Source organism: Copadichromis virginalis, linkage group LG19, assembly GCF_057382275.1.
Source record: "Copadichromis virginalis isolate Kocher_CV1m ecotype Utaka linkage group LG19, C_Virginalis_male_GT1.1, whole genome shotgun sequence".
Classification (NCBI taxonomy): Eukaryota; Metazoa; Chordata; class Actinopteri; order Cichliformes; family Cichlidae; genus Copadichromis; species Copadichromis virginalis.
Genome location: NC_140636.1, coordinates 28,601,071 through 28,717,134, shown reverse-complemented (window position 1 = coordinate 28,717,134; position 116,064 = coordinate 28,601,071). Strand labels below are relative to the sequence as shown.

The following is a 116,064-nucleotide window of genomic DNA, read 5'->3' as shown; positions in this document are numbered from 1 at the left end:
GTTGGACCATTCCTACACAAAAGAGGAAGAACAGGGTTTGTCCAAAGCCGTCGGCTACTAGGCCCATGGATGGACACGCCAGGAGGGGGGGGGGGGAAAGGGATCGGCGTGGGGCTCGGGGAGCGGACACACGAGTCAGGAAGTGACCCTTGCAATGCAAGATTACAAACAAAGTGCTCTCTCAACTTCTGCAGTCCCTGCTGTGGAACATACCACTTCTGCGACAGCCAAGGGGGTGGCGCTTGAAGGAAGAAGGAAGGAAGGATCGTTTCAGCCTACTCTTTCTCCTTAATGCTGCATCCATTCAGCGAGTTTGCTAGAGGGAGTAGGCGGGTCTGGGGTAGTCGGGCCAGGAAGGCACTTCACTGATGAAAAGTCAGCACATGGAAATGGATGAGAAGTGGGCTTGCGGGTGGAAGGGTGGGTGGGGTGGTGGGGGATTGGCTTGCAACCAGCAGACATGAACTGGGATGTAAAGGGGAAGAAAGGGAGGGAGGTGAAGGATGAAAGGCAGGGAATGAGAAAAAGGATAAGGGTAGTGATTGGGAATGTGAGAATCTGGAAAGTAAGCGTAACACTGAGGGAAGAATCACAAAGACTAATGGTCTGATTCAGGGCTTGTCGAGCACTGGAGTTCTCTGCCTGTCAAACAGCATGAAGCAAACAACCTTTTTCTTTGTCTGAGGGCGAAACATTGTATAAAGGAAGCAGCCCGTTGAAACTGAATAGAGCTTTTGTCCTGAGGTTGTTGTGCCTTTGCATTTGAACAAGCCTCTAGATGATTAAAATAATCCTCATCATAAGGCTCCATTTCCTCACATTAGTCTACTTAAGACTTCATCCGGTTTCTTAACAAGTAACTGGATTTAACTCTTTAACTTGCTGCGCATCCTTGACAGTAGAAGATTCTTGTCACATCCCCCCAATCTGTGCTGGAATTGTCCAATTAAAGACAAACTGACATTTTCTGTTTGATTTCTCTCAAGTACAGAGAGGACAGAAATGAAGCAAATCTCTGATAAATAAAGAAAATACCCGGATGGACAAGCACACACACACATGCACACACACACTCCACCCCCGTCTACACTGTCATGAGTGACTCACAGCGCATCGCAGCACCGTATGAACTTCAAAAAGAGGCTGGCTGTACATTCACAGTGTATTCAAACCCCTGCTCTTTAAATAGCTCAGCCTCCTCCAAACAGAAATATACATGCATTAAAAATGATTGACTCACACGAGAATTAAAGAAGCAGAGATAATGTCGTTACATTGTGTAGCGCACGGCAGCAGTGCTGCACAGACAATGCTGGTTTGTCTTGGTCAAAGCCAACATTTGTTCATGTAGGCAAGGCAGCACATGTCTGTTCTAAACACTGTTCTTCTTCTTCTTATTATCATATGCAGACAAAGTTCCATGACATTTGCATTGTCACAGCTTTTATTTAATTTAATTTTAATTTTTTTTTCATTAAATGTTAAACTTTGTTATCACCTGTAAGCACTTACATGCACACATGCCTACGCATGCTGCGTTTGTGACTGAGCGTAATTGTGTGTTTTTAAGCCAGGTAGTGTTTGTCTAAATGTGAGTGTGTGTGTTCTGGAATGCACCTGCCCTGATAGGCAGGCAGTGGAATGCTGAATACTGTCTCTCACCCAGGGAGGCAGGGCTGGAATGTAGCCTAGGCCCTAATTCTTCTCTTCACTGCACAGGAGAGTTGCATGTTCACATGCTCACACACACGGATACGTGTCCAATCCTTAGTCCTGGTTTTGCTCACGGTGAAGGTTGCGCGTGCACCTATGTGCCCGAGAGCGTGTGTTGTGGCTGGGTGAGGGGTGTAAATGCGCTTTCCCACGAATGTGTGCGTGTTTCACTTCAACAAACTTTCTTTAGCGTGCAACCTGAGAGCAATTAATTTTTCCTTTTGAGCGGGAGCTGTGTAATTTTCATTGCTTCACGCATTGTTATTAAGTCGTTCCATGGGGCTGCAAATTCCAACCAACAAAGCAAGCTTGCTGCTCCTTTTAAAACTTGCCAGATCCACTGCCCGTTTACTTCAACCCCCTCATATTCTTATACACTCCACTGAAGTTCACGTACTTAACACTACCACAGTCAGTGTCATCTCATTTTATTACAGAGCAAAGAAATCTAGATGAAAAATCCAACCTAAATGCTGATTTTGCTGCAGAAACAATCAGTTTCATTATATAATACATCCACTCATGTATAATACAGCAAATAGTGTAGCTCTCTGACAGCTGTACAAGATTTACACAACTAAACATTAAAATGAAAGTAAGCAATGATCTAAACTTTCAGTTTGGTCCAAACAGGAGTGACTTCATATACAGTGCACCTACATTGTTGTACTCTATATGAAATCCTACCCATTTACTTCCTGGCCCTCAACCATGCCTACAGGCAGATCCAACTTCATAGCACTCACATCAAAGAGTTAATTAAAGAGGTAGGAAGTATGGGGGAAACTGGCTGTTATAGTTTATATGTCTTTCACACCTCAGCACACGTGCAAACTGGAAAACTAGGTCTCTTTATTTATATTGATTGATTAGTGTTTCCTTAAGTGGTATGGGTCCTTACAGGGTCCTGACTATCACGTTGAAGTTCAGTCCTCTAAGTAGTCAAAATGTGTCAAAGGGGTTTGGAGTTGGCGTTTAGTTGGGCACAACGTTTTTCCCAGTACTGCTATCAAAAACCTCAGAGGCTTTGTTTCCAGTAAGGTTGGCTGCTGGGGAGAGACTATACCACAAAACCAATCACATGCTTTCAGTCAAAAGTCCCTTGACATGATTTCAGAAAAAGGAAAACAACAGTCATCTACTCAAAATTAACTTATTATTATTATTATTTTTTAAAAAAAGAGGAAATCTTAAAAAGAAGAAAAGAAAAAAAAGATGGTCCACATAGTGCTGTCATTCAGAGCACATTTACTGCATGGTAGTCTTGAGACTCGCAGGGCCAATTGATTTTTGCGTTGCTTTTTTTATTTCTTCAAATGGGACAAATAAACAGGAAATGTGTGGGGGGGGGACATTGATGAGGGTGAATGGAGGAAAACAGGAGACGAAGGGGTGAAAGTGGTGGGGATAGTTCTAGTATTAGAGAGTGTTGCACGGATTCTCACCACAGCCTGAAACCAAAATCAGAGCGTTTCCATTCAAAATGAAAGTTACTTGATGTGGGCCGGCAGTAACAATAGCCCATGTGACAGGGCCCTGGGGTCACACGGACATAGCTTCTGCCATGTCTCCTTGTGTATTACGATTACTATGTTTACCTGTATACAACATAGATTTTTATTTTGTGATAAATTCTGGCTTTTTGTACTGTGTTTATATCTTTATGCAGTTGATCCTAAGCTCCTTTGATTGTATGCACTTGTGATGGATTGTTTCTGCATGTGAGTAGATGTGGATGTGTAACAATGTAGGTGTGTGAATAAACAGGCAGCAACCTTGTTGCTAGGTGATTTAAACCGCTTCGCAGTGCTTTCTTTTGGCCTTTGCTGCCACCAAGTGGCTGCGCATAAAATTGCAAGTGTTGCTTATCATGCGCTACAAAACGCAACGATCAGTCCAAGTTTGTGAACCAGGCTGTTTAATTTCACTTCTTTTCTTAGATAACTTTATTTTCTCCTATCAGTTTACACTACATTGACATCGTTGTTTTTTAAAAAAAATCTAAACATGGCAAATGGCCTGTATTTGTATAGCGCTTTACTTAGTGCCTGAGGATCCCAAAGCGCTTTACACTACATTCAGTCATACACCCATTCACATACTGGTGATGGCAAGCTACATTGTAGCCACAGCTGCCCTGTGGCGCACTGACAGAGGCGAGGCTGCCGGACACTGGCGGCATCGGGCCCTCTGACCACCACCAGCAGGCAATGGGTGAAGTATCTTATCCAAGGACAACGACCGAGACTGTCGGAGTCAGGGCTCGAACCGCCAACCTTCCGATTACACGAGGAACTGCCAACTCTTGAGCCACGATCGCCTGAAAGGGCAAGTCTACATCCGAGCACCGTAGAAAGCGTAAGAAAAAGCCCAGAGTGCTTAACAGTCTCAACAACTTTTAAGCAGTGGCACCCCCTTGTGGTTGAGTCTAAGAAGATATTTTGTTAATTTTATCCATCTGACAGATTTGGATATTTTCCCATATCCCATTCTAATTTTTAATCGGATTTTAAAAATTGAATTACATTATCCCATTACAAAAAACAAAATGCCTTTTATAAAATATGAAGCTAGTTGTGCAAAATAAAATACACAGGTTGGCTTGTATATTTTATTTGGCTGTCTTTGTCTTTGTCTTTGTGGGGTTTTTTGTTGTTGGTTTTTTTTTTGACAGAACAACAACAGCACAGGACATGGACTGAAACAGACAGAAGTGGGGTAGACTCTGCGGTATTAGGATGCAAATGAAACAAATGAGATCAGAATGAACAAGGTTTAACACCATCAATAATGTCATCTATGGTAAGGGGAAAAAATCATCATGACATATATAGATTTAGCAGATTTTTACAGTGGATGCTTTCCCTGATGCGACCCTAAAGGGATTTGTTTCTAACCAAACACCTTTTGATGTAAAACACTACACCATTGAGCCATTCATGAAAAATAAAAAAACAAAATATCAGAATTACATAAGTGTTTAGACTTTGTCATACCAAGCTGTGGTGTATCCTGCTTCTATCACTGGTCTTTAATAAACAGCTGTGCCTAACTGGACACAAATAGGAAATCTGGATACCTGTCTATATAAAATGTTAAAGCTATTTTGGATTGAAATACCAACTCATGGTTACAGTGTTTTTGCAGTATTAAAATGCCCAAGAGCACATTATCTCCATAGTTCTTATTTGAAAGGAGGTTGAACTCACAAACAGCCAAACTGAAAAACTGGGGATGACATTCACAGCTATGACCAGTAAACAAGAACCCACTGTAAATAAGATCCAGGGTTACCTTGTGGAGATACAGCTGTGGTCAGAAGTTTGAATGCAGTCATCACAGGCCTGAATGTTAGTTCCTTTGAACAGTTATTTTTACAGGGTGGGATGATGATCTTTAATAGCTATAAAAACAAGAATCGCTTGCGCAGCTTAGAATTTATTTTTTATTTTCTCTGATCCACACCCGGTCAAAAGTGTACATACAGGCTCAAATATTTACATACACTCACTTAAATCCTCTAACTTCTTGTTAGTAATCATGATTGACTACAACTCTGAGTTTCTCTTTGCTAGCATAAAAAAGGATTTTGTAGTTAAACTATGACAGAAAATCGCAGATCTTTGGGTATAAAAGCCTCATATTACGCTTTAGGAAAATCTGATAGGCATTTTTTAGTGTTCTCTGACAGATTATACAACAGTAAAAAAATATGGTAGCTTATATAGCATATGAATATAGTTTCAACTTATTTAAAACATGGATAAATATGTGATCACATGATAAAATAAAATTTATATTATTCAAACCATATATTTTGAATGCGAAAACAAAAATAAACACCTCAAAGGTGTAACTTACAGTGAATACTATGTGAAAGCAACTACAAATAGCCTGAAATGTTCCATTACATTTTAATTCCATTTTTCTATTGAGAAAACAGCAATAATAACACTGGAGCCTTCATGATACAGCTACAGTGACAGATACCTACCAGAATACCAGTCATCAACTATAACAAACATTAAATGTTGTTTTAGTTTCCTTTCACATTGTCTAAACACACCTCTTTACGGTTAATGTTAAATGTCTGATAACCTCGAATGACATTATTTAATGACATATGTCAGTTTTCAGAGCATGACAGATGACAGTGATCCAAGTTCAGCTTCACAGTCATACAAGCACAAGAAGCTATTCAATCTGAAAGTAGCAAGATGACGTGAAAAATTTACCTTTAAAAAATAAACTTTGCCAATATCTTGAGATTGGAGATGCTCACCTCCTTCAAATTTCACATGATCAGAAAGGATCCTAACGTGTGTTGGTCTACTCCTAGTTACTAGCTGCTTTATGAAGCAAAGCATCTATCTATCTATCTATCTATCTATCTATCTATCTATCTATCTATCTATCTATCTATCTATCTATCTATCTATCTATCTATCTATCTATCTATCTATCTATCTATCTATCTATCTATCTATCTATCTATCTATCTAAAGACATACACAGATAATAAAACACACAACAAAACATTATCAGTCATGGATTGGCCTCAACAGAGCCCCAGCACCCATAGAAAAGCCTTCAGCTTTGTCCTCAAGAATTATTCCTGATGGTTGCTTGAAGAAATTACAAGTTCAAGCTGTGAGGAAGAATAAAGTTGGTCATACCAAACATTGACTGTCAAGCTTGCTAGAATATTACTAACTTCTGGCCTTGCCCTATAAACTGTATTTACATCTATATTTGCACATATTTTGATAAATCACTGCACCTATTTCCCATTTTCCCATAACATGCCAACTGTGAAAAGAAAAATAACAGTAAAGTATTGGAAGTTTTCTCCTTTCTCTCTCCCTTTGTCATTCTTTCTTTCTGTAAGGTTTCTTAACCACTTATCCCGTCCAGGATCGCAGCGTGGGCGGGGTTGGTGATGGTGGTGACTGGAGCCCCTCTGAACTGTCACGGGGGAAGAGGTGGTGTACACCCTGGGCAAATTGTCAGACTATCACAGGTCCAAGGCTGACAGACCTACAGTCTACTTAGAATCACCAGTTAACCTAACAAACAGGTCTTTAAACTGAGGGAGGAAGCGGGAATGGAAAACCGTGCTGCTGTAGGGCAACAGTGCTAACCACCGCAACAGCCTATAGCCTATTATTATATTAATAAAGTTCTCTTCCACCCCTGCCCTCTACAGTGTGCAGAGAACAGCTTTTCCATCCCTGCCACAGAAGACACATAGAGGGTGGATAGTGTCACATTAATTAAGTGCAACACTGAACACTGTAGCCTAGCTCACACCAGTTGTGACAGCTGCTGGTCTAGTGGGCTGAACAATTTTTCCATCATAAACCAGAATTAAGTGCAGACATGTTAAAGCTAATTTTCAAACTGACATGAAAGAAGTATTTGATTTTTGATGGTTTATCTCCTTAAATTTACAGTAAAGTTAACTTTTTGAAAACGTATTCAACATTGGCTTTATTTTTTACGACAAACAGTTTTTCAGTCACTAGATTAAGCAAAGAGCTCCTACCGTAGAGAAGCAACACAAATAGACAAGTTGTAAAGATTGGTAAATGGCCTGTATTTGTATAGCGCTTTTCTAGTCCCTAAGGACCCCAAAGCGCTTTACACAACCTGTCATCCACCCATTCACACACTGGTGATGGCAAGCTACAATGTAGCCACAGCCACCCTGGGGCGCACTGACAGAGGCGAGGCTGCCGGACACTGGCGCCACCGGGCCCTCTGACCACCACCAGTAGGCAACGGGTGAAGTGTCTTGCCCAAGGACAACGACCGAGACTGTCAGAGTCAGGGCTCGAACCGCCAACCTTCCGATTACAAGGCGAACTCCCAACTCTTGAGCCACGATCGCCCCTTGTTAGAAAGAAACACAGTAAGATGACTTTATCAGAGACAAACAGATGTTTATGGATGGAGAGAAAACTTCGTATGAATTACTGTAAATATACTAAGCCCACACCCTACCACGTAAAACGCACATCTGTCTCCTCAAGGCGTGTCACTCGTGCTTTGATCACCGCGATCCGCTCATCCTGTCGCCGTGAAGGGATGAGTGTCACTGTCATTTAACACACCACCTTGGAAAGAAACACAGCAGTGTGTAGCTCAGATATTTATATGTGAATTCACACGCAGGAAATATGATTCCACCATCAATGCTGTCAGGTTGTGGCATCTTCTTGGCAGAATATTTATCAGTTGAATTAATATCTGGCATCAAAATTATGCTAAAGAATTTCCAAACTTCTCCTTTACTGTATCTATTTGTTCGAAGTGTACTTTTAAAGCTTGATGATTGAAACCTCTGTGAACTTCTTTGAGCTTGCTAACCATGATGTTGAAGAGGGTGTGAAGCATGCCAGCTGCGGAATAACCAATCAGTGGTGTTCAGTGAAAACATGCAGAGAAATGCAACCAGGTGAGCTATTTATAGAGGAGATGCAGACACGACTGTTGACTGTGAGACTGCCTTGATGTTTGAGTCATCACAAATCAACATCATTCTGTTTAGTTCTTTGGTTTCCCTTTGGTGTTTGCTTGAGCTAGAGGTTACAGAGGTTGGCACTGCACAATGCTTTAAGTAGTATTATATTCTCTACCTGGCTGACTGTAAGTGCCAAAAATAGAAATATTGTTTTTAGATTTTAGTAAAGAAAAAATGGAAAAACAAAGAACGCTGTGCTTCTTTATCTTTGCTGACTAATAATTCATTTCTTGTTCTGATGCTTTTGCTTGCTTCATTATCTTTTCTCTTTTAGAAAAACATTTTCAATACTATTCAATACATTGCTCTCACGCTGGAAGTAGTGAGATGGTAGGGGAATAGGCTAGTTACCATTTTTATTAAAATCTGTCAGTTGAAGGGATTTTTAAAATTCTAAATAAACTGGAAACTCAAAATTATGGATTAAAGAATTCTTTTTTTTTTTGCTGGTGTGGGATTAAAATTTATGTATGTTATGGACAAACGGATTCATGGAGTCAAGCCATGAAGCTCCTGGCGTACTATTTTGTTCTGATGTTAATGCAAGATGAAGTTTGGAACTCTGCATTTAGCAGAACTGAGTCAGCAGAGTGTTGGTGACTTTTAGGGATTTTTGTGCAATATGTGTGTGTTGGCATATTACACAGCAACCCTGCTCTGTAATGTCATGTAGTGGGCTACTTTGAGGATGAGTTGTTGTGATTCCCAATGTGGGTATACATTTTTATGTGATTATAAAACTTATCTCACAGCACCAAGTATATATTGCGACACCGTGCATTTATATTCCCTAAAGTGGATAACAATGACAAGGCCAAACATATCTGAGAGTGAGAGCTCCCTCCAATGATGATTTAATTGCTTGTTATGTTATACTTTTTCTTAATATTTCCAGGAAGAAGACTAACTTTCTGCTTGAATTTGACTTCTGCAGTATCACTGTATATAATGCTGTGCCACTACTATTACCTTAGAATACTGCTGCTTGCACGGCAAAAGATCCACACTACAAATTAAGTATATTGTCATCAGTGACTGTAATTCAAACTAAACATGCCCTTCACTTTATTTGCACTAATAGATGCTGTTTCCTGCGAGCTGGAATCACTGATAAAATGTTCAGTATCTTTTTCTATCTTCATAAATAACATTACTGCATATTTCTATGAAATATTGTGATATAATTTTGAAACTATATTGCTCACTTCTAAAGGCTTCCACTTTAAAATAATAGAACTTAAGAGTTGATTTGGGGGACATCTAGGATGAGAAGAATATGGAGGCACTGCTAAAGTTAATTAGGTCAATATCAGTATTTATCCTGAGATTTCAGATGCTGTGGACACTTAACTCTTTTAACTTTTAACTCTGTGGTCCTTGTCTCATAGAAGTAAATCATACAATCTGTAGGTGTTTCAGAAAGCTTGGTCAAGTGGAAAGCAGCACTTTGCGCCATCATTTATTTTCTCATCACAAATGTGGATGAGTATTTTCCATCGTAGGACCAATGCTCCAGTGTGTATACACACAGAGGAAACTCCAGCTGTGATTTGGTTTTATGCTACCTTGAACAGTGGGCTGTTTATTTTTTCTCAGGACTTCCAGCTCAAAGTAGAACTTTCAAGGATATTTTAATAGTCGAGGATGCGGTTCATGCTCTTAAACTATAAAAACAATGGATTCAAAGCATTCAAAAATCAAAGATTAGCAAATAAATTATACCCTACACTAAGTTACAAATAGCACAAAAAGAGCATGCCCATTGTCGCAAATGTGAAATTTAGTCTCTCACAAAATAATTAGACCATTTTGCATTTCATGATGGCTTCTTTCAGATCCCCCACAGGGTGCACATCGGCAGATTAATCCATGTATTCGGGTTTTATGCTAGATGCCATTCCTGACACAACCCTCCCAGGGATTTGTGTCTATTTTTTGAGTCAGGGATATTTCACGTGTTAGCGAAATCTGGTAACCAATGCAAAAATAAATATTATAAAATATTTGGAAACTGGCCTTTTCCCTTTATGGATTGATGTAGGATTTCAGCTGCTCAGCTAGCTATCTGGTCAGCTGCTCATCTTAGCTAGCTAGCTAGCTATTATCAAGAATATTTTTGGTTTTACTGTTTTTGAAATATGTTGTCAGTGGGTTATGGATCCATGTCAGTTTAGCAATAAGAATCACGGTGACTTAAAAAAGATTCAGCTATGAATTTTTAAGAGAAGGAAGCAGCAGGGAGAATTTCATGGATCCAGGAGTTAACGTGGGTCACAACTGCTTTCCTGCATATTTCAAGATGTCAGTGGGACAGTTTGCCCTGTTGTTGGCAGAGATGGCACCACATCTGAGGAAGCAGAGAAATACTTTTAGAGAACCCACTGATCCGGAGTAGCTTCTAGCTACGTGTCTAAGGTAAAACATTTTTTTCTATTTACTATTTCCTATCCTTGTGTATTCAGTGTGTTTTGCGCTACAAGTCCACTGTTGCCAAATGCAGCGGTCTGATTGGTCAGAGCTGTTCATTTGAATGTGAAAAATTGAGCATGATTCGGTAAAAATAAAAGCTCCAAAGTCATCCTGTGAAGTTTTCATGTTTGGTGAGATTTTATTTTTCACTGTATGATAGCTTTCACTGCGGATGTATCTGATAAGTTGACTTGCAGTGTTGCCAACTTAGCGACTTTGTCGCTATATTTAGCGAGTTTTCAGACCCCTAAAAAAAGACGTGAAAGCGCGTATCGCTTTTACTCTCAACAAGCAGCGGGTGCTGTAACGCAGTCAGTTCTTCTTTTACTCTTATGCTGTTTTGTGGATCACAAGGTTTAAAACTACTTATAAACACACACACAAAGTAACTCTACCAGAGTGCCTATTTCGGGTCACTTTTGCCGGTCCAAGCCCGGGTAAAGGAGCAGGGTTGGAATTGTGACATTAAAAAAACAATAATTGCTAAAAGAAATTTAATTTGTAGTTCTAAATAAACTCTAAATGCATTTAGGACGTTTTTTACTCCCTTTATGTCTCTTCCACGATGTTATTTCTCTCTCCAACAACATAGGTTACAATTAGATTAGCATGACCAATTATGCAAATTAGGCGATGACGTCATTTAGCGACTTTTAGGACAACCAATAGCGATTTTCCTTACTGAGGAGTTGGCAACACTGTTGACTTGGCCATTAAGTGTTGCTGGCTAGTCAGCACCAAGAAATATTTGTAGCTTGAATTAATTATTTTCATTTTATTAATGTCCAGTTGTGAGCCATCTCCCTCTATCTTAGTGCCTGCACATTTGAAATTAGCAAGGTAAACATGGAAAATATGCCTGTATAGTATTATTAAAAATGCTCTGACTCTAAAATTTTCCAAATGTGCTATGTTGTTGTTTTCAACTATCATTATACTAATTGGACTTTGATGCTAATATCTTTAAAGGTTCATGTAGTTCAGATGATCAAGTCCGTTAAAATATTAGTGACGTAAAAATAGTTATACTGGGTAACAGTGTTTCATGGCATCTTTTTATATGTTTCTTTTTACTTTCTAAGGTTTTGATGAATTAAATGTAACATCTTTGAGAATATTTAGTAGAAACTGTTCTGATTTCTATTGGTTTCTGGTGGAAAATGTGGTTGCCAAGAAAATATGCAAATACGGTTGGGTGGCAGTAGTTTGGCTTCACAGTTAATACAGCTTTCAAATAGACAAGTATTTGTTTATCAAAAGAGAGATTTGGATTCATTTAACTGTTTTGTTTACCCCTGGGGCATCGAGACTTGCTGACATAAACTACTAGATAGGCGATTTAGCACTGAGCTATTTTTTTTGTTCTTTTTTAAAGCTTTTAAAATTTGTTTGGTAAGTTATTTTTTCAATATTTTCTGCATTTGTTTAAAACTTTAATATGCCAGCCTTTTCCTGTGTCTATAATTAAGGTTGTCATATTAAGTTTTAAACATTAAACACACATAATCAATGGCAACTTGATTAGCTATGTAAGCAAATATCTAATTAACTATACAAATGGCAACAGCTCAAGACATTTAGGCATTCAGACATAGTCAAGACAAAGTTCAAACTAAGCATCAGAACAGGGAAGGTGATTTAAATGAATTTGAATGTGGCATGGCTGTTGGTGCCAGACGTCTTTTTAGAGATAAATAAACTAACATAGACATAGTTAACTACACCTGTTCAACTGCTTGCTAATGCAAATATCTAATTTGCCAACCATATGGCAACAGCTCAGTGCATTTAGGCATTTTGAAATGATCAAGACAACCTGCTCAAGTTCAAACTTCAGCATCAGAATGGGGAAGAAATGTGTATGGCTATTGAATGAAATGTGGTATGGCTAATCTAGGTTATGGTTGATCTCAGTATTTCCCAAGCTGCTGATCTACTTGTATTTTCACGCATAACACTCCCTAGGGTTTACAGAAAAGGGTCTGAAAAAGAGAAAATGGCACCAGTAACCCAAATAACTTATACTTTCAGCTGAAGTATGCAAAAGAGCTCCTCTGAATCCACAACATGTCAAACCTTGAACCAGACGGGCTACAGCAGCAGAAGCCAACAACAGGTGCCACTCTTTTCAGCTAAGAACAGAAATGTGAAGCTACAGTTTGCATGGGCTCACAATAGAAGATTGGAAAAACATCGTCTGATCTAATCACTGTTGATTTCTGCTGCGTCATTCAAATGGTAGGGTCAGAATTTGGTGTAAAACACATGAAAGCATCGATGATTCTTGCCTTGTTCAGGCTGCTAGTCATCTAATGGTGTGGGTGATATTTTCTTTGCACGTTATGGACCCCTTCATACCAACTGGGCATTGTTAAAACCCCACAGCATATGTGAATACTGTTTCTTACCATGTCAAAGGTAGGCCAACCTGGTTCTAGCCAGGTGTGACTGTTGAAGTGACTGGTGAGACTACATTTAGAGTCTTTGTGTTGATAAGCTGGAGCTTTTACAGTACTCAGTCTGCACTGGGAGGTTTGCCAGTGTGCTCATCTAACAGTTGGCCCTGTGGATTTTGATTATTGGAGACAATTAAAAAAAATCTTATAATAAAGAAATCAAAAAACATAGAAACAATAAATAAATAAACAAACAAACAGTATAACAAAAACTGAAAACTCCAAACTGATTTAGAATTACTTTTAATATTAGAAATTAAAAGAAAATGGTAAGAATATGAATATAGTGTAGCATTATTCAGATCAAAGACCTAGAACATGCATGTGATTTATAAATAATAATAATAATTATAATGAAAGCACAACACAAAGCCATGACAAATATTATACATTTTTTTATAATATTATTATATAATATTTGCCCACCCCAAAAGGACTATTGTGCTCCAAATTGTGCCAAGTCTTTAAATGCCCCCATATAAATCGAAAAGTGGAAGCCACAAACAAGCAAGGCAAGTCTCAGCACTCTGTTCTACAGAGGTCTCACATAGGGCACATAACACTACAGTGTTTCTCATGCACAAATGTTTTTATTCACTGATCTCTCCCCAAAACTTACTTTCTATCACAAACCTGTGTTTTATTATATAACTTACTTTGAATGCACTATATCAGCTTACGCAAGCTTGATGAGACTGTAGATTTGCATGGTAGCAGATACTAACATATAACATATATTCATTGTTAATTAAGGATATTTATACATGCAAAGCACTTAACTATTATAAAAAAAATTTTTTAACAAAAGCAGCATTTTTGTTCTTGTAGCTGTTATAGCTACTCATAGTGATAACACATTTATTGTTTATTAATATATGTTTAGATTACACAATTCTGAAAAGTCTTAAATTTTGTTCCAGCAGGCATTTTAATGAAATCAACTGCAGAACAGAGACGGCTGACATTGATAATGAACACCATGTATTCTCAGCATGTAATAAGATTAGGTACATATCTTTGTTTTTCTTTCTTCCAACAACAGATTGGAACCATATTTTGTTTGCACTCTATAGTAAAATTGATATTTCCAGTTTAGAACTGAAGCAGGACTGCAAAATGTATAGTGAGTGAGTCGATTTTCCAAAAACACCTTTCTGGAATAAACCACAGAAACAATAGGCATCAACAACTGAATTTTACTGTTAGATGGCACAAATCTGGCTTGATCAATTTATAATGACCAAAATATCCACAAATGGCTGTAAAAAGTCAGTTCACAAAAAGCTTACACATTTAATAGACTTGTCTAATTGTACACAAGTCTGTTAAACTGATAAAATAAATGCAGCAGTGATACAAAGTGTCCACTAGAGAGCACCATTTAAATCGAATTGAACTGCACCCTTGTTGTTGTTGTTTTTTCTCACAGTCATAGTTGTAGAAACGTAACATATTTTTGTACCGTGCATTCACATATTATTATGCCTTGATTCAAATAAAAGGTTTGGCAATATGAAGTTGATATGAGTTATGCAATAGTTCTTTAAAAAGTGACGGTATACAAGTAATAACTTCAAAATCACATCTTGTTCTTTTTCATCCATTCATTGCTGCCTATACAGTATAAAGGATGGTCATAAAAGTACTCAATATTGAGCAGTAAATTCAGATTTTAAATGCTTACATCATTTTGCAACATCACTGAGAGATTGTATAAGTAACGCAGAACAGTGTATCACGGCATAGAGTGCACTATATAGCAGATACATTTACACTGAATCCGGGAACTCATAAACCGAGAGACAGTAAATGTAAAACACTACAGGCAACTGATGTGTGACCTGGCATGTGGGGTACTGTGCATCAAATCCAGCATTTTTAAAAGTCAAGCTATAAGCAAGAGGAGCTGCTGTACCACACGGATATATACTGAGAATGCTGTCTCCTAAATATCCTCCACAGCAGTTTCACTCAGAGCTTCAGCGATTATCAGGCCCACCTACACTGAAGTAAATGTTGATAATGCAATTTGTTATCGACCTCCTTTATTTATTCCTGTATTAGGCAGAAAATATGAATCAGTTCAGTTAAATACTGTCCATGACGATGTTTAAAACTAATTATACGTAATGTTATTGTTCAGAGTGGAAGGTGGGAAATCCTTCAAAAATACATGCATGTGTACGGGAAGATTACTTGTTTTAATTGTGCTATTTTTCCACAATTATTTTTTTTGTTAATATATTTTATTAGAATTATGGTTGTAAAATCTTTTATATCCTTTTGCTTTTACTATTTGTCTCTTTGGCAACCTTTGAATTAGTTTCACTATGATAAACATATTATATAAATAAGATACGAATCACTAACTGACAAAGTGTATTAATTTAATCTGAGTATGTGGACACGTGTGTGCAACACAAATTGGTGACAGCACAAAGTCACAAGCATGCCTTTTATGCATATGCTAGCTGCTCTTTTTGTGCCCTTTATTCTCAACTATTTCTTCCCTTCATAAGGTCATAATTGTGTGTTTATATTTGAATTACATGTAAAAGAGCATCCATGGTCTCTATTCATGTCCACATATTCATATCCCATTATAAAAGGTTTATTTTTATTCCGTTTTAGTTGTCAAGCACATATGTTATATAGGCCACAGTAATCTAAACTATATTCCAAGCATCCTACATTGTCACTCCTGTAAGTGTGCCACAGCGTCTACACTAGGGCAAAACCCCTGAGCCCCCAAAGAGCAGAGCTTTGTGTGATTCAGGCGGCGGTTGCTCCTCTTGCTCTCTGAACTCTGGTGCTTCACCTTCAACTACAGTCTAACCGGAGTGGGAGGGAGGAGGGGGAGGAAGGAATAAGGAAAATGGGGGAGGAGATAATGGGGGCGGCGGTTATGCCACATTAAAAGTGGAAGTTCATTCTCTGATAAACACATAGCTACACATCCCACTGGACCCACTGTCTGAGATGGCAGCCAGTACTAAATGTGAGGTTGTCTGAGCTACAGCACTACAAGGAGAGAAACCACATGGAATTCATGTTTTGTCCCTAGGTTGTTCGTTTGAGAACGTTAGAGGATTTTAATGTGCCTCTCTGTACCTCACAGTTTCCATTCAGGGGGCTCTCCAGACGCACTGCAGCTCTTCACAGAAGACATGCATAATCATGGCAGAAGGGAGGGGATGAAACAAAGGAGAGATGTGTAAAGCATCATATACATACGGCTCTTTATATTGTACCCCTTTTAGGTATTCTTATGGGTGTTTTGGTTTTAGGTTTGATTTTTAGTGTTGTTACACACAAAGGAAACAGCCGCAACTCAGTACTTCAAAGGGGCCCTTGCAATCCCACATAGACAGACCACATTTCAATGGAGCATGCTGTGCTGTGCTTTGCTGCACGGTGCTACAGACAGACAAGCGCTGTTACGGAGAAGAGCAGACCGTGGCTTCTCATTAAAAGCACTACTGTTTCCTCCGCAGATTACATTGCTATGGGAAAACTACACAGGGAAGACACCCTTGCCACATCTACAGCTGAAAGATGCAATGTTACATGATTGGAACTGTCAAATAAAGCATACAGTTGGTGGAGTCTCAAAACAAGTGTTCAAAAAAAATGACAAAACATTTTTAATGGAAATGATTGACAGGTTGTTTACAAAGAAATGTGAGTTTTCTTGATGTTTAGAAATGTCTAGCTTTTGTATGAGGGCTGCCTACTTCAGCCTTGTTGTTGTTGTTGTGCTTTACAACTGGTCAAGGCCTCTGAACAAATCCTGTTGCTTAAAAGGTGAGAAAAGTGATGTATGCAGTAGTTACACACATGTTCAGAATTAGCATCGCAAGATTGTATGATAACAAAAAAGAAAAGAAAAAAAGAAAACATGAATTGAATGAGTCTAATTTTACAACATTTTGTGGTAAATTTTTGTTACCACATTTTTATTTAAAATAGTACTTATTAGAGGTAATATTGTAGTGAATGTGAGGCTTTTAAAATTAGATAGTTCTGTCTCAGCCTAGTTTTTCTTGTTTTAGGTCCTAGGCACGAGCAATCTCCCAATTTGATATTGTGGAAATTCTTAATTTCTGGATCGATCTGCTTTTTGTAGGACAGAATGCTTATTAATTAGAAATTAAGTAACAGCACTGCCCAAACCTTCCTACTTGACTTAGATTAAGTAAAATGGAGACTTATTAATAATAGAAATTAGTACAATGCACTGAAACAAGCACTATTAGAATTAATCAGAACCAGTGCAGCCTCATTGTAGACACAAGTTAAACGACACAAAATAAAGACATAATGTCTATATAATAAGATTTTGGCCCATTATATGACCAAGACCAGCTTCACCGAATCTCCATGTCAATGGAAAAATCCAAAGTGATAGAATCCAAATAACTCAGCAATGGGTCATAAAAACACAAGAGAAGTGTAGAAACTTTTCTTCCACCACCGAAAAACTTTTTTTTTTTTCGCCATACATTGGTCAAAAGTTTAAGTTTAAAATTTTAGATCCCAATTAATCCGATTTCAGTGGCATCAAAAAGCTTATACAGCGAGGACAACAGATATACGGACATACACACAAAGACACAAAGGGTTGCTAGGGGAAGTGGAAACAGCTGGGGAATGAGACACAGGTGAACTGAATCTAGGGAAGACACAGGAGACAGCTGTTAAATAAATAAAACAGGAAGTAAATTTATATAGCTTTATTTGATTCATTTCTTTTTAGATTGCTGAGAACCTACATTATGAAAGAATTAGCAAAAATCACACTTGCATTCATCGGCTCCAAATAGGCATGAAAATGAAGCGCTGGCCTGGCTTAACTGAGTTTTGGGAGCAGTACCCAGCTCTGTGATGTAGGTTAATGACTAAATAGGGATGTGATTCAGTCTTAGAGTTAGCAGCAAAAAACATGCTGCTGTCTTGAGCTGTGAGTCAATTATAGTGCTGAACAACCTGGATCAGAGAAAAAGAGAGCAATTTTCACATGCTTATTCAACTTCTTTTTATTCTCTAAAACAAGGATATACCATTTGTGATTAGACCTGCCAAGCTGGAACTCTCAGTACTTTTACTTGTAACAACGTATTTATAAATTGTGGTTTTTGTGCATTTGCTGTTTAGTTCAGACACCCTACTTGTTTAAGGCTGGGTGTGTAACACTCTGAAGCTTGAGCAAGTTTTCAGTTAGCTTACATTTATTCATCAAGGCAAAACATTATGAAAAAGGACTTAATTCCCTAAAATGAAATGAGCAGAGTGTCTGAAGTAATTTCACACAAGCCGAATGAAACACTGTGTAGATGGGAGGTGTGGTTAAAGTAGTCAGCGCATAACCTGTAGGTGTGATATAAAGGGAAGTAGATCTCCCCTGTTTGTGTATTATTCACTTATGTTGATGCTGAAAGTCCATGTTGTCACAGAAAGTGACGTGGGAAAGGGTGACGAAACAAATCAACAAAAACCGATTGGAGAACCAACTTTGGTGATTTGCAGTGACCTTTACCTCTAAGCGTAGCAAAGTGAGATTCCAGCACTGTAGAGGTAAAGGGGTCCAGTTTTCTTTTACTTGAGATTGTCACCTGTAACAACTCTAACACAGCAGTATGAATTAATGAAAGGGGATCTGTCTCCGGTGCTTTTTCTTTCATCCGTAATCCCTTTATTGATTCAAAAGTCAGAGACAACTAAAGTTTTCTGTCCCATATTTGAGGTAATTTTAAAGTTGTTTCTATCATTTCTACTTTGATAACAAATGTTTAATACATTTTTTGTTGTCGTTCTTGCTAAAGGTATCACTAGGTATCATTGTTGCAGTATGTGGGGTTAATTAGGACCACACATTAGAAAGGAGTAATCTGCTAACGTTTGGTAAAGTTGTCAGTTATTATGTTTCTCCTTTAACGCTGAGAGGAGGCGAGTTCCTCTTCTGGGTGTTTTAAATTGAGAAACTACTACTGCTAACTCCTGAGTCAAGAACTTAAACTCTGTCTGGTGCTGTGTGATAGAGCTCTGTAGCAGTCAGTACTGATTATAAAGCTGCTCCTATAGTCTGGAAACATAAGCATCAAACTAGCTGAGATGTGAAACACAGATTTTGAACTTTCAGGACAAAAAAAGTAGTAAACACAGATTAGGAAGTTAAATCCAGGCAAGCTTTGGGTCCTAGTAGCCATATGCACAGACAATAATACAATCACGAGCTCAGCAAATTTTTTAGTGGCAATTCAGATTGTGGAGTGTGTGATTCTTCCTCAGAAGATGGTCAAGCTGCCCACTGCATAAAGAGTTTCATGCCACAGTTTTCATGCTGCTGAGTAACAAATCTGAGATTGTACTTATGATGAAGTAGCCTGCATATAAATAAAGCCATTTTATCTGACATATGCTACGTTAAACATTTTTTGTACCACTCTAGGGAAGATATCACACTGAGGATGGCAAGAGTATGTAATATAGCAAGGGGTTCTTTGGAAAGTGCAGACATACATTAGTGGAGCCAGGGGGGTGCGCTTTCATTTCCTGGTTTTAATGGAGAGAGCCTCTAGGTCCACACATGGGTCAAAATGAGAGTTCATTTCTTGTTTTGTTTTTTATGCAGCTTTGGAGCCCCGGGCCCAGAAAGTATGGACTAAAATGCTTATTTTTTACAAAGCAAATTCTTAGTTAAGTTGGCAATTATTGGTCGGTACTAATGATTAAAGATGAAAACAGTGATTCAAATACCTATTGTGTCACAGTACTCGTTCCTGTTACTGTAAATGTCTAGTCAAAACACAGTCTAGTGAAAGCTGTAGTGCTTAAAGATCTTTCAGTTGTTGTTTATAATCCATTCATGCATTTATTGCTATTCAACACCCCTTAAAAAAGGTTATGAACTAAACTCTGGCTTTGGAGAACTGTTACAAACAATTTGAAATACATACTTTTAAATTTCATAGTAAATTCTTGGATCAATTTTGGTGTTTTTTCCATCGATGCATTGTCATATGATGTGGCTTAACATATTTAAAAAAAAATCTTTCTCTACCACTTAATAATTAACTTTAGTTAAGCGTGGGCTGTCAGTATGCAATCAGGCTACTAATTGTGATTTTTCTCTCTGCTTTCACAAGTGAGCGAGGAAGGGTTTGGCTAAACCTCATGAAAACCTGGCAGTCGAGGAACGCTGTGTTTAGCTCTTCAGGTGGGCATTTCTATATCCTAATGTCGTTTACATTATGATTGTGTGGTTTAACTGATTGACTGTAAAGGTGGTTGCATCTGTTTTTTCAAATCAAACTATAACGTAGAGTTGCACATGTTTCTCTCTCCTCTCGTCTGCTCTCTGTGCAGCCATGTTTGCATGTGTTTGTTTCGCCATGTGCTTGGGAAGTGGATTGGAGCCGAGGAGGGACGGGCAAAGGAAAATTACTTGAATGATGACACCGCCTTATGTTACTGTAAGTAAATGGTTCTTAACAGTCTCAAATAGGCTACTGGAGAAATCTCATGACAGTTACATTATCCAGGGCAACTTTATAGCCCGGGTGGCAGTCAAGTTCACAGGGGCATAAACTCACTGGTCACAATTTAGGCAGCTCACACTTATAAAAGCACATAGTTCTGAGATTCTTCATACTATTTCACTGGTCAGTTGTAAAGAAGAAATCAGCAGCTATTCGTAGTTTCAATGCAATTCCTCAGATTATCTGAAAGACAGTGCAATTTGGTAGTGTACACTGTCAAAGAATCACAGAAGTGGAACAACTGTAAACATGGTAATTGACCATGCCGTCCCCTAGCTGCTTTACCAAGTGTGTCCTCTGGATGGCAGTGTCAGGCTGCGCTAATAACTGTCAGCCCCAGCTCTCTCATTAGTGAGGTCTAGCAGGCCCCCGCCGACATGTCTCATAAATGTCAACACCAATACAGCGGGGGACAGTGGGCTTGGATGTAACAAACACAGACGCATGAAAGTCCACTCTGTCTGTCAAATCAATCACCGCGGCGAGCCACAAGCTACATGTTCACACCTCACGAGGAAACTACCTGCAAGTTGGCATTTGGTTGGTTTCAAGTGACAAAGAATAAATCCTTCCAGATTGTTAGGGATTATTTTTGATCTTGAAGGTAACATGGAATGTGTAATAAGCAGTACAGCACCTTTGTCATTTGTCTTATGAAAAAACTATTCATATGTATGGTATACGTTTTTGGCATGTCTTTTAAAGTTATTCTCACCTTGCTGTGGTCAGGAAGTCTCCATTCTCCTTCACTATACTCGCCAGTCCACCATCCCATCTCTTTCCTTCTCCTCTTTCTATTCTCTCCCCCTTTCTTCCCCATTATCAAGCCTCTTCTCACACTCTTTTCCATTCTCTTACAATCGGGCCACTGGAGCAGGTGGATTGGAGATAACTTGCGCTGTGCTTTGTTTTCACCCTGACACTGTCATTAATCATTGCCCAAGCCACACTTCAACATATAATAATAAGGACTGGCTACTGTGTGGGGGCTGCTGCCCAATTGCCTTTCATTGTGCGGATGCCAAATTGGAGGTGAACGGCCATAGCCAGACACTACTCCCCTGTCCCCTGACTGTCTCATCATTTAGGTATTTATCCATCTCAGCCCAGTCTGTGGAGCTTCTCCCTACCCTCCCAAGAGGCCCAAGATTGTTAGAGGGAGGATCAGATTCGTTGCTCAGGCTTTTTGGCTTTGATTCTGTGCCTATAAGTTAGGGATTAGAAGCAAATTTCCCACAGGGCAGTGCTGGATTTGCTGGTGTTTAACTGTTTAACCTGTCTTAGTCTTGTGTGGCAAAGGGGTGTGGGCGTTGGTGGGAGGGAGGACAAGGAAGCAGGGTTTAAAAAAGAGACTGGCCAACAGGCCCAGAGAGACCCAGGTGGGTTAAGCATTGATAAGTGAGGCTGACTTATCAGTCACATTGCCAGTGGAGGTGGTATAGTCCAGCAGTGTATGTGTGAGACGATGAATGAGAAAGAAGTTTTTCACTTAGAACCCAGAGCTCTTGGGTATAATACTCGACATGTGATAATATGATGTAATAGGACTGTAGTACACGTGGATGGGCTGGTTTGGTGTCAGAGGGGTGAGAAGTTAAAAATGAAAAGGTCCGTGTTTTCAAGAAGCTTACGGATGGAGGCAGGCTGGTTCTTGGTTTTGGTCTAGGGTCAGGGTTTTGACTGTTGCCTCCCTTTGTGGGCTGCACTCTGAACACACAGAGGTGTCCCGTCAAACACAGTCCCCCTTAGAAGTGGATTCTAAGGGGGACGTTGGAGCATTTAGCACAAAAAGGCGTGCTCCTCGGGCCTCGCCATCTTTCCTTCTACAAACAAGGACTAAATCCTCAGGTGTACACGCAGAGAGAGTGCTGTGGACTTTGATCTCAACCCTCCGTTGCTTTGCTCAGTACACAGGTGTATTAATAAGTGCTGTTAGGCGTGCAAATATCAACAAAGGCTGTAAAGATTGCGTGGATATTGTTGCTAGTTTAATTAGTGTCGATCCTAATGGGTTCATTTTTGGGGGAATGAATCCAGACCTGCCGAAAAATTACTGTATACATTTTTGTTACAAAACACAAGGAGGTGTTAATACATCATTTACACTATCACCTCAGCTGTTTTGACACGCTGTTCACTGTTCTATGCTCACAAATGGTTGCACTTTGCACTCTGATTCTCTGTCTATACATATCTTGTGAAGTTTTACATCATTCGGACATGTAGACATTAAAGAGCTTCATGTCTCTTTTGGAGCTGTAGAAATATACTGCAAAACCGTATTGATCTTTAATTAAAGAAGCTCTTAACCTTGGCTGGGCAGAGGACCCCCAGGCCAGCAAGTTAATTAATGTACTAATAGTCATAATATTTGTGCTGTGCACGGGAGGTACATAAAAGATTATCTATTGTATGAGCAGTTTATCAGTCCAATGATGCTAGAGCCCCGTGCTGTGCATATATCAATGTTATGGGCAAAAATCTGCAGTACAGACAGAAGAAGAGGGAGAGTCGGTCTTTTAATATCTCCCTCGGTTCATCAGCAGTTTAGCAAGGCCTCGTTTTACCTCCTGGGATTCTTCTCTGATCGTAACCAGGCGGCATCGATGGGCCTTTACAAGCACTAATGCTTCGCTACCTTGACAACACACAGCAGCTATAAGCCCTTTAAAAGATCCACTTTTCTCCAGATGAGTCAGGGATCCCACTCCACCATTTACCCCACACTCCCAAGGAGGGTGTCTCATCCCTGGATCAAAACCTCATACTACTGACCTTTCAGTTGCTCCCACCAACCACAAGAACCCCTCATAAACAGCTTCCACTGAGGAAGGAAGAGAGGGAGGGAGGAAGATGAGAGGAATGTGTGCGTGGGGGCCCAGACACTGTGATATCACCCTTTATAGCTTTATTGATTTCCTCTCAGGATGCAACTATTAACATTGAGCTGCTACGGTAGCTGCTGCTGTGTTGTTCTCTGCAGGTAAGAACATTGGCTCACACCCCCGGCCTTGTGGACTGTATACGGGGGAGGTGGGGGAAACACAGGGGAGGCACATGCTTTTATAATTAAGGTCAGCTGGGATGCATTACAGCATTTGGAGGTGTTAAAATGGGCCCTCCTCAGAGAGTATGTTGGCATTGCCCATGCTCGTAAATTAGCCACGCTCCCCGCTGATGTTAGGAACAGGGGAACAGGAGATTGCTGAGGAGGGGATTAGGTAGATGACTAGATGTAGACATGAGGCTGGATTTGACTGTATTGGATTTTTATTTAACGTGATTCCCCCGCCCCCCAAAATCATTGATTTTATGTGTCTGTGAGAGAGCATGTTAAAACACTGAAGTCCACTGAGGTCTCGTTTTTGTACGCACCCTATTCAATTAATTATGTATAAGTTCTTGTTGTAATTTAGAAGATACTGAAATACCAAATCAATACTACACAATATGTGTTTTACACAATTTTCAAATGATATATTTTTTCCTATATTTAATTGTATAATTAATTGTATAGCAGATAAAATTTTCTCTTAAAATACATAAAACATAGATTTAAAATATAATGAGTTGATCCTAGAGATGGAGCTTGACTGATGCTTATCACTGTCACCCGTTGTTCTCTCTCACTGTAGCTTTTCTCACACATTAACATCAGCAGCATAAATGTAATATTACACATTATTCTTGAGTCACCAAATGCAGACTAGCAGGCGTGTAAAGTGAAATAATGGGCAGGTACGCAAATGATGCTTCCACAGAATAAGCAGAGGTGGTGTGCGAGCTCTCTCTGGACCAACACCTTCTCCAATGAGGCACGGACAAAGCTAAGCAGAGGCCCCTCAGCCTCACAATGGAGACACTGTCAACAAGGGCAGGGTGGGGAGCGGGAACAAACAGACCACAAGAGTTTCACAAACAACCTGCCATAAGGTATTCAACAGGACAGGTCTGACTGGGACATCTAGCTCACACCCTGTGCCAAGGGTGAAGCAGGGGTCATATATCTTGTAGAGGGAAAAGCATGACAAGCAGACGTAGTGCGAGATGCGTAGAAAATACCAGGGCCTGGTTATGTGGCATCTTTGTGTAGCTGACACAAAGTCTGAAAGTCAGGTTATGCAATGTTTTATTATAGACTAGAAGGGAGAAAGAAAAAGAGCGCTTTCTTTTATGGTTTCTAACAAGGTGTTTTAAAGGTGATGTTTCATCCATATGTCATAAATTGTTATAAAGGATGTTTGGTTGTGGGCAAGCCATTTGTTTGCATAGCTCCTTAAATGAGATATATTTAAAGTTTTCTTCTGCTCTAAAATTTATTAGAAGACTAGAAGGCTCTCTGTGGCTGAAACCAACATGTCTATTAACCAGCATATCAATTATTTTCTTCATAATAAATCCATGAGTAAATATGAGAACGCAATGGCATATGTCTCCAGATTCCAAGTAACATCACAGCCCAGCATTAGAAAATCCACAGTTAAGAATAAATTGCAGATATTCATTTGAGAAGGTTCAGTATAATATTTTTAATTTAAAAAGAATTAATCAACTAATCGATAGGAACATTTTTTTTAACGTCACAGTCGTTCTTGCCATTTGGGTTTTATATTGATTTCATTTTTTTAGTTGACAGTGCTGTCCAGCTTTGACAGCTTGTAGATACCCAGTCATCACTCCGACCCCCCCGAGACTAAACCAAGTGCCAAAAACGTGACAAAAACAGAGTAATCAGAGCCTGTGCCACTGACCATTGTTTGTTTGTTAACCAGTATACAAACCCAATGTGTGTAATTCTTTTCTGCAAAATTAAAGGAAATATCACAATCATGCTTAATGTTTTAAGAAAAAAATATTTATTTACATTATTCTGAAATATTAGATTGATCTTTGCTTTTGCTTCTTCCCATTGGTGCATACACGTTGTAATTTAATCTAGGACTTTGGTGTTTCCGCGATTGCGATGTTGCTGAAAATTCACCAGAAGAGTGATTATTGCGTAAAAATGGGAGCTAATTGGGAACTAAAAACAAAAACGGTTCAGTCATTTTACTCGATAACAGGATCGCTTGTCGTGTCCTTTCCTCGCCGCATTTGGTGAGACGCGGTGCATTTATGATGCTCAACGTATAAAACCAAAATGCACCCTTGTACTTTGACAAAATGGAATGAAAACTGTTGTACACTGCTGAACTGTCACGCAAAAAATATAGTAATGGCATCAACCTGCCAGCACTGTTCACAGGTGTTTTTTTACACCAGTATTTATTTGACCATTATGTTAAATTGTCCCTATAAAGCCACTCTTGGCAGCACCATCCTCTGCATCTTTTTGTGAGCCACTTAAGTGTACCACTGGGGTTTAGTGTGTTCCATGGACCCATTATGGTCGCTTTAAACTGAATAAATAAGGGCAGTTTAGATAGGCTGCACCCTGTTTTGGGGGAAGTTGCTCTCAGATTTTGTGGGTTTTCATGTTTTTAGTGTTGCTATGAAGTTGAGAATTGTACCTTTAGGACCTGGATGTGCTTTGGTGAAGTATTTGCATGTCTTTGTGCAGTCTGAAGATGCTGATTATATCTGACGGGTCAGGTAAAGTTTTTATGTTAAGAATTCATCATGCATTTAATCTCAGCCACTCTTTGCTGCCAGGATTCTTGCTTATTTGTAATAAATATTGTACAAAACATCAGGTATTTGCATCTGTTCTACAACTCCATAAATGTATGTAACATACATGAAGAGTGGACCATGTGTTCGAGCTTGCCCCTTTCTGTGGACTGCAGTGGTGCCGACCACAGGCAAGCAGCTCTAACTCTGTGTAGACCACCTCTGTTCAAGACATCGGGTGCTAAGTGGCAGCAAAAATATCACAGCTGTGCGATCAAACATTCCACACGAGGAGAAAGAGTCCACTCCTAGCCAACGCTACAGTTCAGCAGAAACAGAAGACCAAAGCAGAGATATTCTCTCTGATGCTGATATTTCTACAGGTTAAAATCAGGACTTAAAGGACTTGGGGCCACCACCCAGAAAAGATCTGTATATCCTTTTAGATTTGGCATGACAGCGTTTTTGGATATACTGTTATTGGTATATCCAAGTTTCCCAAGTATTACTTTTCTGCTTACACAAAGAGACACATGGTTCTTCATTATGGCCTCTGGTCAAAGTGCTGCCTTTTATTTTCACTGAATTTCCAAGATGGGGCATTTTTCTGCAGCAATTTACACTCCTACAATTATAGCGCTCTGCGCAGATATGGTGTTAGCCCCTCCTCCTTGACCTCTGCCCTTTGCTAAGCAGTCGAAAGTGCGTTTCCTGATTAACGGCTGGCTGAGGTGCATGGCTCCAACTCCAGCACCTTGTGCTCCCACGCTGAGGTGACAGTCTCCTAGACTCTTTATGGAAATTGACTGCAAAACATACCCAATTAGACCTGCGTTATTTAGAACGACTCAGCTCTTCACCCCGAATAAAAGCAGGCCCAGATAAGACCTGTACACTCAGATACTGCAGCAAATTAATGTGAAGTTGGTGGCCTGCCAGTTAGCCAGTCCATCTAAAAATGGGGACATTAAAAGCATGAAGGCAAGTTTTTGTATAAGCAGTAAATTACTGCTGAACAGAGAACAGGATGATTAAAGTGTGGGGTTTCTGAATAACTTTCCACACAATTATAAATCCACTGTATTGCAAGTCAGGAAATATTCCTGCGAGGTTTGATTTGAGTAGCGGTAGCAACAGTTTCCTATCAGATGTTATTTAGAGATTTAAACATTTTTCGGGCTCTTGTTTTCAGCATAGTTCATTGGCAAAATTTTCCCAGGTTTAGTACCTTTCAGTCCAAATGTGTAACTGAGAATTAAGCATCTGTATAATGTCTTTTCACTCCACCAGCTAAAGATAGGGCTCTTAGCCTGATACGCTGTCTTAATTTTCCCTTTCTCAGGTCACTGCAGAGAGCAGCCGCATAAGAGTGAGGAGGAGGGTCCTTACTCTATGGGCAAGAATACACTGTGGAAGTTGCAAAGGGCAGAGTCTCTAGGAAATCTACTCTTTCTTTGAAAAAATGTCACAGGAGAGATAGGAGATTGGCACCACAAAGAGCCCAAAATAGCACTGGCTGCTACGCGTTGTCAGACAAGATTTAGGCTGAGACATTGACTTTTGTTCTGCAAAGTATTGGCCCCTGAAAGGGAGATGGGCGGTGTAAAAATTGTGATTTCTTCTCTTCCCCTACTTATGCGCAATACATTACCCTCCCGATAATGCACGCTGTTGGGACTAAGGTTTGTAACTTTACAATTATTTTTAAGTGAGTGGTATCTGTTGTTACAGAGGCAGTTTGTTTTTAATTAAATGTATAAGACCTGGTCTGGCAGATTAGAACTGCATCACAACCCTTCTGCTTTCCTGGACTCCAGTTTACCCTCATTCAACATTTGTCCCTACTGCCTTCCCCATGACAAAGCCTTTATATTTTTTATGCAGGTTTACCCCTTGGCCACATAATAGGATTATGAATAATTTCTACAAATTTTCCAAAAACAAATCACATGGCATGGCTTAGAGTTTGCTAATAATTTCACCATAGCTGATAGATCAAAGCAAGGCACTGGGACTGCAGAGCCAGGCAGAAGGTTGACCCTAGTCAGGCATTTTTAATGAAAGGGTTAATCTCCTCAGAGGTGACTATTCAGGAGCAAACAGTGTGACCAAATGAAGAATTCAGGTCTGGGATAAAAAGGAGAATAGTGGTCTTGAGGGTGCTGTTGGGTGACAGCGAGGAAGCCCTGAGGTAAAACTATGTGATGATGCATTTCAGTTCCCCGACTCATTGCTAAAATAAAGAGAAAGGTGGGGAAAAGGCAGTTTGAAAAGCCTGTGGCGTGTAGGCTCAAAGCTATTTTATGGATAAGCACAAATGAACTATTGTCTCGGAAACCCTGTGAAAAAAAACTCATGTAATTTGGACACAACAGCATGCAGGCGTTAACGTGCATAAACAAATACACTTTTCCAGTAGGACAGCTGCTCTTCTCCAAAGTACCTGATTGTACTTTCAGTCTTAGCTGTTTGGGATAAACTTTGTTGACAAGCACTTCTTGTACTACTGTAAGCACACATGCCCTCTTGTGAGTAATTAGACTTGAATACCTTCCAAAAAGGAAAGAGGGGAAAAAAAGAAGAAGAGAGATGCTTTTATAAATGTATAAGGCTTGGCTGGTTAAGGAGGTTTAGAAATCTCATCGTGACAGTGGCAAAACGGGTCTCTTAGTAATTAGGAACAAATTAAATTGCTTATCACTTACCGAGTTACTGTGCCAGCCATTTGGCTGCGTTCAGAGGGATTAATCAGAAGGCTATTGACATTACATTGTTCCACAATTATCTTTCATACGTTTTATGGTAATTGGGTATTTTTTCACAGAGGAATTAAGGTGCCTACGTAATTCCAGACAAAATGAACATACACAAACACAAACATTAATCAAATCCCCCAAAATAATTCAGCAACTACTGCTGATTATCACGTGAAAAATGAGTATATCAGACTTCTCTTTGAGAGAAACTGAAATGCCATATTAATAATTCATTTATATGGATGATGACGTATTTATATGGAGCTGTGCTTAAATTAATCAGCGAGAAAAGGAATGGGTTTATTCACTGTGTGAAGCTAATTTATTGCATCTTGCACTGCTTTAAAGGTATAAAAGTAATTTTTATCCAAGGTTTCTTCATAAGCTTGGCTGCACTGTTGCATCAAGCCTTGTTATTAGGATAAACCTAACCCACAAATTGTCATCAACCCAATAAATGGCTTTGTTCTGAATGCAATCAAAACTTCAGGCCCAAAACTCCTCCTCCATGCTCTTTTTCCAATACTTTCCAATACTTTTCTGGTTCCTACATGTGAAAATTACATGTCATTGTCGTAATGGCCCTAGGGGGTTGATAAAAGAAGACTTTGCCTAATGCTTCCATAAATGTGTTAGGCAAAGTCCAGCAGGATGTAATTGCATCTAATATATTTACAGAGGATTGATTTCCCTCCCACCATCCACCTACAAGGCGGCAGCAAGCTGCGTTCAGGTCACTCTGGATGGGTTCCGTGTCCACTCTGTTCTCTTTACGCTAAGCAACAAGGCCAGGCCGCAGAGACCATGAAAAGCATTGGAGTGCAGCTTAATGAGGTAATTAGTCAAAGGCCATGACGATCCTGGGAGGCTAATACCTGTGACCTCTTGATCCTGGATTCCTGACACACATCTCTGGAGACTGTACAGGAAAGACTGCTGCAAAATCCAAATACTGTCTCCTTGGCCAGACAGTTTTTAACAGCGAACGTGTGATATTGCATATAATGCAAGTAGACTTGGAACTGAAGCTCAGCCAGCCCCCTGTTTCTCTTTCTTTAATTACTGCCACAGTGTAGCAATGGGCATGCCCCCTTTTATTCCCCGAAGAAAAATAAACCTCACCAAACTTAAACTACTTAACCTGTTTACTTTAAGAACCAAGTTGTGGAGAACTGACAAAGGCAGTGAAAAAGCACAAGAAAGGAAAAAGGATGAAAGCAGGTTGATATTTTTTCCCTTTCCTATCCCGTTCTTTTCTTTTTATCAGGTTACGTGACTGGAGGCTTCATTAATCACCACCTCGACAGCCTCTGCCAAGGGGAACTAACTGCATTTGGCCCAATTAGGCGCTGTAGAGACAATAGGAACAGCACAAGTTGTGCCTCTATGCCAGGAGCCAAGCGTTGCCTCCCTGTCATTACCTCCAGAAAGGGAAAAATTAACCCCTACCAGCTTCCCTGCTTTACTCCATTGATCCAAGGCTTTTGTGGTGTCCCTGGAGCGTGGCAGACAATTACAGATATTATTACATCTGCATTGATTCTTTTAAAGAGAGCAGAGTGTCTCCAAGCAATTAAAAAAATTACACTTCGGAAGTGGGCCAATTAAAATGCCCCCAGCCCTAGAGGGTGGTGGTGGTGTCGGCGGGAGTGGAGGCACAGACCTGACTGTCAGAATGTTGCAGGATTTTTTATTTTTTTATTTCTTGAAAAAACGTGGGCAAATTTACATACTTGACTGCTTGTGCAGTCATACAAGCCTATAGCACATTCATGCAACCTGCTCTTGGACAAGGCAAGAGGAGGTCTGCAGCTACCTACAAATAATAAATGACTTTTCAAAGCAATATAGCAAAAATTGTAGTTGATTTACTTTAAACAAGTCTGTTTTCATTATCTGTATTTAGGTTCCTAACACTTGTTAAGATGATATCAGGTTTACATTTTGAAAGTGCAGATGATTTATAGCCCAAACAGAAAACATATCCCTCCACTTTTACTTTCAAACAAAACCACACTGCTCAACATGTGCAAGCTGTTTACATCATTGTACAGATGTCGCTCTGTTAGGCATATGTCCAGTAACTGATTAATTATTTCAGCAATATGTATGAATGTACTAACACAACCATCTCGTAAACAAGCATCTGAAGTCTGATTCGCGTTCTCACTAGCACGGTCCCGCCTGTACGTCGGCCTTTCGCTTTCTTTTCTCTCCCCCATTCTCTCACAAACATGGTTCCTCTTTTCCATCTTTCACTTGGTCCTTGGTGTTGAGTTTCCCTGTGGAGCGAAGTTGGCCCTTACCTTAGCCATCTGACCAGATTTCCTGAAACCACAAAGAAATGGACGGTGCTAATTGGAGTTGCGGGTAGACAGATGATAGACGACTGGCTGTGATGAGATAAGGAATCAGTGCGATGTAAATAAAGCCTTCCCATTGTTTTCTTCCCCTGCAGTTATGGCTAAGTATAGACTTACTGTGCGTTATTGCTACACACACATTTGCACACACCTTCCTGGTGGTTTTTTTTGGGTTGAGCAGGTGGGCTCTGGGATTATTCCGACCAGCTTTTTAGAAGGTAAACAATGTCTCCAAATAACAAAAGAAAAGCTATCTTTATAGAGACACCCAGGCACTTGGAAACCAAAAAAGAGAGTGTACAGTTTAAATAAACATCATTTGGTGCATAAAGAAAAGGGACAATGAAACTCTGAGCTGCAGTCGTTTTATCACACGGTACACTGCATGTGTTTGAAGTGGAAAAATCACAGTTTCTTTAATCCATGGAGCATTCAAATAATTTTTTTTGCCTCTCGGATTAAAAACAGTAACAATAGCAGGCAGTTAAAAACAAACAGCTCCAAACAAATGGTGACAAGGCTGAGGCGCTTGGCTTACGGGTAAGCTCTCCATACATCGTGGTCGGTTTCATTAGTTGAAATGTATTATTATTGTTTATCTATAAGCTTCTTGATTTAAAAAAAAACCACAAGCCATACAAGCCATGCTTTCCCTTTGGATTACGGAAAGGTTCAGGGTTTGCTTTCCAGTGTGAATTATTTTCCAACAACAACAACCTCAGGAAGATGGGAGGGAAAAGGGCTTTTCAACACCTGAACACCATGGCGCATGTGATTAAAGAGAACTGATTTCAGAATATCATCAAAGGGGAAAATGTGACTGTGTGTGTGTGTGTGTGTGTGTGTGTGTGTGTGTGTGTGTGTGTGTGTGTGTGTGTGTGTGTAAAGGACGTGTTAACTGCAAGGTTCTGGCAAGTTTTTAAAGGAAAAATTTCAGGGTAGTCTCACACAACCTTAAGTTTGGGAAATAAAAATACTGAACAATACATCCTCCGTGATTTGCCAGCATGGAGTTTTTAATCATTCTTTATCTAGGTGTTCATGTAGAACAGACAGCTGACATGCATTTTGGTGTGTTCATGTTAACATAACAATGCAAAATTAGGTGCCTTTTTTTTTAAGTGAAAAAACAAAATCCAACTATGAGAAAAACAAAATATCAACTGTGTCAAGTTATCTTTCTGTGAAGTCTCTGTAAAGCAAAATCCCATGATGCCTCATGGAGTAAGCAGCATCCAGTCCAGCTTCAGAACAAAATCCAACTTCATAGAAAACTGTTTACGTGGACGTCATCTTGAGTTGGTGTGAGTAAATGTCCATCTAAAGTTTACAAACTAGGGAACGACTTATCACAGAGAGAAATATGATATTGTTTTAGCATGTGATTAATAGTATCATGTAAGCAACATCACATTTTTTCCCCTGAAACTTAAGCAAATAGTTACAGGAAATCTAAACAAGCAGACTGAAAAAGAAAGAAACAACTCAATAAACTGTTTAATATGCGAACTATATTTAAAAACATCCTTGGACACAAACCTTAATCTCATAGTTAAAAGTCCAGGCCTCGTCCATCAAAATACATAATTTGAATGTATTTATAATGACAACTGGTTCTCTGCAGACCTGAAATATTCAGTCTGACTGCAATCAGGTACAAAACAATGCTCATATAATCACTCAGACACAATTATATAAATGTTCAATCAATTAGAGAATACTAGCTTTTGGTGCTTTGGGTGACAATGTCTATAAGGTAAATATTGAGAAAGGCTCTCTTCTCCTTAATAACAAATCATGAGCCCCTCCACTAGCTGGAGGTAAGCATACTACCTCAGCAGGGCCGCTAATCTTGTGCAAGTACTCACATCTTTTTGGTATTTGTTAGGAAATGACCTATTTTGTTGTTTGGGTGTGAAGATCGCTACAAGTATTAACTCATAGTCTTTACATGTAGAAGAGCAAAATATGTACATTTTTAAGTTTTTCATTTGGTTTAAGGCTTTAATTTGAATATAATTAAATGCTCTTCCATAGAAGAGTATGCAATTTAAGTTAGAATTGTAGTTATCCAAGTTATCCAAACCTCAGTTTAATTCACATAGATGCTAAGAAAGTGCCTTTCTTTAAACCACTTAAAAAAATATATATCGATATTATTTATCGATACATAATATTTTATTATTTATGTAATAACTGTATAACAATACTGCAGGAACAACTTTCTGCCATCAAGTATACAATTTATCTACTTATATAAACTGACGAACCACCCTAGGTGTATTACCAGCAATGCTATGAACAATAACCATATAAAAAAAAATATCAGGAAGTACTGTCTAAGTAATTAGGAGGCTCTAAGAGGAACCTAACAGAGTCATTTAACTGTCAGAGTTTCAATTCATCATTGGTATTGAATGTGAAATACATAAAGACAGAAACCTATCAACTGATAATCAGATGAGCGTGGGTTGGTTACAAGAAGATGAGACAAGACCTGCGGAAATGGAGGCACGGGGAGGGTTGCAATAATTCTTGCAAAGTGAATTTTGGGAGATAGAAATGAGACAGTTGGCTCATTTCATAATGAAATATCAAAAATTCACCTGAAATTGGCGCGCTGGGTCCTTTTTAGGTGGCAGACTATGAAAGCTATTGGTTACAATTCAGCAGTTATAAATTTATGATGAAGGAAGTGATTTTCAGAGAATGTAACTAATAACTTTGGAGTATTCCACTGTGGTTTTTCTCAGGCTGTAAGCTGTGATTCACATTTACACTTTGAGCCCACAATCATTCCAAACGGTTACCTCTGAGAAAGCCTCCTACCAAACTGAAACAAGAAAAAAAAAATAAAGAAGAAAAAAAAAACATGAAAATTTAAATGAAATTAAGGGAAGTGCCTCTCCTGACAGTCAGTGTGATGACACGCTTTTGGATCTTATTTGGAAGGGTTTAAATGTGCTGAAATGTAAATGACTAGACGCATGGAAGCCCAAATGGGAAGCTAGATTCTACATGGGTCAAAGACAGGAAGACTATAGAACAGAGATAAATAGAGGGAAGAAGGAGGGAGCGATTCTCATGTGAATCGTTTAACAGCGGACACACCATGCCACTTGCATTATAGTGACTGTTGCATCAAGGGGCCCTCTTTTTTTTCAATGAACCCCAGGGTTTTTGGTCTTTTCTAGGAAAAAACCCCCCACATGAATCAACCAAAGTAAAGACTGAGCTAATAACTCACGTTATAGAATCAGAGAGCAGATTTCAAGTGAAAATAACAATAAAAGCTGAAAAAGTAAAAAATGTAAGACATTTTAGATGTTGTATTTTTTATGTTTAAGAAAACAAATACCGATAATAATAATAATAAGAATGATAGTAAAAAAAAAAATGCAGACTACACTTGTGTATCAGTGAGTTTGATTTTGTATCCGATTCATGCCTGAAGCCGATGTTTATGTCATGCACTTCACCATTTTAATGCCTGTCAGTGTCGTTATATCTCCACGCGTGGTTCATTCATGGTGTCTGACGTGTTTGGGTGCTGAATACTATTTTTTCCCTGGAAGCTCAGCGCAGCCTTTTAATAGCAATGATGCATTCTTGTTAGGCGGAAAAAAAGGTCACACAGTTGGATTTCTGAGCTCTGGAAATCCCTGGATATTTACCTAAACACTGTGTGCACCTTGGCCTCTCAGCTCACCTTTCATATTCTCTAACTGCTCTCATGATGATTTCTCACCCATAAGATTTAGAGTGTTTCTGCAAACCCAGCATACTCCTAATGTCTGTTTATAGGGTTGTCAGATTATGCTGTGATTTCTATAGATAGAAGCACATCGACTAACAGTACATTCCCTGTTGTATTTTTGGAGAAATATACCTCATCTACATTTACTTTAAATCAAACAATAGCTCTTTTGTAAAAGGCTTTGCAAAAAATAGATAAATAAAGGTGCTTTAATTTTACAAAGATATTAATTAATCCAGTCATGCAACTGTGCATTTCATCCATTTTTTGCACCTGCAGTAAGAAAAAGCAGGTTTTACATTGTCTGCTTTCAGTATTCAGCATTGTGTTCTTATGTTTGAAAGGAAGCTTGTAAGATTGTGTTGTTTATTTCAATCTAGGAAGACAAGAGAAAGGAAAAAAAAAAAAAATCAGTGATTCACTTCTTTTTCCTTTCTTCTTTTGAGTCAGGTATTCTTTCGAGCCAAAAGAGTCAGGTATTGTAGCAAGAGAATCAAGTTTCCCCTGCAGCCAGTAAGTGCCAAGCTGTGTCAAAAATGACATGCATCTCCTCTTTCCATGTCATGCCATGCATGTGATGTGATGGGCGAATGAAGGCAGTTCCTGCAGAGAATAGTAGGGGGTCATTATTAAGCCTCTTAAATTAGCGCCCCCTCCCACACAGCCCTTGCAATTTTCCAAGACCCACAACCGCACAACTCTGCACATTAGACTTGACAAAGAAAATCATTTCCAAAGTTTACTTGCAGCAAACTCATTTCATATATGATTGAATTGTACCTGTATGGCATGACCCATTTAGGCTCAAAGTCACACATGGACGCATTGAAAAACCTATTTGTGCAGAACCATACTGTTAGGTAGCTATAGACTAAGCCAATTGCATGTCCTGTGCAATGCAATTTACATGTCTTTCCATCACACTCACTTATATGGTTCAACTCACAAGAGCTACCATTTAGATCATTTTTAGGGGAGGGGAAAGGGTGAATAGCACTGGTATAATACCATATGTACTGCAGTGGTATAGAGTATGTAACAATAGCAGGAGAAAGCGTAACCTCTATTGCCCCTGAACACCATCCGCAGTGAAATACTAAGAAATTGACAAACCCTGCTTGTACCCTAGCTGTGAAAATGGACTGTTTCTGGTGCTTGTCCTCCTATTTTGATAGGCAGGCGCCACCACTTCAGCCTCTTTGGCCAATCTAAGGCTGCTAATATTCCCCAGATTAAAGACACCTCAGCACCAAGGTCAGCCTCTGAGGGAAGTTGCTTCTTGTTCAGTGAACACAGTTTTTGACCTTTGTCTCATTTTTATTCTACGCTCTTTCACTCCATTTCTCCCTCTTCTGTGTCTGCCTTTGCATCTGTGCATCACAGTAGCTTCCTCTCTTCTCCGTTCATTGTGTATATTTACAGTATATTTACAAGAGTGCACATAACTGCTGTCTGGGGAAGGGTAAGCAGCAGCGGGGAAGGGAAGCCATTAGAGGAATAAAGAGAGGTGCTGCCTCGCAGCCGAGCTTCACAGGCCAGTGGAGCAAATCAAATTGGGTCTTGTTCTGCGGCAGGATGCACCCACACACTAGAGCACACACACACGCGCACACACCCACCCATACACACACACAAACACAGGAAATCAGTGACGGTAGTGGAGGCATACAGCTGACAGGAGGGCCTTTGGGATATAGCAGGGCTGGGCATGTCTAAGGCTGGCCCCCCTAAGGGATGCTGTCATGACCCCTAACTCTCCTGAGCCACAGGTGTGCTCATACAGGAAGAATGAGGGAAAACGATGTCGTGTGGCAAACGGTAAAGTGATTTTTTTAAAAAGTTTTCTAGTTTATCTTCCAGGTGCATCAGTGATAAATTCTTTAGCACCCAATTCTCAGTGCTGACCACAATAATCAGGTTTCTGTTATTTTGCAGTTGTGCAGCTCCTAACTTTGGGGCTTAGTCCATATTCCCTGTGATATTCTAAAAGTTTTAAAGCAAGATAAACAAATAGGACTGCGAGAAATCTACAGTAGAAAACCAACAGTGACAGTTTTTATGGAAGTAGCAATATCTATCTACCTTCCCTGCATTAATATCTCATGTATAACTGCTCAAATCCTCTGTTCCCTAATGGTCTGACTAAGTTATTAGCAGGCTTATAGCAAAGCTAAAGAACTAGAGGAAGACTTCAGGTAAAGGGCACTAAAGCTAATGAAAAATGAGATGGAGCTTCATTCTTTAGGGCTTTAGTTTTATTAGAAATACATGGTAATAGCAGGAAAACCTTAGTCAACATAATGTTCGCTGCCATCTATATGATACCCATGCCTATGGGGCACTATTAATCCCCAGAGAAATAAAGGGAGAAATATAAAAAAAAATACACCCAATGCTTACATTTCATTCAGTTTCTCTGAAGAATTACTACTACACATCACTTTGGATCAATTCATTACGTCCCTGCAGAGAGGGGGCAAATGTGTGATGGATAGTTGTCTGCAAATGTACTTGCCAGTAATAGAAAAATGCACACTCTTTAATTAAAGAGAGCTGGACCAGTGGATCCAAAGTAGGTTTAGGTGTCTCTCCATATCTGTAAAGCAGCGTTATGTATCAGAATGCATCAGAGGGCACAGGGCAGTAAAAATAATCGTGTGCGCTCATTCACTGAACTTATATGAGGAAAGCATATCTATTATGCTACTGCATGTGAATCGTATAGACAAAAATGTAAACCAGACTGATGCACTTTATGAAATGATGGAAATAATATAACAGTTGTGTTTATAAGGTGTAAGGTGGAATAAGCAAACGTTTCCTGTTAAAAAATTCTGAAAACTCTTATGTCAAATTATTATGTGAGTAGTAGAGTGGGAGATGTCTGCACCTGAATACTATAGTGCTTGCTATATTAAGTGGCCAGTATAATACATGCCATTTGATTTTTTCTTTTTTTTTGCTGCCTTTGACTCTTCTCTGTCTCCTGTAGTAACCTTGATATTATTAAGATTTAGGGTTTAATAGATGACCGGAGATTTGTCTCATTTCCACTATTTCATAATAGAATTTAATGAATATAAGTCTTCATGATATTTTGTATTTGTCTGTACTTGTTTCATTTGCATGGGCATGACTCACTTACTTATATGCAAACATACACGGTGAAGAATATATAGCTTGGTCAATTCCGAATTTTAGAGGGTAATACTTATATTATAATGACCTAGCTGATTTATTGGTCTCACTCTGGTTTTATGATCTTTCAATAATATGCAGTGGCAGCAATGCAGTAAAAATGTAGTAAAGAGTCAGGAAAGACCGTGAAGAAGGCTGCTAGAAGACACACATATATGTAAACTATAGAGGTTAAAAAAAGACACATCATGCATTGAATTCACTGTGTGAAATGTAAATACAGTACAGTGAATTAAATATGAGGTAAACCCTATATCTAAATAACATTTTTACACAGAAAACACATTTTATCAAATGTGGAATAAGTTAGTAAGTAACAGTGATATTGAATGGTTGTGATTATCTGACCTGTGAGCAGCACTTTACTGAAAGTCACAATAATTTGGTGTTAATCACTCCCTACAGTCCAGATGTTCCAGATGTATCTCTCCTTATCCTGTGTCAGGTCTTTTCTGGATTACTTTTTTTTTGGTGTGCCACTTCGCCTGTCCTCAACGTGTCCAGTTTCCTTAAAGTTTTTTTTAAGGAAAGCTAAGCTGAGCTCTTTAGAAATTCAATTAAGATGCCTCGAGGAGCTTTTATATTACAAAGTACAGACCCTACAGTAATACAGAGAAAATCCCAGCAATCAGACATTACCCTATGAGCAAGCACTTGGCAGTAGTGGGGAGGAAAATCTCCCTTTCAACAGGAAGAAACCTACAGCAGAAACAGGCTTAGTGACAGAGCCTGTTGGTGCAAAATGACTGTTTTATGCCTAATACTATTTATTTTATGCCTGTGCTGTCATAGGCTTTTTTTCATGTAAATTGGAACAAATTGTTTGTTTTTGCAGAAATCTACACATAACAAAGTGCCTTTTTAAAATGTTTTCTTTGCAAAGTTGTTATGTGTACACACAACACTGGTTCATCCCTTGAGTTTTTTCAGCTCCTAAATACTGAGAAGAAGAAAAGGGGATGCAACTTGGTGATAAAACAGTCCCTTCAAACTGAGCATATAGCTTCCTTAAAAAAAAATCAGAAGTTTATTGATTTTTATTTACATTTTAGACAGCATCCTAACATTTATGACAAACATGATTGTGCACACAATGTGTGTGCATTTGTGAAACCAGAAACCAGACTGTTTTCTGTACATTTTCTAAAAGTTAAAGCAGTTGACTCTTAGCATACTTAATCTGTAGTGTCACACTAATTATATATTTTTCGAGTAAACACGCCACTACTAATGATGTAAAGACTGGTCGCCTGCTTTCCATCACACAGTCTTGTGCACGTCAGTCAAACGAAACAAATTCTACACTACTTTTGTTTAAAGGCAGGCCATTAATGAAGAGCTCTTCAGATAAATACATCTTTATTCTGCGATTAATGATGATGGTGCTTGAAGTAAGTACTGGTGTGAAAGGAGGCAGCAGCCCTTCAACATCCAACCCTTTACAGCCACTCTGCCATCAATCAGGCCTTGTGTCCAGTAAGTGCTGCTAACATTTATGAAATATTCATCAGCCTTTCACTTTTGCTTTCCACTCACCCTAATAATTACTTTTAGGCAGCATTGTGTCACCTCTCTTTAAAAAAAAAGGCTACAATCATCTTACTGAGGGGAGGTGAATTAGGCAATGTGTTTCTGCTTTTATGTCAGCCATCCCATGGGTGGATGTTCTAGTATAAAAATGTCAGTCAAGAGTCTTCTCCCCTCTCCTATCATGTTCCTCATGTTTTCAGGGATGGTTTCCCATGTGCTTTAAGTAACCAGTTGTGTTGACAAAAGCATATATTCTTAATTTACTTCAAATGCACCTTAAAATACAACTTGGGTTTTATAAGCAAAACCTTTTGTACTTTTTAGCGTGTGCAGTTGATACATATGAGCTTGTAATTTATCGATGCAGTGTTACAAAAAGTTGCAAAGAAAAACTGATTTGTTTGGTTCAGAGAAACTAATAATTTTCCCAGCTGTCCGTGCTTCATCTTTTAATGACTTTAATAATACAATGAGAATATTCCAATCGCTGGTCTCATCACGCATGTTCAACCTACGGAAGGTCCAGCCGATTTTGAAATTCATCAACGTTCACTGACAGCAGTCAAACACGCTTTTCAGATCACAATAGCGGAGGGAAATTCCACCTCATTCTTCACCTATTTGCAATTCTTATTGCTGTAAGAAAGTTAATCTATCCCCTGCAATAACTCATTGGATGTTACAGCTTAAGCATCCTCAGTTGCCTGTCTTGCATTTTAAAGAGGGGGCAAAGAGCTTTGGTACAATTTTCCAAATACAACTGAGCTAACACTGATTTATTGCTCCAGTTTATATAACTCATATTAGGAATTCATGGACCTGGCAAAAGGGATTAGAGCATTTATTTCAGGCAGGGAGATGATCCTGTCATTAATGGTCGATACTTTCATCATCGTTTAAACCAGAGGAATTTGCCCGGTGACGAATCGTGGCGGACATAGCTATCAGGGGTGTGCAGCTGTACTCGTTATCTTTCGACGACCCGCTCTGCTCGGTGAATGTGGACCCGCGCCCATCAAACTTGGATTAGGCTGTCAATCAAGCGTTGGCCGTGTATATTGTGTTACAATTTCTCCCAAATGTCACCAAGATCAGAGTAATTTCTTGGCTAATTGCATCTCGTCTCCTTTTAATGCTGCACATTTAATGGTTTTGTTACATTGCGTGACAAGATGGTGTTTCTCTCATATTGGCACGGTGATGAGCAGAAAGAGGCCCCGCTTTTGTTTAGAGAAGGAAATGAAAGAATAAATGGCTGTTAAAGTTCACAGGGCGTATTTCTGAAATGGCAGCAAACAAAGAGACGAAACTGAGAAATGATCCAAATCTTGCCATAGCGTGACATCAATTACACAAAATTCTCATTAGAAGGGGTTGCTCCAAAAGTCTGCGAGCTTTGCCTGGGTTGTTTTGTTCTGGAAGAGGCAGCATGTTATGCTGAAGATCTGTGTCAAAGCCGGCTCAGAGCAATACTGAGGATTTTCTCTCCTCTGACACCTACTTTTTTTTATGGCACTGACTTAGTTTAAACATGACAAATACAATTTCAAGCATTTTACTATGTCCGTGTGCTTCGGTACAGCTAACAATAGCTGCCACAATGCACCCATTAATTCCCTCCCCTCAAAAATCTCTACCAAGGGAAATACTATTAACCATGTTAAATAAAATACTGACGTCCTAATTCCGCCGCACATCATCAGCAGGATTACATTAACAATGTACATGTCAAGTTATACTGGAAAGAGTTGCACAAATAATTACTAAAAGTCTCTTTCTCAAATTCCTCAAAGGCCAAAAATGCATAGGGTGGGAGGACTGGCTCTTAGCTGTAGTGTTATCAAAATGAAGGTAGCATGTAAAAAACAAAGGCCACTGACAAGCTGTCTTTGTACTGTGTGTGTGATATATACATGAAGTATTTGAATTTATGTGACATTAAAAATTCTCACAAAACCAAGGACAAAGTGACCGACAAGCAGTCAGATGCATTTAGCAACAACGGATGTTATATTTAGATGATGAATTAAATCCGCACAGTTAAAACATATATAAATAAAAAATTTACATCTGTGATTGCAAACCATAAATGCAGACGAGAAAAGAAATAACAGAGCAACAATAACAAACACTTAACTGCTTTCCATTAGTGCACTTAACCTCCTCTTCATGGAGCGCAGTCCCACTTTACATTTCCTGTGGCTAAATGTGTGTCTCTAATTCAGAAATGAGGGGACGTTTTGAGTGGCCCTCTGTTTCCCCCGATGAGCAAATGCTGCAATTAACTTTTCCTGCTCTTTTTCTAGAGAGAGAAGGTGTTTTAAAGACACTCGCCTCGAGTCAACAGCATCTTATGGCTGCTGTGAAATTTAAGCCATTTTTTTTCCTGTGGTGCTTAACAGTTCAGCTGGAGATAATGGATCAAGGATGATTTAATGGCAAAGAATCTAAAGGATAATAGTCGTTAGAACTTATTACTGTCATCAGATAAAATGCATATGCGGCTTTCAGCAAGTTTCTTTTCAATTTTATGCCTAAAAATCCACCATTGCTCATTTTCCTTTTAAACAGATACCCGTTTTATGACTGTAGCAATTTATTATAATTGAATGCGTGTGAATGAATCTCAGGTGTATACAAAGCTTATAGGTGAGGACCTTGATAGGGATTAGTGACCAAAATAGCAATAATAAGCAACATCATGTGTTCTGGCTTTTACTGCTGACATGACACTCTGATAAATAATAAGCAGATGTCAAGATTAAACCTGATTTAGTCCTGTAATGATCTCCCTGTGTATGTGAGTGACTGTGTGTGTGTGTACGTAGGCTTGGCTATGCATGCCCATCGGTGTGTGTGTGTGCGTCGTTACAACAAGAGCTGGTTGCATCCATGAGCAAGATTGCTGCATAATTGGTGATGTCCATGACACTGTGCTCTCTGTAGGTGTTTTTTTCTGCATGTTGCCCAGACTCTAATTACTGGGGTTTCAGCAGGGAGGTAAGGCAGGCGATGAGGAGAACTGCCGCCTGTTTCTATCAGCTGACGGGCTGTACGTCTGCGGTAAAGCCAGGCAGCCCAGAATCCCTGGAGTGAGTTTGGGAGAGACCCAGGGACTGGTCATATCAACAAATCTTAATCAAAAGCCTGAAATTGTCAGCTGTCATACACTTTTTGTGATCTTTGATACCTTGCACCTCCTCTGACCCAGACTGGCAAATAATACCTTGCACACACACACACACACACACACACACACACACACACACACACACACACACACACACACACACACACACACACACACACACACACACACACAAACAGACCATGCTCACACATTCACAAATGGATTTCACACGCGCTCGCTGTCTCTCTCTCTGAAATATGTGCACAGACACAGTGCACCTGTGCTTCCTTACTGAGGTTTGTGCAGAAGAGGAAAAAACACCTGCAGTATCCTCTTTTGAAAAATGCAGACAGGCAGTCTGTGTTATTCACAGCATAATAGCACATATGGATAACCCTTTCGCTTTGTATCACAGTTATAAATGAGGTAAAAGTATTTTTTCCTCTGCTTAACTTACAAAATAACGGTGACTTTTAAATCAAGATGCTTGTTGAAAATCAAACATTTCAGCACTGTTGAATAAAAATAAACACCTTTTCAACATGATGTGTGTAAGGGTACCACATTTTGGTTTACTGAGTCAGGTCAGTGGCAAACAATACCATTTCGGCTTGTCCCTTGTCCCTTTTCAGACAATCCTAAACTTGTGCTTCAGTTCAGGAGAGGATGGAAAGGCTGTGGTGGCTTTGATCGACCGACTGTTACTAAGAAGCTTTAAAGGAGGGTTTTAAAGGACCTAAAATGTATAAAATAGACGGATCAAGAGCAAGCAGAAATTTGACGGTTCAGAGGCAGGTTAAAAAAGTGAGAACATTCCCATACAATATATATCCAGTTAGTGCATATTAGGGGACGGGAGATGACAAAAGTGGAATCTGAGAGCCGATTAGCACCGTAGTTAAAACCTTCAATGAAGTGAGGTTAAATCCAGCTTCAGGAAGGGCATGATGGAAGCCGATTTAGAAGTGAAGTCAAAGTAGATGTAAAATAAGATAAAACCATATTGTACATTGTTTTTGTAAACAGAGGCTAAAAAGGCAGATTTTTGTGTGAAGCTTAACTATACCCTGAATCTTTAACTAAACCACCACTCACTACTCGAAGGAGGGAAGTGTGAACATGTGAAAATTAATTGAGTTTGATAAGTGTACCACGGAAAGCAAACCCCAGTAAACCCGGCTAACTGCCTTATATCTTCCACAGGTAAGCACAACTGCTTACTGGCCTCACTTCCATTTTAATTGACTTTTTTTCCACACTTTTAGATCTTTTTTCATGTCATGATTGAAAGAAAGACATTGTTTCTTATTAGAAATGCTTGCCCCATTAATTAGTATTTAAAAAAAGCAACAAATATGAATGACAGTATGTTATTATTGTTGTCCAAAAACACTGTCATCACCTAATTTCTCTTTAGCTAATAAGGACGCGTCAATAAAGGCCCTGCCCTCAGTAATGAAACAGGCTTGGACTGTTAATGATAACTGTTATTTATTCCTGTGCTACCCAGGTTTATTTGGGCCAATGTGGCACTATGAACCTCTCTCACTTTGGTAATTAAGCGTGTTGATACAGCAGGATGCTTACCTGCAATTATGCCATTTTAATGAGCAGCAGCGGATGGAAAAAGGGTGAGACGAGGTCAGCCAGAGGCAGCAAAGCACTGGTGTTTTAATAGACACTTAAATGCTGTTAATTTAGCTCTGGGTAATGGAGAAGCCTGCTTGTTGGAAATATCTACAGTTCCAGGCATAGAAAGTCACAAAAGGCTGAGGGGCATTTTTGAGGAAAGATGAAAATTCGTAAGCTATTCACAGACCTCTGTTACTGCCCAGAGGAGCATCTCCACATCTTCTGCTTGTTATCGAAGGCAGCCTTGGCATGTTTTCAAGCTCTCAGGAAAAGTTGATGGGTGTAGGTAAAGGTTTGGCAGGCTCTCACCAGCTCTCACCCGCAAAATGTCAGTGCTGGCTGGATTTTTCGAGAGCAGGACAATGGGATAAGAAAAGGGGGGAAAAACAAGACCAAGTAAAAGGAAAAAACTTTGAATGTGCTGTACAATATAGATAAATATATTTCACATGTCATATCCTTAAAATAATCAAGGTAAATGATAATATGCTTCGCCTTTATGTGTGAATGTATAAAGACGATGCAACACCTGTTTGAGTATTTTTATGGCTCTCTTCTGGTTGATCTGCTGGTTTTCCCCTTTTCCACCCATTTGCATGGATCATGTATCACCTGTGTGAATGTGTAAGCACACACACATACACACAAAGCATTGCTACGGTGCACAGTTTATTATAACTCCTGCGTTGGGCTCTGTGAAGGTGGTGTGATAACAGTCATTAGGGTAGCTGTAGGAGGACACTGAGTCTTATTAGAGGAACATGGAAATTCATTGGAAAAACAAGCACTTTCATTAACAGGTGTGAAGCTATGCAAATACATAAACACACCCTGGTAGTCCAGGGTCCTCACACCTGCGCGTGAAAAACATCTGCTTATTAACACAACAAGCCTGCAATTAGTTTAGATGAATTAGATTCAATTATAATGGACGTGATATTTTGCATAAATGTGCAGAAGGATGTATGGATCTTTGTAATATGAGCTAAGCGTGAAGTAGGAAATACAGTAAACGCACATTATAGTGCATAATTTTTTGTTGCTAATGTCACAGCCTAGACTTCACCTGATTTTTGTGTTGTTCTTGAAATAATTTTTGTTGTTAGGAAAGTGCTGCAGAACAGCACAGCAGAGTGTTCCTTAAATTTTAGTTAGATTTTCAAAGCTTAAGCTGCAAAATAACATTCAGAAAAATCTGTAATTAACCAGACAGTCCATGTGAAAAGCAGTTAATAGTTAATGAGCTTTATTTTAAATTCAAATTCATTGTTGTCATTATTTCCATGTGAGCCTTTGTTTACGCTGCTGTTTGTTCTTTGTCTCGCTGTTTTGTTTTTTCCTCCTTTAATGAAACCAGCACAACTGCATAGCATCAGCAATGAGGACTGGAATCAGATGGATCAGAAGACACTTTCCTGTGTGACACATTTAATGCATAACATGCTTCCAGTGAGAGCTCTTGAATGGGTGGATTTTTGAAATGTGCCAGAGTGGCTCCCCACTGAGCAGTAAGCTAGGTCTTTGATGCATCGTGCTGTAATGTGGTTGTTATCCATAATCGGCTTGAATTCAGGAGGGCCACGGCTGAAAAGAGTACAGTGGTAGCCTGTTCTTGTGGAACATTAAAATGCGACTGTCTTCCCATTAAAAAATATGCCACTTATGCCCACAGCGACCAGAACTAAACAGCCTGAATGCCACTATTGACAAAGCGTTTAAAATATGGACTGACAAAAACACTGCAAGATTTTAATAAAATCACTAAACCACAATTTTTTTTCTTAGTTGTTAATATATACGTAAGAGTTACAAAAGTATATAAAAGAGAACATTTTAGGTCATATATAAATCCCACTGACCCGTGAGATGATGCTTTAAATTGAGTTTTTTGATGCTTATGCAAATTTCTTGTTTCTGCACATAAGTTTAAATGCAAAATAATCCTGATGTTATCACATTAAGCTGCGATTTGAAAGGTGGGAGGCGAACACGAGTTTTTTGATACACGCCACGGTAGGGTTTGCAAGGAATACGGAGCTTATATTTTGCATTGCATGAATAACAATCAACAGTTGAGGGAACAAAGAAATGTTTTGAAATATGAACCCTATCATGCACTAAAATGAGACCCCTAGTAATGGGTTTTTAATGTTGCACCACAAAGCAAAGAATTTTCTGACAAACAGCTAAGGAAGTGACTTAGACATAGCAACTGTAACATATAATAATCCAGGAAAATCAAGAGCCATTTCGCTGTCATACATCTTCCAAATAATATGGGTGCTCTACTACTACAAACTCAAAAGCCATAACACTACCACGCATTTGTGCTCATCCAAACGGTTCAACAGATACTAATCTACATTACCTTTATTGTGTATACCATAATAAAGACATTTTCATGAGGCCATTAGAGCCCCTAAAACACTCTGATAGGCTGACTACTGAAAAAATAAGTAAACTTATGCACCCAGGTTGTGATTGCTCTGGAGATTTACTATATTATTACCATCTAGACTGTGCTTAGAGTTTTAATTTAGCAGTGATAATTTGCTTGTGCAGGTCTCTACTGTTAAGAGTTCTTTGTTGCACCGCCAGTTTTTAATATAGTGTGAATTACCCACAGTGGTTGTTTATACCGAACAGGACTGGATATCAGCGTTACGCCTAGATGACAATAAAGATGAAATCACAGAGACAAACTCAGAGAGGTCTGGTAAGAGACAGACAACCAGATAGAGGGAAATGGATGCCATTGTGGGTGTGATAGCGGTGGGGTGGTCTGTGTTTGTAAAGGAGAGTAATCAAACTGCAGAAAAGACCAAAATATAATATTGAATGCAGCTGACTCTCTGACATTAGCTAGACTATAATAGTTAGGTTTGAGAGGCCGTCCTCATTGAGGATTGCAAGAGTGAATGGAAGTGTGCTAGTTATGCATCATTACAGGGGGAAGAGCTGTCCACTTCCTGCTGGGACGAGATGCCCTCTGCTTTCACACTAAGCGGAGTAGTTCACAAAATAACAGCATACCAAGTGTCTGTCCCCTTCTCTTTGACAGAGGGCTCATATGTAAGAGCCTGTGGGAAAGGATACGCCTCCATTTAAACTTAAAAGCAGGCATCTAATTCACAGCTTACAAGGGAGAAGTCATAATAGCGCACAGTTAAAAGATAGCAGAGGAGGAAAGGGTGTCAACAGTACATAAAAATGTGCAATTACAATGGTAAAACATGCAATTTGATATTTTTCAACACCAAATGGCATGCGTGCGAGACTTTTAATCAGTCGTGAGTCAAGATTGATTGTTTAAAAAAAGAAAAACAGAGCTGGTTTCTTTTTGATTGTGCGAGCAGGCCTAAGGTTACTCTACTCATCATCGGTGTGTGTTGTGAAGAGCTCCACAGGCTTTTTTCATCACGGTCTTATCCACTTCAGAGGTTCAACAGATTAGCGGTCCACTGAGGTGCAATGGCTTTTCAGTGGTGTGCTTTACGTCCAATTTGAAGTGTGTAAGAGCATTCTTGTCATTAGTGTTTACTCGAGACTATTTTTTAGAGAGCCCAGACTGAGTGTGACATTAAAGACAAATAAAACTCCATCAGCCGTGTTGATTTTTTCGAAGGCTCTGGAGTAGCAGGCCCAACGTTTTATCTTGGCAGACAGCGGTTTCAGGGGTTATAGATAGGCCAGCTTGCTGATGCTATTATTTACCAATGGAGCAGAATGTCAGCCCTCCTATATGCCTCTTTGCTTTTTTCCTCTGTATTGTTTGTTCCCTGTCTTTGTGAAAGGGGGCACTTTATGGCGGTGAGCGGCGAGAGAAAATATTTCTATCTTGCCATCAATGGATCAATGGAGATGTGTTTACCTGTCTTGAGGCACAATGTTCACTCCATAATACTGGATATTAAACAGCTTGTTGACTGAGTGCTTTTGTCCTGGTCTCTTGTCAATCCCTTAAATACTGCTGACCAGTGGAGAGGCCCACACTACCACTGTGGGGTTACCACTGACACCTCCAGCACCGAAAGGCGTTCTTAGGCTTAGCCGGTCATAAACACCCCTCCTTCACCTTGTTGGACAAAAAAAAGGACATGCCGGGTCATTGAGATTCTCGGTAATTAAACTGAAAGGGGTCATTTTCAGTTCAAACTTTGAAGGAAGGCCTTCGGGGTTTAAGTGGTAGGTTGGTGTGCACTGCTTGAGCAGTCTTTCGAAAAGGAGATCTTGATCAGCGCAGAATGTATGTATTTAAAACCATACATAATCTTCCCTGCAGAAGTTGTCTCATCGCTTTAGATTAGAACTTTTGATGAATGCTACTAAAATGGTGATCAGAGCATTAAGATTTCAGTAGCCACCAATTATTCCGCACATAAACTCAACTTTACAAATGTTGAGCTGTAGGGAAAGTATTAATATGTTGCCAGAATCATGATCAATGACAGATACCTGCTGAATATTAGTGCAGTCAGCTAAATCCGCCAACCCCCTCTAGTTAAACAGAGCTCGGAATGAACCATCCCTTTGTTTTCAATCATAACTGCTTGCCTGCTCTATAATCCAAACTGCTCTTCACTGCGTAATAACTGCCTCTCATGTGGAGCGGATTTTTAGCTCATACCTCAATAAAAACAGAAGCCCATGGTCATTTTGTGGCTGCTGGGCTGCTTTGGGGAATGCAGAGTCTGGCTTTCTAGCCACAGCAAAGTGGTGCGATGGGAGCAGCAGAATGAAAAGGCTGGGTTTGTTTTACATAAAGGCTGCAGCCATCAGGACTCAGCAGGACAGGTGGAGAGTGGCTCTCTGGGCCTGATAAATCATGACCTGCATTCATTCATTCAGCACATTCAGACCCAGACATACATTTCTCTCCCAGCCAGCTCTGCTGACTCCACATTTCTGCTTCCTTTTAATATGTGACCTTATACTGGGATTTTAGTTTCAGTGTTCAGGTGAAGAAAAAGTGAAGAACAGTGAGAGGGTACTTTCAGATTTGTGTGAGCAAACAGCCCTAGAGAAATCTTTACTTTTATCAAAAAAAAAAGGACAAACTGCAGATTTAAAGTTCGGTGTTTCGCAAAGTGACACAAACTGCTGGTGTATATTTTTCCTTTCTTTCAGGTAAATACACGGCACCCTTTCGGTTTAATGGAATTCATAGTAGTGACTGACAGGTTTTGAATAGGCCAGAGAAAATGGGGAGGTAAAAGGGGCATTAGGACTAGCTAAAGAGGTGGGGGTTGGCTAAGGACTGACACCATCTTCTGCCAGTGACACGAACAGACAAACACTCACACACATGCGCACACTCAGATATTCAATAAAGGGTCAAGGTACAATAATTTGAATACATCTGTTCTGTGTGTGTGCGTGCGCATGCGTGTATATGGATGTAACGTGCAAAAAAAAAAATCCTTTTCATTCTTTGTTTCAATGGCTGAAAAGATCTGCAACACTAAAGATGCAAAGCTGTTTTCCCTCACTCTCTGTCTCTCTGTCTCTCTCTCTCTCACACACACACACACACACACACACACACACACACACACACACACACACACACACACACACACACACACACACACACACACATGCAATTAAGTGCCTACAGAAAATAATTAAAACCCTAACTTAAATGTACTTCACTTCACTTAAGTAACCGTTTAAGATCACAGTACTTTCTTTTTTGTGATAAAACATTTGTGACATTCCCCTGAAAAACCTAAATAAATTGCCCAGTAAATTTTTAAGCAATAAATTACAAAAAACACAAATAAATCTGGCAATTACTTCATGGTTCAGGCTTTAAAGGGATAAAGAGGTCAAGTCGATGCTGTCGGTTTGCTTTCCATACAAAACTCCCTAATAATTTCATCCATGTAAGGCAAAGCTAATGACATGACAACCAAACTGATGGAAAGAAAACACAAGAATGCATTTGCTTTTGCCTTCGTCGCAGAGTGCCCGTAGCTAATTATTAATAGCAATCACATGAGCACGGGGGTGGGGGGTGGCGGGATAAGAAAAAATACACTAGTCAGGAACTTCTGGCAGGTGTTGACTTTAAAAAGGCGTTTCCTTGCATGGTACCAATAACTAAGATTGGGTCTTTAATAAAAGTGTTACACAGTACGCACAAGTGTTCAGGATTGGCAGACGTCTGGATTTTTAACACAGTAAACAGACAGCTGTCTGTGATAAGGAAACGCTTCAATTGTTATTAATTTGTTATTTCTGTTGTGTTTGGATCCTGGCTGGATTATCATGTTGAACACACAGTCCAAATTCCACTGTAAACATTTGCAATTAATCTTCTCACCAGCCCCCCTCTTCCTTCCTCAAATGACTGATTTACATAAAGCTGATCAAATTGAGTTGTTTGCAGTGGCTAAATTCTGTTGTCACGTTGTCTGGAAATGCTGCAACATTCATGTACGGGCAAATCGATGTAGATTTCTTTGTGACAGTAACCAACCATCACTAGAATTAGCATTATGAGTGCTTTTTCTCCTCTGCTTTGCATGTCTCAGGAATAGCAGACATTCTCAGCTGGAGCTCTGAACCTGAATCTCTGTGCACAACAGCAAACAGCCAGTGTGATTTATATTAGAGTAATCCCTCAATTAATGTCTATACCATATTAAGTAATTCAGTACAGCCAGTTAATGGAAATGCAGGCAGAGATATCATGTTTTGCATAAAACCTTTAAAGCCACTGCTTCTCACCATGGTCTGCCTCTGTCATTTTGTTCACATGACATATTCACATCCAAGGTAATCCCCAATCTATTTTGGGGCCGTGGCTGAAAATGATCAGTCTGTCTAAGAGGTCTAGTGCATGTTACTATATGAAATTACTATTACAGTCACATTGGGTTACAAAATACAATTTCTGCTAGATTTGGCAGACAAACTAACAGGAGAATAATAGAAGAATAAAGAGCTATATCATCATCCAGTACTGTAAATGAAATTATATGCACATTAAGAGTTCTGCATTTACTTTCATAGCACAGATGATCTCATAGCCTTGTGCTACAGTCACACTAGAGAAAACAGTGGTTGGACACCAAGGCATGACCAAAATCACTGCAACTGTTTGCAATTAACTTGTGATTTTATTGCCTTTGAAATGGTTGCGTTAGAGATGTGGACCCGATCTGTGACCACTCGCAGTCAGTTCCTGTCTTTATAGTAAATTTAGTGTGTCAAGCTCGCAAAAAAACAGCAATAAAACAGAGACAGTTAACTATCAGCTTCAAACTAGTTTGCGATCGAATTTAATTGAAAATTGGACAACACCTCAAATATGTGGCGGTACATACACAGAAATTCACATTTAAAAAAAATTGAAGAAATTGCTTACATAGGAAATTGGAAACCACCAGTTTTCCTAGTCACAAGGAGGTTGCCATTGTGTTTCTGTTCTACTGTGACTGAGCCAATTGGGTTGTCTCTGTACAGAAATGAGACAGAAAGGTATCGTTCTTATTATACAAAACTTAGGTATGAAGTTCCACAAAGGTATGAAAAGGTCATGTAGGTAAAAAAAAAAAAAAATAAAATGAAAACCAACAACTCTGTTGGGGTAGAGAGACAAGCTGAGATGGTTTTCATTAAAAAAAAAAAAAGAAAACATTAAAACAAATCCCAAATTGAAAACTGAATTTCTACCAAGTGAATGAATACCCACATAGTCAAATACTTGGATACAACCCTAGTAATATTATAGTATTATTATTATTTTATATAATTATATAACTATATATTATATAATAATATTACTATAATATTTTTATATTATTAGTTATAGACTATCTGCGTGTTATTTTATTTGTTCATCCTGATAATAATCCAGCATTTAATGTATCAAGTTACATTTAATCGTGTAAGTAGATAGAATCACAGTGACCCAATCACTGTTGAAATATTTTTGATACAATGTTAACTATTATGGCAACACAGCATGATATACTCATGGTTTCCATAGGAGGAAAACAAATCCATATCTTTAGTATTCTGCTATGGTTTAAACACACTAACTACAGAAAGGTGTAAGCCTTTTGTAACCCTCTTGTGATGGCCTGAGGGACACTGAGAATACATGAAGACATCAGGAATCCAAATGACTAACGCCTGGAGTCTTTACTGAGCAGTCATTTTTCATAGGATGACTGACAAAAAGAATCTATGGGTGGAGTTTCTTAAAAGCATCTGACCTGCATCTACATACCAAACCCCATCATGTCATAATGAAATTTTTTGACAGTATTCAAAGTGAACATAATGGAAAGCGGTAAACCATGAATGCTGTTTGAAGATGCGTAATGCTCTCCTGGGAGAAAGCTGCCTTAGTGGTGAACCTTTCTTTAATAACATCATTCAGATGGTCTTAAATTGGTCTGAATGTTTTGGAATCAGCCTTATAAATGTATGCGTATGCGGTGCATAATGAGGTCCAATTAAAAAAGTCTTTCTTCACTTAACATAGAAGCTGTTTCTTTTGTTGTACTGAGGGAGGATGAAAAAGTAATATGGAAATTGTTTTGTCTATTGACTGTGTAAGAAATCGTGTATACTCACCGGCCATTTTGTTAGAGAGAGTTTGCTAGTACCTGGTTGGATCCCATTTTGTCTTCAGAACTGCCTTAGTTCTTCATGGCATAAATTTAAAAAGGTGTTGGAAACATTCCTCTGAGATTTTGGTCCATATTGATATGATGGCATAACACAGTAGCTTTGGATTCATTGGCTGCACAAATGAATGTAAATCTCCTATTCCACCACATCCCACAGGTACTCTATTGGAGGCCATTTGAGTGCAGTGAACTCATGTTCAACAAACCAGTTTGAGATGATTTGAACTCAAAAATATTGTGCTGTAAGCATCATCAGAAGATCAGATACTGTGGTCATAAAGTAATCGGCGTCCTAGGCAAAAAAAACTCAGTGGTGTTTAAATGATTCTAGAGTTGTTATTAAGGAGCCCACAATCTGCCCGGAAGATACCTTCTAAGCCATTAACACACCATCACCAGCGTGACGTGTTGATACAATGCAGGATGGTGTCATATCCAAAGGACGACTCATCAGATCAAGCAACGTTTTTTTCAGTCTTCTATTGTCAAATTTTGGTGAGTCCATGTCAATTGTAGAAGCAATTTCATACCTTGGTTGTAATAAGTGGTTCTTTGAGTTACTGCTGCCTTCCCATTGGCTCAAAGCAGTTTGGTCATTCTCCTCTGATCTCTGGCATCAACAAGGCATTTTTGCTTAGAGAATTTATGCTTATTGGATATTTTTCAGAATATTATTTGTAATCCCTACAGATGGTTGTGTGCAAAAGTCCTAGTAGTTCAGCAGTCTCTGAAATACTCAGATCAGCCATACCGCAGTCAAAGTAATTTATATCACCTTTCCTATATCCAGGTTGTCTTCATCATTTCAACGTGCCTAAATGCATTGGGTTGTTACCATATGAATATATATATACAGTTGTGGTCAAAAGTTTACATACACTTGTAAAGAATATAATATAATGGCTCTACCGAGTGTCCCGTTATTTCTAAAACTCTAATTTTTCTCTGATAGAGTGATTGGAACAGATACTTCTTTGTCACAAAAAACATTCATGAAGTTTGGTTCTTTTATGACTTTATTATGGGTTAACAGAAAAAAGTGATCACATCTGCTGGGTCAAAAATATACATACAGCAGTGCTAATATTTGGTTACATGTCCCTTAGCCATTTTCACTTCAATTAGGCGCTTTTGGTAGCCATCCACAAGCTTCTGGTTGAATCTTTGACCACTCCTCTTGACAGAATTAGTGCAGTTCAGTTAAATTTGATGGCTTTCTGACATGGACTTGTTTCTTCAGCATTGTCCACATGTTTTCAATGGGGTTTAAGTCAGGACTTTGGGAAGGCCATTCTAAAACCCTTATTCTAGCCTGACTTAGCCATTCCTTTACCACTTTTGATGTGTGTTTGGGATCATTGTCCTGTTGGAACACCCAACTGTGCCCAAGACCCAACCTTCGTGCTGATGATTTTAGGTTATGTTGAAGAATGTGAAGGTAATCCTCCTTCTTCATTGTCCCATTTACTCTCTGTAAAGCACCAGTTCCATTGGCAGCAAAACAGCCCCACAGCATAATACTCCCACCACCATGCTTGATTGTAGGCATGGTGTTCTTGGGGATAAAGGCCTCACCTTTTCTCCTCCAAACATATTGCTGGGCATTGTGGCCAAAAAGCTCGATTTTTGTTTCGTCTGACCACAGAACTTTCCTCCAGAAGGTCTTATCTTTGTCCATGTGATCAGCAGCAAACTTCAGTCGAGCCTTAAAGTGCTGCTTTTGGAACTAGGGCTTCCTTCTTGCACGGCAGCCTCTCAGTCCATGGAGATGCAAAACACGTATGACTGTGGACAATAACACCTGTGTTCCAGCAGCTTCTAATTCTTGGCAGATCTGCTTTTTGGTGATTCTTGGTTGACTCTTCACCCTCCTGACCAATTTTCTCTCAGCAGCAGGTGATAGCTTGCGTTTTCTTCCTGATCTTGGCAGTGACGAAACAGTGCCATGCACTTTATACTTACAAACAATTGTTTGCACTGTTGCTCTTGGGACATGCAGCTGCTTTGAAATGGCCCCAAGTGACTTTCCTGACTTGTTCAAGTTAATAATTCGCTTTTTCAGATCCATGCTAAGCTCCTTTGACTTTCCCATTGTAGCGTTTGTGGGCGTTTGTATCCAATGAGCCCTATTTAACTGGCCTAAGAGAAGTCAGCAGCTGTAGTCACTCATAATCACTCACAAGAAGTTAAGAGGCCATGCTATGAAGCTCAGTTCACTGACAACTTTGTAAGTCACCAAAATTGCTAATTCATGTTGCTGTATGTATATTTTTGACCCAGCAAATGTGATCACTTTTTTCTGTTAACCCATAATAAAGTCATTAAAGAACCAAACTTCATGAATGTTTTTTGTGACAAAGAAGTATCTGTTCCAATCACTCTATCAGAGAAAAATCAGAGTTTTAGAAATAACGGGACACTCGGTAGAGCCATTATATTATATTCTTTACAAGTGTATATAAACTTTTGACCACAACTGTGTGTATATATATATATATATATATATATATATATATATATATATATATATGCTAGTGTATTTATATTTAAAGTCACACATATACAACTTTAGGCAGATGTTGCCATATCTGCTGCTTTTAGAGCTGATATTCAAGTGCAGGACAAAGGCATGTTTGATCAAGGCTTTAGACAAAACCCAATGAGAAGAGGTTGACAATAGAGATTGAAAGAGCAGTGCGTTGTTGACACCATTTGACTGTTAGCATATAAACCATCCATTGTCAAGGCCAGCAGACAGCCATTGGCTCAACTGATCGCCATGTGAAACAAGCTTAGACTAAGCTTTTTTTTTTTTTTTTTTATCAATGGAACTGCTTTGGGCCCCGCAAGTCTCAGGGTCTTGAGGGTCACAACTCTAGGAACTGTGGACTAAAAAGCTAAGGTCGTAAGGCTGTCTTAGGATCATACATCAACAAAAGGCTGTGGGTTAAGAAAGAGACTATGGGTCAGATGGATTACTAAAGAGATCTCTTACCATTTCTTGTTTCATCCTGACAAAAGAAGAAAATGGTCAACATTGCCTTCTATGTTGAAAGCAAACAAGAATACATTGCACATGGCTTAGTTAGAAGAAGTGACTTACATGAAAATCAATCAAATCAAATTGCCTGTAGCCGATAATTGTAGATAGTTCATACTTCACCAGCTGGATTTCAACCATCCATACTTGTGAAGATATAGATGATGACTTTGGGGATCAGCAGTGTTCAGACTAATTGCTAAATGGGCTTGACAATCAAGACAATACATTTTTACTTTATTCATGTGAAATATATTATCAATATATATATATATATATATATATATATATATATTTAAATCTATATTGCTAACACTTGCAACACTGAAGAATTTATGTGTGTCTATCTCTGGTTTGGGAGGTACTTAATGTCTAAAGCTTCCCAAGTGCTAATCCATCTAAACACAAGCTGAGTCTGCCTCACACACCCAACATAAATATAGTGACAACTATAAGCATGCTAGAGGCTCTCCTGATGAAATTTGGTGGAGAAGGCAACCCATGGCGAGTTTTTATAGTTTACATATACTGTTTCAGTTGCTGGTATAGCTCTATACATTTTTGAGGAGTTGCATGTAGTTTTTGTGATGTCACTGGGCAAATTGTCCTGCAAGGGGATTAAAGTGGGGAGTAAGAGTGTGTTCTTGTTTAGGTGAGTGGTACATATTAAAGTAGCATCCATGTGAATGCCAGGGTCAAAGGATTCGCAAAAGAATATTGAGCAGCTCAATGTTATTCACTCTACTCGTGGTTTTAATGTTGTGAGAGATTCGTGTATATTGGTAAAATTTCTCTTCTTACCTACACCCAAGCACCCAAGGAATATGGAGTACACTGATTTGCTGATCTGGCTTGCACGGTTTTTAGCTTAAAGTCAAAAATCTCAAATCACACAAGATATGCAAGAACAGGGAAGGCCATGAAGACAATGGATACAGGCCAGGGGACAGGGATGTCATATTTAGCTCATGATTGCACTCAGGGTAGACAATAAGTAAGATTCATTAGGTCATTTTTTACTTTCGTCTGCCAAGATCTGGAATGAAATGTTAAATGTTTCATGGGCTAAGAAAAGGGCAGAATTTGTCTTTGTGTTTGCCATTAGAGAGAGAGAAAGGAAAGGTAAAGCGAGGGGATATTATAGGTAGACCTAAAAGAATGAAAATAAGGATGCAAGGGGAATACCGTAAAAGCAAAAGACAGCCTGTAAAGGAAGGAAATTGGCGGGAGTGTAAAAAAAGAAGAAGAAAAAAACAAAGGAAAGAGTAAAGAGGGAGAACAAGTGAGTAAGGGAGTGAGGGGGAGCAAAGAAAGGCGGGAGCATGGCTGGGTGTTTTGGGCTGTCTGATGGATGAGGGTGTAGTAGGGTTGGTGGGGGCGGTGTCTCCTGAATGATGATGGCCTAATATCATCATCCCCCTGTCAGGCCTAATAGGCTTTCCTTGGTAGAAATCACTCACACAGAGCCGCCATAATGCCCAGGCCCCTGACAGCATCATCCATCCACTCAAGCCAAGCGAATGTCTCCAAACTAATAAGGAAATATATGGTTCAAGGAGATCTGAAAAATTAAACAGGTATCTTATGAACAATTTGTTTCACAGGGATGTTTATTATATTTATCGAATGTTGCACTGGGTTGAGGTGTCTCTTGCACCGCAGCTTTATGTTTGAGACATTGGCTAGGAATCTGATATGCTGACAAGGCAGGTCTATAAAGTGTGAAATAAACACCTTCTCCTACAGCTTCTCTACTTCATGGATGGCCTTGTCCTCCAGTGTTGCCTGGCTTTACTTTTGTCATTCTTAAGCAAGACAGACCAGGTCTTCTATCTTGGTAAAGCTATATTGTCTACAGTCGTTGAATTAACAATAAACACATAGTGGAAAGGTCATTTTCAGATGGAATAAAAATACTTTTTTGAATCTTTATTCCCCAATCTCACTGTCCATTGTTCATATCTTCTAAAATATTCTAATTTTAGCGGCAGCGCTTTGGAGGAGTCACCCATTTCTGTTTTCCTCGCTGTAAGCCTATCTCCAATACACCTGTCATTGCTTTCCCTCATGCAATGGCTGATCACAGCACACTTTAAACATGGTTACTCTCCTCTTATCTCCTCTCCTACCCTACCGATCTCGCTATCTCCAATTGCTGCTTTAATCATGTGACATCTTCACAACTAACCCCCCCCCCCCATCAACATCCACATGAGAATACTGCCGCCATCAATAACGACAAGAACTTTTTCAAAGTCTGCTCTTAAAAGCCCCAGTCCCATCAAAATGGTCAGATTTGATTATCGATTGTGCATTGTAAAGAAACTGTTTCACACATTTAGGGATGATTGCTTTGGTTTTGCTTGCAAAGCTTATGCATACATTCCAAACATTGCATTGACACATTTACATCACTGGTCCTCTGGTGTCTTTCTTATGCATATAAACTAATTACCTGAATGTGTATCCTCTGTTTGACAGTTAATATTTAAAATTGAAGGAGAATGGAGAGGCCCTACAAATGCATTTACGTATTTCTTGCATTCTTTTCTTTTACATGCTGTACTGCATATAGTTACATTACATTGCTATTGCCAACTTTTCACTGTTGATGATAGAAAGTTAGAGATGAACTGGTCCATCAGTCAGAGACTAAAACTGAGCTGTTCAGTCTCAGATAGTATACTTGATTCCAATGATATGAGCACTTTTAACCCAACATTGACATGCCGATGAATGCATCAGGGGAAACTCAATACCAATGTTCTGATGGGTAGATGACCTGTTCTACTTCCTGAGTTCTACTTCCCACTTACAGTGCAGTGAAAAATTATTTGCCCCCTTCCTGAATGGGCCATACAAGAATGTAGGGCCGGTTTAGGAACATGCCAAAGCATCTCAATTGGATTTAAGTCTGGACTGTTTTGCCTTTTTTTTTGCCTTGTGTTTTCGATCATTGTCCTGCTGCATAACCCCAAGTGTGAAACTGAATGTTAGACATTCTCCTTCGGCAGCCAAATTTATGGTTCCATCAGTTTTGGGACGTCGTCTTGTGAGAGATTTGTATGTATTAGCAAAAGAAGCAACAAAGCAGCTTAGGACAATCACTACCACGTTTGACTGGTGTGATATTCTTTTTATGAAATGCTGCGGTAGTTTTACACCAGATGTAACATGGCTTTCCAGAACATTCAACTTTTGTCTCGTCGGTCCACACAATTATTTCCCGAAAGTCTTGGGGATCATCAAGCTGTTTTTTGACAATTATGAGACATTTTGTGTTCTTTGCTAGTCTCTTTCTTATTGTTGAATCATGAACTCTGAACTTAACTTAGGAAAGTGAGATCTACAGTTCTTTGGATGCTGTTCAGTCTACTTTTGTTACCTCCTAAGTGAGGGGTTGATGCGCTCTTGGAGTAATTTTGGTAGGCCGCCCACTTCTAGGAAGGTTTGCCACTCTTCCAAGTTTCTAAATTTTTCCCATTTTTTTCCCCAGCTCTCATTGTGGTTTGCTGAAGTCCCAAGGCCTTAGAAATGGCTTTGTAACCCTTTCCAGACTAATAGATCAATGAAGGATGTGTTACTTTTTGAGATATATCAGCCTACTTCTCGTTCTCTTTAACTGAATTCTTGATTCAACAGGTCTGGCAGTAATCAGGCCTGGGGGTGGCTAGTGAAATTGAACCCAGCTTTCCAAAAAATTTAATTCATGATTTAACAAGGGGGAGGGCAATTACTTCCTCACATAGGGCCAGGTATATTTGGATAACTTTTTTCCACTTAATAGACAAAACCATTATGTAAAACTGAATTTTGTACATTGGCTATCTTTAATAATAACATTTTTTAAAAATCTGAAACCGTTAAGTGTAAAAAATACGAAAAAACAAACAAACAAATAAAAAAGAAATCTGAATCAGCCAAGCAATCTCCAGTCTGACCGTGTCTCTAAAACTCTAAAAATGTTTTCTTCTCTCAGTTGTGGAAATCTCGCTCTGTGTTTTGTATTGCAGTTAAACTGATGTTCTTACAAACATATGGCCGAAGATGCATTTCCCTGCTTTTTGATTAACATCTCAGTTTAAATGAACCTCTGTGTATTCAGCTGCATCTCAATTGTGTTCAGCTTTAATGCTGACATATGCTCATCTGCAGCCATGTTATCATTGTGCTTGTGGCAGACAGTCCACCCTCTAAACGCCCCTTTCCAGTTGTAGGTTGAACCTGCAGCACCAAAAGTGTGTGTTAATAAGAGAGGGCTTGTTAGGTGTGTTTGAGGCCATTGTGGTCTCCACGCTCACTGGTTTTCTTTGTGCCATAAAAGCCTGGCGATACAGTAACAGCCAGAGGCAGAAAGGAGCTGTCTGTCGTCGAGACGGCTGGTAACACTTGCTTCACCCACCCTTCCAGGGGGCCATGGAGAATAGAGGAGAGGCAGCTGGTAGGCTTAACAGGAAATGCAATGGTAACAGTGTCAACAGCTGCCCCCATGGCCACGCAAGCCAAACGGCGGGCAACAACAGGCAATATGAAAAGCAACATGTTTGGATAGCTGCGGGGATTTGCTTCGTACTGTATCTCTGTGTAATGCTGCAATACCAAATGAGTGCCATTGTGTGTTTTCTCATTAGAGCTTTATACTCCAAGCTTAGTCATTTCACAGGTGATGACAACATGGACGCCGGTGAATGTTGAGTAAACAAGGCAAAAAGAACAGCTGAAGGAGAGCAGACGGCAGTGCTTTGAGTGCTGCTTTTACGCACTGGAATATCATTTCAGCCTGCTGTTTACTCATGTGAAGCTAAAACAGTATCCTGTTTCAAATTTTAAGTATCTTCTCTTCAGGATGCCTTTTTATGTAATAACTCTGATATAATAAAATGGAATTCTTATAAAGAGTCTGAACGTTATAGATATTAAAGTTGTTCTGATTCCCCCTGTTTTAAATAATGTGTGTTTGTTTATAGTGAAGATAAGGACAAGAAAATTCCCATTACTAGAGGCTGTTACAGTGACCTCAAACTTAGGTCAAGATGACCCCCTGAGGAGTCAATAAATCACAGTGTCACCTTTGCTGCCTGATCCCCTCATGCTATCAGTAACTTTGAGCGTCCTTAGCATTCTTTCACTTCCCCTGCTCCTTGCTTGACCCCCCAGTCAAACAAACCGCCTGTCAGCACCGCAGCGACAGGTACGACAGCTCCAGCTCACTGTGAGGAGTGATCTCCCCCAAAAAGTAACACTCTCCCTGTGCTCGACTTTCTGTCTCCAGCACTCTGTATCCCCTCCCGCTACCTCCTCGATCTCCCTGGAAGAACTCACTTTTCCTGCCACTTCCTTTCTCTATATCATCTTGGTCGTGCCATTTGCAATTACTCGGTGTACACTAAGCTGTTTGCAGATGGAATTTGTTTTTAGTCTTTATCCAAATTTCATGCGAGAGTTTTCAAATAAGGAACGTAAGGGTAGCATTAAAATTTTCTGTCTACAGAAACTGAGTCTTTAAGTCTCACATCCAATTTGTCAGTAGCTTTAATTCACCCTTACAGGATCATTGTTGGACATACATTTTAGAATCTTGTGGTATTATCTGCCATTTGCTAACTTTAATACCTTGCTGGGATTGCTTTGTGCTAGAGCTTATTTTATGTTAGACTTGAAGATTTTGAGCCGTTTTTTTTATGTACAATTCATTACTTTAATATGTAAAAGACTCATTGGGGTCATCGTGGAACGAATGTAGCCATTAGTTTACATTCTTCGTCGTCATTAGATGAATAAATATCAATGAGATTACCTTGTAAGCCTTGGCAAGTTCCACCCCACGACCTCGCTGCTACCAAGTCTTCTCAGACATGAAGTAAGTATTAAAGGGCTATTTCAGTTTGCGTTTAAAATCCTAGCTGTAAAATAGCCCCCATTTTTGAGCCCGGGGGAATTATCTGAGATCTTTTTCATTTTGCAAGAGAGACCAAGGCGCTTTCTTATTGGTAGCAACACGGCTGTGATAATAGTAAAGAGGGAGGCCAACAGACAGTGGAATCTGCTTTCAATGACCTTAAATACTTTATCTGCACCTTTGAAGCTAGAGCGAGGTGATTGGCAGGTCAATTTGTGATTGTATCGGTCGATGTACTTGGCACTCTTAATGCTCTTTGCTTCAGATAAGTCTGCTTAATATGAAAACTGTCATAATTCATCCGCCTTTTCAGCAATATACATTTTCTCGTGGAATCATCAATCCGGTCACCTGTCAGAAGAGACGTGTAAGGATTCGTATTCCACCATCCGCCCTTCTGTGATTTCACTTTATGGAGATTATCCCACACTATGAAGCAGTTAGGATTATTCCTCTGGTATGCTGAATCAAAGTTAGTTTTTCCCTCCCTGAACACTGTGTGTTGACAGAGATAGCGAGTTAGAGCTAGACATCCAAGCCTGCAATATGGATGTTTTCACTGTGTCCGCTCTTTGTCCAGTCTGCTGTCAAACCCATCACAGCCCCATCCCCTCTCAGTCGGTAGTTTCCTGCGCAAATTAACAGACTCAGTGGTGAACTAGATTCCAATTTTGAAGCTGAGTACAGTGTGCAAATTAGCCATGTTTTATAATTAAGTCCCGTGCACTGCACAAACGCAGAGGTCCATTCTTCCGGATGGGGCAGGTGCAAATTTATTCTCTGGGGAAGCGCTGCGATGTCCGTCCTCCAGCCGAGTCCCATCCTTAGCCTAATCAGTCCCCAGCTTGAAAAATGTCCACGTTTTGGCACTCTCTTGCTGGGAGCCACCACTGAGAGTGGTCACAAATTATTCATTATTTGAGGACCTAATTTGTAACATTTCTATCAAAGGTTGCCACCACGCAGACTAACTCAATATTTGATTTTTCATAATTATGGTTGCTGGACAAATGTATTGTTTATTTTTTCTTCCTTTTTTTTTGTTTTTGCTGCATCTCTGTGGTGGTCCTCACCTCCATCTTACCACTTTCTGTGTGTTCCCTCAGGTATGCTGTCTTAGGATGCCTTCAGGTTATATCAGTGGATGAAGGAATGCTGGGAATACTGTCATTTTTCATCTGGTTCTTCTTTATGTTTGGCTTGATTTTGTGAAGAGCTGAAATAACACCTTAATCAATTAACTGTTTCAGTTATTTGCAGACAGATTTAGTTTATATTTTGTTATTTTTTTCTTCTTCGTTAAGCTCATACTGTAAATTATTAAGGTGTATGATTTAACTTAAGAAAACCTAATGCTTTAAGCTAATCTTTGAAATTGAACATCCAGTTTTAGAGTGGGAAGGACCTGAGATACAAAAAAGCAGATTCCCTTTTGGGTGACAGGGACAATTGTGCTTTCTCTTTGGGTTGCTCTCATTCCTCTATGGGGGCTTGAATCAGACGGGGACTAGCCACAGATAATGAGCCGTCTTTAATCATGGCAAACAGTACTTTGAGATGCTTTGCATCGCAGTTTCTGGATGGGAAAAAAAAAGGGGGGGGGGGTCTAATTATTGTACTACAGAAAAATCACACAGCTTCCTGTCCATCGGAACTGATGCTGAGTCCTAACGAACCTTGACAGGAAGTGACAACGAACACTTTCTCTAGCCTGAGCACTGGAGAAAAAGAAAAGTAAAAGATAACAAAACTGAGGGGATTCATGACTGGAGAGTGAATAGTTTTCTCATCAAAGCGAATCACTGATTCTCTCTCTTTTTTGGGGGAAAGTATAGATAACTATGAGTCTCGATAAAATACAGTATATTACTTAGAGTTGACAGCATATACACCGCTATATGCTTTATTGATGTTTTTAAAAATGCAGTTCTTGACAGCTTTGTATGAATATTTCCAATGCTCATCAGCAATACGCCCTGCCTGCTGACAGAATAAAGATGAAACAGTGTACATCAAAATATAAATGCATCAGAAAGTAAGCTGAAGTTGACTTTGACTCCAAACAGGTTCTGACTGAAAATGACAAGATGATGTTTTTGTAAAAAAAAAAAGAAAAAAAAAAAGGAAAAAATTCAAACACGGTATAGAAGCCGTGAATAAATTTCTGGATCGGTGACAAAAACCCAAAACATGTATTCCTTCACTGTTTCAGACACTAATTGCAGTTGACACCTTATGATGTTTTAAAAAAATGAAACATGACTCACATTGTACCGTTGAGATTTTGTTTTTAGTGAATTCAAGAAAATCCAAATTTTCACCTAGCTACAGTGAAACCCATAAAATCATAAAATAATCTTAATGTTTAGATTCTCCTTACTTCATTCCATTGAATTAAAATTGTTGCCTGAGATAAGTCCTCCAATCCCTTTACTATTTCATCCTTGTCTATATCCATAAAATGCTAAAAAAAAAGAAGAAGAAGAAAAAAGATTTCTCCCATAACCCTGTTTGATCATTTGCATCTAAAACGATATTCAACATTTGTTATTCCATCAATCAATACCATCTCTTCTATTCTCTGTGTGCATAATCTCAGGGCTTGCATGCAAAATGCTTAACAATAACATGTATGTTATACACGAAGCCATATATCATCCCTGGACGCATTTACATCCTGTTAACAATTTCTCAGGGCAGATTAGAGGGCACTGAGACAGCAGCCCAGATCCCATGAGAGGTAGGCTTTGGGAGCTGATAAGGCCAACCATAGGAAGGCAGGATTAATACATATGACCAGGACACATGGAGGCTGTCTGATTATTCCAGCAGAAAAACGGCCCCATTGCCTCGGCCCCCGTGTGATTAAATACAGCCCGAGTGCGGACAGAGAAGCAAAGGGATGGGGAGATAACCGATTTTATTTATGCAAGCCGGTTAGCCTGCCAGATCACGTCTGAGGATTGTTCACGCTACAGGGGTGAGGAATCTCACCAGGGGAGCTCACCCCTGATCACACACAGGGCTGCTTTAGCTGTCACTTCACCACCTTGCCTTCTTTCCTCTGTAGAATATAGATCAAGCATTCCCAAAATATTTCATGTCAAGAATTTCCAAATAAAAATGCAGAATCTAACAGACCAAACTGCCGTAATAAATCACTGCAGCTGCTGACTTTGTGCTTAAGGTGCTGTGTAACTTGGTTAATTGCTTGATGGTTTTAATGTCAGCAGACAGATATATTGCCTAATAAATTTTCCTCAATTTCAAGTTGAGTCTAGAGTTGTCTGAGCAGCAGTCAAAAATACAAAAGTATTAACATTGCTTTAATATTTAAAGGTTATTTTTAAATTTGATTGGTCATTTATAATATCAATATAATAAATTAAAATATATGTCTTTGGGACAACAGACAAAACTTCATTCTGCTAAAGCTGAAGATGTTTTTTAGAACCATAAGGACTGTGTGAAGCCAATTGCAAGAACTGCTAAATTTTATGTAAAACTTTATGGGTGGATGTGACTGTTGTTAATCATTCCTGCACGCACGCACGCACGCACGCATGCACGCACGCACGCACGCACACACACACACACACACACACACGTTTAAAACAAAAGTCAATTACTATAACCACAGCAGTTTGAGGTTAAATGATCAGCCTGCGGGTAAATTTACATCAACAGCCAAGATTATTACAATTGGGGTTTTAAATTACTGACCAATGAAATCAATGCCTGTGCTGTCTCTTTTAAAATTACAGATTAAAGGTGCACGTTCTAAGTGGTCATACAAACATTATGATATTCTACTTAACAATCAAACCCAAGATTCACAGGTTATTTTTTTGTCTTTCAGACATGTTTCTATGTAGCTTGAAAAGAAGACAAATATATATCAGTTTTACATGTATATATCAATCTGTTGTATATAAATAACCAAGTTTCTGTTGTTTGTCTATATACAGTGAATAAACAAAGATATCAAGAAGAATGGGATTAATCAACCATATATGCCTGTGTCCTTGATGAGTGAAGTGAAAAAGGCTAGTAATAACAATAAGTAATACTGTGCTTTTTAAAATGTTTACTAAACCAGCTATAGTTATAAAGTCCTTAACATTAGGCTACTAACATTAAAAAGGAAAAAGATAAACTGTGTTTGGTTGATTGAACATTTGTGTGGTACCTACATGTGATGTTCTTTTCTCCTCTTTAAAAGATCCAACTCTTAGGATTTCCTGCTCAACCATCCATGCTGGACTAAACAGCTAATGGTCGCCACTTCCTGTGGTGACCAGTCAACCAATCAAACAGTTTGATTAGGACTTTTCTCATCAGCTCATCTTTAGTCGATTATCAGGAGCAGCCAAACATTCAATCAGCAGTGCCACATCTGTTTACCGAAAACACCCCACTTGCAATTCCAATCCGTCTCCAAGCTAGCAAGCTGGGCATTTTACCCATTTAAAGTTAAACACTATCTTACTTAAGATATAGACCAAACTGTTTTTAAAATAGCTGATTCATTTTCAGTCGCACAATTAATTGGCTGACAATTGCACTTCTGTTATTTAGTTAACAAAACCCCTTATTCAGGGACCCCAAGAAAAATCAGATATCCTTAAACTCCACTTTGTGAACTCAGCTGTGAAATCACCTTTGTCAGTGCCCCATGGAAATACAACGATGCACCATCTGGGTTGTAAAGTTCTAGAGCTGTTCATCGCAAGTGGACAAACTCTCTTAATTTATTTAATTGCTATAGAAAACACCCTTTTTTGTCTTTAGTCCAACTTCTTTGGCTACATTCTTGACAAAGACTTCAGCAAGTTTCAACAGTAACTGTAGTTCACATTAGACTCTGTTCACAAGACGTTATGTGAGCTGGGATTACCTAATTAACTTCTTCAAAAACGTGTACTCATTATAGATTGAATTCCTTTTAGGGTGCTTTATTAATTAATTGTGTTAATGACCCATTAATGGTGAGGCACCAGGAATTCTAATGAGCCACCTTAATTAAATATTATCTCACTGTTTAATCAATGCGTTTAATTATTCACATGATATTTTCTGTGGAATCAATTTGGTCCTGGGTCGTTAGAGCAAAATGCTGATTGTGGGCTCACTCACTGATTCATCACTGAATTGGTCATCCAGTTCAAAATCCTCTTTTAATCATTGGGAGTATAAGCCATTTGGCTCAGATCCATATGTTTTCATGTGAAAGAGTAATTCTGATCATTTTGATATCAATTTTAATTGACCCTGGGTCACATTTTACATCTGTTTGAGAGACGAGTTTTAATTAGAGATATGAAATGTTGCAATTGCTTGCCATGGTCGCAGTGAATTCCTAACCATTAAGGGAGATAAATGGTAGGATTTCCGAGATTTTCATGTAATAATGGGCAATCTACCTGCAAGTTTTTTTTCATTGTTCACTGTGCTGTCTTATGTGACAGACTTTAAGTATTTTCTCTCAACAATGAGTGTGGCTCAACAGTTTGAAGCTACCATGCTTCTTAACAGATCAGCTGAGGACACATTCAGATGCTTGTCCCTGCACATTCACAGTAACATGTAGTTTTAGGCGGAAACACGTCCATGGGATTTGTAGCCATGTCATCGCCGAGTTTCTCTCCATCTCAAGGCCCTGAACTTCTGCTCTTCCTCTCTTCCCTGCTTCCCCCCTCTTCTCTAGAACAAACTGGAAGACCTCAGTCATCATCCTCATTTTAGCTCAAAATTGGTGGGATCAAAGGTGGCCAGCTGGGTGGGGGCGGGGAGCAGATGGTTGCATGCTCAGGGGGACCAGGCAAAGGCCCTTCAGGTTTTAACACCTCCTCTCCCTTGGGTGCTCGGGTGGGGGGGATCCGGCTTGGGGAACCTACCTGAGCTCAGTGGCATGACCAGCAGGCTTCCACTGCACCACCCCCTGCTTTGCTCACATATGGCGCCAGCTATGGGGTCTTTTAGCTGGGGTTCTGACCTGAGGAAAATAAACTGTGGAAGGGCAAGGGAAGGTAAGCCTCACTCATTAGGATGAGTGCAAAAATAAAATCCATTCATTAGCAAACAGAGAGTAAACTTTGTAGGGGTTTGACTTTGAGTGCCTAAAAAGTTACAAGAATTTGTTAAACAATCTATGTTTTACAATAATTTACAATAATTAGGACATTTTATGAAAACATATAACAGGAAATAAATGGAATTTTCCAAGATATCAGAAGTTCTACTCTGTTTCTTTACCTCTGCTAACCCACTGTTTTGGGGTCTCTAGCTGGTTACAGAGACTGCAGGTGCTGGGGCTGATTAATCCCTTGCCAAATCAGCTCCGCCTCAGCAATCTCAAAGTTCCAGGAAAAAGAGCCTGCTGGGAACGTGAAGTGGTACTTGTGGTCTGGGATTATGACTTTCAGACTTGTTGGCCTTGAGAACACAAATGTAGCCTCTTGAATCGAATTTGCAGAGGGAATAAGTTCTGTGGCTGGGAGGGGGGTTGGATTTATCCACCAACCAATGTTTTTTGGGGGATAACTATTTTTCCATAAATCCATCTTAAGTAGTCACATTCTCCCTGTGGCTAATAGGATCATGATGGGAATAATCTTTGCAAATCTGACAGAAAAAAAAGAATGTCCTGGCCTTCAACTTCTTCCTCTCGGTAAATGAACAATTTCAAGAGTCTTTCCTGTGGGACAAGGGGAGAAAAAAAGACTGGCAACGAGACAACTAAGAGGAAAAACAGCATAATTTTCTCATAAGGTTCTGGTGCTATTAGTGAAACCATATAGATTATACAGTACCTAATGTCTGCATTTCCACTGGAAATGCAAGTGATTAGTATGTCACCCTAGTACAGTTTAAAAACAAGTTTCAATCAAATATTACCCACATTTCTGTGGTAAACACACAATTTCACCTTTTCTCACTACTTGCGAAAACTATGAATACAGATAAGTTTGGATTTATTTTATACGTGTATAGTAAATTAGTCTGCAAATAATAGTGACCTTAAGGTGTCCAGTGAAGACAACAAAAATAAAACTGCCATCAGATTCACAGTGGCCTGAAATGGAAATGTTACCTGATCAGACATATGTTCCCCATTCTCACCTTGTCACTCACACCCAGTTCTAGTCCCACAATAGCCTCGGATGCTCACGATATGACCAAGCAAACCTCTTATTGTCATATCAAACTGTGACAGCGCTTGGATATGTTTTTGCTCTGCATTTACTCACCTGCTCTCCGTGTACAAACATATATTATTTTGGGCCCTCACACTCTCAGTGGACCTAGAAAATAGTGATTGCTGATATTTATGACTTACTCACACATGCCTGGCCTCACAAAATTAAAAACTGCGATACTATCATATATCAGTCTGATGTTCAACAAAATCCAGTCTTACTGGAGCTCAAACAATAGAAAATTAATCAATCGTGTCCAAGTTATTCTTAAAGCAAACACTATCTGGTTGAAGCTTCAAATATATGATTTGTTGCTTTTTAAAAACATATAATGTATAATAACTGTTTTTATTTTTTATGGTTCTTTTCTTGATCAATAACTGGGTTATTAATCAGACATATAATGGATTATCAAAATAGCTGCCAGTAATTTCTCTATTGATTGATGAAGTTCTTGAATAACACATGGGGCTCTGGGAAATTCTGCCATTGCTTTTTTATGCATATTGTACTCCAAAACAGAGCTATTAAAGAGTAAAGAAATCCCTTGACATTAACTGGAATTGCATTCACAGTGTTTAATCTCTTGAGAGACAGTAACAGTATTGGCTATACTGAAACTGAAATCTACAACTTAACAAAGAGCTGCTAGGCCCATTGCATTCTGGGACAAAGGTGTCATCTAGGATCCATCTATCTTATAGCATCACAGTAAAAAGCAAGCAGTTGATTTAGCTTCCACCTTTGTTTTTTTTCCTCTTTGTGTACTTGTGTGTGTCTGTGTACGTATCTGTGAGTGACCCATTGTGACCAGACACCTGCCCACAGGCTTCTTGTCTGACTGATGAATCAGTGTCTTCAAGGTGTCTTTGAAGAAGTCTATTGTATGCCTTTGTTCTACAGTCTTAAGCGTCCTGTCCTGTGCCTCCCTCTGCACACTAAAGAGAAAATAAATCCACTGCTGACACTGCTACAATGAATGGCCCAGGCCACTGTCCCATCAACCATCTCCTCCAGCTCAGAACAGTAGGAGAAAAAGATAATGGATGTTGGATCAGAGACACAGAAAGGAGCATCTCTTTTCCATCTACCAATCTTTGCCATGAAGGAATAAATTAAACTGAAAAAAAAAACTTCCTCCAAAACTTTTTCTGTTTTTATTCAGTTTTCTCTTTACTCACTCCATTTGATTTCCTTCCTATTTGTGATGTCACACCTGCTATCATTCATGTGCTGCACGGTCTGTCAGGGCAGATTAGAAGCTGGGGCTTGTGCCTCGACAGCCATCGTACAGTATCAATATTGTGACGGCTGAGGAGCCACCCGTCCTCACATCTCCTCAGAGTGCAAAGACAATTGAAAAGAGGAAGCGTCACAAACCTGACACTCGAGTCACTTCAAGGAATCCCTTTCAAGAAGAAATAAAACCTCACCTGACAAAGCAAAGCTAGTCCAGGACAAGAGTAAATAGCATCAAACAGCAAGGGTATTTCCACTTTTAACAAAAGGAAATGCACCCGCTGGAATTAATTAAGATTCAGGAAGTGAAATTGATTATGTTCTTAAAAGTTCTGTTTTTGCCAAAGGAATTTTCATTAGGCATGTGTGCTGTTGTGCATGTTTTTTTAAACAAATAAAACTAGACAAAAGGAATTCTGCGTGTGCAAATGCAGGAGGCAGTCGCGGTTAAAAGTTGAGGTGATTTCAATCAATAACAGTCTCATTATTGAAATGAGAGGTATTTTATCCTACGGTTAATGATTGTTGGTGCATTTTTCAAATCTTGTAACAGTAATGGTTGCTTTGGTTTTTTTTTTTATACGTCTGCCACTGAGATTTTTAGTTTGGCAAAATGTAATAATTTCCCCTTATACAGTACAGCTCATTAACCCCAATTACTCTTCCAGGAGGCTATCAAAATTACTCTTTCTTCCAGTGTTCTAATAACTCCAGCTGGTCTCCTCATCAACCAGTTTAATCTGGGTGAGTTAAACTGGGATGTAAGCCAAATGAAAAAATGTTACATGAGGTTAATCACCCTTAATACAGCCTCTAAGTAATGTAATGTGTCCTTTTTCTGCCTTTTCTCTTATGTTCCTCATACTCCCACCCTGCTGAATTTGTCATTAAAAGTTAGACGTTCCTTTTTGTAGCGAGATTAGTGAAGTTTGTGACCCACTGACTTTTGGGAAATACATTCACATGGAGACAGGGAAAACTGTCCCACGTTCCAACCCCCCCCCCCCCCCCCCCCCCCCCCCCCGCTAATCTCTTAACTTGGTCCATGTTTTAACCAAATTCCCCTGTTTTCACTAGATGTTATTTGTTTTAGACCCTGTTTAACCCTGGTAGCTTTGACCCTGGATTAGACCTACCAGAGTCTACACAATGTGCAATCGAAGATGCCTACGGAAAGCAGCAAAGGTCCCGAAAAATAAGATGAGATGGAATAAACTGAGAAAGAAAACAAGAAAAAAAAACAAGCAGAAAAAAAATCCCAGGGTGATTACAAGATCAGCACGCCACAGTACAATTACCATCACTTTGAATTTGAAATGGCCATTTAAAGGGCAGTAGAGCATCCTGGAAAATTAAACTGCAGCCTAATTAGCACACTCCAACCTGACAACAGTGCAGCTTTCAGCCTGGCTGAGCAAAGCAGTCAAGCAAAAGGAATTGAGTGACTGAAGGACTGAAGGACCAAGGAGGCCCTGCCGCTCCTCCTCTGAACCTATCATACACCCAGCTGGGAAAAACACTAATGCACATACATGCACAGGCACACACTAGTCCTCTCCTTTCCACCCAACCAATGATCAAGTTTAACTTATTTATTACATATCTGGCAGGTTCATGTTGTCATATGAGGTGAATTCATAACATATTGTTTAGAAATTTGTGTGCATTATGAGAGGCCAAAGTATTGTTTTTCAAAGTGTCTTTTGTTCTCCTCACTCTGCCAGTAGTGGTTAGGTCAGGACGTGACCCCCTGACTCTGTACTGTTAAATTAACTCAGCCCCCAGTTGTGTGTTGTGCCAAGTGTCAGGAGAGGTCTCTAATCCTGTCTCACTGTCTGGCTGGACAATCAGCACAAGACTACCTTTCCTTTCCAGACCAATCTACCGCCAAACCAGCCTTAGCTCAGCTGCTGTAGGCTCTGTTGCATGGAGCGAAGACCACCTCCTCACTCTGCTGGAATTCTAGTTCAACCAATTGGATAGTTTTATATAGCACTAACAGAATGATGCAGCAGCAGAGTTTTCGTTTTCAGATTAAACTTTTGACGGTCAAAGTGGGTGAAAAGTGGCACTGCAAAATCCTGCCGGAGGGATGGAAAAGTGCTGAGGGGAGGTGAAACAAGAAACTGTCAAGACAACTGTGTGTGTGTGTGTGTGTGTGATTCACCTCTGTCTTTCCTGAGCCCTGGGGTCTTTACTGAGTTCTGGTCAAAGACAAGGAAAGCCCCATGGCTATATCTGCCATAGAGCCCGAGAAGGCAACTTTAACTTCCTTGAGAACTTTGCTAAGTTTGTGGATAAAGTTTGGAACAAGATGTGGAAAAATTTCTAATTTCAATAAATATAATTAATGAGCAATATCAATGGTAGTATTACAAGTGTGCTGCTGTCGTAATATACTAGATCTTATTGCATTGATTGCTGCTTGAGCAAGAGCTCATTTCCTCTGGGCAGATCAATTCAAACCTGTTCCAGAGACCTACATGACCTCTCCATACTACAATCATGGTGTACTAGCATTGTCTGAAGGCACAACTAATTTGATTTAAACCAAATGTTGGGCTTAATCACTGCCTATTTAATTAACCCAAATTGTGTTATTGGGTCTGATGACAAAGGTTTTTTTGTGCACGAACCTCATTGTCAGATCATTTTTCTGTTGTCTTATTCAACTCAGTCAAAAAAAACAAAAAACAGCTGCCAATATGCACAGGATATAGAAACATTAGCCTTTAATGAAGGATGTGCACCAGATACCAGAATAGGAAACAGTGCATTAGGGGTTAAAAAGCTTTAAATATAAGAATGCTTTTTAATTGAGTTCATTCTTAAATTAGGTATTTAAACTGGTATAACATAACTACAATACAGTAAATATATATAGAGAGATTTTTTGTGTCTTCGCTCCCGCTGTTAGGCCAAGTAAAGTAGCACAATGTATATAGAGCAGTTATACAGTTTTAACTGGTCTTGTTAGCTTGTCACATAAGTGTCCTATATTTTAAATCAAATTTCCAGAGCAAGTCAAATTAACAGTGAAGTCTGACACATAAAGAATGAAAAGTCCAAGTCAATCACCTTCAAATAAAGTGACATAAATACCATGAAATTCCATAAGATCTTATTTCACCTCACTCTTCTATTAATGCCTTTCTCTCATTTGAAATGACATGATATTTTTCCCTGTGATACGCACTATAATTGACAAAGCCTGGCTACACTTTGCCAAAGAGTATTGAGCTGCTGTCTGGTTGAAGAATACAAATTCATCCTGAAATCGGAGGTGCTCAACAAAACTGCTGCCAATTATCTGAAGCCCTGTAAATGATAACTCTGTGGCCACTCGAGCATAAAACAAGGAGATGAAGATGAATCTTGCTCTTCCCCATCATTTCATTCTATTTAATTGACAAGCTCTCACTCGCTGTTAAATTTAGAAGATTACAAATATGAGTTGAATCTCGAGCACTCAGTCCTTCTGCTCTAATCATATGCAGAACCAGTCGCAAATTAATCTACATATTTTAATAAGGTGCCAGTAGCGGGGAAGGTGTGTGCAGACATTTAACGGATTATCATCCGCCGTCCCTCGAGTTCAGAAATTGAATAAATATCTTTCACATAAATACATGGGAACCTCGGCTGATAGTGAGGAGCTTTTCTCTTACCAACTTGCTTATAGTCTTTTCTCTCTTCCCCCTCTCTTCTTCTCTCGCACACAAAAATGTGGACAAGGCTTTCAGAGGCTTTCACTTCACTTGTGGACCATAGTCTTACACTCAGACCGATTAACAGTCCCAAGCACTTATTGAACAGAGAAGATGTAATTTCCCCGGCTTGCTAATACCAACAGCTCCTGTATTTTTGTACTTTCAATGTAATCTTTGTGAGCACAGGAGTGAAATATCAAGAATTAAACCTGCTTTGGAGATGATGAAGCCTTGTGAGTATAAAAATGGCCACGACTAAAGCACTACTATGAGTTTAAAAAGTTAAGTAGGCATACTCATACCAAGAACTGTAGAAAAACTTAGGAGAATCAACTTTGTGATTAAGCTGATTTTATTCTTATTTTACCTCCAAACTTTTACTTAGGACTCTAAACTATTTAATAAATCGTCTATACCTCTATTCCTCCAGATATAAGAATGAATCTTTTCTTATGGACTCAAACACGTTTTGCTGAAAAACTGAATATGGAACAAGCAAAGCTTAATACTAAACAATATATATATTAGCTGTATAATACCAGTAGGCCAGCTCTAATAGTAATTTGGTATGGCTTCGTGGGCCAAATGTAATTAGGCTGCGGGTCAAATTTGGCCCGCAGGCCAGAGTTTGAGACCTATGCCTTAGACGCACCATTGTATATATATCTATATGTATGTATGTGTGTGTGTGTGTGTATATATGTATATATGTATATGTATATATATATATATATATATACCACCCAGCACGCCCCTGCGGGCGGTTTATCCTTCAAGCCTGGGAGCTTGAGGGTCCTGCGCAGTATCTTAGCTGTTCCCAGGACTGCGCTCTTCTGGACAGAGATCTCCGATGTTGTTCCCGGGATCTGCTGGAGCCACTCGCCTAACTTGGGAGTCACCGCACCTAGTGCTCCGATTACCACGGGGACCACCGTTACCTTCGCCCTCCACATCCTCTCGAGCTCTTCTCTGAGCCCTTGGTATTTCTCCAGCTTCTCGTGTTCCTTCTTCCTGATATTGCTGTCATTCGGAACCGCTACATCGATCACTACGGCCGTCTTCTTGTTTGTCTACCACCACTATGTCCGGTTGGTTAGCCACCACCATTTTATCCGTCTGTATCTGGAAGTCCCACAGGATCTTAGCTCGGTCATTCTCCACCACCCTTGGGGGCGTCTCCCATTTTGACCTCGGGACTTCCAGGTTATACTCGGCACAGATGTTCCTGTACACTATGCCGGCCACTTGGTTATGGCGTTCCACGTATGCCTTGCCTGCTAGCATCTTGCACCCTGCTGTTATGTGCTGGATTGTCTCTGGGGCATCTTTACACAGCCTGCACCTGGGGTCTTGCCTGGTGTGATAGACCCCAGCCTCTATGGATCTTGTACTCAGAGCTTGTTCTTGTGCTGCCATGATTAGTGCCTCTGTGCTGTCTTTCAGTCCAGCTTTGTCCAGCCACTGGTAGGATTTCTGGATATCAGCCACCTCCTCTATCTGCCGGTGGTACATACCGTGCAGGGGCCTGTCCTTCCATGATGGTTCCTCGTCTCCCTCCTCTTTCTTGGGTTTCTGCTGCCTGAGGTATTCACTGAGCACTCGGTCAGTTGGGGCCATCTTCCCAATGTATTCTCGGATGTTCATTGTCTCATCCTGGACTGTGGTGCCGACACTCACCAGTCCCTGGCCCCCTTCCTTCCACTGGGACATGCAAAAAATACTTGCGTTCGCAGCAGCTGCAGAAGATTTGGCTTATTGGAGAGACTTTTTTGATGGGAATCTGCTGATTTAGAATTTAAAAAGACAGAGCTGTTTGCCATTGTGGACTTATATATTTTGGATGTCACAAGGACTTTAAAACTAGAACAGGTCTGAACAGCTCAGTGAGTTTCTAAACTGCACATTAAGGAATATTTTGGTGCACTTCCAACTACTTATGGTGGTAGGAGGGTACACGTTATGTTGACTAAAAATGAACTACTCTTGCCATACACACATATATAATACATTAACATAAAGAAAACAATTATTTTATTCATTTTAAGTTGAATTATTGTCTTAAAAGTCATGCTCACATTTGTGTGTCATATGTGTCTGCTGTGTATCCACGTGTTTTAATCCCTGCTCTAAACACATGCCCTCCAAACCCATAAAAAAACACCAGCACTGAACTTGCAACTTAACCTGTTATTCACCTTACTAAACATACCTATTTTCCCTATGAAACACTGAAAATTAAAGGCTTCCTCATTCACTGCAAATAAACTGGTGGTGAAAGTCCTTAAGTGGCAGTACAAGGAGTTATAAATTGTTTTTGTCTCACCTTTTCACAATGCCAGAAGGAATATAGCCCCATTACACTCTTGAGGGTCACTTTTAGTGTCTGAAGGCAGTGCTTACACAGACTTTACAGCATTTGTCATTATAGCTTGCCATATAAGGAAGCAGCTAGGATGGGAAAGGGAAAGAAAGAGGATGTCACTGAGGCTGTCAGCTTCCGAGAAGGGGTGATCAACGATCACTGCTAAATTATCACTACTTAAGTGAAGTGAATCCTTTCATTCCTGCTATACCACCTGTTTGTGAAATCAGCATTTTGAACATGTGGCTCGTCATATAAAGGCCTAATATCTTTTCTTTGTTTCCATGTAGCTAAAGATTTCTTTCTGTGGCGATATTCGAACCCCTCTGAAAATCTGAAATATCACTCTCAAACAAGTGTATTTATCTTCAATCAGTAAGAGACATATCTCAGGACTAAGACAAAACGGTGATAAACCACCACCGCGACAGTGATTTGTCATTTAGAAGTGATTCGTCTTGTGTTGTCCCATCTCCTGGCTGAGTAAGACATCACATGTCAGCACTGATTGACAGTTCCCAGTTCTGTCAGTTAGCTGCAGGGGAGCTGCAGGGAGAGATAAGGACATCTATCTGTGTAGTCCCTAATGGCAGGCTGGGGTCACATGAAGGTCCCCTCCAACCATGATGATATCTGAATCTAGTAGACCTGGATTGACTCCTACTTTAACATCTGTCCTCGGCTGACCTTTCAACTCTACCTGACACTGTTTATCTGGATAAATTCACATGATCAGTTGTTAAATAAAAAACGTGACTAAATATAACCCAAAAAAAGAGATTGCAGAAAATTTCAGAATGAATGCCTCTCGTTAGCTCCACAGATACTGTTGGTTAACACGTCATCAGCTTTAGAAGAAGCAACGATTATTCTCATATTTTTATCTCAACCTTGGACATTTGTAGTTATTTTAGTAGTATAAATAGGTGATCATGCTAACACTACATTGGGCTTTATTCTGGCAATCAGGGCTCCCAGGACTCATAATTCTGTAATCTGTAAATAAGTACTGACCAATGTTCAAAAGACATCCTACTTTTATTTTCTGACTGTTCAAAAAGGTAAAAACTTTCATTGAACAATTCACTTTAATGGGAACTTTAAGCTATCAGCTGCAGAAACTAAGGCTCTTGATAGACCTAACCTTACCAGACTGAACAATACCATAAGTGTGTTAGTAGATTTAAGTGCCCTTTATTTTTATCTCTTCAAATCTCCTTATTTGGGTTTATACAAAAGCAAATGGGGAATCAGGCATTGCAGGGGGTAGAGTGGGAGTGGTGGTGGCAGGGATGGTGGATGGGCTGGGGGGACGGGAGGCACTTAACCCTAAAGTACCTTGTATTTAAATCCCTCAACATATGTAGTCTGGATCTCAGATCTGTGTCAAAGTTTGTTTGAGTGTGTTTAACTGAATTGCTGTTTTGTAATGTTATTAGCTCAGCATTACCATGTTGATGTTACAGTTAAGAGGTCTGGGTGCCCTGGTGTGCCCTGGTGGTTGAGTATATTCTATCCATACCCACGTGGAGCCATCTGAACTCCAATTACTTTACCAACGTATTAGAGGACGGATGGGTTTAGAACAAAACAGGACAAACACTTAAACAGAAAGACCTTTTAATTACAGTTTAGGTTTCACTGTCCATCTGTCACTGCAATATCACGAAAAGCCTCTTGAGTGATCTGATTGGGGTAACATATACATCTGCGTATATGTGGTGGCATGCCGACTGTTTGTTATCAAAAATGAAGACCATATGAAGTCACCTGGGGTACTTTAGCGTACTTACCCAGATCTTCCATGTAGGTCACTCTGTCCACATGGCCTTGTGATATTACTCTTTATTATATATGAAATCAAGTTTAGCAACACAATTATCATATAAAAAGTACCGAAAGGCACTAATGCAAAACAAAAACAAAAATAGCCGCTCCAAATTCATAAACGACCTTGTCTGTGAAGAGAGCGAAGAAAAAATTCAAATAGCAACGGGAAATGACAGCGTGGAACAACAGGGCATTTAAAGGAGAAACGAGACAGGAAAGAATCGGGGGGTGTAAAGGGTACGAGAGAAAGGCTTGCCTATTATCCCAATCATTGAGCGGAATAATAGGACAACAAAAAGCCTGAGTGTGCCTGAACCTAGCAGCCTCTCTGCCTGCCAGTTGGGCCTGATGTGGTTAAAAAGAGTTTGGCTAATCGACTAAGCTCTAGCCGTCCCCACCCCAGTGACCCAGAACAGCCATCTTCCTCTCCCTGCGAGACCCCTACAGAGCAAACACTGCAGGGACATTAAACACTCATACACATTTTTAACCATTATCCTAAATGGCAAGGACTGTTCTTTTCTCCTTCCATAAGGTTTGAGCCATTGAATAAACTCAAATGATAATCCATCAATTTATTTCTACTTAGGCTGGTGAATAATGGTGCAATATGAAGCCAGGAAGAAGCATTGGGGAGTACAGATAAGTTCTTGAAAAATTGACACGATGTGTTTCAGTAGGAATTTCTTTTTAAAACTTTGCAGGGAAAAAATGCTGCCAGTTCTAACTTCTGCACATTGACTGTCATTATTTTCCTACAACCCCATTTCGCCCTCCTGTAAACACTCACATATGGCTATGTGGCACTAACATGGGCATCGTGCCAGACCCATTGTTAGTGTAAATACTCCAGGGCTAGTGTTTCCCCAGAGAAATATAGTTTGAATAGTCGCTCTATCATAACCACCTGTAACATGTGAACTAAGTTTGTTCCCTCAAACATTTCCTGTCCCAGTAGAGAACATAAGGCTCTGTGGTGAAAGGTGGGTAAAATCCCCATGTGTGGATTTCCTCCAATTACAATAACATTTGAAGTTAATTATGTACAAAGCATTTTAACAGCACGGGTTGCCTGATCTTTTGTGTCATAAATTATTTAAAAACAAGAGGCAAGTTAATTTTGTAAAGGGAGATAAAAGAGAAGTCAATCTACTAAAAAAGTAAAAATAGAAAATTAATATACTGAAATATAGTAAAGCAACCCCAGTATAACATCACTCAGTGGCTACTGTTACTATCTTGATTATTTTTAGTTTACATTTTAGAGAAAACTGCAGTACTTTAGTACAGTTAGCTATGGTATTATTATAATATTTAGTTCCATTTTTTGCTAAGACGTTTTTCTTTGTCTACTATTTTTAAATTGTGGTATTAATAATTTTTCTCTTACCTTTTCAAAAACAGTTGAAACCTTTCAACTACAACTACTGCTGTAAACGGATTTGTCCACACATCTCAATACAGTATAGATAGAGTAGTAGTACCACAGCCTGTTAGAAGTACATTTTACTTCATCTGTGGCATGGTAAACTGGTAAGGAATGGTGTTATTCATACCAGTGTGGACATAAAAGCATGAGATTGCAAGTTTGAATCATCAGTCAAGTGACTATTTTATTATTATATATTTTTTTGTGTGTGTTATTTTATTCAAATCGACAAAGAAAACAGACTTTCTCCTCCTCGATGTCTAGGCGAGATGTTGAAGGCATACCTCGAGCAAACACTGGGGTAGCTTCTGTGCTGTCAAATAAACTTTCATTTTGGAGCTATTTGTCAACAAGAAAAGACGGCCAGCTGATGGTTACTACTCATCAAAATGTTTGCTGGCAATTCACCCTCTGGATTCCTGACTACTAATAGTGTTGCGCAGTCTTTTTTTTCTTCAAAGGAGGTTATTGCATGTAGGCCCCTGGACAAGTCATTTTGGTGACAAATGCAGACACAACTTTTGTTTACTTTGAAAAAAAATCTCATTGCACTTGTTTAGTCCACCACTGGTTTGAAAGTCACGTTAAACAGCTCTTTTCACGTGGCACTAACTTATAAAGGCTTCCAGGCAGATAAGAAAACAATAGCCCACTCTTATCAGATGCTCCCCTAATTTGCTATTTGCTTGAAGGACGCGAGCAAGTTGGCATGCTGACTTCCTGTGTGCATGTGTGTGATAAAGTACGTGTGTACGAGTTTGTTATAGCGAGGTGATTGTTAATTTACATCCGTTCATTGGCATCCCCTGGTTTTAATTCTGCCATTAGAGCATTAAAGGCGCTGCTGCCAGAGGCCCCATTACTCTGTAACGGGGGGATGTTGGAATGAAACAGTGTTATTATATAAATACCATTGCACTTTTGACTCCAGGAAGCTACTTCCTGAGGTGTAACCCTTAGTCATTCAGGGACCTGATTTACAGTAACTGACCAGGGGTGGACGTGCTTCTCTAACACTTTATTTCACCCCTCCGCGCTCCTTCCCTCCCCTCGCTCCTTCTTCCCACTCTTCACAGACACCCAGGTTTCTCATCTAATTTTAGGACTGGAAATCTCACTCTTTGACATGTCCTGGGGTTTATTTTCACCTCGACCACCGGCACAGCTGTCCATCCATGTGACGTCCAGAGGCGAGATGTTCTGCTTTATTAAAAAGTGTGAATATAAAAAAAGACTGGAGCGGGAAAGAGAGTGAGACACGCATGCACAAAAAGAGGTACAATGGCACAGACTGTTAACATACATCTGTCCAATTTGTGCATGCACAGATACAGCCTTGCACAGGCTGGGGCTGAGGTGTGTTTGTTTGAATTATAACTGGCCACCGTGCGTGTTATGTAGCCTACAAATCCTTAGAAGAAAGCGCAGCGTTGCGAATCCATTCATCTGACAAACTTCTCAGGCAATTTGAGGTAAAAGACAATAACAATTTACATGACAGAGACAGGAGGGGTGGGGTGGGGGTGGTGGTGGAAAAAAGATGCAAACTCCCCGCCAATCAAACTTTCTTTTGTGTACACCACAGCTGATAAAAAAGAACCTGACTTTGGAATCAAAAGATTAAAACAAAAGCTCCCTCGTTGAGAGTCTGTAATAACACAGACTCTCTGGCTACTGATTATATAGAAAACAAGTGCAATTACATTTCTGGGCTCAGAAGACAGAGGCGAAGAGGCAAAACCAGGCCCAGGAGAAATGATTAATATTCGTACTTTTATTCAGACACAGCCAATGCACTGACAGCCGCACCGTCTCACCATTTTCTCATCAGCCAAACGCTAGGCATGGCCACCAGGAAACAAAAAAGGCTGTGTTTTTTCTGGCACAGAAAACACATAGGCATCCCACTCTTTTTCTTGCAGTCTCACATTTGATGAGAGAGCAACAGTAGCGTTTTAATTTAAATGTGAAAATCCCAGTTCTCTGAAGGAGAATGATGCTATTTCCCCCCTAGTGAGTCTTTGGAGAAATCCTCAGCTCCCCTGCGCCTCTGTAACTCCTAATTTATTTCAAGAGTGAGTGTGATTAGAAACCCCCCCACCCAACCCCAGCCCTCCTCAAATTACTGTATCACAAAAAATGGTATAATTAAATTAATATTGGATGTAATAATTACTTTGTGGATTCTCATTTTTCATACACACGGCTGCTTTGTTGCCCAAACCATTAGCATTTGTCTACTGCAATTAACAAAGGCTCTAATGAGATTTCTGTGTACGCCCGTGTGTGTGTATATGTGAGTGTGAGTGTATGGAGCCTCGTTTCAGCGTGTGCTTTCGTGTGCGAGTGCTTATGCATGCAGATTTCGCTGTATAGGAGTGCAGGTTAGCAGGCGTGCACCTCACACGTACAAATATATAACCGCTCTGTATTTCATGACGTGCTAAAAGGGTTTTGTCATCGCAGGTTTTTTACGAGTATCTTAGGACAGAGTAATTTAGCTTCAATGAGAACATGAACTTTAAGGAAAAGGTGGAAAAGTTCCCACTTTTTAATGACTAAAGGTTGAAGAATCTCTGTGGTGCCAAGAAAGGTACATTACTCTCAATCTCATCTGTAATGTATTCCACTACTCGTGAAAAATAGCTACATTTGTCTAATGCATGTCATGGAACTGACTTAATTCTGAATGATGACCCTGTCCACCGATTTCATTCACATTCTCACACTTACCAAGGACATGAGTCATTTTGTTTCAGCTTGGAATTAGAGTTTTCCGTTCATGGTGTACAAAGAGTTCAACACGGATGTTTGGATTCAGGGAAATCCAATCCAGAGTTTCATGTCAGCAATAAATAAATTCCATGACATAAATAAAAGTGCTAAATATGTCAGTTAGTCAATAACTGTCACATCCTGTTGGCAGGTTGTGACCCGCTCAACCACCTCCAGTGCTCCTTGAGATAACTGTCCATTTGTAATGACTACAGTGGGTGTCACAGTTGTGTTTTCTGACTGGCAGGTGAACCTCTCTTTTCTTCAAACAGGACAACAGTCTTCTTCCCTCTCCCTCTGTCTCCCTCTCTTCTTCTGTCTACAACAGACACACTTCTGTGCCAGCACTGTCACCACGGATGAAAATGTCCCCTAGTTATCTGCCTGTGTAATTGCTGTCTTGTTTGGTTAGGAGATTAGAGGGCTGAAACTCTTTGTGTGGTCTTGCAGATTGAACAAACAGGCTGCAGTAGGAACCCCTGTCCAAAAACCACAAGACAGACTCTTGTCTGTGTGACGATAGCGAGCCAGATGGACTGGCGCAGGTGATAATTGTGGTGGTTGGCGTGTTGATGGGCCATGTTAGGATTTGATGATGTAGCCTCATTTGAAAGCCATTCCACGCTGCGCTATAATGTTTCCAGATGAGAGCTGAAGTTTTCCTGCAGAGTGTGGAAGAGTATTTGGACAACCCTGCTCACAAATGCATACACATTACACCTGCTGATTTCGATCTAGTTAGCAACAGCAGAAAAAACTGTTGTGAAATGAGGCAAAACTCTTTTGAGCTCAGAACTAAAGTTTGCCTCTATTAACTGACCTGCTGTCTTTAGCATACTGTATACAACTGGTTCAGCTCTTCAAGCAGTGAAGTCTGGTTAGGTCTTTTGTGCACTGTCGCTAGTCAGAAGTGACAGCCTATATTTCAGCAGTCTGCACTTTCCTCCCCATCTCTGAGGGTGGTATCCCATCACTAGCACAGCCTCAGCCCCCGCACAATACCGCACTCAGGTCTTCACTATTAAGACGAATTTCCATCCCAAGCCCTTCTTTGGCTCACATGCTTTTATTTCCTCTCGTCTCACTTCTTTTTCCTTTTTCTTTCTGCTGTCCTCCCTCCCGTGAAAAGCGAAGGGAACGTCAGGCTCCTCTTGTCACGGTGGTTCCAATCAGTGGGGCAAAGCTCAGGGATCATGTTTGATACTGTCAGATGGCCTGGAAAATTAAAAACCCAATTAAAGTGGCAGTCCGGAGGTCAGCTCTTCTGCATATCAAAAGCTCTCCTCTGGCTATTCTGCACAAATTATATCCGTTAACAGCTCACTTTGCTTAGACTGCAGCAGCACAGCACTTAGGGAGTAATAAGTGCTTTCCCTCTCTCTGTTCCATTTTAAATGTAAACCTATGTGCCTGCTCAGCCAGAGGAAATAAAGATGAACAACTCATTACCAAATAATTTTTTTGTTGTTTCGTTCTTTGAGCAAGACACAAAGGTCTGTCGTGGGTGTGTTATTAATGTAGCGGGAGGGAAAGAACTACAACCAGGAGTTTATTTTTAGATATGTTGCCACCTTACTCTTTTTTTTTTCCCCCCTTTGTCCACACATGACATGTTACATTTTCGCCCGTATTTATCTTTTGCTTTTGAGAAATAGCCACCAACCACGCTCCTCATTTCTCTTTCACTTTCTCTATCTCTCTTGTTCTTTTGTGTACCCTGTTTTAGCCACGATTCATTAATTCCTGTACAGTGGTAGGGAAAGGACAGAGAGAAATGGCTAACCAAGCTTAATGGCATGCGTCTCGAGCCAGGCCATTAATATTCAGCTTAATGTTTCTGATAACAGGGCTGGGGGCCATGAGGAGCTGCTGGCCCAGACAGCCTTATTAAGCAGCTGGAGTGGAATGATGCTCGCTCACGTCGGGGATCAAATGCAAGAGTAAACACATATGCACGCACACACTCGTGCACACACCCACTCACAATCAAGACAGTTATCTTTGGGACTTCAGACAGCATCAGGATCTTCCCACTAAATCGCTCTCACTATCCGCCCTCTCTTTATCTGCGTGTCAGTAGCAGCCTCAAAGGTTTGGTAAGTTCCAGTAGCTGTTTGTAAATGCATCACAGTTCGTTGTCATGGGTTGGTCAGCTTATTAAATGTTTACGTCCCCACAAATGAACATAGCCTTGACATTTTTTCCTCTATTTTTTTCCGCATTATGGAGTTGTTTCCCCCCCCCCCCCACCCTTTCCTCTCTTTGTGGAGCATGCCACAAGTCCTTCGCTTTGGGTCTTTTAGCTCCATCTCATTTACATTTAATGACATGATAATACACATTAGCAGACTATTTCAAATAATTACAGCCTTTCAATTGCATTTTACCCTCACCTCTCTCCCCCAAATGTTGTTCTACATCCTGCAAGCGCTTTTCTCCCACCCCCCAAAACTTTCATATTTCTAATGGAAATAATAGAAAATGCTTTTCCTGGAAACAATATATAATAATATGTCACAGGGACAGAAAAAAAGGAATTGAGCAATTTTCAGGGCGGACATTAAGTTCTTTTCTCTAGTAGAGGTGGTGAGGTTTTTTTTTTTCTCCGTGTCACAGTGACAGGGTTTTACGTTGAAACAGCAGCCAGGTTGACAGGAAGGTGACAGCTCTCCTGTCAGGTTAGCCATGGCTGATGTTGAATAAGAGCTGCTGTAATTCTCCTGTAAGTTCAAAGAAAACAGGCTGAAGATGCATTGTTTTATGTTCCCTCATAGATTTCCTTGTTTCAGAACTGCATTTAATTGAAGGAGTTTGGAAATATATTAGTTATATCTAATCCGACTGAATTAGACTTCAACTATATTCTTTTTATTCGGCATTTATTTATTTATTCATTTATTGCCCTATGGTCTTGCTCTGTTACTGTAGCTAGTCTGTAGCTAGCAGTGAATCAGTAGTAAGGGAAATACTGTATCTTCAACATACTTCAGCATTCAAAGTTCCTATTTGTAGTGCATTTACACTACCTTTACATAGAGTGTGCAAAAAGCGAGCGATCACCAACCAGTTTTCAACCAGCTGAAGCAGGATTGACGATATCATAAGCACAGACTAAATGCTAATGCTAGCTAGCTAGGTAAAGGTAGCAGATTTTTATGTGCTAATGTGTGTTGTGGGTTTTTTTTGTGTGTCTGTGTGTGTAAATATTGGTTATCAATAAAGTATATTTAAAACAACAAGCTTAAAGCATTAGCAGAAGCTAAAACCTGTGGTTTAAGTAGGTGTATTGTAAGTGTCTTGCTGTGCTTGACTTGAGAAAACTGAAATTCATGCACTACACAAGAGAATGAGTGTGCACAGTCTATTTCATGGGATTGTACCTGCAAAAAACACAAGTTGAAACACAGAGAAAGTTAGCTTCTTGTCCAAATTTCTATTTTATTTGATGCATATGTTCACGTTACATTATGTTTAGCATGTTTTAAGATTTGTTTTTGGCATCTTCGCCTTTATTAGACAGGACAATATATATATAGAGAGAAAAAAATAGATGCTCAACCAGCACCCTACTGCCATGTTCGGAATCAGTGGTAGAGATCATTTTAATACTTTGTGACACACAGTAGAGAGGTATTTCAATATTGCATACATATCAGAGAAAACTGAATCAATGACACAGGAAGAAGAACCTGAAAATTGTATCTTTCATTTCAGTTTTTATTCTTTTAAATTATCTTTAAAACCTGCCAGTAACACAAACACAATACAAACCAAAGTTTAGTGTAAAGATCAATGATCGGTTTCTGTGATGTTTTTTACCCTTGTTTTCAATTCATTGAAATTCTCGTATGAAGCCTTACTGGGTCTGGAAACAGTGAGGAAATAGTGCTGGCACCCACTGTTCCCTCTAGTCTAGAAATGGCTTCCAATTCCTTTGCAGTTATGGTCCCCTGCAGAGTGATCACTGAACCTAATGACTCTGAAATGTTGGCTGACCATACCGTTCCAGCACTACACCTTGTTTAACAGATGACAACAGATATTGTGGGCTGAGCCTAAAACCATTTGAATTTAGGCAAAGCCGTTAAAGATAAATCATCATCAGACCATTATATTTCTTTGTTATTGTGCTTTTCATACCAAGCAATGCCAGTGCTGGCTAGTACCTATACACACAATACAAGTCGCTTAAGGAAATGGCAGTTTTGTTTAGCATATTTTGAAAGAACTTTCGAGGTTGCTTGTTGTCACAGTCAGTTTATTTTGAGGATTTTTAAATGGTTTTCATTCACTGTAAACGTGTTAATCAAAAGGACATTTTGCTTTGACTTTTTCTATAACTGACACATCAGTAACTGACAATGTCCCACCTGTGAAACTGCCTTTGTGAATTTCAAAGAAGTTTTATTCAGGGCTATTCAAGTGTTACGCCAGGTCACTGTAACCTGAGGTCTCTCTACAAGTCTGCGCATGAAACACATCAGCATCTAATTATTCATATTGCAATGCAAGTTGTCCAGTGGATACTCTGGCGTTGATGCGGAACTACAGCATCAACTACATTTGCACATGAATGTCAGTTCGCGCATGCGAGCGTGTGCCTGGGAAGGAATGGAGGGAGTTGTAAATTAAATGGGGTTTTCTAAAGTGTCTATTTTTTTTAAATAACATTTTGTGATAGAATTAGTCATGTGGAAGAGTAAGCAGAGCTCCCTCGTGGTGCCTGCATGAATCTATTCCTCACAGTTGCACTGTACTGGTCAAACAAATTAAATTACTACACCAGTATGTAAGTAATTTTATGTAAATTATGGTGTTAATGTTCTGTGTCGTGCAGTTGATGATGAGCTGGTGTGTTCCTTGTCTGGTGGCTCTTGTCTACAGGCCTGCCTGAAAATGAACAAGTACATTTGCCAAGATTGGTCAACAGTCTGTCCTATTTCTTTCTATCGACTGTCTGCTCTTGTAAAAGAATTTAACATGCCTTTGTTGGCTGGAGGCTAGAACACTAGTGGGACTTTGTTAGAACAGTGGCTTCGCTGCACATGTTGGTCTGTTGCTGTGAATAAAGATCCTGCATCTGCGTCCTGTTTTGTAGATATTTTAGACTTACAATGTCTGAGATATAAGTCAGTATATCTCCATGCCACGTGCTTCCAAAACATTGTTTTATCCAACTTTCAACCCAGGAAAGTAACCATCGCAAAACAAATTTGGACTTTATAGGCACATCTTCTTTCTTCCTCACCTCAAGTCTCTCCCACTGCCTCTCCCTCTCTCTTCCTCCCTCCTCTGTCTGCTACAATTTATACAGCCACAGAGGAGTGCAGGATTTACACTGGATTTTTGTTTCAGCCATCTACGGAATTAAGAAGTGTATCCTTGCATTTCATTAAATCCTGCCTAATGAGATGACTGTCTCTCCCCAAAGAGCAGATGATAAAGTACCCTATGCCATGGTGCATAAATTAGTATGGTGAGGTTAAATGCTGGAACTGACTCATGTTTCACAAGAGGACCCTATCCAGCAGTTAAATCAACTTGCATAAATACTGCCAACTGCACGCAGGCTGAATTCACCTGCCTACTAGAGTCTCCATCCAAACTAATGGATCATTTGTTGGAGCGTAATGAAATGAAAATGTGAAGCAATGAAGTTAAGTAGGAATTAGTAATATTCCCTATGCACTAGTTCTCAATGTGACACAGTATTGTAAGGGATTTCATGTACCTGTGTACTGTAAGAAAAGTAAAATATTAACAGCTTGAAATGCTTGAAATTGAGGCATGTTGGTGCTCAGCTTGTCTTTGTCTGCACTTTCAAACAGGACTGGTAGTGTAGCTCACGTTTAGCTTTAACTTTAACATTATGAGAAAAGTCACTCATCTAGTGCCACCAGATTGATTCTGGCGGTTGTTTTCTGTTGGGTACAAATTGAAATGATCTCAGAGGTCTGATAGATCTTGTCAGCTGTCTTTAGAAAATAAAAGTTTTTAAAGGTAATGACAGACAAGATTATTTGACAACATATGTAGTTTTGCAGTGTATGCTGTAAGTAGTAGCTTCTGGGTCCATCAGTTTAACAATGCATGATTTGCCTTTGAAATGCAAGAATATTATGTGGCATAAAGTGTAAATGCTCAAGTGAAGCAGAAGCACCTGCAAGCTGTCATAAAATTCCTCTGATACATTTGTGTAGTATAGTACAATATGCATGTATACTGTATTTTGTGTATACTAATTCAGTTGATCATATTTTTCATTGTTATATCCCAGCTGCTTTTTTCTGTTGATGTGGGGTTGAGATTACTAAATGAGCAGTGATAATCAGTTTGATATCTTTCACCCTAAATTGTATTACTACAATGAGGAGCCGCACATGACTCCTGCACTTTGATAGAGGCATTTCCAGTGTATTAGTACAAATACCGCTGATGAGAAAACTAACACAATTTTCTTCTGTGAGTTCATCTGAAGCTGGATCCACATCACACACACTCATTTACTCACAGGTTAAGACTGAGAGCGTAAAAAGAGACAGAAATTGGAGAAATTGCTGAGAATTCACGAGTGGGGTTCATGTATGATTTGATTATCGCTTCTAATTGGAAGATAATTTTCATAAAGCCTCTCAAACAGCCGACAGCTTCCTCCCTCCATTCCTGTCTATCTCTACGATGCTTTGGTCGTATTTTTCCATGCTTTAAAAGATGCCCTCAGCCAGATTGAGAGTGATTAGAGGAGATATTGTGAGTTTGCTGATATTCCAGGTATTTTAAGCTTTTGGGTCCACATGGGTGTAATGGACTTATTCTCAAGCAGTTCTTGTCTCTCTAATTAGTGGTCCCCCCTCGAGCCGTAACAAGGGCACTGACGAGAGAGGCTTTTTCCCAATGATAATGTGAATGAATACCTGCAGGGGGAGATTTCTGCACTGTTCCTCATCCTGTCAGCCACTCTGGGTAACACTGGGGCTTAATGAACCTGAAAACAAGACACTGTGTGTGGTGACTGGTGTGTGTGTGTGTTCTCATAAATTCAGATAGATACATTATAGTATCTTTTAGAGGTGGCTCTAGTACAGTATATCTTGAAAAAAAATATAGATATATCTCTGAAAAACAAAAACAAAAAAATGGACCCCCTGTATTGTGATGATGAAGTCAATTATTTATCTGTCTGCTTTGTATTTGGGAGTTTACTACCTGTAAGGGTGAAACAGGCTCTGGCAAGATTCACAGAGACACAGTTGATCTTATGTAAAATCGTCAGAGAATCTGAGTCAGGCCGCATACAGCTTCCCTGCTGGAGCTGCTGAACATGTATTTTGATATGTATGTCCTGTCTGTGAGATGGTTTGACTGATAAGTTGACACCGCGGAGATGCATATCTAGGATGCATGCAGTGTCACAAATGTCACGTGTGATCGATCGAATGCCGCACTATCAGAGTAAGAGGTCATTGCTCTCCATATACAGCCGGGGGGGAGGACTGGGACAGAATGCCTGGTCAGCACATGGTCACATTTTGGATGCACCATTTTCCCTCCATGCCGTCCTGGGTGTGTAATGAGCTGAGTTGTTGTTGGTGGAGTACACGTCACTCCTGCTGACATTAGACTCAGTCAGTGCAGAGCAGACCCTGCGCTTTATCTTGGACACTCGGCCCTTCACTGAGGGGCTGCACCTACCTTCTCGAGCCAACTGACATGAATGATGTGTTTGTTTATTGTGGCAGATAGGTGTCATGTTAGACATGCATTAAGTCGTTGCGAAGTGAGCTTTGCAATTTTTTCCCCCCAGTAATAGTGCTGTTGACTAAAGTGAGGCTGAAGTGAGTGGGAAAATGCATGACAGACCAGAGAAAGCAGAAGACTTGTGGACAGGTTGCATGTTAGGGAGGTCGAAAGACAAAGAGAAAAACAGAGACAGAAAGAGGTAAAGACTGAGAGACAAAGATGGAGGAAGGGAGCCACAGATGTGGTGGGGCCTCGGGCAGTACAAGTCATTATGGTGTAAACTGCTCCAGTGGTGATGTTGTTGAGAGAGCATGGAGGTCACCATCTTGGGGTGTGTCAAGCAATACATGCACGCATACACATAGCAGACACACACACACACGAAGGAAATTGAGAGAACATCTGGATATGTGCCACCTGCCTAGAGGAAGTCATCTAGTTTACACGCAGTACAGGAGGGGGTTTGTCCCTTCCTGGATGTGCAACCTTCATGCTAGTCTGCACCACTGGGAGAGGATGGAGGACAAAGTGGAGAGTGAAGAGCGTGCAAACCGAGTGACACACTTTAGGGGTATTAAATGTTAAAGTAAACACGGATATCGTGAGTCAGGACAGGAAATGGGGAGAAATGCACACCACGGTCTCCACCACAGACCCCTATCATGTCCTCGTTGATGCTTGTTTTACTCAGCTGCAAGTCCCTGGTCAACCGTGTCGGAAGGACACATACCTAAAAGGTATTCATGCAAACCGTGTCAGAGGTAGTAAACTAAGATAGAAGCAAAATGTAATATAACAGAAGGAAGAAATTGTTTGTTTTGTTTTTGTTTTTTAGCAGAAAAGCAAGAAAAGAGGAAAAGTAAGATAAGCGCCACAAAACTCTGCACTAAGTATTGACCATCTGGCTCCAGCCCAAGCTAGCGTGCCACAAAACAATTGCATTCATTAGCTTAATTTATCATGGTGGTAAGCTCAATTTACTTTTGCTTGTGCGAGTGTGGCTCATTAAGATTCAGTCTGCTGTTTCCTCAGGCCGTCTTGTGATCACTCACACAGAGTTCAAGCATTCTGGACCAGATAGGAAGCACTCCAGGGTTATCTGCCAGACCTAAACTGTTTAAATAAAGGCAGCGTAAAAAGAGGTGGAGAGAGGGATTGTAAAGGCAAGTCACAGAATGAGAGAGAGTGATGGGGGGAGTATCAGTGGAGGAGTGATCTAAAGAAGAATGCTGTTGAAGAGGACTGGCTGGAAAGAAAGGCTCAGTTCTCAGTTGACAGAATGGATGTTGCATGGCTTTGGTGGAAGAGGAATGGAGAAAGAGCACGGGAAGGGAGGCACGTGACTAAATGTATTCTGATAACTGAACAGCAGATGTCTCGCATGGAGCTCCTTTGTTGCCTGAACAGCAGGACCCTGCACTTCAGTGGGCTCACTTCACACTGCATTCATTTGCCTGCCAGCTGCCAATTTAGGGTAGAGAGTGAAAAAGAAGGAGAAAGAGAGGGAGTGAGAGAGAAAGGAGGGTGGCTCACACCAGTCCGTCCCTCCCCTCCCTCGCTATGTCTTGCAGAGAGGCTGCCATTCCGTTCTCTCTTTCCCCGGTGGCCTGTACAATTAGTGATCTGCATAACCACCCACACCTCCACGCACTGTTCTCGCAGAGCAGAGGGGGAGCTGCCTTTGTCTTTTGGCTGCTGTACAATGGGTCGCTTTGGACTTGGCTGGAAGCCAGAAGGTGTGGTACAAAACTGCATGTTCTTGATGGATGACGAATACTCCCGTAGTCTTGTTTCCTTGCGCAGCTGATTTGCCAGGTCAGAGATGAACTGCATCAGCGGCCATCAACAGCTCTTTTGTTAAAACACCATATAAGCGGCAGCGAGGGATACGTTTGTGAATTGTGAACTCTTATTATCCTCCCAGGTACCTTTGCTCAATAGAGGCACACTCTCATTAAGGCCGCAAAGCCCACAGTTCATTAACGCCTCCGTAAAAACAAATTCACACCCCTCTGCTAAGTGATGCGGGCCGACTAAGGCATGATGGCATCGAGGCTTTGGTGAGGTTAGCTGTTTGAGGAAAGAGACAACTACAACCGCAACTTCACAGCTCACCTGATGCTTGATCTCACTGAGAGCCAAATCACATCTCACTTTATGCCGCACATTACCAACCTGTGAGCACGAGGAAAAGATGATTGTGATTGTTCGGTTTTAGTTAAAATAATTGGCTCTAGACACTCCTCATATAGAATAAGTTTTCTGATAATTAGATTTAAAATGATGTTATTAGCCATTTTTCTATATATCCATGCCTTATTGCCTTCTATTACAGCACAGTACCACGAAATTTGCCACCATGTTATTTCAAATGTGGTTGCCCTGTTCTTAAATGGTAAATGGCCTGTATTTGTATAGCACTTTACTTAGTCTCTAAGGACCCAAAGCACTTTCCACTACATTCAGTCATTCACCCATTGGTGATGGGAAGCTACACTGTAGCCACAGCTGCCCTGGGGCGCACTGACAGAGGCGAGGCTGCCAGACGCTGGCGCCACCGGGTCCTCTGACCACCACCAGTAGGCAACGGGTGAAGGGTCTCGCCCAAGGACACAATGACCGAGACTGTCAAAGCCGGGGCTCGAACCGGCAACCTTCCAATTACAAGACAAACTGCCAACTCTTGAGCTTCGATCGCCCCTTAAGACCTGTATGTAAATAATAAAGATTTTAATTTACAACCTTGTCAAAGGAGCTTGCAAAGAAAAGCGTCTGGACTTCTTAAAGTTGCTTGAAGACATTTCACCTCTCATCCGAGAAGCTTCTTCAGTTCTAAGGTCAAATGGTGGAGAGTCCCAGATATAAACCTAGTGGGAGTGACCCCCCACAGAGGGACAAAAGGACCCCCTGATGATCCTCTAATCGCCTGAGCCAAGGTGGGAAACTGGGCGTGGGTCCCAATCAGCTAGAGTTTCGGGTGTGTTCATTGTGTGTTCAAGAAGCCATCTATGTCCACTGTGAGCGACCATCTTTGAACAGAGGCGGGGGTTTACGACACCAACTCTCTGCCATCTATAATCCAGTTTTGAGATCCCTTCCCAGACGCCTTAACGCCCACTCACATCCTGGGCCATCTGACCTCAGGAATTCGCATGATAAGGTGGGGCCAGGTTTCACAATGAACACACCCGAAACTCTGGTTGATTGGGACCCACACCCAGTTTCACACCTTGGCTCAGGCGATTAGAGGATCATCAGGGGGTCCTTTTGTCCCTCCGTGGGGGGTTGCTCCCACTAGGTTTATATCTGGGACTCTCCACCATTTGACCTTAGAACTGAAGAAGCTTCTCGGATGAGAGGTGAAACGTCTTCAAGCAACTTAAAGAAGTCCAGACGCTTTTCTTTGCAAGCTCCTTTGACTACGATGACCTGGATGACTGAGAACCTTCACAGACATACAACCTTAGTTTACAAAACTTTATTGCTAACATTGGAAAAAGTTGGACAGGCCAATGCTTGCCACTGTGTAGCATCCACTCTACTTTTAATAACAGTCTGTAAATGTCTGGGAACTGCAGAGATCCCTTGCTGGACATTTGGGAAAGAAAACTGTCCTATTCTCATCAGATGTAAGATTCTAGCTGCTCAGCTGGTTCGTCTTTGTCATGTGTTTTCTTACATGATGTGGCAGATGTTTACAGCTGGAAATTGGTGGTCTGGACTGCAGGCAGGCCAGTTCAACCCCCGAACTTTTCTACTATGGAGTCATGCTGTTTATGCAGAATGTGGTTTAACATTGTCTTGCTGAAAAATGCAAAGCCTTCCCTCAAAAAGACGCCTGGATGGGAGATTATGGTGGTCTAAAACCTGCATATACAGTCCCAAATGTGCAACAGGAAGAGATTGGAGTGAGAGAAAACATTTTTTTTGAGCAAACAATTTATTGAGAACAACACTTAAAGTAAAACAGGCTGTTTTACAGCTGATTAGAAATTTAGAAATACATGCCTTTAAAAGGGCAAATCTGTGAAAAAAATGTGGATTCATTGTCATTTTCTGTCAGGTAGTCACACTGTCATGATGTTCTGATGGCAAAGGAAAAAAACGGTCCCTTTTTGAACGTGGTCGTGTTGTTGAACTGCATAAGAAGGGTCTCTCGCAGCGAGCCATTGCTGTTGAGGTGGGACGCAGTAAGACAGTCATTTGGAATTTCTTAAATGATCCTGAGGGTTATGGAAAAAAAGTCAAGTGGAAGACCCAAAAAAATTTCACCAGCACCGAGCCAGAGGATCCAATTATCTGTCCGTTAAGACACTGAACAATCCTCTACCCAAATTAGGGTGTCGATTTCAGCCCCATAACAATCAGACACCATCTGAGACTGGAGAGCTTCAAAACAAACATGTCTTCAAAGACCTCATCTCCTTGAACGCCGCAGAACTAACCATTTGGACTTTGCAAGAGAGCACCAAACATGGGACATTGAAAGGTGGAAGAAAGTTTTATTCCCTGATACGAAAAAAATGAACCTTGATGGTGCTGATGGTTTCCAACGTTACTGACACGACAAGCAGATCCCACCTGTTTTTTCATGGAATAGTAAATTATGTTAGTTTAAACATCTGGTGTGTTTTCCATGTTTTAGCGTGAAGATGTGGGTTCATGAGATTTTTGTAAATCATGGCAATCTATTTTTATTTACATGTTACACAGCATCCTAACTTTTTTTGGGATTGGGGCTGTGCTTGCTTGTCACAGTACAAAAGACAGCACTAGCAGATCCCTCTCATCACACACTACAGTGTCAATTCAGGGGATGAGCAATGGAACAAGCATTATGCCCACTTCCACTTCCAGGTTGGGGTGCGGGTGAGGGGGGGGTGATAAAAACTTTTTGATTAAGGGAAGGGAATTTTCTATTTCATTCTGATTCAGAAAGCAGGAGAAAGAGGGGAGGATTAATCTTAAGGCCGCCGTTTTACTGCCTATCCCCACTCCTGTCTCAGAGCTGAAGAAGCGCAAGTGAATAATGGGGTGTCCATCAGCCGTGGGCTCAAGCCCAGATTGGGATTTTCTCTGGAGATAATACAAAGCAGGGCGACAATTGATGATTCATAATGTGCAGTTTTAGCCTTGTGTTACCACTGCTATTGTGGTGGGGTTGGCATTAGTGTTAGTGTATCTGCCATAGAGGTGTTTCGCTCTGACAGCAATCTTTGGAAGCGTTCTTCTGCTGAGGATTGTAGAATCATGAGTTTATAAATATGGATATGTAGAGAATCATGTATTCTGTAATTCAGATGATAAATTGCTCCTTTTGAAAAAACATTCAGTCATACATGCACTGTGTAATATTTATGAATCCTCTGAAAGAAAGGGAGGATCTAACTGGCAGAAACCAGAAACGAATAATGGCATCTTGTTATGTTCACTTGCTTCATTTTGTACACAGGGGCTTTTACACTGAACCAAGAATAATCCCACTAACAAAGTTGTCTGGCTCTCCAGTCATGTGAGCAGCACCTGTCGTGGCAGGGAGTGGAGGCTGAGGCGGGGCTGGGGATCCATGGAAGGGACGCTATCCATCAGTGGTTCCATTTGATATTTAATTTAGACTTTTATGAGCCTTAGAGGATGGGCCATGTCAATTTCCTCTCGCAAGCTCTCTCTATAGGGATGGAGGATAAATTCCTTCCATCCGTGCAGCAGCCTTACCAAGGCTCCTGCAGATTTATAACTGTATTGTGTGCTGGTGATGCTAGTGGCGGTCAGTGAGTGGCCTACAAACAGGCCACTCACTAGCTCACAGGTGTCTGTCCAGGTCGTATCTCTGAGAAAAGCTTCTGCAATTTGGATCGAAGTTGCACTTCATGGAAGGTTCTAATAGTTCCCATAGAAGTTGACCTTGGACATTATTGTAAGGCATTATATTTGCAAGGAGAAACTACTGTGATGGTAATTTTGGAAAGAACAATATTCCCATTTTAAAGCAGCACAAAATCAATTAATTTTGCATCAGTCAGCTGAGTTAGTTATATTATACATACATGTTTTTCTCCATGAGTGATGGATGAAGTAAAATAGCCGCTATTCTGAGAAGGTAATTTTAAGGAACAGCAATGGGTTTTATAAACTATTTCTCTCCGAATGGTCTGTTTTAATGTAATTTATAGCTTCATTCATTACCTCTTTTGTATTAGTAATTATTTCTAAAATACCAAAGAGCCATCTTTTCTTTCCTGGTTCTTCTCCGGCTTTGATTTATCGCCACGGCTCTGGCCTGATGCTGTCTTCCCAAGGTGTGACATTTCAAAATATTTATAGCTCTGGCACATTAAAGGCCTTCCTTTGAAGGTGACCGACCACTCTTCCACACCAGCGTAATTAATAGAATCTCAGCTTGTTCGCCTTGTGTTATTTATCTGCTGTTCTGCTATTCTGTTGAAATTCTATGGAAAACAGCAAGGTGTTGGCTCAGCTACTTCATCTCATAAACAGACTTTTTATACACGCCATTCGGCAGGATGCATTGCACCGAGGGCGACAGGGAGACCATTCCACTTCAAAGCCCCAAAAGTTTAATATTTTATTGATTAGATCTAAACCTTCTGTCCAGAGTGGCAATTAAAATTCAATTAAACTGACTGAAAGCATCATATTAAATTTCATCCCTTTATGAGCTCCAAGATAATGCTGGAGGACAGGAGTTGAATATAATCACAGCCTTTTTAGATTATATTATCCGGTTCATTCACTATAAAAGTGACACTTTTAGGTATACTTTCAATATTTCTTAACTATAACCTTCTAATGAACACATTTTATAGCCATTAAATCAACTGTTATTGGGCATTGCAATAAAGAGAGATGGCTGCTTTTTTGTTCTGCTCTCCACATTAGAAAAGAATGAAGCGTTCCCAGTCTTCATACAGGTAAATGAAAAGTCTACCTGTTATGCAGAAACAGACTGATTTATCTAATTTATTAAAAACTTCCATAATTGTTAGTAACAGTGCATAAAACTAGTGACAAACTGTTCTAGCTAATCAGTGCTATTTTATTTTTATTTGCACAAATATTTTAAATGTTATGCTTTGTTTTAAAACTATAGTCAGGGTATTAATCCAGTACTATTTTTTTACTGGGCTCCACTCTCCAGCCCTGACAGTGAATTAAAGTTGCAAAGGAGAAAATAAGGAAGTAAACAGATGACAGCTAAGCTAACGCTTTTCTGCAGTAAATACCCGCTGTATGTGGACTTTGATCAAATAAATTGGGATATAACCCAAACAACCAAGTGATGTGTAACCGCATTCTGCAGTGAAATGTGGTCACTAGCATGAAAAAACAAAGGCTACTTTTGCTAGCACCGCTACGGTTAGCCAAACACTGCAAACAAATCTGATAATGTGTGTGCCTGCAGAGGCGTTCATGGCACAATTAACGAAGAACGCAATTAATGGGTTCATATAGATACAAAAAATACACATATACAAAATATTTGTATATTTAATATACGACCTTTAACTTCATTCATTTAGAGTGTAATCTTAAATGCTTCCTGTAGATTTTACATTAAGCTTCAGCTATGGTTTTCAAATCCTGGCTACTGCTACTCCTACTGTTGTTGTGACACTAGTTGAGTTGTACAGCTCCAGTGGAAAAGTCAGAGGATCCCTAAAATAATCTTTAGGTGTCATCCATAAGGAACCATCAGTGTCTGGGTAAATTTAAACTGCAATCTGTACAATAGTTGCATGTTTTACTGGAAAAATTACAAAATGATTGTCACACCAATTGAAAATGTACTAATGTGAGTAGGATTATTCATCTTTGGATGATAAATTTGCTTGGGAGCAGCTGCCGAAAAATTATGTCAGGACCAGAGTGGTGAACTGAGTGATTGAGTACTACCAGAGTGGCCAAAAATATGACCAATATGTCTCAATTATTAAAAGAAAAAAGGCACTTCTCTTAAACTTGTATATCAAATATTGTGTCATGGCTCGTGTTGTACCATCACTACATCCTTTCATCCTTTTTTTTCCTGTAGGCTCCTCCAAGGTGTCAGGTCAGCGGTAAGCCACAGCAAAGCCATTGATCCCACAGCATCCACCACAGTAAGCAGGCTATTTAGATGTACACAGAGAGCAGTGTCAGAGACTGAGAGAGGTTGTTATTACTGAGTGCCTCTCTGTTTCTCCCTAGACTGTTTGCTCTGTGTGATTATTCTCTCCAGCTCCCCGAGCATCCCAGCTTCTGCCTCTGTGATAAAGATATTCATTTACCTGATATGAAAATCTTGTTCATGGTGATCCCAAATGACTCTAGATAGAAGAGGAAGAACGCGGGGAGGTGAGATGCAATGAAGGTGGGTAGGGTAGGTGATAGAATGGGAGTGCATGAGGGAAAGGAGAAAGAATGACATGAAATATTAATACACCGTGAGACATCGTGACGCCTTGAATTTGTGTGATAGCAAAATAATACTTTTGTATAAAAAGTGGGAACTGATTTCTTTTTCTTTTTTTTAATGATTTGTGAAGAAGGCATCACATAGTCATACAAATCAGTTAAAGTGAAAAACATAAATATCTGCTAGTGATTCTGGGAAATTAATGAATGGATGCTGTGTGTTACTGTGCGTGCACAAGCTTATATTATAGGTGGAAATGCGTGCGGCTGTTTCTGTTTTGGCTGGCCAGGAGTGTCTCAGTACACATCCTCCCCTTTGTGCTAATGATGAGACTCGTATCATTTTTACTACGTCTGAATGAGGAGGGTTTGCACGCGGTTCTAGCGTCTGCACTAGGTCTTCCTCCTGGATGAAGCAGGGAGAGATTGATATTATAGAGGAAGAGAATTAAACGTGTCTTCTCAAATGCATCCTTGTGGTTAAAAGGGTAAAATGAGATGAAGGGGTATGATAGTCACTTCTCCTCATCTTGTAGCCAGCCCCATCCTCTCTTCCTTTATTTTGTTTGAGTATATGGCTCACTCATCTCAGGTTTTATTGTCTCTATCTTGGGAGTGCTGCTTTCCCCTATAACACGGTCACCATGCGCAGCACATCAGGCAAGTTCTTGATTCTGTACTCAGTAATTTAAAGCCTTTATAGAATTGCAATTTCAGGGCTCAGTGCTTGTTTTTCTAAAATGTACTCAAGGAATTAGCTACTCCAGCCACAAATCAGTTGAATTTATGCCCAGTTGTAATACACTTTATGGGCTCATGGTACATTGCTTCAAAAACAGCAGATGTGAAATTATGATAAATATAATGAGGTTTTTTTTTTTCCTTCTCACTCGCCTCTTGCCTGTCCCTCACCCTCCTTCCTCCAGTCTCTCTCTACTGTGAGAGAGAAGGATGTGAAGCGTGTTTACTCACCCCATACAATACATTTAATGTCTTAGTAAGGGCCGCCAACAAAACCTGATTAATGTCCTCATCTCTTTTATTAAAGATAAGAGTGGCACTGCAGTCAGGAGATAGAGAGAGTGCCATAAATCTTAGGCAAAATGAGCAGTCAAATAATCACTCATCAGAAATGAAATCTACATACATTAACACTCGCAGACATTCTGCTGTGAATATAAACACGGGGCTACGGGCGATGAAGCCGGCTCCATTTATCCACATATTCGCAGTTGGGGGGAGGTAAAGGTGTCTGAAGAGGGTAAGCTCTCAGCTGGTGATGATGTTTAAGGGGGTCCTGTCCTGCTAAGCTACAGTCCGCCAGACTACCCATGTGTCCAGAGGAGCAGACGCACAATCATTAGGGCAATGGATGAGTTGGATAGCAGAGGCAATTAAGCATCTCCCTGAATAGGACATAATGTTGATCCATCCCTACGATTAATCAAGGCATGCAATAGACAGTGATGGGCGACCCTGTGCCTTTGTGACAAAATGATTCTTCATTGCATGTTTGGGGATTGGGATCCTGAGGTCCCTAATGCGCCTTAGAGGTGCCCCAATGAAATCCTGTCATCTATTTTGCTTCTGTCCCTGACAGCTATCAACCTGTCTTCTGTCAGCCACGGAACATTATCTGAACTCCCAAGGCGGTTAGCGACAGGGACTAAGCTTATGAGTGGTGGTCGCAGGCAGGCAGATATGTTAAGTAATGATAATGCTACCTTGCTTTTGTCCTATCAGCGTCAACTCACGTGCATGTTTCCTATATGCACATGCAGACAAAGAAGGACTGCATATAGATGCATGCAAGCTTGTCTTTACTGCAGATATTTTTATGCACATATGCAGAAAGCATCATATATAAACACTCTGTTGTGCCTCCACCACAAATGTGCCTTTTCCGTCAGTCACATCACAGAGGCCTCCCGGTGACAGATGTCATACATTGTGATTAAAAACTTGTGGAAAATTAAAAACAAATGCACAATGCACTATGACTGCTCTTTGTTTTGGTGTCAATCATATCTTAATAATCAAAATGAGCTGTTTTTTTTTCTTTCACTCATTCGCCACTACTTTGGCATCTGGCAGGGACAGGCTGACAAGGTGTCTTTGCAGCGGAAATTACAAGAAATGAATTTTCAATGCTTGATAAAAGTCACACACAATTAGTGGGAGTGTCAAACCACTTCATATAGAGTTGTGCAAAGTACTGAAGCTCCACTCATAATATTGACAGCGATGCGTAACAACGTCAGTGGTCTCACTGTGATAATGACTTGTTTGCAAGCTGATACTTTACATGCGCTCCATAGACACAATGCCATAGTTATTTTTTTATTAGTACCTCATGATCTAATCATGATCTCTTATGAGTTTGTTATGTTTAACTCTGTTGTTATTTAACTGCTCTCACCCTGTGAGTCTTAAAAAATATTTAACAATATAATGATATGATGCAATAATCTCCCTTCGTTGAATTTATCTTTACACATTTTTCAATGTGTAGGGTGTCCACTTGTTCTACTATGCAATTTTTCTCCTTTATAGTCCCCATTGCCTATGCAGTTATCTATTCACCTGTATTGCTGGATCATGAGATCATTACCTCCATCATTGAGCCCAGGCATCTGAAAGCCTGTTAACCTGGAACAGGCCTGGCTGTGCAACCCTGTGCTGATGGTACAATATGCTCCTTGTTATTCTAGGATCATTGACGCTAAATCCCTGGCAATCAAGTCAGTTTTGTTGAAGCTCATTGGCTCAGTGGGGTCTCATCTCATCTGCAAGCTTGGAATGAAGAAAGGAGTGTTCGGGTTAGTTGGGTCGTTAGGTAGAAATTCTACGATAATGGTGCATGTTACATTAGACCCTTACAAACCAAGGATAAGTGTTTCAGACTCTGTGTAATGTAATTTGGGGAATGGTTATGGTAGATAAGAAATTCTCTTGAAGTGTGAAGTGTGGAGATGAATAGTTCCTTATTAATCTAAACTCATCACATGCTATTGAGCCAATACAGTTAAAAAGTGAAAAGATTGAAATGTATCATGGACATTTTTATTGCAGATGATATATGGCATACAGTAACTTTTTAAACTGCAGCTCCAACACAGCAAGCAGAAGGGTGTGCTTGTTGCTGCTATCATATTACTTGTTTAAAACAGTTGTCCAAATAAATGGCTAATTTCATGTAGCATTAATAAGACATTCAGAAACGGCCATTAGTTGTGAGCAATCTCTCAGCATTAACAGGAGCCGGATGAAATGTACACGCATGATGGAATGGAAACAGCTGAGCAGCTGAAGCAGGAGGGCTGAACTCCAGCCACTGGATTCCCCTCATGTGTAACAATGTGTCATGTGACACTTCTTAATTTGAGCTCAGTAAGACCACCATCGCATCACAAGTGATGGACCAAGGTTGTGTTCTATATAACACTATCACGAGGATTCAGTCCTACATTACTGTATGTGTAGCTATGCGGCTGTGCAGGTAAAAGCAGCGTGTCCATCCATGCATCCACCCCGTTCCCATGGACACTATGCACAAACCGAGCAGAACTTGGTGGAGCAAAGACAAAAACCAAGGTCAATGTGACCTTGCGCAACACTTTTTTGGCCAAAACGCAAGAATTCACACTAATAATGGCAAAACTGTATAGAAGAAGAAGTGATTACATTTCACTGTGAAATCATAATGTTCTGCAAATAAACCTTTCTGGCCACGTTTCAGTGCAGTCATTTAGGAACTGAGGGGGGAGTTTGTAACCTAAGTTTCACTCTATACTAGTTTAGGGATAGTAATTAATGTCCTGCTTGAAAGTTTCTGTATAGTTTACACTACATATGTATTAGTTTGGACAGATACTCTTTCACTCTTGAAAAGAAGTCATTTTTTACACTACAAGCCACATTCACCAGTTCATAGACATATCTGTGCAGGGCTTTTTTTCTACACACTTCTACCATCTATTTGTTGAAAAGTTGATAGTTTGATCTCCGCCTCAGTCGGTCTTCATGTCAAAGCTTAGACAATCCACTCTACCTCCTGAGCCACAGCTGCCCCGTGTAAAAAGCAACTGAAATGTTTTGCAGAGGCAAACAACAACAACAAGGCAGTAATTCTAGATTTATATCATGACATGGATAATATCTGTTTTTCAACTCGTGGATGTAATACGGGAAAAATCAAAGCGCTCTGTGAGAAAAAAAAAAAAGCACATTTGAACTCCATTAAAATCAAGTCTTCAAACAAATACAGAATACTTGCCCTTTCTTATTATTTCTAATTTGTACACTTATATAAGTAAGAATAAAAATGTTGTCATACCCTAATACTAGACTATAATATATATATAAAGTATATTTAATATAAAATGATTGCTTCATGAAACTTGTTCGCATTGGAAGGTTAAGTGTAGGTGTAAAACTGGATCTGCTTCGTACACCTTGTAGCAAATTACCACCTTCAAGTTGCCTGTAGTGTTACCTTCCAACCACAACTCAGCATATTATCAGGTTCAGGTCGTATCACTCACACTGTAATTACAAGCAACTGCATTGGAGAAAGAAATATTCATGCCAGCCAATGAGATGTCATTTTGAGCTGGAGATATGTGGAATTTCTGACTTCAAGCGTCAACAACTGGCATCCTTGGCGGTTATTCTAAATAAAAGTCAAACAGTAACATAAAACATTCAGCCAGTTTACGTGTATCCAATTTCACTTACTAATGAACTTCTGTAACTATATAAACCATTAAAAATACTGCATGGTTAGGTAACCGAAGTACTCCACAAGAGTAACAGTCTCGACAATCTGCACCAGTTCCAAGTTGGATCAGTGGGCTTTTGCGTTGTTGCTGTGTTAGTGCAGCGTGTACATAAGTTTTTACATGGATATCATAACTTCGAGAAAACCAAAGTGTGATTGTGATCATTATTATATTAATACTATTTTATCACTCTTCAGTCCTGGGCTGTCCTGAACACTTGAGCTTACGTAATTTCCACAGAAGCATTTCCAGTTAATCCCTCTCCCTTTGAATGTCGGCCTTTCAGAGGAAGAGCAGGCCATCTTTGAGGAGGTGGCGTCACACATCTGCCACAGCCTAGCAAAGCTCCTTGAGGAAAGACATGTTGTCAGTGCACATTAATCATCGGGCCCGCCATCGGAAACAGATTCCCCTCATAAGCAATTTCACTCATTAGAGTTACTGTGCTGATTTGCTGATTGGAGTTACGCTGAGGCTACTGCACTGCGAGGGAAGGAGAGGAGAAACGACAGCGAGAGGAGAGAGGGAGGGAGGAGAGTTGGGGGGGGGGGGATGGGGGAGAGAGGGGAGAGAGGGTCTGACACATTTACAGTGACGTGAAAGCTGAGATGTTGATTAATGTGCATTGTTCCTGTCACATAAACTGAATAAATAAATATCAAACAAAAGCAGAGGGAGAGACTCATTTACAAACCAGGAAATGAAAGTTCCATTTAGTTACGGAGTAAGACAGACTGGGGTGACAGTCTGTAGACATGGCTGTAAACAAGAAACCACCACAGTGTAAGTCAAGCCTGTGTGCCCACATGCTCAAAGCACCTGGTGCGTCTGATTCAGGCATTCCTTAAACTAATGCAGTTCACTTCTCGTGTCATAGACAAAACATTAAGTGGAGAACCCCAAAGCCCTGCCAGCTCCTCTGGAGTCGGCCACTGTGATAAGTGGCCTTCCTGGTAAGAATGACACGTCGCAATCAGCTCTTGAAAGCCCTCCGGCTGCATTTGGTCTCAAAACAATCTAACAGCTCACAGTTCACGCAAGTTCTAAAATAAACACTTTTTGGCAAATTGAAAAACCATCCTCCATGCTGCAAGTGATGCATGATGATAACAGAATATTCTACAACAGCACAACCCCATTCAGGTCATTTAGGGTAGGCTGTTTATATTGATCTTCATATCCCATCCACAAACACCCTTGTTTACATAAATAAACAATATTATGTTTGCTGCCATGGAAACAGAGTTTACGCAGGCCACAAAATCACCATTTAATGGACTAAGATGTTTACATGCCTGAGAATGCTGGCTAATAATGGCATATCTCAGCTGTCATATTCTGAATTCTCATAACTGGGAAATGTGTTTATCCAGGCTGTTGGGAGTGGAATGTAGCATTTGCAAACTGCAACTCTTAAACTTTACGCTGCTTAATACCAGCTATTTTCAGCAGATTTATGCGAACATTGCCCCTCTGATAATTCTCTGGCAGGAACAGATTTAGAGATTTAAAGAACCAAATTGTTGATCGTTACGATGAATTTTATTTCCGTTTATTTTCACACTCGCAGTTATTGCAGCTGCAGGATTTAATTACTACAAATTTGTTTTCCAAGACAAATTAAATCCACTTGTTTAACACCGCCAGCACTGCATTGTGTTTTGATTTCGATCTTATCTATTACATCCTCTCAGTCAGGTCTCATGACCCCTTTGCCAGTCATTTGATGATTACTCTGTTTTAGGGAGCGGCAAATGTCTCAGGCTGCTTCAGCAACCAAATGGCTTAATAATTAGTCACAAACATAAGCCAGCACTCACGTCAACAACAGACACGAGGTTTGGCCAAATACCATGATTTAGTGTAGTTACATGCATTTATATGAGGGCATGTTAACTAGCACAATCCATTTGATATTTTTCATGTAGCAGTTTGTGCATGATTTTTACCAAACTGTGTGCAGATACACTCTGCGTGCTAATTAGCTGTTATTTTGGCAGATTAGCGATGGCTTCTGCCATTTTCTCGATGGGAAAATGCACTCCTGCACAAATTCCTCCGCTTGCTTCCCTCAGCTCCTTTTTTCTCCCCAGTTTTGCAGATTCCTCCTTCTGCTCGGGCATCTTGGGAGAAGTCGTTTTACAGTTCAATCAGGAATTCTAATAAACTGACCTGTGCTTTAATGACTAATTCATTGTCTCCTTTACTACCTTCATGGGTATAAAGCAGATTAATGACTTGAGCAAGGTTAAAAACAGTACCACTGTGCTTTTCCTTCATCTGTTATCAATCATCCTTTAGATTCTTAAGAGAGCAACGGAAATTGAAGGAAAATTAGTAATCCTTTTGATGGATGATACCATAGGTAGGAGTGTACACTTAAGATGAGAGTATGGCTATAGCATTAAAAGGAAGTCGGCTGATAAGAAGCATCACGCGAGGAGCTTGCATTTCATTAGATGGCACATATGCTGTATATGGAACAAACTATAATGCTGTATGACAGGAGAATTATCGTTGTGTGACAACAAAGCCGTCACAGTTTAAGTTAACCCACTCGAGGAAAAGACGTCATAATTTTGATTATCCTCTCAACGCTGGACCTCCAAATACGGTTATCAAAATGGCCCAGAGACATAATCGCACTGCACATATTTTTTTTTAACAATGTTTACAAAGAAGAGTTTTAAGAAAAAACTCTTCAGGAAAAACTCACAGCAGTTTCGAGAGTGGAGGCTAGCAATTTCACGTGAGTTGTTAAACTTCTTTGACAGTTTCTTTACTTTTCCTCATACTGTACTACTCTCTCTTGTTCGAAAATCCCATGAAAGGGGAAAGCAAAAAAAAAAAAAAAAAACAATACAAAGAGGAGGCAAAGGGGAACAGCAAGGAAAAGGAAGACTGGGTATAAGGCTGTGTCTTTGTTTACCATTCTATATTCCCATCACATGCACGTACGCCTTTGCTGCATCTCTGGGCTCTTCCCACTCTTGGCCCAGTCATTTCTGACAATGTTAATGATTTAGTGGAGAGCCCTCCACAACGGATGATTTGTGACATGTAGGAAGGCTCGAAACGAGGGAGGACTAGGCAGGTTTCTGTGGGGAGTGTTTGGGATCCAGGGATGCCTTGAAGATAGTGATTCATTATATTTAAGACAAGTGTGACATCCTACTTCAAGGAAACAGCACACATATGTATGGAGGGGGAGATTTTTCGGGTGGCCAAAGTGGGGAGGGGTAGGTAAGTACAAAGGAATGCCTCTGTGTTTTTGGAGATGACATAGGGAAAGGAGGCAGGCATATGGAGACGGCAGACTGGAAAATAATGGGTAATGGAAGAATTTAGCCTGAGGCTATATGCCTGCTTTGCCTACTTCTGTATAACTAGTATATTTATAATTCAAATACATACCTTTAATAATTAACCACCAGTGAATATTAAAGGAGAATGTGGGATATCTCTTCTACAGATGGAGTCAGGTGAAAACAGGATTAAATTTCAAATTTGACAACAGCACAGAACAAAGGACCGGAGAGCAAAAACAAAAAGTTGTCTGGCGTTTTTGGGCCAATTCCTTATTTTGTGTTGGTGTAAACAAATAGCAGTTTTGTATAAACGGGACATTTATTATACATACATTTATTTTATACACAATAGTGAGTTTCCGTATCTATAAAATTTGAAGTAATAAACCGTCTTAGTGTTCCTGGATTAAAAGATATGTTTATTCACTGTACTTTCATTTCTGTTAAAGGGCAGTTAGTCACCATCTGTACTGTAATCTAGCCGAGGGCTACTCCCTGGAAACATACGTCTAGAGTTACACAAGCAAATATCTCACTGATTTTCTCCGAGTGTCTCATTCGCTGTTTATCACTGTGAACTTTTTATCTCTGCTCTAATCTCATCAGCCTCACTGTACCAGAAATGTTGACAACCTTTTGTCTAACCGCAGCGTGGCGAATCCACATCACCTACGACATCCGTGCGACTGAGTGATAGCGATCAGCTCGCGTTAAACTCCAATCCTGCTTTACATTCAATTACATAATTTCAGCCACATTTAGGCAGCTGCAATTTGGAAATAAGAGCGCATTGAAATTCGGTGTATTTATGCCGCGCTCCGAGTGTGCCTTTTTAAATAAAATATCCCAGAGGACAGTGTGTTTTGTAGTCTGTACACAAGTGGCACACAAGAGCTCTCACAGACTGTGTCATTCGATGTTATGCAAACACCAGAGTTCAACAAGAATCGATGTATTTGCATATTCTGGATCTTAAATGTGTTCTGCTTTTTTTTTGCATCTGTGCAAGCCCCATTTCTATCTCGGCTCTTTGATGTAGCTCATACATATTGACGAACCCATTCAAGAAACCAACCGTGTTAACTAAAGCATGAGCTCAATTTGTGTATCCTCTTTTTTTTAAAAATGGAGCATTAGTTTGTCCCATTTATATTTCCTGGGTTAATTAGCAAGTGAGAGATTGGACAATTAGTTCATCCATGCTAATTGATTATAATATTACAACCCAGTGATGATAAGATGAACATAGTCTTCGTTCTATATTCCTCTAAGGGATTGAATAATATATACAATGCTTTTGCGTAATGAGGGTTTTAAAAGGACGCAGCAACTAGGGAAATTGTTAATTCATTTCCGCTCAGAGTTTTTCAGGACACAAATGACTTGAATGGCAAGGATGCAAGCATCTTATGGTCCTTTTTGCTTTTGAGTCACGTCAACGCAAATGATGTGCATCACTGGTTCCCTTTTTTTTTCTTTTTTGGAGGGGCCAATCTGCATTTTGAATCTATATAAAGCTTCTACTTGAGTGAAGCTTCTTCTACTCAAGCAAACGTTATGAGTGTAAAATTACACTTTATTTAACTCTTCACTGCTCCTTCCTTGTTCTTTACCCAACCATACAGACCCAGCTCTCTTCTTAGTTGTCAAATATCTGCAATTTGAAGATCAGGTATGGCCCTCTAACCACCTCTCACTGGTGGCCCCACTCGAGCTCCATCATAGTGTGACAGTTTGTCATGAGGCCGCAAAGCTTAGCGGAGGGAAAAAAAAAAAAACACTTCAGGAATGTGTGCCAATGGAGTTCACCTGGAAAGTTAAACAGGAAGCGCTCAGACTTTCATGTTATTCGTTTTAGAGTGGTCATGCCCCTGATTTTGATGTAAGAGAAACGTTTCTGTGCTCTGCTGTTATCATCAACTTTCTTTGCCTTTTAGCTATGATGTTAATTATGTATATTCATACATATTTTGCATGTTCTGCTTGATAATTATTGCTCTCTATTTCTTAACAGCTTTTCTTCAATTTCTTCAGCCTCACCGGAAGAATGTTTTTTTGAAATATGACCCATTTCACCTCAAAATGTTCATCCTCAGGTACAGCAAATAAAAAAACAAGATTCAAGTATTACAGTTCTATGCTGTGCTTAATAATTAATCGCCCATCCCATCACACTATGAATATTTACATGCAAAGCGTCCCTGGGAGCCATCCATATGCCAGAGGGAGGGAAGTCTGTGTGTTTATAGCATTAAACGCTCAAATATCGTCACAAACCCCATTTCGCCTCCAACCATGAAAAACACTCACTAAAGCATTGCAAGCATTTTATTTGGTGTTGCACAATGTAACCTATTCAACTCCCATTTAGACGTGGAGAGTCAGATTACAGGTACTCTCTCTATGCTGAACAGAAATCCCAGGATGCCGCTTGTCTAGTTCGAATGTGAAGGGATCAGAAATGAGGTTTTTTTTTCTTTAGGTGCTGTTTCTAGAGCAATGACATTGTTCTCTGAGGCCGACCTCCACTTAATGTGTCAAAATGTCAAAGGTCCCATTGTCAGTGCTGATTGAATTGAGGTGTAGAAGAAATTACACAGTATATTAAATTATGTAGTGAAAGCAGAAACGTGCGGTGGGAGCAAAAAGCGTGTGTGCTGATTTAAAAAAGGGGAAAAAAAGTTTTAGACTGTAATACTTTGAGCAAGAAGAAAATCAAAAACAAATATTGCTCATTATAAATGATTATGTGGTTCTGCAGCTGAGGACTTGCACTGCCAAACATTAATGCACTATTCAGTTTTAATCCTGGTGACTACCTTCTCTTTATTCCTCCCTTTGTATGTGATCCAGAGATATAGAAAAAGTGCTGCTGCAGAACATTGGAAACACGGCGTAACCGTGCTGCCTGTGACTGCTGCTTCAGAGTACAATATCATTCATAAATTTCCAACCTTTGACCTCTGAGGGAGACTCAGCAGGATGCACATCAGGAGGGTCCGGGGATATAGCAAAATTCATCTTGTTAAAGTTGCACTGTGGCCACTTTAAAGGATACACAAGCTAATAATGGATAAGTGGGATATGTTATACAAATAAATATGCTGTTACTAGTGAACCTGGGCATGTTTGGCTCTGTTGCTCCCATTGGTGATATTTATCCAGGAAGGGAAGCCTGAATGTTGTTGTTGCCTCCCTGCAGGTCCCCGAGCTCTCAGATCTCCTCTCTGTCTCCTGTGCGGATAAGTAGTGGCTGCAAAGGCAATGCCGGTCTTTGATATTTCACTCCTCATTTGAATCAGTGGTCGCTTTATTTGACAATGCCAGGTAATTACTCGGGTACCTTGCTTGATCATGTGAACTCCTGCAGAACCAGAGCAGAGGGAGGGAGCGAGGAACGGAGGGAGTTTTGGGAAGGAGGGGGGTGTACTGGGCTGTGAGAGAAGATGGAAATGGCAATGCATAAACAGAAAAAAAGCAGGGGGACCAAAACAAAACACACAAACACAAACAAACCATCTGCATTTGTTTACCTGCACTGTTTCACAAGGGGGGGGCATGCGTAAGAGCTGAACTGTGTTGTGTTAAGCAAGTCCGATTTGGTTTTAAATTGTCCAGCAGTGCTTTTTGTAGTGGGGCTGGCCCATACTGTGAAGGGAGTAAGCAAAAGGTCAGACCGTGCAGGTTACAAACAGATGCACTTAAGTGCATGCTTACCACCATTCAAATCAATAGGGCTGTCTCATGGGTTGAGTCATTTGATTCGTTATAGTCGCTGTGGCATAGGGGGAAGAGCGGGGTGTCAGCTAATCCCGGGGTTGGAGGGTCGATCCCTGGCCCCTCCACGTGCTTTGGGCAACAGAGCAAAACTCAACTTGTGCAAGCCATTTGCTATATGTACCAGACAGGGGAATGAGTCAGTGAAAACTTACTGAAAGTATGTTTTTTTAAAAAGAGAGAGAATCAAATGAGAGTTTTGAAACATTTTAATTGCATTTAGATTCAAGAATTTATAATTAAGTCATAAGAATCACAAAATACACAATACATTTATTTTCAGAGAAAAAAACAAAACATTTTTTAATAAAGGCTATTTATGATACAGGCTAAAATATATGTGTAAACAACAATAAATGCAATGTCTTCATTAACAAAGTAAAAAATAAATGCTGATGCTTAGTTTTTGTATTTCAAATGGCTTTGATATGGGGTCCTTATCAATGATGTTTATTGAATAAGAGAGCAGTGTTTACTCTGTTGTGTGACTGGAATATCAAACCCCCTCGCACCACGTGAATGCAGCTGCGTTCAGGCTGACTAACTGAGCTCTCCTCAGAGGAAACCAGCAGACAACTGAGGCATGGACCTGAAGTTTAACTGAAAGCCTGTGCCAGCAATAAATAAAAATAAAAATAAATAAAAAAATTAATCCGTTTCCTATAGGGATGCCGGAATATTAAAGAGGATTTTTATCGGTAGAATTTTAAGTAATAAATGCATTTTTTTTCTACACACACGCGCGCCACAAATCTCAAGAAAAGCCGTGACCGGATAAAGGGAGCAGGTATTGTAATGGTTTGCCTGTGTACTAATTCATTAAAGCTCGCTATAAATAAAGAAGAATGACGGAAGTCACGTGAGCCTCTAAATATATCTTGTCTTGGGGAAGTTTTTTGCCTTTTTCTCACCTTTAATTAATTTTTCCAATAAAGCAGCTGCCACCTGTGTACACACACACACAAATATATATTTATATTTGTGATATTTTATATTTTGACATCTAAATTTAAAAAAGGGAAAGAGAAAAATCTGCCACACTCGAGTTTTAACGTCGTGCGCGTTATATCCGCTCTGGGCAGGTTTGCAGGCGCTTGGAGTCTGCATTTACAGTTTTATTCGCCTCCTAATCTTGAACCGTGGCGGACCTCCGCACTCACGTTTCCTCTCTTCCGCGCTGGACAAACAACAGAAGAGCCGCATTTATATTCGTTTCAAAGTGGAGAGGGGAATTAAGATAATTTAATAAAGACTTAAACCGCTGGGGTGTCTCTGTGGCGCCTAAAGACACGTTTCCTCTGATCAGCGGAGGAGGGCGACTTTATTGGACGTGTTTCTATTTCCAAATCCGCATAACGGCCAACGATGCATGTATTTCCTATAATGCAGATAAGGGAGAGAGGGTTTGATATGTAATAAAAGGTGGGTCTGCGTCGCCTGTTTAAGCCCCTTAAGCCTGATAAATGATGAGCGACAGAGGCACAGCAAGAGGGTCACCGCTATTAACTCCTCGGTTTCCCGGCCTCCACTTAAACTTCTCTCAATTACATGTGGTAATGTGGCTGGATACGGGACTTAGAGGCTTCGACCTGTTCAGGAAGACTGAAATAAAATAAAATGAAAGAAATGAAAAAGAAATCATAGTCAAATCTTTGCAGTGTTTTTAGGTTGCCCCTAAAGCCACGTGTTCAGGGGAAAACACAGGGATTACGGTCTGTGGCGTTACTAACGCATGCACACCAGGTATTCTTGGACAAACACCCAATGCAAGCTCATTAAATCAGCATTTGGTGTATCCGAGCAGGCGTTAACGACGGGCTCTAATCTCGGCAGTGACCTGCTCAAACTGTGTCACAGCCGAGCAGAGCTGAGACTCTCTCTGCAGAGCGGCTGCACGCACTGAGGAGGGGAAATATTAGTAGTTTGGGTAGTTTGATAAGGGGGGGAAAGGAATTTTTTTTTTATAAATGTATGGGGAAAATGCGTTGGGGAAATACATCAATATATAATTTTATACGTGAAAGATTTTTTTTCCTGTAAAAAGAAGAATAAAAACTAAATCACTTTCCAGCATTAATATTTTATAAATAGTTTTTTAGGTGCTGAGGTTGTTTCCAGAATCGTGATGTGAATCGATTTGCTGACTTTCTTGTGCCTTTCTTGCGTAAAAGCCTGTAAAACGTTGAATTTGTTTATTAGTTTATTTCAAAATCGCTCATAACAGAAAAAAACCGGATTTTCAGATTATTATTAAAATAAGCACGTGAGCGTTCTTATTAAGTGCTGTTGGTTTTCTTTGTCCAGTTTATTTAGATTTATGTGGCTGCAGAATTGATTTCAAAATTGGCTAAAAAAAAGAAACAAATAAAAAATCAGATAAACTCAATAACACAAAATATACGCGGTGCCTTAAATTAAATGCAGGCTAGGGCTGATAAAGGCCAACTTTTTTTTCCTCTTTTGTGTCACACAGTGACCGTCTTATAATAGAATCAAATATAAAGGGCGCAGACATTTGAACTTAATTTATTTTTGAAGCACCACAAGAAAACAAATGGAAGATTATAAAAAAATGCGTGCACTATTTAGATTAAATCAGTAAAACAAAAACAAGGCATTTTATAAAGTTCAGTTTTTGATTTATGACCTCCGGTACCTCAAGAATAAACAGTTTAATGGAGCTACCTTTAATTTTAATTTTAAAACACATTTGCGTGGTCATTTTTCTGGGGATTTATTTCGTGTTAATGTGCTTAATTAAGATTGGCGTATTTTGTGGGCCTTCTTGCCTTTGTGGCAAATCTCTCGACGGCTCGGAATTCGCTGTGGCCGCCAGGTGTCGCTAGAGGGCAGCATATTTCATACCGAGCCTGTGAGGAGGGGGGGAAGCCGCGGTTACGTTTTGTCTTGGTCTCCTCGCTCTCTCTCTCTCGCTCTCTCTCCCCTCCACCCTTTACTAACCCTCTGACACCAGGCTCCGAGAATCGGTGGAGGGGAAAATGAGGCTTTGGAGCTGAAGAATTTACAGTTAGTCGCGAAACTTTTACAAGTATTTGAGTTGCTCACTCCGCTTTCTGAAACCCTATAGTCACATTTCACTCCGGGGTCATAAAGAGTTCAGACGCAGAGGACTGAGGTAATGTTTTGTGAAAGAAGGAAACAAAAAAAGGGGGCAAAATATTCTAAACAAATGATGAATAAAATATTATAAAATATGTAATAATTAAATAAATAAATAAACGTATAGTATATGGAGCTGGTAATTATGGATTAATTAACAGTCTTCTGTGGAATTGGAGACATCAAGAAAATGTCGAACTGACTTGTTTTTATTGAGCGCAAAATTAAATGCTGAAGTAAAATTCTGTCAAACTACGTGATTATTTTTTTTATTATTATAATTTTTAGGAACTGGTGCAAACAAACAAAAAGACACTGCAAGGTTTTTATTTTCCGCGCTCCTCCTTCAGTCAGTCCATGAGCCTGTCTTATCTCAACCTCTCTATACATTAGCTTTCCTAATTTGCATAATCTCAAATACTGAAGTGGGCCAAAGAAAGAACAAAGTTACAAACAAGATTAGGGCGATTTTATTTGTTCCTGCGGTTGAGGGCCAATTGTTTTTTCGGGAGTGTTTAAGGTCACTAAGAGGATTTGAAGCTCGTTTCATATCAGTGATCTTTTTGAGGGAATTAAATCAACAATGCATTTCTCTCCATATTTAGCAACAGGCTTGTGTGTGTGAACAACCGAGCCCTGCAGGGCAGGAGAGGGGGAGAGGGATTGTAAGTCCCGCAAAGAGTAAACAGAGGAGTGGGACTTGGAGTGCTGGTGCTCGGGTGGCGCGCAGGCGGTCCTGGTGCACCTTGGGATGTGACATGCAGTGGATCTTTAGCCTGGTGACTGTCACAGTAGTGTTTTCCTTGAAATGGATCCTCTCCCCCCCTAATGAATCCAAACGCAGCTGGCCATGTCCCACACGGACACCGAGAGCTTTAACCCTAAACTGACCTCAATTTGACACCACCAGATGAAATTTTACCGCCTGTTAATGCCATCTACTGATTTTCTTTTCTCCCTCAAACGCGCGGGAGTTGTGCACCTGAAAAGAGCTTTAACGTGAAGAAACATAAAACTACTTTAAAAAGTCTAATTGTCTGTGTTAGGTGTCCTCCTGGAGGTATCTTCCTTGTAAACGCCGTCAGGTTATAAGCTGGGGAGTTTAGGTTGGCACATGTCTTGTTTATGAGGAAAATTAATTTTAATTAACCATTGAGTGAATGATGATTAAAATGAAATTGGAAAATTAAACACCGACTTGTGTAATGCCACATAAAAAAAGTTGTTATTAAGCAGATTTAATAACCTAAATATTGTCACTTATGAAGTCTCGTGTTTATAGCTTTCATTAATTACTCGAGTAAATTTATCACAGAAGAAAAGAGCTTAAAATTTCACGTCGTTGGGAGTCATTGCCGCAAGTTTTATAGGGAAGGATGTGTGTCTGTGGAGCCGTACATTGGACACGCATAATTAGCTTCTCCTATTTTCACACGCTCTTCGGGTGTTTACATCACTCTCCTCCGGGGCAAATCACATATTTTGCTGAATAAATGTGGGGGGAAAAACAACAAAAAATATGAAATTCGCAAAATCTAAAAGTATGCAAATTGGAAAAAAAAATAACGATAAGATTCGGATTTGCTAAGCTGTATAGTGCAAACGTCACCTAAGCTTAAAAAGAAAGAATTTTGTCTGCATTTGTCTAGTCCAGCCTCACAACTTTCCCCATGCTGCGCCCCGAAAGGACGCGCGCTCACAACAAAGCAGTAGATACAATAAGGTTTATGCTACTTACCATGGTTGTCCAAAGAAGGAGGATGAAAAAAAAGTCAAGCGTTAGTGCACAAATCAATATGAACGACAATATTTAGCTTATGAAAATATCAGTCTTCAATAGCAGAGTCTGCCGGGCTGGTTGTGTTTACAGAGTGTGAGAGAGACTTGGAGACGGTGAATGCCTTGGCTCTCTGCGCACTGCTCTGCTGCTCCTTCCCGGGGTATTGCACGTTGAAATGTCCACACAGCCGTTTGTCAAAGCCTGCAGTCCTACACTTCCCACCCCCCTTTATGCCAACAAACATAACTGTTGTCACGCTTTCATGTATTAAATCTTTTTCATTTTTTTAAAAAACCCTTCTATTTCCGTAATCGACCCTGAACAGCTCTGCTTTGTATTT

The 116,064-nt window shown here is 40.0% G+C and overlaps 1 long non-coding RNA gene across 1 annotated transcript; it reads left to right on the top strand.

Annotated features, from left to right (window-relative positions):
- The first annotated feature begins 10,361 nt into the window (after positions 1-10,361).
- Positions 10,362-98,730, top strand: LOC146686359 (uncharacterized). The gene is made up of 4 exons (XR_014916964.1): positions 10,362-10,651; positions 20,307-20,377; positions 20,527-20,633; positions 98,597-98,730. It is a non-coding gene; the product is annotated as an uncharacterized LOC146686359 (long non-coding RNA).
- Positions 98,731-116,064: the final 17,334 nt, after the last annotated feature.